This window comes from Lycium barbarum, chromosome 6, assembly GCF_019175385.1.
Source record: "Lycium barbarum isolate Lr01 chromosome 6, ASM1917538v2, whole genome shotgun sequence".
NCBI classification, from domain to species: domain Eukaryota; kingdom Viridiplantae; phylum Streptophyta; class Magnoliopsida; order Solanales; family Solanaceae; genus Lycium; species Lycium barbarum.
The window spans coordinates 108,690,436-108,816,081 of NC_083342.1; the positions used below are offsets into that span (position 1 = coordinate 108,690,436).

General features: G+C 34.9%; 6 protein-coding genes, 1 long non-coding RNA gene, 1 other non-coding gene and 1 pseudogene across 12 annotated transcripts; 3 read left to right on the forward strand and 6 right to left on the reverse strand.

The window, feature by feature from the left end:
- Positions 1-398: 398 nt before the first annotated feature.
- LOC132645360 (THO complex subunit 1) lies at positions 399-19,355 on the forward strand. Of its 4 annotated transcripts, XM_060362311.1 has the most exons (22): positions 399-613; positions 754-837; positions 1,726-1,837; positions 2,086-2,160; positions 3,912-4,005; positions 5,306-5,451; positions 5,607-5,678; positions 6,898-6,970; positions 7,048-7,113; positions 7,202-7,248; positions 8,089-8,160; positions 8,265-8,390; positions 8,477-8,542; positions 9,319-9,360; positions 10,899-11,015; positions 11,306-11,388; positions 13,584-13,650; positions 16,380-16,451; positions 16,616-16,666; positions 17,673-17,732; positions 17,820-17,969; positions 18,607-19,355. In XM_060362311.1, exons 3-22 carry the CDS (start codon positions 1,739-1,741, stop codon positions 18,868-18,870), a joined length of 1,842 nt encoding a protein of 613 aa, XP_060218294.1. In that variant the 5' UTR covers positions 399-613; positions 754-837; positions 1,726-1,738; the 3' UTR covers positions 18,871-19,355. The 4 variants fall into 4 exon arrangements, with proteins under 4 accessions (XP_060218294.1, XP_060218295.1, XP_060218293.1 ...); XM_060362312.1 differs by lacking the exon at positions 1,726-1,837; XM_060362310.1 differs by lacking the exons at positions 399-613; positions 754-837 and adding an exon at positions 937-992.
- Positions 11,696-11,813, reverse strand: LOC132601062 (5S ribosomal RNA; annotated as a pseudogene).
- A 12,751-nt stretch (positions 19,356-32,106) lies between the features above and the next one.
- LOC132645361 (small ribosomal subunit protein uS10z/uS10x-like) lies at positions 32,107-33,995 on the forward strand. 2 transcript variants are annotated; one of them, XM_060362314.1, is made up of 4 exons: positions 32,107-32,259; positions 32,338-32,464; positions 32,848-32,961; positions 33,685-33,995. In XM_060362314.1, exons 2-4 carry the CDS (start codon positions 32,347-32,349, stop codon positions 33,825-33,827), a joined length of 375 nt encoding a protein of 124 aa, XP_060218297.1. In that variant the 5' UTR covers positions 32,107-32,259; positions 32,338-32,346; the 3' UTR covers positions 33,828-33,995. The 2 variants fall into 2 exon arrangements, with proteins under 2 accessions (XP_060218297.1, XP_060218298.1); XM_060362315.1 differs by having other exon boundaries at positions 32,149-32,259; positions 32,313-32,464.
- Positions 33,996-35,687: 1,692 nt separating this feature from the next.
- Positions 35,688-43,175, reverse strand: LOC132645362 (uncharacterized). Its single transcript, XM_060362317.1, has 5 exons — positions 43,093-43,175; positions 42,889-42,965; positions 37,542-38,122; positions 36,622-36,797; positions 35,688-36,542 (listed from the first exon to the last, which is right to left on the reverse strand). Exons 2-5 carry the CDS (start codon positions 42,908-42,910, stop codon positions 36,086-36,088), a joined length of 1,236 nt encoding a protein of 411 aa, XP_060218300.1. The 5' UTR covers positions 42,911-42,965; positions 43,093-43,175; the 3' UTR covers positions 35,688-36,085.
- An 8,153-nt stretch (positions 43,176-51,328) lies between these two features.
- Positions 51,329-51,435, reverse strand: LOC132601005 (small nucleolar RNA R71). The gene has a single exon (XR_009567457.1). It is a non-coding gene; the product is annotated as a small nucleolar RNA R71 (small nucleolar RNA).
- Positions 51,436-64,319: 12,884 nt separating this feature from the next.
- Positions 64,320-66,865, reverse strand: LOC132645363 (uncharacterized). Its single transcript, XR_009584093.1, has 2 exons — positions 66,422-66,865; positions 64,320-65,201 (listed from the first exon to the last, which is right to left on the reverse strand). It is a non-coding gene; the product is annotated as an uncharacterized LOC132645363 (long non-coding RNA).
- Positions 66,866-67,578: 713 nt separating this feature from the next.
- Positions 67,579-75,091, reverse strand: LOC132599955 (CO(2)-response secreted protease-like). Its single transcript, XM_060313100.1, has 11 exons — positions 74,732-75,091; positions 74,270-74,370; positions 73,793-73,890; positions 72,794-72,949; positions 72,263-72,374; positions 70,561-71,125; positions 70,015-70,115; positions 69,285-69,527; positions 69,067-69,181; positions 68,523-68,718; positions 67,579-68,290 (listed from the first exon to the last, which is right to left on the reverse strand). The coding sequence occupies exons 1-11, from the start codon at positions 74,819-74,821 to the stop codon at positions 67,725-67,727; spliced, it is 2,343 nt and encodes a 780-aa protein (XP_060169083.1). The 5' UTR covers positions 74,822-75,091; the 3' UTR covers positions 67,579-67,724.
- A 758-nt stretch (positions 75,092-75,849) lies between these two features.
- On the reverse strand, positions 75,850-82,035 carry LOC132645364 (probable protein arginine N-methyltransferase 3). Its single transcript, XM_060362318.1, has 7 exons — positions 81,621-82,035; positions 80,765-81,277; positions 79,851-79,948; positions 78,351-78,429; positions 77,965-78,225; positions 77,707-77,874; positions 75,850-77,197 (listed from the first exon to the last, which is right to left on the reverse strand). The coding sequence occupies exons 1-7, from the start codon at positions 81,903-81,905 to the stop codon at positions 76,736-76,738; spliced, it is 1,866 nt and encodes a 621-aa protein (XP_060218301.1). The 5' UTR covers positions 81,906-82,035; the 3' UTR covers positions 75,850-76,735.
- Positions 82,036-88,195: 6,160 nt separating this feature from the next.
- On the forward strand, positions 88,196-108,858 carry LOC132645365 (protein unc-13 homolog). The gene is made up of 27 exons (XM_060362319.1): positions 88,196-88,409; positions 88,505-88,565; positions 88,773-88,948; positions 89,051-89,115; positions 89,381-89,723; positions 91,512-91,578; positions 91,664-91,817; positions 93,386-93,553; positions 93,719-93,829; positions 95,219-95,428; positions 96,175-96,276; positions 97,711-97,941; positions 98,287-98,361; positions 98,526-98,606; positions 99,780-99,965; positions 100,067-100,222; positions 100,510-100,602; positions 100,910-100,981; positions 101,922-102,039; positions 102,644-102,822; positions 104,540-104,621; positions 106,029-106,133; positions 106,290-106,396; positions 107,264-107,341; positions 107,431-107,526; positions 107,661-107,756; positions 108,506-108,858. The coding sequence occupies exons 2-27, from the start codon at positions 88,558-88,560 to the stop codon at positions 108,677-108,679; spliced, it is 3,333 nt and encodes a 1,110-aa protein (XP_060218302.1). The 5' UTR covers positions 88,196-88,409; positions 88,505-88,557; the 3' UTR covers positions 108,680-108,858.
- The last annotated feature ends 16,788 nt before the right edge of the window (positions 108,859-125,646 follow it).

The following is a 125,646-nucleotide window of genomic DNA, read 5'->3' on the forward strand; positions in this document are numbered from 1 at the left end:
ACACCAGATTGAAAAGCAACATAAGCTGCCATTTAGCACATCAGAGATCCAAAGGAAGGAAAATGATGAAATATGATCAACAAAATGGGGGAGTACTAAACAATGGTGGTGATGGTGGTGGTGGTTGTGTTGGGTCGGTTGTAGTGGCGGTGAGTATATTTGGATGAAAACAAATTAATTTGCGGGTCGGGCTGGGTCAGACATGGGTTTTTTAAAGTTAAATCGAGTAATTAATGGTGAATTTTGGATTCTATCAACTGAGGGGTATATTTGTGCACTTTCTTAACTGAAGGAGTATATTTATCTTTGATGAACTTAAAAATGTATATTTATCTATTTTGATTAACGGAGGATATAGTTTTCCCTTTCATATATGGACCATCCTATTTTCCTTTGACATTTATTTTTTTCCCCGTACTAGAATAGAAGAGGCATACAAAAAAAACAAAGAAAACAAGACGAAATTCTTCCGGTTTTGCAAGAATGTTCAAAGAAGGAGCAAGAGAAAACCCAAAGTTCTAGTTCTAGCACTAATACCCCTAAATCCTAAAACCCAAGAAATTTGAAAAGAGAAAGAAAAAAAAGAAGAAGAAGTAATTCAATCTTCAATATGGTAAGCTATGTGGTTTCTTTCTTCTGGTAGTTCTTTCTTGATATTCTTCACTCATTCTTGCAGTCTTTGAAGTAGAAAAATCAGGAACAAACACGGAATATTGGAAATCAGGTTTAAGTTTTGGTTTTTCCATTTTACAGGATTTGTTTAGGCAGGCTATTTTGAACCCTGGACCACCTGAAGATTTCGCTCTTCAAACTGTTCAAGAAGCTATAAAACCTCAGGTTTCTTTGACTACCTATACACCCTTTTAAGTTTTATCTCATCTAATTGTGTTGTGCCCTAAATTAGTTCTGCTACTTTCTGCTTTGCATAGTAATTGAAGGGAAGTGTTCTCTATGGTACTCACTTCTTTATTCACTATCGAGCTATCCGTAAGGTACTTTGGTGTACTAATACTATTATAAGATGTTCAAATTTGGCGAATGTTACCAGTTCTGTCTCCATTTTAATGCTAAAGATTAGAATTTTAACTCTTAGCTCAACTGCCCAAACTAAATAGGGCACTCAAATTGGGAAGGAGGGATTACATATGTATTTCCATTGATCTGTGTATTTACTTGGAGGTAATTAGATGCAAAACCGGTGTATATACAACTTGTAGTGCGTTATGGAGGTGTATCTGAATGTGTTCTATATTTGTTGACAGCTTGGGTAAATAAGAAGGAAAACAAAAAACAAGATAAATTTGCATATATGTATCTAGGAAAGTGAAACAGAAACAAAGATAAATTATAAAAATATAGTTGCAGATCGGACTGGGTGCAAACAATTTCTGAGGGCCATCGGACTGGGTAAAACCTGAATTAACCGTGGTGCACTTGCGGGAAACTCCTTGCCGAGGGCCTGTGCACCCCCGGGATTAGTCGGGGCTCTAAGAGACCCGGACACCCGGTGCTTAATCAAAAAAAAAAATACAGTTGCAGATCAAGGAAATTCATGCAGTGGATCCAAAATAGTAAACGGTAATACATGTCCATTACATTGTTTACCTTTATGAAGAACTAAGACCTGAAAGTGACCAGTCAAGCAGATGTTGATATCGGCTAAAGTTTATCTAACCCAGTGACTTTACCTGACAATTAAACCTGCTTTTTTCTTTGTTGTTGCAGTTGGGGTGAGGGAATGTTCAAGTTTCAACATAAGAACTTGCTCCCTGCTTTTAATTTGGCCTTTTCCAGTGTTACAAGTGGACTACCTTTTTCCTTACAGTGTTTCCCAAATGTAATTTGACTTTGCCATTTCCCATTTGATTGTGATGGTGACACGTTTGTCGGTTTTTCTGTTTTCTTTGTTTGAGGTGCAGTATTCATTATAAAGAAGTCAATTTTGTGAAACATAACGGTAGCTTATGTGATAAATGATACATATGGGTTTCACTGAGTAGTTATGATTGAGATATGCTTACTGATGCGAGGTTACTGCTATGGAGTTTTTGTCTTCAGCCTATTGACTTTTCTGATCATCTGCAGAAGCAAACAAAACTAGTCCAAGATGAGAATCAGCTGTTGGAAAATATTCTCAGGTCACTACTTCAAGAACTGGTGGTATGTGTGATTTTTTTTTAATTAGGAATTGCATCATAATTTATAAAAATGTTGGTTGATGAAAATTGTCTCTCTACCTTCTCAAGGTAGAGGTGAGGTTTGCGTACACATTACCCTCCCCAGACCCCACTCGTGGGATACACTGGGCATGTTGTTGTTGTTGTTGTTGTTGGTTGATGAAAGTTGGACTTAGTAAATCATGGTGGATTCTAGTTTAGGGCGACTGACAATCTGATTGTTGTGGTTAACTAATTTATGATGAGAAAACGTTGGTTGATGAAAATTGAACTTAGTAAATCATGGTGGATTCTAGTTTAGGGCAACAAATCATCTTAGATTGTGTTGTGGTTAACTAATTTATGGTTAATTTTCTCATCTCATTTGTGAGCCTACTCTTTTCAGTTTCTTGATATTAGCCTTTTTTTGACAAACTCTTGCTATGTAGGTTTTTTTTTTTTTTTTGGAACCTTTGATACGTAGTTAACAATTTAGAGTCTTAGATTTTTCCATGGACTAAGTCAGAGTTGTCAACCTATTCTTTTTAATTACGATGCTGTCTGGGCCAGCTTGCTGCTTTCAATCAACACAGCTACTATTTAACTCTGCCCTTCAAGGGTTAGACAGATGGGAAGAAATTACCTACACCGAGATTTGAACCGTAGACTTCACGGTTCTCCTATTTGGAAAGTACTCCTTGATGTTATGTAATATGATCTTCATGCCGGTGACTTTTCTTTTTGGATTATTTTCATGCTCCCAGATTCTATTGTCATTGTGTAGCCCTTTTTCACTAAAACTTACGCATTCCAGTGTAAGTCAATATTCCATTGAATAGATTCTTCTCATTAGAAGTTAGATTTAGGGTAAAGGTAAAATAGGCATTATTTTTCCTAGGAGTTGTCCGTGTGATAAGTAGCATGTAAAGGTAGATTTTCATCTAGCTTAGATATTTCGGATCTCTAATATTCCCTAACGAACAAACAAAGGAGAATTTTTGGAGGCTGAAAGACTAGTTGATAGGTCTAACAGTATAGCTGAGACATTATTTGGCAGATGAGTCCAAAAAATGTTTTTTATGAATGCTAAAGTGTGATAATAGACTAAAATTAAAAAATAAACGGATTTTTTCTGGAGATACTGTTGCGCCACTAATGCAATATCTAGATTCTGGTAAGGGTAAAATTGTAATATGCAAAATAGGTTCTAATAGCTCATGACTATTGCAGTGGGAGGTCGAATAATCCATAAGCAACAAGAGTAGGCAAAACAAGTGAATACTTAACCATGATGGTGGTTCCTCTTACTATATTTTTGGTTGGAAAAATATCCAATAAGTATGAAGAGTTCAAGTCCCCTCTCTTTCTTTTCGCTCTTGCTTATGCCCTTACAAGAATTTGTTAGCTGGGTTAGATCAAATGCACTGGGTCAACATCTAGGACAAGTCGTGATTGTGACTGATTCAAGTTCCAACTTGAAATGGAGAGAATACATCAAATATCACCGGAATACTTCTTAAGCAGTAGCTCATTTATTAGGAACTTCTGTAATTGTATCACCTTGCATCAAGAAAGGCCGAAGCTGTTTCTTTCTTGTTCACGAGCTCTGTAGTGTTGGGGAACTTTTTCTGCTACCTTTCCATATATCTTTTTTCTGGTTTTCTTTTGAACTTCACCATTGGTAATGCTGTAGAGTACTTTTTTGGGTAACATGACTGTCTTGTGATTAGTGAATATTTTTTAATCTTGTCACAGGTTGCTGCAGTTCAGTCGGGCCAGAAAGTCATGACGTATGGTGTGTCAATTGTTGAAGGTGAATCAAGTCAGGGTCAGATTCCCCGCCTTCTTGGTGAGTGTCTTGTAGCACTAGCGAATATACTGCAAAGAAGATATGGTCTATTAGTATGTTTCTTGGTCTTGGAATATTTGAAGTGTTTCACCTTAGCGATTCGTAAGTTATATACTTATTTAATGTTATCGATGGTTGAGAGACATGGAAACTCTTGCTTTTTGGGTGCTAGAAGAATTAGTTATATTCTACTATTCTTCAAGTTGAAACTTACTTCTGGACTGTGGTACAAACATACAATATCATTATGCTTTACTGGAAGATAGTCAATCTATCGTGGTGATGGGAATATATTATAGGGAGGATATTGCTTATGCCATCTACAAGTTAGTCCTTTGTTTGATTGATAAACTTCAAAGAAAGGAGAGAAGGAGATAATACACCAAGGAGTTGTTTGGTTGCCTGAAATAGGGAGGACAATCTCATTGACATCAGTATAAACAATACCTTGTTTGGTTGAACTTATATTGTCATTGAATTCAGCACAACTCTTGCACTTTTTTCTAGTAGTATTTTTTTCAATGTTGAATTTAATGAGGATACTAGAGTTGTGCTGCCTTAATATCCTATTTGAGTTGACTTCTATTGGTTGAAAGAAGTCTTGAAGAGGAGAAACTGGAAAACAAAGTTCTCGGCTATGTCGGAAATTTGGTGAGTGTTATTTTGAGGATAGTACTCGCCGGTGATGAGAAAGTGGACGGAAAGAACTTTTGAGGAGAGTGAAAGTTGAGAAAAGGTTCTGGGTCATGTCGGAAAGGTGGCTACGTTGATCAAAGAGATTCTTTGAGGAGAGAGAGTGTTGGAATAGGGTTTTTCCCGACTTACTTTGGGATCTGTGCCTGGGAGCATTTTTCCAGGGACCTCTTTTTTATTGTGTTATTAAGTTTTATGTTATGCTTAAGGTTGTCTATGTTGTTCTCTTTTGGTTATTATCAGGAAATTGCGATCCTTAAGTCTCTGTAGTTGTAATAGTACTACTAGAAAAAACAATTCATCTTATTGTTATACATCTGTTATTTACCCAAAGGAACAAAATCAGCTAAGATCACGATTGTAGTAGCAGTAGAGGTAGAGAGATCCTTGACATACGCCTTAATTGCTAATGAGTGGCTACATAATGCTAGGTGTAAAAATGTTCCAAGTAATGTTTTGAAGTTGGATTTAGGTATCCTATGAATGCTCTGGCTGATTTCATGTAGGAGTTGGTGAGATGCATTTATGATCTTAATCTAATTTATGAGATTATCATGGATTGCCACTTGTTCTTTCCTTGTAATATTGTCTTTTAATTTATTTGTAGATATTGTTCTATATCTTTGTGAGAAAGAGCATGTGGAAGGTGGCATGATATTCCAACTTTTGGAAGATTTGACAGAAATGTCAACAATGAGAAACTGTGAGGATGTTTTCGGGTACATAGAGAGCAAACAAGACATATTGGGGAAGGTATGCATAATATGAGCAGTTTCAGTTCTATGAACATTTCTTGGGTCATCAAAAAAGTTGTATGAACATTTCTGACTTTATTGATGGTATGTGTTTATTTGGTGCGGGAAATTCTTGACATTTGAAATGCTTATGTTCATTTTTGTGACATATAGCCAGAACTCTTCGCACGAGGAAAGCTTGTTATGTTAAGGACGTGTAATCAGTTGCTTCGTCGTCTATCAAAGGTGCATAGTGCTTCGCATTTCAGCTTTGTCTTATGTATTAGATATCAGGAACATCTTTGTCTCTAATTGCACATTAATTCATCCGATGCATGTTCGTGAAAATGAATCTATTTTCAGCAATACAAGTCATTACTTATTGTCAAAGCACTGAAAAAAAAAATATAGTCTCTAGTATTCAGAAAATGGCATTGTCCCGTGATTTGATTTTATCATGGTAAAAAGCTTCATTTTCTTGTATTATGCTAAATCTTTCCCTCTGTATTAGATCGAGGCATTATCTTGGCCGTACAAGCTCTAATTTCAAATCTCTGTTCTTTTTCCTAATGATCAATAGTTAAAGTTCAATTCACTATATAATGGAACATTATTTTGAGACTTTAACCTGGGACTTCTGCCTGCTTTGCTACCATGTCGAACTGTGGGACCATCTCATCTAAAAGCTGAAGTTGTTATAGAGAACACACTTTTAGTTAATAATTATATTATGTCTCAGCACAAATTGCTCGCAGAGAGAACACAAAAAGTGATGAGATATTTGGTTGCTGAAACAGTAATGAGTTTTATTAAAGGAAAGCAGATTACCGATGTAGTGCTTATTAAAATTGAATGCTTAGATAGTAGAAGGAAACAAGGGGAAGTTGGGGTAAGGTGCAAGCTGGACATAGAGAGTCTTATGATCATATTAACTGGTCATACTAGCTAAATTTGTTGAAATAAGTGGAATTTGGAAAAAAACTGGATCGGATGTATAAAATGTTGCATATTTATGGCGAAGTTTTCAGTTCTTATAAGTAGGACTTCGAAAGATTCCCCCCCCCCCCCCCCCCCCCCCCCCCCTACATACAGAGGTCGAGGAAGGTGGATCCACTATCATCTCATACATAGGAGTTCTTATGAGTAGTGTGGAAGTTTCTCTGCCTTTGATTGATCATTAGATTGCCGATAAAGAAAAACAAGTACAAGGTCTTGGAAGTCATTGCTTGCATCGACTTTTCTCTTCGTGATGTTAGGCGATCTTTATTTTTATGAAATAAAGTACTCTTTTGTTTTAGCCAATTTGCCTATCACGAGTCGTCACTTAAATTTAAATTTCATTGTGTTTCATTCCTTTTCCGTATGGCCGGTATAGCCTGAACAATGCTTGTTGGTTATCATTTATCTTCTCTCTAAATAAACAAACTGTTCCAATATCTTATTGGCTTAACATCTTCCATTGCAGGCAAATCATGTTGTTTTCTGTGGGCGCATTATCATGTTTCTTGCTCACTTCTTCCCCTTATCTGAGCGTTCTGGTACTTAGTTTTCTTTCTCTGTGGTTGGATTCCCCCTTGGTATATTGGTGCTAATTTGTTTGCTCAAATTCCCGCAGCTGTAAATATAAAGGGAGTTTTCAATACATCGAATGAGACAAAATATGAGACAGAAGCTCCTGAGGGTAGATATCTTTTTCTCATCACTTTCTTGCTGATTTGTTTTTGCATTTTATTTAGTGTTAAACAGTGCATCAATTTGTTTGATTTCAGGTATTTCTATTGATTTCAACTTCTATAGAACACTTTGGAGTCTACAGGTTGGTATCAGGTGTTTTTACTTTTAAGGGAATACTTTTGACTACCATATTCTATTCGATAAGCATCTTTAAAACCTAACATTACGAGATATTAATTCTGCATTTCCTGGTAACACAGTTGCTTTCATGCTTGTTATTCCTGGAGAAGTGTCATAGAGTGTTTTGTAACAATCTAAGCGAAGGTTGATTAGGTGCCTGTTTTGATGTCTCTACGACTGACTATCTATGCGTATTGACCTTCTGCGGTTGGTAGAAGTTAAAGCTGTTGCTTAGTTTGAGTAGTCTCCTTTACTGATGTGAGAACACATTTATATGTAGTGTTTCGTTTCATTTTTTGTTGTCTTTCTAATAGGAGGTAAGAACAGAAATTTATGGCTCAAAGAGAAACCCATTAAAACACAGTAATTACCAGTGTTGAGGAGATTGACTTTAGCGAGGATTTAGCTTGCTTTTGGCAAAGCATAAGCTAAAAACTCCTCCATGGGTAGAGTATCCTTAAAGTTACAGGGAGATATAAAGGAAGCTGATACCATCATGTTCTAGCCCATTGATTCTATTAAACTTGATTACCCCCCAACCCACCCAACCCCCCCCCCCCCCCCCCCCACCGCCCCGCCCAAAAAAAAAAAAAAAAAAGAGAGAAGAAAAATAAGAAGAGGATTCTGTCAAACTAGGTAATCAATTTGAGTGAAATATCAGGTTAGGATTGTTTATTGCGGAAATCAGACGACCTTTATTTTTGTATTAATCACTGTGCTTGAAGTATCTCTGACAAGCTCTGCGATATGCTTCCCCCACCTTCCTATCTTGTTTTGTAAGATTTTAGCTTTGCTAACTCAGGAATACTTCTGCAATCCGCCATCCCTGATTAATGCTCCTGGCAAGTGGCATAAATTTACATCCAGTTTGATGGTACACCTCTTTCTCTTAAATTCTTTGAGATGTTTCTGTTACTGTTTTTTCATTAACTCCATGTAATGTGTGATTTTTTTTTAATTTATTTTTGCGGCTTGCAGGTCGTGCTAAATACTTTTGAGGCTCAACCTTTAAGTGATGAAGAGGGAAATGCTCAAAACCTTGAGGATGACGCTGCAACCTTTAACATAAAATATCTTACAAGCAGTAAACTTATGGGTCTCGAGGTATGGGACCTCAATTTAGAAAGCTCTTCTTAAGCAAAAACGGAGCAAAGTCAATGGCATATTCCTGATCATTCTTGTTGTCTCAGCTGAAAGATCCTAGTTTCAGGCGCCACATTTTGGTTCAGTGCCTCATTCTGTTTGACTATTTGAAGGTAATGATAAGCATGTTGTTAGCTCGAGTTCAAAGTGCAAGTGGATATTTTAGTGATAATGTCACCTTAAATAATGATGTCTGAACAATAACTAATGTTGGAAGGTTCTTTCTCTTTCCTGTGTACACGTGAGACAAGTTTTTTCTACTTGAATTCACATATTCAAACCATCAAAACTCAGGTGTTTGATTTCGATCAGGATCATGACAAGCCACATGACTGTTTGTTAATAATTAAATTGAAGATTCTCTAATATACAAAATCAGTACGATTCTTAAATGTCTTAGGCGTGCTGTACATCGGAGAAGAGAACTAATGAAAACGTGGTCTCTGCTGGAGTTTCGCCGAGGGAAGCTGTGAGAGTTAACTTAGTTGAGGAGGGAGAAGGAAAAGCACGGTAGAAAGCTGATAGAGAGAAAGCAGTAGGTTAGGTGCTCTGTAAGTAATCTAGAAGGAGGCGTCTCGTGTTGATCTTGTCTCTTGTCATGATGGCCCGATGTGGCTATGACTTATTAGTTATTACTTGTTTGGCCATCAGTTTTTGTCCGTTATTTCAACTTCAGCTTGAAGTAGGGAATTTGAAGTTGAAAACTTGTTTAACTATGTCAAGTGAAATAATGGTTCACTCACAAAACTTCAAGGTTTTTCCTGGTGAAAGTTATGTCCAAACAAAACTTCAACTTGCAAATACTTTTTTTTCAAATTCAATGTCAAATACTCTTTTTGCAACTGCAACGGAATAATGACCAAACTGCTACTTGCTTGTAATCATGCAGGCGCCGGGGAAAACTGAGAAGGAATTGCCCTCTGAAGCAATGGTTGGTATTGCTTTTGCTGTTTATTTCATTTCAGCTGTGACAGATTTTTAGCGGTCCCTTGATTCCCACCTGTGTGTGTGTGTGTGTGTGTGGGTTATATAAAATATAACACGCACACTGATGCATAAAGAGATACTTCTGCAAGGGTTTACCTAGGTGTGAAAGTAAAACTGTTGGAAATTATTGTTCAGAAGGACTGCTATTTATAAACTGTTGGAAATTATTGTTCAGAAGGACTGCTATTTATAAACTGTTGGAAATTATTGTTCAGAAGGACCACTATTTATATGTTCCTTCCAAAAGAAAACCGGGGAATACATGAGCCTTTGCTGTATAACTTACATTCTGAATAGAAGTTCTCTGAAGAATACATTGCAGCTGTTAACAGAAGTGATTCTCTTTTATAATCTTTAAACTGCTCGTTTCTAGAATATTGCAACATAAGTCATGACGATGTAACCAATGTTGTTAGTATATAATGCAGTGGGTAATGAAGAGTATTATTTATTGTGATTTCTGATGTTGCGTATATCTGGACTACTTGTCCTTTCATAAGTTTCTTCGCTGTTCTATTTTTACTTCTTTGCTGTTAATATATAACAGGTGTTATTTTTTGCCTGAAGGAAAACGTGCCTCAATACCTTTCTTATTCCTTTTAAGTGGAAGATTGAGAAAGTAAACACACCATTAGGTGGATTACTATATGGAATAAGTTACATGTCTAACACAAACTACAAAATTACTTCCATCCTGACCCAGAAACCGCAGCTATCAAAAAAAAAAAAAAAAGAGGGGTGGGGATTTGGGGGGGTGGGCGGTGGAGAATCTAATGTAAGTAAAAACCTGCTTTCAGGAGGAGGACCCATGGCCTCAATGATTTGACTTTTCCACTTGAGCAAGTGCTCATCAATAACATGTTTCATTTCCTTAGAAACAAAACAAAAAAAATATGATAGCATGCACTTATTTGGTGCACATATTAGGATGAAAATGTGGTCATGGCATATGCTGGTTGGAAACTTGTAATCATATCTCATCATTAATAGATTTTATGGTCAGTCTTTTGTCGAAATGGAATGGCTTTTCTTTTTATCTTTTTATTTATCGTGAATGGGGGAATCATTACACATAGTATGCCCGATCGGCGTCAGGGGAAAATGCCATATGGCATACTTCTCATTTGTTTCTTTCTACCATTTTGAAATTCTTGCAGATTATGGCGTTGCAGAAGTAGGGGATCAATATTTTGTTAATGATTGCTAGTTTGCAAGTCAAGATGCTCTGTGTTTAATACTTGTACCTTACAGAGAAAATAGTTGACCATTTATTGCTGAACATAGCTTTACTTAAACTGGGGAGTCCTACAGTCACTTACATAACATAATCACCATGTGTACATTATGGAGTCCGACACCTGTCCCTCATTGGCTAGGGCGTCTCGTCAAGGTGCCACACGGCTTGACTAACATGAATATTTGCACACACAGCATCGTGCGTTGCCTCAGCAACAAGCTAATTTTGTGTCCTCAAAATTGTAGAAGGAGGAAATAAAGACTAGTGAAGAGCGGGTAAAGAAGCTTCTTCAAACGACTCCACCCAAAGGCACAGATTTCCTCCATAGTATTGAGCACATATTGGAGCGTGAAAGGAATTGGGTAAGCATCCGTTTTCTCTCTTTTTTCGCTTTCTCATGCAGGAGATCTTAAACATTTGTGAGGATACTAGAGGCCATGTGTTTATGTATATCTTATCTAAAATATTCTGCTTCACCTTCATCAAAAAAGAATATTCTACTTCACTCTTCTCCTTACACATTTCTCTATTTTCTATTTATTGGTTGGCTTATTATGCGTAATATTCTTTCTCACTCTTCTCTTATACATTTTTCTGTTTTCTATTTGTTGATTGGCTTATTATGCTCTGCGGATGATGGATTTTTCCATAGGTTTGGTGGAAACGTGATGGCTGCCCCCCATTTGAGAAGCAACTGGTAGAGAAAAAGCAGGTTCAAGGTGGAACCAAAAAACGGTATCTAACTACAAGTTGGCATGTGTTGTTGCTTTTAATCCTTGGATAATATATTGGTGAAGATATCCAGATCATATTTTTTTTTTCCCCCGTCTTTAGTCTCTTAACAACAATCGAAGAGGCTAATCGAGATCCTAACTTCTCTCACATTGGAAAAATTAATTTGTTAACAAGAATGAAAATGCATTAGAGGACTAGGCGTCCTCTACTACAACAACACACTGGGTGTAATCCCACAAATGGGGTCTTGGGAGGGTGCTGTGTACGCAGCCTTACCCCTACCTTGTGAAGGTAGAGAGACAAAGGAGGGATGCACCATGAGGACTTCCCGGGGGGTCACCCATCCTAGTACTACTCTCTCCCAAGGACACTAACTTCAGAGTTCTGATGGGATCTGGTGCGTTAGTATTGGTATGATCGCACTAGTGACAATATTAGAAAACGATAAGTAATGAAAAGTTTAAACAAGCAGGAGCCTATTGCTGTGAAGATCCAACAACTCCACTCCAGAATAAAATCCTTCTGCAATCACCAAAGCAATTCGTAGAAAACTATTCCATTCCAAACTCAGGCTGGATGAATACTTCTGCCCTGGAATCGTTAGCATTATGCTGAAGCTTAATGCACCACTCAACATAGAGCATGAAGGATTTAATGCTTCTTGCCTTTAATCTATGTTACATGGGTCCTTCATTTGCCTTCATGTATCTCAGTGTTGTCAAAGGCGCGCTTAAGCCCTGAAGCGAGGCTCAAAACATGTTGAGCGCTTCGCCTCGCTTTATGTGCGCTTCAGTGTCATCATCAAGGCTCTAAGACATACTTTTCCTTGCCAATGAGCCTCTCTTGTAGAGGTGACACTCGATAATTGATATTTCACTTTAGCGTGATGTTTTTGCATTTTCTTTGTCCATATATTTGTCATTCATGCTTGTTATTATTAGTCTTGGTCTAAACATATATATATTTGTCTTTTTGCACCATTGCGCCTTCTTTCATTAAAGCCCGCACTTCATTTGCGCTTTCCGCTTAAAGCCCCAGCTGACCTTAGAGCTTTTTTGTGCTTTTCGCTTTTGATAACACTGATGTATCTGTCTCTGAATGGGTGTGATAAGTGTGGATTATTTCGTGCCGATTCTTTAAAATATCCTAAAAAAATTCAGCAAAAAACTTGACATACCCGTACCAGATTCTACACACCTTGCTGAATGCGTACCATAAAGAAATCCACATAAGATGGCCTTTAGTAGAACCAAAGTTGCGGTTTAACTAGAAAGGTTTCACCCAACGAGCACATGCTTCTGCGATCTCTCCCATGGTTTTCTTGCATAAGGGTAATGACCAGAAAAAGGTGGATGAGTCTAATTGAGATTCTGGATGTTTAATAGGGAAGAATATCCTTATGTGGCCTGTAAAATGTAAATTAGTGTGAACTAAAGACCATGTGAAAAATCATAGCAGCTTACTGTAATGAAAGCCAGCCAACATATATTTTTGCTTCTAATATTCTCAGTTTTACTTATGTGATTGGAACAACCAATCTTCTTAAATCCGATGCCGAAGGTTGACTATTTACAACAGTTTGTAAATATTTCAATTTTGTGAATTTAGTTGGTTTGTGATATTTGGTACTTCTGCACTGTGCAACTGTAGGATATTTTTGAAAATTACTATGTATGTATGTCACATATCTGTAGTGTGTCATTCAGCAGTCTTCGAGCAATTTGGATTGTGCTTTCTCAAATCTTTTTGAAACAAAACATATAATTTGCTAAATTGTGCCCTTATGACCTGTTTCATCTGGACACATTGTGGACTATGTTACTCGGACTCTCCTAAAATGTCGCCGGGTGCGTGTCGGATCCTTGAAAAGTAGTGTATTTTTGGAGGATCCGACACGGGTACGGCAACACTTTCGAAGAGTCCGAGTAACTTAGATTGTGGACCCATCTGCGTGGATAGTTGTTTATCTCATCCTCAGCAGCCTATGTAACTAAATGACGATAAAAAGTTTGGTAGTCTAGGCTTGAGAAGCCAGGAGCATAAATAGTTATGCTTAGTTATTAGTTCCTAGTTCCTTCTAAGTCTTTTTACTTAGCGGATCATGTTTTGTGGAATTCAAACTGCTGCTGTTTTTCGTTCCCTTTAGTCATACCTTTAGAAGATAATTAACTGTCTTCTTTTTCCCTTACTCGCAGTCGGCCACGATGGAGGCTTGGAAACAAAGAACTCTCCCAATTGTGGAGATGGGCTGATCAGTATCCGGTTTGTTTTTCATTACCTTATTACTTGCATGAGTCCCATATCGCAAAATATTTTATCACATTAGTTTTCACTGGCTCTGTATGATGGACTTGCTGATACTGTCACAATGATACACAAAATCATTAGAACTCTTTCCTTGATAAAGAATTCTCATTGTAGAAGATTAATTTTGAACCTATGACAGTATTGGGTAAAAATGTGTAATAGGCTTGTTTGTAATTTATGGTCTCTATGGACTATGGACTTGAGAAAACCAAATATCCTCTCATAATCATCATGAACCGAATGAATGATATACACATTGAACATATTTCTAGTACTCGTTAGATATGATGTGTGTTTCTAGATATGAATGCTCATATCATGCTTTTTTAAGATAAAATAACTAAGTAAAATTAATATAAATCCTTAAATTTTTTTGCTAATTGATAATTATTGGATTGTTCTTTGTCAACTATACAAAAATATGAAAGTATTTTTCCAACTATCTATACCAAAAAGAATGTTCTCTTTACCCCAAAAATACAAATTAACAAGATCTCCTTTGACTTTCTATGCTGGTGTCTCGCCACTCTTTTAGAAGTTCTATTTCTTTTCTCTTCAGATTGTTTGGCATATATAAAGAGGTGTTGTCTTGCACAGCGTTTTTACTAAATATAGTATACCAAGGTCTTCCACAGCGTTTTTACTAAATATAGTATACCAAGGTCCATAGTTCTGTTGCAAATTACACTATAGTAAGTGATCCACATCCTTCCCTTGCATTTTGTACACTGATTCATTCAATTGCTTCTCCATTTTATAAGATTGTTAACTTTTAAGATAGCATCTATGTGCACCACGTGAAGGACACCACTTGCCTATGTGCTTTCGAGTTCCATTTGGGCCTTGCATGACCACCATCAAGCGAGCATCTATGATCCGATTTCACCGATAAATATTTGTTGCTTGCTTCTTCTGTAAATCATTTATCCTCATTCGTAAACTGTGTATGACTATTTTCTTCTGCAAGAAATTATCAAGTTTCATCTGATTCTCAATCTTGCATTCATCTCCTAAAAGATTATTTCTGGGGTACTTGGCCTGCATCTTCTGAGCATTATGACTGTCGTGGCGTGCTCCATAAACTGCGGAACTCCTTGAAGATTAAGCCTTAGCGTCATACCTCAAACCAACATTGCTTGAAAACCATCCATGCCTTCTACATTCATATTTCATAAGGATGTCTATCCTCTATAGGGCCCTGTCTTCGTTCTCGAACCTCCATATCAATTTTCGTTAAGGGCTTGTTGGAGTTGGTTAACCTAAAAACAGTCAATCCTCCTGATTCCATGGGGTTGCTACCTTCTCACCATACCAAGTGAATTTCTTGTCTCCATTTGCTTCATTCCACAATAAAGTAGCTCATTGGTTCTTTCAACAAAGAGGAACAGGAAACATAAATAAAGTATGTCTCGGATGCTTGATGGGGTTGCTTTTGTAAGAGGTAACATTCCCTTCTTCCAAAAGCTGTTGCTTTTCAACCCGCTGACCTCTTCTCCACTTTCTCTTCTGAGCTCACCATTTTCAGAATCTTCCAAGTGGAAGCGTTAAATACTTTGTGGGCTAGTTAGCCACTCTACGACGACGTTCTGTATCCAGCTCATGAATATTATGCACCTCATCGGCTGGAATCCACTTAAATGGCCTCATATTAACTCATAACATGGGCATTGCCTCAAACTATTCAAGTGTCCTGAATAATAAGTGAATATTCGCAGCATGCATAAGATTAAAGTATCATTTGCGAGCTGTAGGTGGGCGTCATATTAACTCATAACCTTGACAATGCCTCAGATTACAGTTTTTTTCTTTTCTTTTTGATAACCCAGAAATCCCCAAGGACCACAGAAGTATCCTGAATAAATAGTGAACCTGCCTCATTCGCAACTAACATAACACTGAAGTATCATTTGCATATAGTAGGTATGATACGATGAGTAAAGGCTTCACCTTCCTTCCTTTGTCCACCTGAGTCCTCTCAAGGATCCCCTGCTATAGATTTCTCCAAGAGTTAGACTTCTATAACAAAGAGAAAAAGAAGGAAAGAAGATCTTGATGTTTGATTCCTGTACTGCATTTAAAGAAGCCGATAGAAGTTATTTTAACTATTATGGAAAAATAATTCCTTCTTGTCAGTTTGTGTGCTCCATTTACACCCCCCCCCCCCCCACACGCCCACCCCCCCCAAAAAAAAAAAATCAAAACCTTTTCTGGAGGAGCACGAAATTATGGAAAACTATTTTTAGCGGGTTGGCGAATAAAGCAATGGGTAGATATAAAAAGATTCCTAGCTAAAGGTTGCTAGTCTCATACAAGAGGTTCATGGCTCTGTTACCTCTCTATAGACTATGTGGTGCGTGCCAACGTAGCCCCTATGCTAAGATGACACTCAATAAGAAGTTGTCTTTGCTAACATGTCAGTTATAGATTTGTACACTCTATTACTCAAACTCTGACTAAAGCACGGGTAATCATGCATTTCGGTTCTCCTGTCAGCTTTTCATTCTAGTTATTCCATGACTTGATAACCGTATTATCCGAAAGACTAAAACCATGAATATGTAGTTTCTAGCATGCTTTATTCAAGGCATCTTGAATCTGAAGAAGACGAAGCTTATTATTTTGACTTTGAATGGCTAATGATATAAACACCTCATATAAACACCTCTTTTCTCTTCTTTCTCCAGAACGCTTTAACTGATACTCAACGTGTGCGCACTCCCACTATCACAGATTACTGGAAACCTCTGGCAGAAGATGTAAGCATCCATTAAGTCTCTTTAAGAACAACTTTTGCAGGAGATGTTCCCTCTAATTTCTACTTTGTGTTATTCCCGTTGCTGCAGTAGGAACAGGTGTCTTCATAGTATTTCCTTGATTTCTGATTTTCTCACTTCGATTTTTATCTATTCTGATTTGATAGATGGATGAAGCTGCTGGAATAGAAGCAGAATACCATCACAAAAATAGCCGAGTTAGTGTCTTCATCTTTTCTGCTTTTTTTTTTACCTACACTTATTACCACCGTGACATTATGTTCTTGGTTACAGCTTAAGTGACCTCTTATTTTCAATAATGGCATGTTAAGAAGACATTGTAGCAACTGAATTCTAGCTGACTCTGGTTTATTTCATTGAAAATTAGGAGTCATTTTGTGTTATATCTATACTAATGCAGAACTGATCAACTCGGAACTAAGAGTATATACATACATATATAGCTTAAGGCAAAAGCTCATTTAACTGATAAAAAGAAAAAGCAGCTGAAGGTCATTTACATTAGAATATAGAAGAACCATGTTGCAATATATTTATCTCTATGTATATACAAGACTGCTACCTAATAATAATATGTATAAGTGAACCTCAAAGCTGGATGAAGTAAACATTTTGCATCAGATAAAAAATTTAAAAATTACTCTTGCAGTTGAAATACTCCCTCCGTTTCAAAATAAATGGTGTTTTAGGCTTTTCATTTTGTTTCAAATAAGTGGTGCTTTAGGATTTCAAGAAGAAATTTATCTTATTCTTCCAAAATTACCCTTATTTGCATAATCAAGAATCATTAAGTAGCTTTTCTAGGAAAAAGGAAACTTAGAAAGAGGTAAAATTTTGATTTGGGGCAAGTTGGTAAAAAACACTTCGAATTTGAATTTTCTAGGATTGAGCAATTTGTTAAGGGGTGTGCATAAGCTAAAAGCACGCTTATTATGAAATGGAGGGATTAGCGATTAGTATTGACTAATCTTCACTGTTCGTTTGTGGGTTAGTGTGGTGATCAAAGATACACCTTCTTAGGCAGGTGTAGATGGCACATGTAACAGTAGGTAATATATTCTCTATAAAGTAAAAATGAGAAATCGGGGAGAAAATTGTTGTGTTGATATCATGATACATCTTTATGCTCGGCTTACGATGCATATTTCTGTGACTTCTCTTTCTTGGATGCACGATTGTAATGATATCCTGGGATCTATCCAGGTCTATTGTTGGAAAGGTTTGCGGTTTTCAGCCCGGCAAGACTTGGAGGGATTTTCCAGAGTATGAGCTTAACTTATGGGTGTGATTTCAAGTCTTTATCATTGTCAATAAATTCTCAATGAAATTTGTTACTGGTTTCTTTTTCAGTTTACAGAACATGGTATTGAGGGGGTAGTGCCTCTGGAGCTATTGCCTACTGAAGTACGGGCCAGATATCAAGCTAAACCAAGCGAAAGGACTAAGCGGACTAAGAAGGAGGAAACAAAACACTCAGCACAACAAGCAGAAGAAAATCAGGTACCTGAAAATGAACTTAGCCTTATGTTCCCAGTTTCCATTTCTTTTCCCGTAAGTTAACCCTTTCCCCAGTTCATGTCCTCTGTGCCGCATGGTCTGTACACCGTATAAACGAGAATACCCTTCCACAATACTGAACATTCACATTTGTCAAAAGCTCACCAAATTAGTGTATGACTTCAATTATGAAATTCAAAATTTTTATTGCTTTTTATAGTTCATTCTGGCCTGTCTTCTTCGTGGCAGCTTATATTTTTCGTGAAATATAACATCATAATATGTTTTGGTCAAACGCGCTACGGCTGAAGATGTCCATGGTACCAAAGCCATGTAAATGCCTCATGTGGAAATCCTCACCTCATGTTATTGGTGTTAAATTAAAATAGAGATTCTGCTTAGAGAATGGTGAAACAAATGAGTAATGTCATCAATAAATGTTCAACTCCGGTGGTCATATTACTCTAGTGATAGTTATTAGCCTTACATTTTGCAAAAATGAAAATAGCTGGAGATAACTACATTTTGTTTCTGATGCTGCAGTTATTCCGAGTTTGGAGTTATTTCTAATTCATTTAATCTTGTCTAGATTAATCTTGTTTGCTGTCCTTAACGGTTCTTTTCGTGTAATCTTGTCTAGATTGCAACACCACCAAATGAGATGGACAATGAAGCGGGCCGATCGGATCCAGAAGCATCAGCTGCTCCCATGGACACAGATGCAAGAATTGCTACTGATAACATATCTCAGGAAGGAACTCCGACTCCAGAGGATAACCAGAAGCAAAGCTCTGATACAGATGTTGCTCAAGAAGCAGGGCAGATGGAAGCAGACACAGAAGCAGAGACGGGGATGATTGATGGAGAAACAGATGCAGAAGTCGATCTAGATACGGTTGGCTGATCCAACTGTGTATCGGTTTGTGCACCAAGCCGGTGTAACTTATGTCAACGATCTACTTAATATGGACTGAATTTGCACTATGTATCGTATGCCGGTTGTTGAAGAAGCTTGATAGCTAAAACATCACACACTTTAGAATTAATTGTTCTTCCGTTGGCTGCAAACAGTTGCTGCTTAGAACTTAATTTTTAGTCGAGGAAATGGTTGCCAAAAGTTAAATTAGCCGGAAAGGGAGGTGGTATCGTTGCAAGCAACAACGGCGAGATTGGAGAATGGGTGGTGTTTATTAAATTGTGTCTGATTACGTAAGTTCTATTCCTTTTCGAAACTCCTCACTTGTGGGATTACATTGTGTATGTTGTTGTATTTCTTTTCGAAACACTATCATGAGATAATTGCAAAATGCATTTGGATTGTGGGTCCTGCCTCCAACTTGAGGAACCATGTTCAGTTCAATGAAGATCCATGTAGTCGATTTTAACTTATTCAGGACTGAGATGTAATTTGTCTACGTTGTTTATAAAATAATGTTTAACAGTCACATGAAATAGTTGTCTTAGCTTGAAGAAGTTTTTCAAATTTAAATAATTAACATATCTCCATCTCAAATCTTAGAGTCAAAATGTTAAGGATTTGGATTCTAATCTCCTCCAAACCATTTTTTATATTTGTCACATTATGTGGATAATTGGTAATTGTACTAATAGAGTCGGGATTTATAAATTATAAGATTTTTTTCCAATTCTTTAATAACAAGTTTTCTTGTATACGTTCCACTCACAAATTAAAGACTCTTCATTGTCTGAATTTTGACGCTCAAAACACAAAATACAAACTGACAAATTTAATAAGTATAATTTTAAAGTTACTAGGTCACAACTTTCTCGTCTATTCTGTTCTTGAAAGCATGTGGACAGAAGGCCCTTTTTCGGACCGTCTTGTTTTCAGATTACAATTTGTCATTTGCACGATTACCCTTCAAAGGCGCTGGTCTTTAATTTTTGCTCCTCAAATTAGTGGTCTTTAATTTTTACCCTTCGCTTAATACCATGAGGTTTGGGCTTCGAATCTCGGCTCAGTCAAAAAAAAAAAAAAATCGCAAGACAGAGTTTTGTAGCAAAATTAGGCCTCAGGCAGAGTTTTGCATTCAAAATTCCGCCTGAGGTCTGTCTTGCGAATTCAAACCTCTGCTTTGCGAAATTCCTTTTTTTTTTTTTTTTACTGAACTAGAGTTCGAACCCAGAACCTTAGGGTATTAGGTGAAGGCTAAAAATTAAAGACCAGTAATTTTGAAGGACAATCCGCACAAAAAAATGTTTTCTTACAAACCCAGTATGTCCTAGCCTCCTGGTATGATCCACCCCAACCCACTTCTCGGGTTGTGGGTTGTGCTGGATTCCCCTTCTGCCCAATCTATATCTGAACCCTCTTTTTATGTCCCCAAGCAAGTTATCTGTATGTATACATCGACTGAATGAGACCTATGTGCAGTTGCACATGTTATTTTTGTTAAAATCTGGCCCATATAATTTGGAAGTCTAAAATTTTGGCCTAAATCCAATGTTAGGGCACATAACTCCAAAGAAAGGTTGAGCAGGCCGGATCATTTGCAACCTTATTCCTTTTTGGAGACACACATTAAATAACGAGCTAATTTCACCAATAAAAATAGTTGAACAATATTTTCTTTTGCAGGCATTATTTAAATACTCCCACCCTTGCAATAATATTATTTCCAACTGTACTCTTATACTCTCTTCGTCTCAAATTATATGTCGTGATTATTAAAAAAATTTATCTCAAATTATTTGTTGTTTTAGAAGTCAAGGCGTAATTAATTATTTTTTCTCCATTTTACCCTTAGTAGAAGAATTAATGGAGATGACACATAAATAGAATAAACTTTTAATGAAGAAAGATTATAACTTAGACATAAATAAGGTAAAGTAGGCCAAATACCCCTTCTAATTAATATTTCTAAATGATTGTGTAACAAAAAAATGCGACATATAATTTGAGATGGAGGGAGTATTAAAGAACTACTACTTTATGGTGTTCAATTCACAATAAACATATTAAAGAACTACTACTTTATGGTGTTCAATTCACAATAAACATCTAATAAATAGGGATAACTTAGTAAATTAAATAATACTCCCTCCGGATTCACTTAGCCATTTGCACATCCTTTAAGAAAATACTAACTTCTAGAAAAAAAATAAGTAATTTGACTAAACTGCCCCTCATTATATAGGTATTGGGATTTGATCACATAACACTTAATTGGGCAAATCTAGAAAAACAAGGTTAATTCTTTCTTGATTTGATAAGTGAACACTCTTTTTGACCCAAGAAAAAAAAGCTAAGTGAACACTCTTTTTAATCCGGAGGGAGTACATTGTATATATTATTTTTGTTAATGCACGTGAAAAGAGCCAAAACGACACTCATTTTTGGACAGAGTAAGTAGTTGCATAAAAAGGGTCATTTGTGCAAATGTCCCTAAACATATGGTGAGGCTAAAAGTCCAAGTTTGTTAACCCGAACAGAAAGGAAAAGAAAAGAAAAGAAAACCTAGGTTAGGTTTAAGGTATATAAAGCAACCGGAGTAATCAGAGAAGCCTCTTATTGCCACTGTGTTTTAAAAGGCAGGGCGTTTTACATTTGCCTCGTCGAGGCGTAAGTCCCATGGGTATTTAATTTTTAGTATTTCATAAAATAATATATTTACAATAAATATTTTTAAATATATAAAATTACATAACAAAAATGAAAGAAAATTGTTATATATATATATATTGTTTTTATTTTTCTATTATATAGAAAGATGAAGAGTTGGACGACCAATGGCAAGAATGCCATTCTAGAAATATTCTGCATTGTTTGGGCATGCTGTATAGAGCTGTCAATATGGGCTTGGCCAGCGAGGCCGGCCCAACCCAACCCTTTATTTAAGTAGGGTTGGGCTAAGATTTCTTTAGCTCATATAGAAGTGAGGCTTAAAGCCCAACCTGTCTTGGCCCGCCGGCCTCAAGGGTTGGGCTGAGGCCAGCCCTTGAGGCCAGAAAAGAATAATAAATTAATTTTTTCAAAAAGATTAAATGTAATGAGAAAAAAGAATATATTTACTACTAAGTAGCAATTAGAAACTGGAGTAATACTTTTAGTCTTAGAATTTATATTATGTTTAATTTCTTTTGAACGTGATCTGAATTAGTGATTAAAAATAATAATTTATTTTTGTTCTCTTAAATTTTTTCTTCTATGATATGGATTCATTTTTTTGCGCGGATTGCCCTTCTTTTGGGGTGGTCTTTAAATTTTGCCCTTCAAATTTATGGTCTTTAAATTTTGCCCCTCATATTTGTGATCTTTAAGTTTTGCCCTTTGCTTGAAAAGGTGGGCGAATACATGAAGTTCTGGGTTCGAACCCCCGCTCAAGCATAAAATAAAAAAATAATTTCGCCAGACAGGACTGGGGGAGTGTATGCCGGATCCAACATACAATCTTTAAGGAAAAGCTAAAATTATGCCGGATCCGGCATAACTAAAAGTCTGCCCCATAAGGCAGAATTTTTCCTAAGACATAGTTTAGTTATGTCTTATGGGGCAGAATTTTAGTTAAGGCATAACAAAATTATGCCCCATAAGGCAAGAACTTTTCTTAAGGCATAGACTTTGCCTTATAAGGCAAAGTTTAAGTTATGCCTTAAGGAAAAGTTCCGCCTTATGGGCATACTTTTAGTTATGTCTTTGGGGCACACTTTTTAGTTAAGGCAAAAATAAAAGTTTACCTTGAAAAGTAAAAATATATATATATGCTTCAAGGCAAAGTCTGCCGGAGGGGACAAACTTTTAGTTAAACACAACTAAAAGTCTGCCCCCTCCGGCAGACTTCTAGTTAAACACAACTAAAAGTCTGCCGGAGGGGGTATAGCAAAATTTAAACTTTGCCTTATAAGGCAAACTTTTAGTTATGTCTTAAGGAAAACTTACGCCTTATAGGGCATACTTTTAGTTATGTTTTATGGGGCACACTTTTAGTTAAGGCATTACTAAAAGTTTACCTTGAAAAGTTAAAAAAAAAATACGTATATATACTTCAAGGCAAAGTCTGCCCCCTTCGGTAGACTTTTAGTTAAACATGACTAAAAGTCTGCCGGAGGGGGCATAACGAAATTAAACTCTACTTTGCAAATTTTTTTAAAATTTTTGACTAGCGGGGGTTCGAACCCGGAACCTATGGGTTTTAGCCGAAGGGCAAAATTTAAACACCACAAATATGAGGGGCAAAATTTAAATACCACCCCAAAAAACGGGCAATTCTGCGAACTGCCCATATGGATTTGCGCAAGAATGGGTAGTAAAATATTCTATTTCATATTGCAAATTTTTCATGTTCAAATTATACCAAAAATTACTTAGAAAATGTTATTTCGGAAGACGAAAAAACTTAAAGGGCTGACCCGTCTTAGCCCGCGACCCGCCTAGGGCTGGGTTGGGCTGCCATTTTGCAGACCCTTCAGTTAAAGGGTCAACCCATCCTAGCTAATTTAATTCTTTAGCCCTTTAGGGCTGGGTTGAGTTGGGCTGGGCCAGCCCATTTTGACTAATGCTTATGCCTCAGAGCTTGGTCAAAAACCCGTAATGACCAAAAAACCAAACCTTTTCTAAATGCCACGTCTCCCAAATGGTATAAATATCCACGCGAGGCCTACGTTTTTCCATCACATTCTCCATAATGCGTTGTGTGAGTTCTAAGAAATGACTAGCCTATATTTATGGGGGTATATGCACAGTAAAAAAACTCATTTTCTATTCCTTTTTATGTGGTGAAATTTTCACTTTTGTTTTAATCAAATGAAAGTGTCCAAAAAAAAAAATATATAGAATTAATTTCTTTCTTTGCACATTTGATTACAATACAAACTAATATTGTAGTAGAATAATAAAAAATAAAAAAGATATAATAAATATTCAAAGGCATTCATCCATCTACATATTAGAAAATAATTTCAATTGATAATTTTCGCTATGTCTAAGGGTAATTTTAAAAATATAATTTGTTGAACCTCAAAAGTAAATTTAAGCGATGAATTTTGTTCACACTTTATTATGATATTACAATTTATATGCTTAATCGATGTGAGAATTCAATTTAAGTAACATGCAATGTAAAGGAAAGAAGTTCTTACTATCAAGTCATATAAGAATATCTATAGGTGAGATTTGTAATCCTTAAAAAAAATAAATCAAACTACTTGTTACAATAAACAAATGGACCTGATAAAGTAAAATTTCTTTACACCGACAATATATATGACATAAATTTATTTACTATATAGTATTGTTTATACTCCATTCTTCCATGAATAATTTCTCTTATTAATTGTCTTTGATTTTATGTTTTCTAATTTGTATATTGTTTCATTATGAAAATATCTCATCTCCTTAAAGTACATTATTTTATTTACTTTTACTTATATTAGGTAAAGAAGACTATGCCATTTTTTTATTGATTTGTTTTAGAATACTATCGAAATTAATCGTTTAATTTGATGTATGTGTTTGACATAGTATTGCAATGAGTATTAAAGCATAAAATCTTTTAATGTTAATTGTGGTAACTTAGACAAGTTTTAAGTTATTATTTAATTTTATAGAAATAAAAAAAAAATTGTAAAGTCTGATCTCCAATGTAATTTCCTGTCATGCTTAGCTGAGAACAATGATAATTAATTTATTTTAAAAAAATAAAAAATGGGTATACATACAATATAATACGGGCCCTTCAACATCTAGTAGTGTTGCCTTTTTTTTATTTTTCATACTTGTTGTCTTTTACTTCAAATAGTAACATTAGTATTTATATAAGTGATGATCAATTTAAGTCAATAAGATATTAGCCACGTGTTTTAAAGACATTATCTAGGATGTTATTGTAAAAACTTTATTTAATAATATGAAGATTTGCGTAGTTTAGTTCAAAGTTCTAAAATATTGCTCTTAAAACGTAGATAGTGTTTTTTCTTTCTTTTATTATATATATTTTGTATTTCTTTTTACAATCTTCAATATTATCTAAAAGAAACTTATACCATAAAATTTATTGGTAAAAATTTTTGGGCCTCAAAAGTTTGGGGGCCTAAAGCTAAAGCTTTACTAGCCTCACTCTCTAGTCACCTCTGCTTACAACTTGTAAATATATATAACATAATTTTTTAAGTATAAACAATACAATGAAATAAAAGTTATTATGGAATACAAATAAACTCTAACATCTTAACTTTCAAACATTGAAAAAATCAAAAAAATTTAAAACAATATTACTATCATATTGTTCATTTTACATCAATAAACTTTATCAGTATTATAATTAAAACGTAACTCCTTCATGAAAAAAATTCAAATTACTTTCAAATAGAGAAATAATAAAATATGATAATTTTGATACATAGGACAAAAGACCAATGACAAGTGAAAATATACAAATCGACTATGTATTTTTTTTTAAAATATTAAGTGATATTCACCCCCACGATGTTCTCAAATAGTAAATATGTAATATAACGACTTGTTATTTGAGTTACACCCAATCTTTTAATTTACATAGATGAAACACTATTAAGTATCATTCATTTGTTAAAGAATTATGAGGCTCAACCATTTTAACTAAAGAATTTAGCATATTATTTGTGTAAGAACTGTTAGGCGAGCCCCGAGCATAAGGAGTGTTTAGGGCGTACAGTCGGACGCTTAGGGCGTGATTTTCACAGGAACTAAGCCCTGCACGTGAGTCTCAGAGCATTTTGCCAGTGCCTCAGGGCGAGTCCTGAAATTGCCTTTTATAACACTGAATTTGCTAGAGCTTGAAGCAGCCAACAATAACTATTCCGAGCTTCTTCTTCTCTCCACGTTCAGGTAATCTCTCTTCTCTCAAATTAAATAAACGTGTTTTTCTTTTCTTTTGTGTAGCCTAATGTTTTTTGTTTGTGTGTGGAGAAAAGAAAGATGGCAACATATGCAGCAATGAAGCCAGCAAAGCCTAGGCTTGAGGAGCCACGGGAAGTTATTAGCAAGATTAGGATCACTCTCTCCTCCAAGAATGTTAAGAATCTCGAGAAAGGTTATCCCTTTTCCTCCTTTTATTTAATATATCTGTTTAATCGAGATTCTGCTTAGAGAATAGTGAAACAAATGGGTAATGTCATCAATAAATGTTCCAACTCCGGTTGTCGTATTACTCTAGTGATAGTTATTATGCTTAAATTTTGCAAAAATGAAAATAGCTGGAGATAACTACATTTTGTTTCTGATGCTGCAGTTAATTTCGAGTTTGGAGTATTTTCTAATTCACTAGTCCTGTTTTCTGCCCTTGATGATTCTTCTCGTTTAATCTTGTCTAGATTGCAACACCACCAAGTGAGGTAGAAAATGAAGTGGGCCGAGCGGATCCTGAAGCATCAGCTGCTCCTATGGACACAGATGCAAGAATAGCTATTGTTAACATATCTCAGGAAGAAACTCCGACTCCAGAGGATAACCAGAAGCAAAGCTCTGATTACAGATGTTGTCCAAGAAGCAAGGCAGACGGAAGCAGGCACAGAAGCAAAAAACGGGGATGATTGATGGAGAAACAGATGCAGAAGTTGATTTACATATAGTAGGCTAATCAATCCAACTATGTATCTGTTTGTGCACCAAGCTAGTGTAACTTATGTCAAAGATATACTTAATCTGGACTGAATTTGCACCATGCAATATAACTTAAGTCAGTTGCTAAAGAAGCTTGATAGCTAAAAATTACACACTTAAGAATTAATTGTTCTTCTTTTAGCCGTAAACAGTTGCTACTTAGAACTTAATTTTTAGTCGAGGAAATGGTTGCCAAAAGTTAAATTAGTCGGAAAGGAGGGTGGTATCGTTGCAAGCAACAATGGTGATTGGAGAATGGGTGTTGTTTATTACTTCCTCTGTCCCAATTTACGTGTCACTTTTCGTTTCTCGAGATTCAAACTGTACGAACTTTGATCAACATTTTAAGATTGCATTTTTTCGCCAAATTGATAGGAGAAAAGTTGTAAATTATAATACTTTTCATGTAGTTGTACTTTTCATGTAGTTTTCACATATATAAATTTTAATCTTAAAATATTAAGTTAATCTAATCCAATTTAGCTTCAAAGTTTAGTCAAATTGACTTTCGAAAAGCAAAAATTGCTACATATAAAAGACTCACAAATAAAAGTCTATTGTTTGAATAATGGATTTTCTTGTATGTGTTCCACTCACAAATAAAAGACTATATTGTTTGAATTTTGACGCGCAAAATACAACATACAAATTTAATACGGAAAAGGGTCAAAATTGCCCCTGAACTATCGAAAATGGGCCAATTTTACCCTCCGTTTGTAAGTGAGGTCATATATACCCTGCCGTTAATAAATTGGGCCACATATACCCTTTAAAAGTTAACAGACCTCTATGTCATTATTTGAACCATTTTAAACTTATTTATCTGGTGACATGGACTGCCACGTTGGAATAAACCCATCCCACCTTTTTTTATATCTTATGTCTTCTTCTCCATGTTAAAAAAAAAATACCTCACTGGTTTTGTCTCTTCCTAAATAATCTCTTTCTTCTGTGATTAAAAATTACAACCTTACTCTATTTTGAACTCAAATCTCAAAAAAACGATAACTGTAATCTTCTCACATTTGCACACTGAAGCTGGCCCGAAATCCCTCAATGAGTATTTTGCTAGCAAAACATATATTCTGGGTAAATAATAAGATTTACATCAAACTCTCTTGAAATTTTGATGGAAACGTTTTGCTAAAATTTTAGATTTAATGGTGATTTCGCAGAGATCAATTAACGAAATATGATATTAAGGCATATGGAGCAGTTTTTTTAAAATCCTATTCGGATCTTTACCCAATGCTTGCAGTGATACCAATCTTATCTTGATTTACAGCCTCATGTATTATAATTTTAACCAACTCACTTACCATATGCCATAGTTAGATGCTGGTCTCCAGCTGCTTTGCTCCTCCAAAATGTGATATTCTCAAATTGATATATGTTCGAATACTAATGCAATAGGTTACACACAATGTCACCATGGTACTGTGTTCTCCAAGATTGTCCAAATTACTTACTGCAATCGGACCATTTCTTTGAGGCCAAACCAGTGAGAGGTTTTTTTAAGACGGAGAAGAAGACAAAAGATATAAAAAAAAGTGGGGTTGGGTTTATTCCAACGTGGCAGTCCATGTCACCAAATAAATAAGTTTAAAATGGGTCAAATAATGACATGGAGGTGTGTTAGCTGTTAAGGGTATATATGGCCCAATTTATTAACGACAGGGGTATAGTTGACCCCATTTACAAACGGAGGGTAAAATTGGCCCATTTTCGATAGTTCAGGGGCAATTTTGACCTTTTTCCGAATTTAATAGTATGATCTTAAGCTATTAATTTCTTATTATTATTATTTTTAAAGAAAGACAATGGGTCCCAACCCAACCTGGACTCTTGCACCCAACCCACTTCAGAAGTTGTGGGTCGTACTGGATTGTCTCGTCTGCGCAACTTGTATCTAAACCTTCTTTTCGTATTTCGGAGAAGGTATGGAAGCAAGTCATCTATGCTACCGGTTCAAAAACGTGTGAGCTAGCCTTTCGGCTTGACATGCATGCATGGACTGAAGTGGAAAGACCTATGTGTAGTTGCATGGGTAATTCGCGCAATTGTCCCTATCTTGAGGTGGTCTTTAATTTATGTCCCTCAAATCGTTGGTCTTTAATTTTTATCCTTCGGCACTTTAAATAATAAAAAAGTGGCCGAAAATATCCCTGACATTCTGGTTCGTACCCAGCGGAGTAAAAAAATAAAAATCGCAAGGAAGGTTTCATACCAAACTATGCCTATTTGGGCAAAGATACATAAAAAGTATGCCTTGTGCAGCATAGTTATGTAGAAATTAAGTTATCCTAAAGAACTATGCCTTGTGGCATAGTTTTTATGTAAAGTATGCCTTCTCCGGCATAATTCGATAGAAATTAAGTTACCCTACAGAACTATCAGTATAGTTTTATTCCGAATAGGCATAGTTTCTATGAAAACCTTACTTTGCGGAATTGTGTTTTTCTTTATTCTGTTGGGGTTCGAAGCTAGAGTCTCTGGTTTCATAGACCAACGAATAAGGGTACTTTGGTCTAGCAATTTCATTAAATGAGAAGTGGAACAAAAATTAAAGACCAGCTATTTGAGGGGTAAAAATTAAAGACCAGTCCACATGAAGAGCAATTCGCGCAAAAAAAATGGGGCAATTCGCAGAATTGCCCTTCTTTTGGGGTGGTCTTTAAATTTTGCCCCTCATATTTGAAATCTTTAAGTTTTGCCCTTCGGCTAAACCCCATGGGTTCTAGGTTCGAACCCCCACACAGTCAAAACTTAAAAAAAAAAATCGCAAGACAGAGTTTAAATTCGCTATGCCCCCACCGGCATACACTTGTGAAGGAATTACCAAAGTTATGCTGGACCCGACATACTTATGCCTTATGGGCAGACTTGGCATAAGTATGTCGGGTCCGGCATAACTTTGATAATTCCTTCACAAGTTTATGCCTGATCCGACATAAAAGTTTGCCCATTAAAAGTATGCCCCCACCGGATGAGGGTACCTAGGAAGAATTTCATTGTCCTCCTTCCAATATTATTACAGAACTAAAAGGCTTCATGGTAAAAACTTTATGCGTGGCCTCTTCCACTCATCGTCATGCAAATGCTGTCATAGTGTTAATACTCATGAAAAATTATCATAGTGTTAATACTCATGAAAAACTAGGCTTAGATATAATGGAACAAAATCACGATAACTACTCTTTTCTAACACTACCCCATAATATATTAACAAGAGCAGTTATAATATATCCAATACAGGAAATGTAGCAAAGAAAGTCTTTAGGCCACATTGACACAAAAACCACTTGAATTTTAATAGAGCATTTTGATGTCACTAAAAATCTGTAAAAAGTTGACATGAGATCTCAAAGTTATGCCGGACCCGGCATAACTTATGAGGGAATTACCAAAGTTATGCCGGACCTGACATACTTATGCCAAGTCTGCCCATAAGGCATAAGTATGCCGGGTCCGGCATAACTTTGATAATTCCTTCATAAGTTTATGCCGGGTCCGGCATACACGCGACCCAAACCTTGCCTTGCAGTTTTCTTTTTTAATTTATGCTTGAGCGGGGGTTCGAACTCAGAACCTCATGATTTCTGCGTGAACGCTTAGTGTTGCAATGCGAAGGGCAAAAATTAAAGACCAGCAATATGAGGGGCATAATTTAAAGACCACAAATATGAGGGGCAAAATTTAAAGACCACCCCAAAAGAAGGGCAATCCGCGCAAAAAAATGAAAAAAATGTAACTGCATATGGTATTTTTGTTTAAACATGGCCCAGATAATTTGGAACTCTAGAATTTTGGCCCACATCCAATGCTAGGGCTTGCGTCCAAGTCATAACTCCAAAGAAAGACTTTAGCAGGTCGGATTACTTGCACCTTGTCACATTTTTTTAGACTACATTTTATTATTAAAGGGGGATTGACCTATATATACATTATAAGAAAAGTATTTACGAAATATAACGAAATTTTTCATTTTACAAAACATAGCAATAGATTTCTTCCAAAACATATATGAAATTTTAGCTCAAGTTTTTTTTTTTTTATAATGTTTTTCATTTTTTAAAAAATGTTTTTTTTAAATAATTAATTTTTTTTCTTGCTCAATTCCTAAAAAAAGCGCTCAAAAATTTGTGTGTGAACATGTCTGAAATGTGTATATCTCGCTCAAAACTTAAAAGTTCACTCAAAATTTTGTGTATGAAAAATGTATGAAATGTGTATATCTGGCTCAAAGCTTAAAGCTTTCGCTCATTTTGTGTATAAAAACAGTATAAATTACGTGTATCTCGCTCAAGGCTTAGAATTTCGCTCACAATTTTTGTATATAACATTCATGCTAGGTTTCTGGAAAATTAATACAACTACAACACATTATGTACAACATTCATACAATATTCAAGGCTTAAAAAATAACTCAAAATTTTATGTATGAAATGTGTATATCTCGCTCAAGGCTTAAAAAGTTCGCTAAAAATTTGTGTATGAAAATTGTATTAAAAATTTCGCACACATACACACATTTCATACAGTTTTTATACACAAAAAATTGACTGAATTTTTTTTTTGAAATATATTTATTTAAATAGATTTTTTTTTTTAAAAAAAAAGTATGAAAAATGAAGGTCTGTTATATTTTGTAAATAAAAAAAAATATTGTTATGTTTTGTAATAAAGAGTCTTCAGTAGGTCGCTAATGTCATTTTCTCTTTATTAAATAAGGTCACGGTTAGCTTAATGAGCTAATATCACCTTTAGACATAGTTGAATTCAAGTAATTTTTTTCATGAAGACAACTAAGCTGATGGGGATATATAATTTAAATAGTAGCATAATAAAAGGTCATTTGTGCAAATGTCCTAAACCATATGGTAGGGTCAAGGTTTAGTCGTAAAACGGGTCATTTGCACTTTTATCCCTATTTTGTGGCGGTCTTTAATTTTTCCCCTTCAAATGGACTGGTCTTTAAATTTTTGGACCTTCAAAATCAAACTCTTGGCATAGTTTATGCATCATAATATCCCAAGTCATGCCAAAACTAATGTCCTGCTAGGCATAAGTTTGATTTTGAAGGACAAAAAATAAAGAATAGCCCATTTGAAGGACAAATATTATAGACCAATCCATTTGAAGGACAAACCGTGCAATTACTTGTTGTGATACTAGTAATTATTTAACATTTTTTTTGTGCGGCTTGTCCTTCAAATGCACTGATCTTTAATGTTTTCCCTTCACCTAATAGGCTAATATCATGAGGTTTGAGGTTTAAACTCCAGCTCAGTAAAAATAAAATAAAATTATAAGGCAGAGTTTTACCTACCTTAAGGCAGAGTTTGAAACTCTTCCTGATACCTGAGATCTCTGCCTTGAGAATTCAAACTCTAGGTTGAGATTTTTTTTTAAACTGAGCGGGAATTCGAACCCGAAAGCAGAAGATTTTTAGCTAAGGACTAAAATTAAAGAGCACTAATTTGAGGGATAAAAATTAAAAATCAGTACCTTTAAAGGACAATCGTGCAAATGACCCATTATTTAAAGGCCCAAGAAATGGTGTGTACGATTTCGGAAGCGAAAGAGAATAAAACCCTAGCTAGGTTTTGAGGTATATAAGGTAGACGGAGTAATCACAGAAGCTCCCATTGCCAGAGCTTGAAGCAGCAGTATTTGTATAATCTCCATCGTCAGGTATGAATGGGACTTTTTATCTGTGAAACAACATAAACATGTCTGTGTTAAAGTTGTTTTCTTCTTCTTGTTGTATAGAAAAGAAAGATGGCAGCAACATATGCAGCGATGAAGCCAACAAAGCCTGGGCTTGAGGAGCCACAAGAAGGTATTAGCAAGATTAGGATCACTCTCTCCTCCAAGAATGTTAAGAATCTCGAGAAAGGTATCTCCTTGTTTCTTCTATCTGCTTCATTTATTCTTATATCTTAGATTTGGGACTAGGGGTTTGCTCGTTAGTATAATAGGGTAATGAAATCAGTTTTGATATATTACATGTATTGTTGTCTAACAAATCAATGGTATTTGCTAGTTAAAATAGCAGATTCTGAACCCTTCCTTTTTCAACTTTGGACCTATGATTTTCATTCCCTTGTTATGAATTATACTTGGTCTTTCAAATGCTGAAAATAAAACTAGTTAATGTGTTAAAAGATGAGAATTTTGGGAATGGAGCATTGCTTGAAATTACGTTAATGGTTTATTTGTGGTTGTGCTTTTGGTTTATTGTCAATCAATAACTGAAAAGTATATCCTGATTTTATCTAGTGTGTGCTGATTTGGTTCGTGGTGCCAAGGATAAGAGGCTCAGGGTGAAGGGACCAGTGAGAATGCCCACAAAGGTCCTCAACATTACCACAAGAAAGTCTCCTTGTGGAGAAGGTACTACCATTCAATACGTTTTTTCATTGTGTTATGGAGCTTATGCTGTTTGCTTAAATTTTCCCTTTTTGACACTATGCATCTCTATTCCTCTCTGCATATATTTAACTGGAGATATTATATTACTGAATCCAATCCAGAGGTTCTTGTATTGCATAGAGGTATCTTTTTTCAGCCCACTAATCATGAAAAGAATTAACTAGACATTTGTTTAGGTTGAACTTTTTACATTGATATTGAAAGATGGTTAGTCTATGTAGTCCTACATCTTCCTAGTTTGTGGTTTCATAGGAACATAAACTTCTTGTGTTCAAAGTGTATTTGCTGGATAATATTGAGATGTTTACCGCCATGGACAGGGAAAAAGAGAGTTTGAAAGCTTGAGCAGTGTTTTGATCAAACAATTGATTCATTTGATATTTTTTATCTCAACTACATCTGAGCCCTGACACAACAGTAGATCATATATGTACGTCAGGACCCCGAACCACATTTCCATTACACTCATAAAACAATCCAAGTGCTTGTTGTTGTCTGTCTTAGAAGCTAACATGCAGAATCTATGGAGGTGTAGCCTCTTGTATGCTTCTTTTTATTTTGTTTCATGGTGTTGATTTGTGGTTTCATCAACAGAAAATTGGTTATTCGAAGAGATTTGTCTTCTGGAATGTTGTTCTCATTAAATAGAGTTTATACTTATCCTTTGTTTTTCTCTACTCACAGGTACAAATACATGGGACAGATTTGAGCTTCGTGTTCACAAGCGAGTGATTGACCTTTTCAGCTCACCAGATGTTGTCAAACAAATCACCTCAATCACCATTGAACCTGGTGTTGAGGTTGAGGTCACTATTGCTGATTCCTAGATCTCCATTGTCTTTCTTAGATAGATGAGTTAATCTTATATGCTCTGGTATTTTGGCCTGCAGACTTTTATGTATTACAAGTTTTTTGGAGTTACAATTTTGCTGTTAAAAAACTAGACTTTGATAAAAGCAAAGTGGTTTGTTTAATTACTTAGCAATTTTCTTGAATTCCTACCGTATATTACTTCAAAATAGCCAACTTGGGGCATTCAATTGTTTACTTATTTCATAAACTGGTTAGACCTTAAATTTCCCAAATTGGAGAAAGTGATGTACACGACTGTTTTTCATTTGAGATTCTGTTTCAGAATCCTTAAGACGCCCAAAATTATTGTTCGTTGCTAATGTGATCTAATTTGATTGGACAACCATTTTCGGTGATCAAGTGAAAATTGCTTACGATAGATGGTTCTAACAAAATATTTGGATAGTGGAGCGTCTTATCTTTTTATAACAACCATAACCTAATGTATGTTACCTAGTTTGTCAAATATTAAACGGCAAACTTAGAGTTTGGTTAAATTGAGGATTTAAACGAAGTTTCACAGAAGCGATTACTCAATTTGAGTAAACGCTCGATAAATTGACTATATTTTTCTCAATCTCTGCTCCAAATCTTGAAACGGGGGTAGATATATTTTTTGTTAAGTAAAAACGGGAGTAAATGTATTAAATTGAAAGATGTACGTATAGGTTTAGACGCAACATATCAAGGAGCTGAGACAAAAGTCGCGGTAGAACATCTAGACAAAAAATCGTTATGCAAACTTACTATTGTTTGGCTTGATATCATGAAAAATGAAATCTGAACGCCAATTCAAAACCTTAAAGTCAATAAGTGGAGTATTCTAAACAAAACTAATATCTAATGGGAGTAATTTTTTTTTAAAATTATACTAAACTGAAATAAATTTAAAAATACGTTGATTTAACTTGACCAAATAAAATGTGTACCTAATATTACTAAATCACTAAAATTCTTAATTTAAGTACAACATTAAGATTGTAAGCCTCAAACAACTAAATACAATTTAAACATAAGATGTTCAAGGTGGACATGGGATATTCTTGGAACTTAAGGGCAAATGATTCAAGCTGCGATGGACGAACTCTAGACGTTTTGAGGCAATACCGTAGGAGGGGCGTTATCCTACTTTAGCCCTCCATAATTGCATTGGAGCATATTAAGGTTCTCGCTCTCGAGTAAGTCCAATTTCCATTTAAAACATTTACTCCCTTGTTTCAATTTATTTGTCTTTTTCTTTTTAATGCGTTTTCAAAAAAAATGTCTCTTTCCTTTTTTGATAACTTTTTAATTCCAACTTTACACGTGACACATTTAAGACACAAAATTAAAGGGTATTTTGGTATACTCTACATATCCTTAATTTAAGACCACAAATCGAAAGTCTTCTTTATTTTTTTAAACGGGAGAGTATAACTTATCACTTATCGAAGCGCATAGAGAGTACAATCTTTATGAGTATAAAAATGTGTTTCTTCTCGGTGCTTTTTTCCAACGAATATGGAAACGCCCTTTATCTTCAAGATATGCTAGTTTCACCTTCATTTATAGTTGAAAATTTGATATCACCAGTACTTTATATGTCGAAATAAGAAAACGGGAACAATTTGAAAATTAACCAATCGAGTAGTAATAAGCTCCGATCTGAAAAGATGTCTATAGATCACTAAAAAGTTCAATTTGGAATAATTTGAGGTCCAATAGGGCAAAGCACTTCCAGGTTCAATATTAAACTCAAAATTCAGAAGAAAGAATAACAAAAATGAAAAGAAGTAAAGAGTTAATGTTTGGGGGGTTGGGGTTTGGGCTGTTAGGAATAAGGAGAAGAAATCATGGGCAAGCAACTCTTGTCATTACTCATTCCCATTGAATAGCAAATGCCCACACGTTATTTTTAACACAATAAAACAAGTCTGTGCATGTCCCTGCATGCTTCTAGCTACACCATTACCCAACTCCATGGAGTTCAATCACTGTCAACAAGTCAGTTTTTTAAACTGGTTGGATCATTCCATCATTCATTCCCTAAGTTGACCGCAGCCCATAAGCATTTACAGAAAACAAAGGGTTTTGATTGAACTGTCCATATTTACTTGGTAGGAGGTGAAAACTTCCACAAGAAAAGTGTAGATTCACTTCCTCAAATAGTCTTTTCGTTTCACTTTTTACATAGAGAGAGAGAGAGATGTGACGATGATCAAGGCTGAATAAGTTACGTCATTTCTCTGGTCCTTCAGGACTTCGCCCATTCGAAATACTGACAACAGGCACCTCTAGCAGCAGTCCAATTCCCACACCCGAAGAAGAGACTTCCTTGCTTTGGACCTGGTTTTCGGAACATCCCTTTGCTGCTCCTTACTCCACAGAAACAGTAAGGATGATTTTGCAATACTGGAGAAGGCATGTCCCTCATCTTTTGAGGTTGAAAAGAAGAGGGAAATGATGGGTGATCTGGGGGCAGCTTCCATGTAAGGGGTTCATCATTTGATTGATACATCAGAGAATCGGTGATAGAGAATCTAAAACCCTTGTGCATGAGAAAAGCAAGCAAGCGGGCTGTATTTTTGGCATCATCCAGACCACAGTGAGCACGGCCCTGCCATGCTAGGCCAGCCATTTGGACTGCATCTTTCAAATTGCACCTTGCACCTCCAAAAACCTCTCGGAAAGGAACCTTCAAGTTGATCCAACTGAAAGATGTTTTTAAGGTTAACCCAAAGATAAAGAGCTCCAATTCAGAACACAGATAAAATAAGAATACAAACCTACCGGTTGAAATAAGGAGGCTTCCTGATCTTTTTGTATCGGCATTCTGATTCCAACATCACACGGCAATCCCAACTGGACCATGTGACAACTGCAAAGTTCGTGTTCTTTATCCCTTTCTTCTCAAGCCACTTGTCATGCCTAAGGAGAGCTTCACTTAGAGTAACACCTCTGTCAACCTGACAAACGAAGAAAAAAAAAACATTTTTTCATGACTCAGCTGTTACAACAATAAACCCACACAAAGCAGCAATAGATTACCAATACTCACAAGGAATGTCAAATCTACTCGAGAAAAAAAATACTCCAAACTACAAGCCTGTCCTTAAAAAATGCATTATTCTTTCTCAGTGTTGTCAAAAGCAAAACGTATAGACAAGTTTTGTGGTTTCAAGCAGAAAAACGATGACTGGGATTAACGCAATTCAACTGAGTGCTTTAAGCGAAGATGCAAATTAAGAAAAATATGAGAACTACATAATGGCAAAAAAATAAACTATAAACACGAATAGATGATGGGTAGTAAGATACATGTCTTTTTTTTTTATCAGTAAAGGATATACAGTAAGACACATATATCAATACATAGAGTTTAAGTACTCCCTCCGGTTCAAAATAAATGTCCACTTAGCCTTTTTCACAAACCTTAAGAAAATACTAACTCCTAGAAGGAAGAAAATGTATTTTCACTAAACTACCCTTAATTAATAAGACTCTTGCTTATTTATTGCCTTGAGTAAATAGGGGCCAAATCTGGAAAAATAAAGGCAATTCCTTCTTGATTTTGTCAGTGGACACTCATTTTGAACCAAAAAAAAAGGGCTAAGTGGACACTTATTTTGAACCGGAGGGAGTAATAATTTACAACTCTAATCTTAGACGAAATCCAATAATCGGTAGCAAATCAAACACTTACAACCAACCTGAAGTTGCTGGATACCAGTCAGATCTTTGCAGAAATCACTCAGTTGTTGATTGCACGTTGGCCTCACGTAAGTTTGAAAACAAGCCTCCAGCTGGCCAGTTGTGCTATTCACTATTACTGATGGAAACTCTATTATCTCCTGAGGGTGAGGATTCTTTTCTTTATCACATGTTGCCTCAAAGTCAATAACAACAAAGTATTGGAAATCTTGGAACCGATAATCATACTGATAATTTTGAGGGAACATGTTTAATAGGCTGTAATGGTAGTGATTATCCACTGAATATGGATAGGGCTGGCTTTCAATCACGGAGCGCAGATGCATATTTGAGTTAGGATAAAAGGCTGACCATAAACCAAAGCCATGCTGATAGACAGTGTGGTTCGGAGATTCTTTTGAAGCCTTGATAGGTTCACCACTCAATGTGCAGTCCAAGCTATCCCCACCAGGATGAATATAGGTTCCATCACTAGCCTCCGGTAAGACTTTGACCGCAGTCCTACTGTAGTGCAGATTATGGGGATAGCCTGCATTCTGAAGGCATCTTACAGATGCCTCACAGTTCGTATGCATAGTATCTGCAGTCCAAGGGTAAACAACAAACGCATCAGAGAGGTACTAATGAAAGTGTTCCACAAACATGAATAAATACAGATCCCAAAGTGCATAATTTCCACAAACTCAATAAACCAAAAAGAAAATTCTTAAACAAATATGACAAGACTGGCTTATAATATAGGACTTGAATATCAAATCTCATTGCCGCTTGTGAGTTATTTGATGACTGGCTTATAATATAGGACTTGAATATCAAATCTCATTGCCGCTTGTGAGTTATTTGCTGTATGGTACTTAGCTAAACAAAAATATGCTTGAAAAATCAGATGACTGAAGAGGCTTTTCCAAAGTTCCAATTAAATGTCAATGCAGATCTGCAGCTTTTCTCCCTTAAGATAGCAGCCCAAACTCTACCTATTCAATGGCCAAGGCAACTACTTTCCAAGTGAACTAGTCTATAACCTGAATACACAAGGACCAACCAAAATCTTGATGCTTATATTATTTGAACAGACTTCAGACACTAGAAAGACAGCTCAATCCAAGCTTTACACAAGCTCTGGCGTCTGGTTTGAATATTTTTATTAAGTTAAGAGCTCTAGCTTTTAAGAGGATACACCAGTAAGCAGGGACTTTTGCATACAGCAGAGAGTAAGCTGACAAAATATGGTTCAATACATGATACGCATCTTCATATTGCTGTCAGGAGACATAAGTTGCACGTTTCCTTGTCAGACGTCAAATAGTAGGTTTAAGTTCCAGCAGAGATACGAAAGCCATAAGGTGCTATTTTACAAATAAAAGAAATTCTAGAGTTCTAGCAGAATCTCAGAATACACTCAATAGATTGAGTTGCTTTGCACCCACTCAAGCTACTAAACCTTAATAGATCTTTTGACAGGAAGATCGTATTATTAATCGCTACACTAAATGCAGTAGCAATCAAGAGATACTTTCCTTCTGTGGTAGTTTTTCTACCCAGATTGATCTCTCCAATAAGCATTTCCACTAAATAGCAAAGATTTGCTTCACACAGAACAAAGAGGAGAAGAAAAGACAACCAGTTCTGTTAAAAACTAAAAGGGCATACATCTTTATCAGTAACTAAAAGGAGGATACTATATTATTTGTCATTATACAAGTCTCAAGCTTAGTTTAGCTCCTTTGCTAATCAAAAATTAGAAAAGAAGTTTTATTAAGTACCCATGTCTTTGTATGGGCATGGAATACAGGTAGCTTATGGGTGTGTCTATAATTTTATCTTCATCATGGTTTGAGCTCCTTGGATTTGCTACTGGAAATGAGAGCTATTGAGAATGTTATAATGCCCATGTATGTCTAATTGACGCAGCAACTCAATCAGCCCTAATATGACTATGACCTTAGAGAGTCTTCTAGTTAGAAAATAGTGGAGCAAATCAGATGGTAACTTAAAAAGTACTTGGAGGATAACTTTTAGAAGTTCCTACGAGGGGTATCTCGCACATTCCAGAAAAAAGAGAGTTGCTTGTGCATTTTCTTGAAGTGACTTTAATAAACCATTTGGCAGATTTTATACAAGTGACTTCCGCGCAGTCATTTAGCATTCAACAGATTTTGCCCCAGAAATAACTTAGGCATTTGGAAAGTGACTTCTGTGCTTTGTGAAGTTGGTAACTCTGAAAAAGTTGCCAATCTAATTTTTTTTCTTGTGAACTTCTTGTCTTTCAGTTATTTCCTATTTACTTGGCAAGCTAGCAACTTGACTGCTACTAAAGTAAACATTAAACAGTTTCAATAAGTTTCCCTAACTACCAGCTATTGGAACATAAAAGTAGCAGACCCAAGTAACAACTATGACCACAAACTCGTCAGGATTCTCAGACCATCTATATTACTCCCTCTGTCCCAATTTCTTTGACACTTTTCACTTTTCGAGAGTCAAACTTCTTGATTTTGACCATGTGTTTGAACATAAAATCTTTAAAATTTTCAATTTGTTTTTTACATATTTGGAAACTAAGTAAAAAGTACGATAAGTCACCATAATTAAAAATTTAAAATATTTAAAAGACATGTAAAAAAATTACGGTCAAAGAACAACTCATTTGACTCTCAAAAAGTGAAAAGTGTCAAACAATTAGGGACGGAGGGAGTATGTAAGTTAATCCAATTTCTGGGCAAACTGAATCCACAGAGAAGCAATGAGAAAGAAAAGAAAATACTAGAGAGCCGACAATGGTGCCAACTAAAAAGCTTGAATTGTGGAGAAGCGTTCCGGAGAGTAAGGGTTTTAGGATAAGTAGAAGTAAAACTGAATATATGCACTGCAAGTTTAGTAAGCACAAGGAGAGTGAACTTGAGGAGAGATTTAGATAAGACTATGGTGACAAGTGTTACCGGAGAGATATGAGGTAGAATGACACCTAACAAAGTGAAAAGCAAGATCTATACAACAGTTATAAGACCAACCACGTTAGAGGAGAATGAATGTTGGGCCGGTAAAGTCCAACATATCCACAAGATGAGTGTGAGAGATGTGGATGCTTATGATGGATGTGTGCGGTCATACAAGACTAGACAAGATTAAAAATGACTACACGCAACAACAGGTACAAGTAGCACACATTAAGAATAAAATGAGAGAAGGTTGGTTGAGATAGTTTGGTCATGTCCTACATCGACTTCCGGATGTACCGATCTGTAGGTGTGAAATCATGATGAGTAAAAGTGTTAAAAAGGGACGATGCAGATTTAAACTCACGGGAAGGGAATTGTCTCGAAAGACATACAATCTCTTAGAATCCATGCAAACCTAGAGGAAAATAGGACACAATGGAAAAAAACGAAATGTATAGGCAGTACCAATTAGTTGGGAATATATATTAGTCATGTCAGTATGTTAACTTTAGGTACTATGTTTACTATGAGTCTTTTAGGCATTTAAGATTTATATGCCAATAGAATATATAGAGCCTGTTTGGATGGGCTTAAAAAAGCAGCTTATAAGCTGGAAACAGCTTATAAGCTAAAAAAAAATAAGTTGGGGTAGGCCAACTTATTTTTTTTGGCTTATAAGCTGTTTTCAGCTTATAAGCTGCTTTAGATAAGCTAAGCCAAACGGGCTCAATTAATTTTTTGGGCTTATTTTAAGCACAAAATGGCTTTAAGCTGGCCAGCCAAACACTCAAAAAGCTGAAAACAGCTTATAGGCAACTTATAAGCCAATCCAAACGGGCTTTTTTACCTCATATATAATTGGTCTGAAATAATTGTGGGATTTCACTGGGTATGTTGTTGTTGTTGTATATAATTGGTCTGAAATAAACTTTTTTTATTTTAAATTCAAGTAAAAAGTTTCATTGGTATTAACAAGGCCAACTTGGCCATATACAAGAAGTATACCAAACAGGAGAAACCTACAAAATATGGTTCTCTCCAAAAGACACCCAATCCTCTAAACAAATAGGAACTACATGGGTGCACCAAAAGAAAATAAGGGAACGGAGACTTACTCCTTAATTGAGCTTAGCTCATCTCCACCCCTTCAAAAACTCTCCTATTTCTCTCATTCCAAACGACCCACATTAAAGCAAGAGGAGTAACATTACAAGCCTTGTGCCTTCTTCTCCTAGCTCCACTCTTCCAGCTGAACATCAACTAATCAACTCCTTCACGGATCTTGGCATAGCCCAGGAAACGCCAAACCATCTAAAGATATCCCACCATAACAGTCTGAAATAAGCTTAAATGGACCAATATGGTCAGCGAGCATTCATATAGCTGACCCCAAATTGTTTGGGATCAAAACGTAGGTGTTGTTGCTTTCTTTTTCCTTTTCTTCTCTCGTGGAAGCGGGTGTAGAATTAGTGCAGCCTTACTATTACTCCAACCATTGAGTGCATTGAATAACAGCAGAATAACGTAGCCGAATAACAACTTTTTTGAACAAAATAGCATCTCTAAAACAAAAGTATCATTGCTCTTTCTTTTTTTTGGACCGGTAAGTACCATTGCTCTCTAACAGGTTAGGAAGAGATAATACATTCATTTAAACATCAAAGTCAAGTACCACCAGAACTTCAATTCTAAGTTACAACATAAACTCCACTGTGATGAGGGGGAAAGCAAAATATCGATAACCTAAAACAAACTTTATCCCCCATCCCACCAAATAATCTTCCCCTAGAAATTATGTCTACCCAAGGGTGTAGCTTAGTGGTCAACGAAGTAGGTGTGACCCTCGGAGACTAAAGTCAAACCTCAGGAGAGACAAAAACACTACTAGGTGATTTATTTTCATCTGCCTTAATCTTAGTTGGAAACATTACTCGATATCTGTATTGGCGGGAGTAGGAGGTACACGATGGAATAGTGGTGAGAGGTAAGTAGGTACCTCGTGGAACAGTCGAGATGCGTGCAAGCTTACTCAGACTCTACCTATATGAACAAAAACTGCTTACCAATTATTCAACCTCAAAGTCTTCCTAGTATTTCCCTAACAATAGCTTTTCATGGACTATTATCTTAATAAAAAGGAAAACAAAAAAAAGAGCAAACACCAATAGCACTACCTCATCAAGAACTTACTCTTTCACATCTATTCACAACCAAAAACCACTGTGAATCAAACCCTTTGTCATTACATTAAAAAACAATTACACAAATCAACCCACAATTCCTATACTTCAGTCCTACCCCACAATTCCTGAAAATTCAAGAATCAATATCCCACCATCCCAAATTCCACACTCATAAAACATACAATAAATAGCACAAATACCCATATCAAAAAAAAAAAAATTACCTTTATGCTCTACAGAGATCATGATCTCAATAATTAAGATCCCCAAGCAAGTACATCAGATCTCTTCCTCAATTTTCCTACACAAACACACACTCACTAAAATTCACTAATAAAAAACATTAAAACATAGGCATCTAAGCATAGATATTAATTATATAAATAGAAATAAAGAGTAAAAAAGTATGAGAGAAATAAAAAAAAAACCTTGAGCCCCTTTGTGATCTGAGTTACCGCACAAAGAAGAACAAAGGGAACAAGTAAAGTAGGTTATACTTGTACTTTGCATTTATTATTAGTAAATTCTTTATTTTTACTACTAACTTTTTAGTAACTTATTTTAATGGCTTAATATCCAGATGGACCCTTAAAGTTAGCATGTTTTGTAAGATAGGCATATAAACTTATAAGGTGACCAGATAGACACTTAAACTTACTCAAAGTGTATTTTTCAAGTTTTTCAGTTGTTTTGAAAACAAAAACTATATTTTTCAAACATTCACAATTTTCATGGCCAAACAAGCCCTAAATATATCACAAAATATTTTTTTTTTTAAAATGCAAAAATAAGGCAAACGCATATACATGAGACTATAAATGTGCACTTAAACCAATAAATACTCGCTAATCGCAATTTTGCAGCTTTCAATTAACTCGGTTTTTTTTTTACACTTGAATAATTAAAAAACAATAACTTTAACCAATAAAAATCCTTAAAAAAAGAAATTTCTTAATTGAAATTTCTTTTTTTTAAGGATTTTCTTCTCGGCTTTACAATTTTCTTAATTTGAAATTTCTTTTACACTTGAAATACTGAACTTAGAAATTTCTTAATTTGAAATTTCTTTTTTTAAGGATTTTTATTGGTTAAAGTTATTGTTTTTTAATTATTCAAGTGTAAAAAAAAATCCGAGTTAATTGAAAGCTGCAAAATTGCGATTAGCGAGTATTTATTGATTTAAGTGCACATTTATAGTCTCATGTATATGCGTTTGCCTTATTTTTGCATTTTAAAAAAAAAATATTTTGTGATATATTTAGGGCTTGTTTGGCCATGAAAATTGTGAGTGTTTGAAAAATATAGTTTTTGTTTTCAAAACAACTGAAAAACTTAAAAAATACACTTTGAGTAAGTTTAAGTGTCTATCTGGTCACCTTATAAGTTTATATGTCTATCTTACAAAACATGTCAAGTTTAAGGGTTCATCTAGGTATTAAGCCTATTTTAATCTCCTTATTACTCCATATAATATAATTTATTAAAATAAGTAAATGTTTTACACGTGTGGTTTATTGTCGCACGTGACAGTTTGGGTTAATGAAGAAAGGGTGTCCACAAAATATGATATATTGGGTCGGGATATTTTCACAAAGAATATAGAATAATATCAAACTAACTTTTTGACTCATTGTGGGTCGTGGCATTGGCAAACGGCAACATAATAATAATAATATATTAGTACTAAATTATAAGGCATGAAAAAATAAGGTTAGTAAAAGTTTTTAGCATGAAAATTGCGATATGAAAGCTAGGAAAAGTAATGGCATTACTACAAAAATTTATTACTTGGGGAGGAAAAAAGGATTTGATGTTTATCCTTTTTATATTTGGATTTTCCATTTTTTTAAAGAGAAAGTGCAAAATATTTACCATATAAGTTTCTACTTTTTAAGGAGATATAATTCTTTTTTATATTTGACTAATCTTTTTCTTGAAAGAAAAGTTTTTGGTATTTTTTTTTTGGGCAATTGGCGCGAATGCCCTTCAAATGCGCTGGTCTTTAATTTTTGCCCCTGTAATGCGTGGTCTTTAATATTTGCCCTTCTGAGCTAAAAGATAATAAGAAAAAGACGTTACTACCCCTACCCATAACATATAAAAACCTGAAAGTCTGTAACGAATCCCAAACATCCAATTAAACCTATCCATCATTCCAACAACAAACCTTTCAATCGTTCCAACATTTCACCGGAGAAATCTCCATTGATTTTGCTGCTACAACGTCGCAAAAGGTAAATACATAATATATAGCGTTTCAATTGAACGTAATTCAACTCAATTTGATGCTTTATTAAGTTTAGATTTGTTAATATTTGAAAATAACAACAAATCATCTTCTATGAACTAAACAACTGATATTCAGTTGAGATTCAACATTGCGAATCATAATTTTACTCAACAACATAGAATTGATCAAATTTATTGCTTTGTTCTGATTTTGATTGGTTTATACGTTCCATTTGATTAGTATACAATGCTCTATGACTTAGACTTGAAATTACAGTAACTTCAGTTGATAAAAAATAATCAGGCAAAGTTCTGAACAAGTATGCCGGAGGAGGCAGAAATTCGCCTTGCAAAAGAACAAAGTATGCCGTTAGAGTTAAACTTTCATTTTCATAAGCAAAACATCAAGTATACAAGTGTTAAGAACTAGAAAAGTATGCCGGGGGAGGCAGAAGTTTACTTTACAAAAGAACAAAGTATGCTGTTAGAGGCAACTTTCATTTTCATAAGCAAAATAAAAAAGTACACAAGTGTTAAGAATTAGACAAGTCTGCCGGAGGAGGCAGAAGTTCACTTTACAAAAGAACAAAGTATGCTGTTAGAGACAAACTTTCATTTTCATAAGCAAAACATCAAGTATACAAGTGTTAAGAACTAGAAAAGTATGCCGGAGGAGGCAGAAGTTTACTTTACAAAAGAACAAAGTATGTTGTTAGAGGCAACTTTCATTTTCATAAGCAAAATAAAAAAGTACACAAGTGTTAAGAATTAGACAAGTCTGCCGAAGAAGGCAGAAGTTCGCTTTACAAAAGAACAAAGTATGCTGTTAGAGGCAAACTTTCATTTTCATAAGCAAAACATTAAGTATACAAGTGTTAAGAACTAGAAAAGTATGCCGGAGGAGGCAGAAGTTCACTTTACAAAAGAACAAAGTATGCTGTTAGAGGCAACTTTCATTTTCATAAGCAAAATAAAAAAGTACACAAGTGTTAAGAATTAGACAAGTCTGCCGAAGAAGGCAGAAGTTCGCTTTACAAAAGAACAAAGTATGCTGTTAGAGGCAAACTTTCATTTTCATAAGCAAAACATTAAGTATACAAGTGTTAAGAACTAGAAAAGTATGCCGGAGGAGGCAGAAGTTCACTTTACAAAAGAATAAAGTATGCTGTTAGAGGCAACTTTCATTTTCATAAGCAAAATAAAAAAGTACACAAGTGTTAAGAATTAGACAAGTCTGCCGAAGAAGGCAGAAGTTCACTTTACAAATGAACAAAGTATGTTGTTAGAGGCAAACTTTCATTTTCATAAGCAAAACATCAAGTATACAAGTGTTAAGAACTAGAAAAGTATGCCGGAGGAAGCAGAAGTTTACTTTACAAAAGAACAAAGTATGTTGTTAGAGGCAACTTTCATTTTCATAAGCAAAATAAAAAAGTACACAAGTGTTAAGAATTAGACAAGTCTGCCGGAGGAGGCAGAAGTTCACTTTACAAAAGAACAAAGTATGTTGTTAGAGGCAAACTTTCATTTTCATAAGCAAAACATCAAGTATACAAGTGTTAAGAACTAGAAAAGTATGCCAGAGGAGGCAGAAGTTCACTTTATAAAAGAACAAAGTATGCTGTTAGAGGCAACTTTCATTTTCATAAGCAAAATAAAAAAGTACACAGGTGTTAAGAATTAGACAAGTCTGCCGAAGGAGGCAGAAGTTCACTTTACAAAAGAACAAAGTATGCTGTTAGAGGCAAACTTTCATTTTCATGAGCAAAACAAAAATTTACGCAAGTGTTAAGAACTAGAAAAGTCTGTCGGAAGGGGAAAAACTTCAGTTTACAAAATTACAAAGTATGCCGTGAGAGACAAACTTTCATTTTTCATAACCAAAACAAAACATTATTAACAAAACAACACCAAAAACACAAAAGATTGCATAAAAACCAAAATTATTAACAAGACAACACCAAAAAATCAAGACACACATAAATTAACTTAATTCATGAAGTTATGCCGGAACAGGCATAACTTTATGCCGGAACCGGCATAACTTCAGTTTCAAAAACCAAGAACTCTGCCGGACCCGGCATATGTTGCCTCAGACAAACACAGTCTTCATGAAAACCAGATTATTAAACAAAAACAACAGCAACAACATAACACAGCTGTTCACAGGCAAAACTTCAAGATTCAACAAAGAGAAAACCAAAACGCATATCAAAATCAACTAAAACATATTACGACATTCAAAAAACCAAAATATATACATGGGGAATGAAACTAAAGTTCAAAAAATCATACAGACACTGTAACAAAACACTATAATTTTAAATAAAAAGGATCAATTAAATATAAAAAAACAACGAAGACAAAGATATCAATTCAACAAACAACAATTTAACATAAAAACAAATATTGAAACGAGCAAAAGATCCAAATTCATATCTAAATTCTAGAACAGATAAGATAGACACAAAACAGAGGAGGAACGAAGAAGCAAAAAAAGAAAAGAAAAGGGCAAATGACGAAATAGAAAGGGTTTTAATGGGGTAAGGGTAATTTCGTCAAAAAACTTTCATTAAACAAGCGGCAAGGGCAAAAATTAAAGAAGGCATAAATGAGGGGCAAAATATAAAGACCAGCCCAAAAGAAGGGCACTCCGTGCAAAAAAATGTTTTTTTTTTGTCTTGTTCAACATCGTTGAGAATTTGCTTTGTTAGTTTATACTCTCTCCGTTCCAAAATAAGTGTCACATTAACAAAAATCACGCACACTAAACACTTAATAAATACATTGTGGAGTTTACCAAACTAGCCCTACTTATTAGATGTTTTTTTTAGAGGATTACTTCTTTAATACTAAGGGCATAATTGGAAACACTTGCCAATTTTTAATTTTTTTTTTGAATTCCTAAGGTGACACTTATTTTAGGACCAGTTTTTTTTTTTTTTGCTAACATGACACTAATTGTGGGATGGAGGAAGCATATGATATCTGATTAATTTGATCCCAACAGAACAGGCATGTGTTTCATGTCTTGTGTAGTGTCGTTTTTTCTTATTGTGCTAATACCTTAGCTTTATCACTTGTTTAGTAAAATTTGACATTCTAAGTTATTTTATGGGATAGCAATAACAATTCTGGAACAAAATACGGAACAATCTACTCCACGTTTAATTGAACTTTTGATTATGGAATTAAAATTTCGAGTTTATTTTACTTTTATAACACACTCAATGTGGATAATAATTTTGAGAATTAATCCTGAAATAAAGAACCAAAATGACAAGATGTTTGATAAGAGAAAAAAATATCATGTAAGCTAAGTTATTATTTAAATTTCAATACTAATAATTTTATTTTCATCACAGAAAATATCATAAATTATTAATATATTAAAAACTCATAAGTTAAAGGAGCATGTGAGCAAAAAGAAGAGGAAAATAAGATTGTGTCAATTGAACATATATTTTTTTTTTTTTTTGAATGTTGTTAAGGTTTTAGACGAAAGTATAATAGTGTTGTTTAAAATAATACTTGTAGAAAACATAATAGCGTGCGTAAAAGACGATTCTGAAAAATTAAATGAGACTTGAAAATATTGATGAAGCCTTGAATAAAATATAATATTTAATAAGATTTATAGGAAATGTGATAATTTGCATGAAATAAAACTTACAAGCATTGTTAAGATAAAAAAATGTCATTTAAAGAAGACTTATAAATGTGACTAAACTTTAAAGTAAAATACTGTTTAACATAAGATTTGTATAAAATATGATAATTTGCTCATAAATAATAGCTGTTGAGAAGAGATTTGGCAATTTTAAACTTTGAATAAATCATATCATTTGATTATAGCAATGTAGAAAAATCTGAGCTTATAAATAGGATCTCAAAAAGGAAATGAATTTTCTTTCTCCTTTTATCATTTCTTATTAATTATGCTTAGCTAAAAAAATATGCATGATTAATTCAAACTTGAAGAATTATTTATAAAATTGACTAAGAGTTTATATTTGCATATCAGTGACATTTCTTAAAAAATAATAATGATTTCTTTTACTCCAAGTATGTTATTGAAAATCAATTGTCTTAACAAAAAAAAAAAATATTATAGATACTGTAAATTGACTACCCATTATATTAAACTAACCCAGTAATTCTGCCAAGGTTCATCTAAGTTAAGAAAATAAAATAAGATAAGGTCAGTCATACAAAGCAAATCAAAATATACGACAATAAAATAAGGGAAAGGGGAAGAAAATTGAATGGATCTGGCCCATTTTAAGTCCCAACTGTTGGAACTATTCACGTTATTGGGCTTAGGCCCAGTGATTTTCTTTATATTGCTGCTGCGGGCAGAGCTGGACACGAGAAGAATGATGTTTCGTTGGGCCTTGACCCAACATCGAACGCGGAAGAAGAACGAATCCCTTGGACTCGTGTGCAATGATCATGCATAAATTTAATGTTGGTGAAGTACTATTAGCATACCACTACAATGGCCACTTGCTAAAATTTAAAGACATGTCCATATGAGCTCAAGATAAAAATAGCTATGTATGTACCATTTGTTTCTGGAAAAAAAAAAAACCAGAAGAAAGACAAAACAAGAGAAAAGTCAAATGGTACTTGACAACTTGACAACTTGTTGTTTAAAGGATATGAGCTCAATTTCAAGGCAACTTGACAACTTGCTTTACATGGCATTGGAAGAATCTATAAATTGAACATGCTCAGTTTGAAGTGCAATTACGAAGAGGAGAGGCGAAAGTGCTAAAGAAATAAATACATTCTTCGATTCCTTAGCCTTTTCCTTAGTTATTCAGTATAGGAAATTATTCTAGTTCTTTGCTTTTAATTAAATAGCGGAATTATTCTTCTTGAATATTTCTTCTATTTTCTTATTTAATAGACATCGATATTTTCGTTGGTTGTATTAACTCCAATATAGAGTAACTTTCTTTTGTGTTGAGCGAATGACGAATGACAGATCTTGATATTTCTATATAATAGTAGATATTATTCCTCAATTTCACATGTTTGAGCAGAAGTTTTCTGTTTAACTTTTATGCTTTACAGTTAGATGTTATTTTATTTGTTAACGTTTATCTAATTTATACTACCAATTAACTTGTTACTAATTCTGTAATCGAGAGATGTGGAAGAAGTAACATAGTTAATTGTCGTATTGATAGATGTTAACATTTATTTAGTGACATCTATCTCTTTTATGTTGTAATTAATTTTACACTTATTTGTAATCGAGAGAGGCGGATAGTGTATTGATTAGTTATAGCAAGTAAGATAACTGAAAGGGACTTCCTATAAAGAGCATGTTTCTGTTCAAGCATATATTTCTGGTGCTTTAATATTACTATTTTGATAATTAATTTATATAACCGAGAGGAGTGCGATTCATTCTTCAACTTAAGTAATAATATATAAATGTAATCGTGGGAGGCATTTATACATTTATGAGAAATATAAATTGAAGATTAAAGAATTTACTTTATAATATAAATATCAAGTGAAGTCAGGATCCCAACACCTTTTATTATATTTGTGAAAAACCAAAATATATCTCCATTGCTCTATTTGCGTATTTTTAGTTAATTAACTTACAACTCAACTCTTTCTGATTTCCTCAAATAGTAATTAAAACAAGAAACGTCTGTAGAATAGATAAACTAATCTCTGTGGGTTCGACACCTTTCTATATTATTATTTGACAGAGTACGAGTTAAAATATATATACGCTAGACACTCGTCAAATTTTTGGCGCCGTTGCCAGAGATCAGCAAAGTCTACTACAGATTAATTATTTTACTACTAATTTGAGAACCGTTTTACTTTTATTATTATTTTAACTTTTAAGAAGAAAAAAAAACTTCATGAAGTGTATGACCCGTTCCTCTTCAAGAGAACTAGTTAAATACGATCTTGAAATTGAAAAATCCTTAAGATTATTACGAAAAGGACAATCTCAAATTCCTTTACTGAAAGACATGGAGAACAATGAGAACAACCCACCTCCACCACATCAAGTGGAAGAACAATTAGATGAGGTGATACCACGACTTGCTAGGATACTTAAAGATTATGCAAGGCCAGATCACTTTGAAGGAGACCACCAATAGCGGCACATAACTTTGAAATCCGCACAGGCTTAATTCAGACCATCCAAAATTCATGCCAATTTACGGGTGATGTAAGTGAAGATCCTCATTCACACCCAATTGATTTTCTTGAATTAGTTGAAACTTGCAGGTACAATGGAGTCATAACATACACCATCAGGTTGCGACTTTTTCCCTTTTCACTAAAAGGAGAAGCCAAGACATGGTTGCGAGGCTTACTAAAAGGTTCTATTACTACATGGGACCAAATGACCCAAAAGTTCCTAAACAAGTATTTTTTTCACTTGCCAAAACAATTAAAATGAAACAAGAAATCAATAATTTTATGCAGACAAATACTGAATATGTATATCAGGCATGGGAAAGATTAAACTCAATGTTAAGAAAATGCCCACACCACGGTATCCAAGATTTTGATATTTTATATATTTTTTATCATGGCCTTAAACCCTCTGCTAGAAATGTAATTGATGCAGCATCAGGAGGATCCATAATAGGAAAGACCACTGCAGAAGCCACACAATTGTTGAATGAAATTTCAGAAAATGCTATTCAATGGCCTTCAAACAGAATGATTATCAAGAAAGCAACAGGACTGAATCAAGTTGAAGCTTTAAATTCATTGACACAAAAAATTGCGACTCTCACACAAAAAGTCCAGGCTATTTAGGTAAACGCTCACTCGCCATCTCAACTTGGGAATCGTGATATCTGTGGAGGTAATCACCCCAATCACGAATGCCAAGCTTCAACTCAAAATGAGAAACAGGTAAGTGCTATTGGTTACAGAAACAATTATTCATTTGGTAGTCCTATGGCACAAAAACATCCGGGATTTCAATAGGAGTAATCCTAATGGTGTTGAAAATCCTCAATGATTTTTTAATCAAAAGCAAAAGTTACAGGCATCACCTGGTTTCCAAAATCAAAATAGAGGGCAACAAAACATTCAACAATTTCAATAACATCCCCAAATAAATCATCAATCAGGCCTCGAAGACTTGTTATATAAGCACTTCAAGAATACTGATGACCTGATACAAAAACACATTAGGGCTACCGACGAGAGGGTCGAAATTCAATAATCAACCATCAAGAACTTGGAGATCCAGGTAAGCCAAATAACAACCCTCATGTCAGGACAAATTCAAGGTGCTCTACCAAGAAATACCGAGAAGAATCCAAGGGAGCACCTCAAAGCCATTGCCCTATGGTCAGGTAAAGCTCTTGATGATCCATATGCGGATGGACAAGGAACTCTACGAGAGGTAGAACAGGTAAATGCGAGAATAAAGAAGAACCTAAGCTTCCAAGTGAACAAAAAGAAAAAAGGAAAAAGGTGCAAGAAAATGAATTGATTAGAAATCCTCAATCTGTACCTCTCCCATTTCCTCAAAAGATGAAACGAGAAAAACTTGACAAATAGTTCTCAAAGTTTCTGGAAATTTTAAAACAGCTTTACATTAATATTCCTTTCACAGATGCTTTGACACAAATGCCTTCTTATGCTAAATTTCTTGAAGATATATTGTCAAGTAAAAGAAAATTGGAAGAAGTTTATGTCGTTAAGCTTACAGAAAAATGTAGTGCAATACTTCAAAATAAGCTTCCACAAAAACTTGGTGATCCAGAAAGTTTTACAATTCCTTGCACTCGAGAGGGTGCTCATTTTGAAAAAGCCAATTGAAGTGACACACCAGTGTCTTTCATTTAACCAAGTACTAAAAAATCGAAAGGAATAATTGAGAATGTTCTCGTAAGAGTTGACAAATTTATCTTCCCAGCAGATTTTATATTACTTGAAATGGAAGAAAATACTGAGGTGCCATTAATTTTAGGTAGACCATTTCTGGCTACAGTTAGAGCAATTATTGATGTCCATCAAGGACAATTGATACTGCGAGTTAATGAGGAAAGAGTGATTTTTGACATGCAGAAAATAATGAAATTTCCCGAGGATGAGTCGTCATCATCTCGTTTTCAAATTGACCTGCTAAATGATCTTGCAGATGAATACAAAGATGATCAGTTGATTACTGATTCATTGGAAAGATGTTTGTCCAAATTAGGTTCGACAAGTGATGATGACCCCATAATAAAAGAAGAAGCTAAAACACTTGAAAAAGATTCTGAAAATGAGGAAGTCTCACCCGAAGAAGTTCAACCAAAAATTGAACTCAAAACTCTTCCTTCTCATTTGAAATATGTTTTTCTTGAATCTGAATTTTTTCCAGTAAGAATTTCATCTTTTTTAACTACAGAACAAGAAAGCATATTAATTGGAGTGTTGAAAGAACACAAAAAGGGCTTTAGGGTGGACTATAACTGACATCAAGGGAATCAATACAGCTATTTGCACGCATAAAATTTTCATGGAGGATAATTACAAGCCAATAGTCCAACCCTAAAGGAGACTGAACCCAGCAATGCAAGAAGTTGTCAAGAAAGAAGTGGTGAAACTTCTAGCAGCAGGTATCATTTACCCGATATCTGACAACCCTTGGATAAGTCCCGTGCAGCGGTGCAGGTAGTTCCAAAGAAAGGAGGTATGACAGTAGTAAAAAATGAAAATAATGAACTTACACCTACCAAAACAGTCACAGGATACAGAGTCTGTATTGATTACAGATGACTTAATGAAGCCACAAGAAAAAACCATTTTCCTATGCCTTTTATTAACCAAATGCTTGAGAGAGTTGCAGGTCATTGTTTTTACTTTTTTCTTGATGAATATTCTGGATACAATCAAATATCGATTACTTCAGAAGATCAGGATAAGACCACATTCACATGCCCCCAAGGTACGTATGATTACCGAAAAAGGCCGTTTGGACTTTGTAACGCTCCTGCTACATTCCAGTGTTGCATGTCAGAAATTTTTTCAGACATGACTGAAAAATTCCTTAAAATTTTTATGGATTATTTCACACTTTTTGGTAAGACATTCGAAGATTGTTTCTATCATTTAACTTTGGTGTTTAAAAGACGTGAAGAGACAAATCTAGTTCTTAACTGGGAAAAATATCATTTTATGGTAACAGAAGGAATTGTTTTAGGACATAAAATTACTGTTAAAGGGTAGAAGTGGATAAGGCAAAAATTGATCTTATAGCAGGATTACCCCCTCCTCCTACTATTAAAGGCACTAGAAGTTTCTTAGGACATGTAGATTTTTACAGAAGGCTATAAAAGATTTTTGAAAAAATTTCAAAACCACTGACTAACCTACTGATGAAAGATGTGAAGTTTGAGTTTTCAGATGATTACAAGAAAGCATTTGAGATCCTCAAAGAAAAATTAATCAACGCCCCAATTGTTGTTTCTCCTGATTGGAGCCAACATTTGAAATAATGTGTGATGCGAGTAACACAGCAGTTGGAGCCGTATTGGGACAAAAGAAGGACAAGATTTTCAGGCCTATCTACTACGCCAGTAGAACATTCAATGAAGCTCAAATAAATTATGCCACAATTGAGAAAGAACTACTGACGGTAGTATTTGCGTTTGACAAATGCCATTCCTATTTGATAGGAAGAAGTTACAGTATTCACTGATCATGCAGCTTTAAAGTATCTCTTAACAAAGAAAGATGCCAGACCTAGATTGTTAAGACGGATACTCCTTTTACAAGAATTTGACCTTGAAATAAAAGGCATAAAAGGATCAGAAAATCAGGTAACTAATCATTTTTCACGTCTAGAAAACCCTCCTACTGAAATATCTGATATCAAAGAGGAATTTCCCGAGGAACATATCTATGCAATCAACAGCAGTTGTAAACCAGCCACCTTGGTTTGCTGACATCACCAATTATCTGGCTTGGGGATAAATCCCAAAAGATTTTTCTTATGAACAAAGAAAAAAACTGAAAAAAGATGCAAGACATTACTACTGGGAAGATCCTTACCTGTTTAAATTTTGTACAGATGAAACAATTATAAGATGTGTACCAGAGACCGAAATGAAAAACATCTTAAGTCATTGCCACGATGGAGCAGTAGGAGGACATTATGGAGGGAGAAAAGCAGTCGCAATGTAACATCCCGTAAATCCGAATTAGGTGTGAATGTATGAATCAAGTATAAAGGTGATATTTTAGCCATCCTAATCCATTTAGGATGAATTTAGCCATACGAATCCATTTGGGATGAACTCGGGTGATAAACAGTCGTTTTGAAGTCAAACCAAAAAGTGAAGTTCTTAAGGCCTTCTAAATTCATCTAAGTCTAAGACAGTCTGTACTTATAGCCAGTTTTTGAGTACTTGCATTAGGAATTTGGGAAAAATTCCTTCTTGAAACTTGTATATCTTTGAAATACCTTTCCAACGGTATATTATGTAGGCCAACCAGACATCCGTACAAAGAGTTATGGCCATTTACAAAAGGTGGCAGAGCTGAATCTTCATTCATGGCCAGTTTTTGAGAACTTTCATTAGGAATTTGGGAAAACTTACTTCTTGAAAGTTGTATATATTTGAAATACCTTTCCAATGGTATATTATGGAGGTCAAACGGACATTCATACAAAGAGGTATAGCCATTTTACTGAAGGGTGGCAGAGCTGAATTTTCACTGGAAATTTCACCCAATGTACGCCCAAGGAGTGTTGGACGTACTTTCAAGTACGGGCCGTACATCCTAGGGCGTACATTGCCCGTTTTTGGCAGAAAACTCGTTTAAAATGGGTATGGTCTTATTTTGTTCCCCTTTTTCATTCTCCTAAACCCTAAGGACCAAATTCTTCTCTCCCAAACTCAAGATACTCTAAGGTAAGCCATTCTAAGTCATTCCAAGTTAATTCTAACATATACCCATGACTATTAATCAAGAATTAATCATTCCTGACCTAGGGTTTTCAAGAAAACTCACATAAAGATCAAGATTCTAGCTTTTGGAGTTCTTCTTCAAAGTTCAAGTTTTTAATTCAAGTTTTGGAGCGATTAAGGTATGTAGAGTTACTATCTACGTGTGGGACATCATTTTTCTTCCCCACGCCTCATAATCCATAAATTATGATTCTTTACAAAAACCAGGGTTTCTATACCATGCTCACGATAACCCTAGGTCCATATCCATAATTATATTATGTATGCATTGTTATAATTTCATCATTGAGTTCTTAATATTTCTTTATGATTATTAAAAATCTGTCTGTAATCTATAAAAAAACTCCATATATCTCATTCCATAGGTTTATGCATGCTAGTTTATGTGATATTATGCTATTTTCAAGAAAATACTATACATGTTTTACAAGTTCATGCAAGCAAGCTATAATTCATGATATCCATGTACAAGCAAGTTATATTCATGAAAACCATGGGCAGCAAGTGCCACTATTTTACATGTTCATGTTTTTGGGATTTGCTTAATTAACCGAGAAGGCTCAGTAAAACCTGAAACTACGTAGCCACCGTAGGATAAGGGTTGTCAGCAAGGAGGCAACACCTTCATTATGCAGTTTGGATCCTTATATGCTTATTATTATTTAAATCTCATATCCCTGGCAAGATGTGAGTGTTCTGCTGGTAGGACGCAAGTACCAGATCATGTTGTCGGTTATACTATAGCACTCCCCATATTACAAGCAGTTATATGTACATGTATTTCCATTGATAAACTGTTTTCAGACTTTACTCACGCTTCATGCTCATGTTCAGGTTATATTCAATTTCAGTTCATGCCTTATACCTATATATATATATATATATATATATATATATATATATATATATATGTAATTATGTCCATGTCAGATACTCATGTTCATGACCAGGATTCAGTTTCAGTTTTAGCCCTTATCATGTTATTTCACACCATGCTTATTTCATTCAGTTGCTTTATATACCAGTACATTCAAAGTGTTGACGTCCCCTTTCCATTTCCTCGGGGCCTGCATTTCACCATGCAGGTACTGATTTACAGGACGACACATCTGCTCAGTAGGACAGCATTCGTATCAGCTTATTGGTAAGCCTCATCTCATTCGGGGTTTAGTTAACTTTTTGTTTTATGATTAGTTATGCATCTAAGGTATGCTTGGGGCCTTGTCCCAGTAAGTATGTTTTCCAGTCAGACTCATGATAAAGGTTTCATAGACTAGACAAGTCAGTTATGTTATGTCAGACATTCGGAGTCGTATAGCCATTTTGGCTTATTCGTGTTATTTCCACACTCATGTTTAAATAAGTATTTTAAGCATTATGACTTATTACGTTTTATAAAGGCTCATCATGCATTCACATTATATTCCGCTCATGATGATTCAGCAAGCCATGTGGTTCGCTCGGTCACATCCAGTAAGGTACCGAGTGCCGTATTTTGCCCAAGCCATGGTTCGGGGCGTGACATGCAAAAGTACTTGAAGTTGGCTTTTTCTGGCCTACTCTGTTCAAGGGCGCAAGAAATTATGTCGCTACTTGCTACAAATGCTAAAGAAGCGGTAACATTTCAAAACGAGACGAGATGCCTCTTAACTCTATTCTGGTATGTGTAATATTTGATGTGTGGGGAATTGACTTTATGCGTCCTTTCCCTCCTTTAAATTACTACGAATATATTGTAGTTGTGGTTGATTATGTTTCAAGGTGGGTAGAAGCAATTGCTACTAGGACAAATGATGCTCGTGTTGTTTGTGTTTTTCTAAAGAAAAATATTTTTTCTAGATTTGGAACTCCACGAATTATCATAAGTGATTAGGGAACTCATTTTATAAACAGACAATTCGCTAGTTTGTTGTCAAGATATGGTGTAACTCATAAAACAGGGACTCCATATCATGCTCAAACAAGCAGGCAAGTAGAAGTATCCAACGAAGACTTGAAAAGAATTTTAGAAAAAACTGTTGGTTCCTCTCGTAAAGATTGATCTTTAAAATTAGATGATGCTTTGTGGGCATACAGAATTGCTTTCAAAACTCCCATAGGCACATCTCCTTATAGGCTAGTTTTTGGAGAAGCTTGTCATTTATCTGTGGAGTTGGAACATAAAGCCTATTGGGCTATAAAATTGTTGAATCTAAATTTTCCAGATGCAGGTAAAAATCGTTTGTTGCTGCTTGATGAATTGGAGGAATTCAGACTTGAAGCATATGAAAATGCTAAATTGTACAAAGAAAAAACAAAGAGATGGAATGATAATTTCATTCGCCATAAAGATTTTAACGTTGGAGATCAAGTCCTATTGTACAATAGTCGGTTGAGATTATTCCCGGGAAAATTCAAGTCGCGTTGGACAAGACCGTATATCGTAACAGAAGTAACCCCCTATGGTGCAATCGAAATACAAAATAAGGATGGGGGAGAAAAGTTCAAAGTGAACGGTCATCGTTTGAAGCCTTACATCACCAGAATCTTCGACAAACATGCTTCAACAATTTTTTTTACTTATATATATATACATATTTTTTTTCTATGTGTATGTATATGCTTTAATGAATTACATACCTCACATTTAATTTATTCTTAATTCTATAAGAAAATGAAAAAAAAGAAGGCAAAACTCTTTAAAAGTTTTTGTCCTGTGGGCACTGTATTAAATCAAATACATATGTTAACTTCTAATATTTTAGTAGTTGAGAGAGTGCATGTGTGTGTAGGTACTTCGACGTGGAAGTCTAGTACATTTTCTTTTTTTATTTATTTTTATTTATTTTATTTTTATTTTTATATAATATAATTTCCAATGGTAAAATATTTAGCCATACTTTAATGAATATATATATATATATATATATATATATATATATATCAAAATTATATACATTACATATGAATATGTCAATACATATGATAAGTACCTATTTACATTATTAATAATATATATAAAAGTTATCCTGCTCATTAAAAATGAAAAAAACAGTGTTCACCATTTTATAGAACTGTTGGGAAATATGACAAGGCCAATTTATCTTGTATAAACTAATAAAGTACTCTCTTTACTTACATGCAGGGAATAGAAGAGGACGGTGATGTGACCTTACTTGGGCAAAAATTGGGAAACAAGGCAGGGAGTTGACAATATGCAAAAAAGGAAAAATGTTACTCAGGGGCAATACAATTGTATTCAATATAATAGTAGCAAAAGCAAATCTGTAAAAGAAAAACCACCGCTTCAATGTAATGCCAAGGAAAGAATTTACCCAAGCCTACTGACAAAGCTTTGATGTGACCCAAGGTAAGGTCATCTCTGCCTAAATACAGAATAACATGTAGAAGTTTCACCACTGTTTAACACTCTAAATAGCCCAGCTATATATCAGTTCCCTAGTTATTTTCCTACATAGTTATTTTCATCAGCAACTTTTCAATACTTCCCACTGTTTTTGGAGTACTATCTAAACTTCTAACTGGTTCGTTTTCTTTTTCTTTTTAAGCACTTTCACCACAATATCTTCTAAGTACTAAATGGCTTCAGTTGAAGAAAATGTTACGGTCCCACAACATGACTGTGAGCCTCACAAAATGACACCCCACAGAATGAGTTACCCCACTTAGACGCAAGTAATTTTATCTCAATTGAAGCGGCAAATTAGGCCTTACAAAGTTACGTCGTAAGTTTATTGACGAAAGAGGCATTGATTTTGCTCCCCATGATGGTCCACAATTCAAGCACGTACATGACATGATTGAAATTTTGCATTGGAAAGAGTTTGCTAAAACTCCTGGAGAAGCAGTATTAATTTTAATTCAGAAATTTTACGCGAACATAAACTTAAAGAATCTCTGCTCAACAGTTCAAGGTAAGACCATAATTTTTACTCCTGAAGCAATTAACGAAGTATATGACACTCCGGATTTAGACGATCATGTTTTTCGGGAGTTGCCACAAGAAATAAATTGGGATGTATTTACCCCACCAATTTACCCGAATGGGATGGACTAGCACTATGATGATCATGGAAGGAGAGATTGGTTTCCTGCTAAGAATCTCTGCATACCAACCAAAACTTGGATGTTATTTCTGAATGATCGGCTGAAACCAGAACGAAACACTACTGAAATAAAGGTAGACAGAGCAGCATGGTTATATGCGATTGAAAACCGTTTCTCCATTAATGTCGGGCAAGTTATTTGTGAAAATATCAAACGTTGTCGAACAAACCGAGCGGTAAGATCTTTTTACCATGGGTTAACTATCACCAGGTTGATTTGTCATTTTGGATTACAACCATCTCCTATGTTGGGATTTCTCCATCCCTCCAAAATTGGGATGGCGAGCCTTAATTAATTAGGACCATGCATTGGACCTGCATCTGAGGACTTACAAGGACCGGCGAGACTACGAAAACAAAAATATGGATATCCAATGACTTTTGAAGATTTACGTAGGATTGAAAGAAAGATCGACACTCTTCTTATGCATCAAAATTTAATGCGTGAAGAAATCACTGCCCTTAAAACCCGTTTTGTGTATCCCATGGGGAATGTAATGAATGAGACAGGTTCAGGTTCGGAAACACCAAATGTTCCCATTGATTGTACCCCGCTAGCATTTCAAGGTATGGATTTTCAGTTTTCTAATACAGGTCAGCAGCAGCAAAGTCAGAACCAGAATATTGAAAATGAGCAACTTTATTTTCAAAGAACTTTGCCACCTATGGCACCATCGCAACTTGGTCTCCATGGTTTTGACACGGAATTGGGCACCATTCAGTTCATGGGATTTGGAGATCCGTCGATTGTTGTTGGTGGAGATGTTAATATGCAACCCGATTAATTATGTGACAAGTGAAAGTGTGAGCAGTAGTGGGTATGACGGTGAAACTTCTAATTGTCAGGAGTTGTACAAGATTTGTTGTGGTTTTCAAGATAGCCGTAATGCGGACAACAATGAACAGTGAAATAGTGGCCCCCAACTTGAGTTTTACAATAGAGGACTATGTAAGATTTAAGTGTGGGGGAGGTAACACCTCTTTTGCTTAAATCCCAGTTTATATACAATAGAAATTGTCGAACAGTTGTTTTTTTTAGTCATTGTGAAATATAGTTGGTGTACTAATTTAAAAAAAAAAAGGTGAAAGAACAATTGATTGATATTGCTGATCTTTTGAGACGTTGTCCTGGAAACTGAATTAAAATTGTTGTTGAAATTTTGAAGAAAAAAAAAGAGCAATAGAGAGATATTGGAAACTTCTTGTTAAAAGAGGAAGCAAGAAAGAATATGTCGAGGTTGAAAAAAAAAACAGAGACGCAGAAGAGATTGATTGTTCAAAAGAAAATGGGAGGCAAATTTTCTTAAGCGAGAAAATAATGTGTAGTGCCTAAAGGAATTCGAGTCACTATTATCCATATGTATCCTACCTGTCCCTAAGCCTAAAATACAACCTTATAAAAGCCCTACATGATCTCAATTCAAAAACTCCTACATTAATGGATAACTACATGATAGTCAAGCTTATAGTTATTTTCAGTAACATGAGATACTTCTTTGTTGAGAGTGAGTTGATTTTTTTTCTACATATGCCCTTTTTTGTTCTATAATAAATACATTCTGTGACATATGAGCATCTCTCTTCATTTGGTGAGACACACTTGGGATTAGAAAATATTGTTATTTCAGTTCTCAATGAGTGAATATGAGTGCGGTTGAAGGTTGTTTGAATTCAAGATTTGATCTTAGTTGATTCTTCTTCACCGAAAAGTCTCATTATTTTGCTTAAATTTATTAGCCACTTCTTTATTAATCTCCTTTGCTCGAGGACAAGCAAGCGTTTAAGTATGGGGGAATTTGATAAGATAAAAAAATACCATGTATAAGCTAAGTTACTATTTAAATTTCAATACTAATAATTTTATTTTCTTTGCAGGAAATACCATAAATTATTAATATATTAAAAATTCATAAGTTAATGGAGCATGTGAGCAAAAAGAAGAGGAAAAGAAGAATGTATCAACTGAACATATTTGTTGGTGAAATATTATTAGCATACAACTGCAATGGCCACTTGCTGAAATTTAAAGAAATGTCCACATGAGCTCACGATAAAAATAGTTATGTATGTACCATTTGTTTTTGGAAAAAAAAAAAAACAGAAGAAAAACAAAACAAGAGAAAAGTCAAATGGTACTTGACAACTTCTTGTTTAAAGGATATGAGGCAACCTGACAACTTGCTTTACATGGCATTGGAAGAATCTAGAAATTCAACATGCTCAGCTGCTTGAAGGGCAATTACGAAGAGGAGAGGGGAGTGCTAAAAAAAATACATTGTTCGATTCCTTAGCCTTTTCCTTAGTTATTCAGTATCGAAAATTATTCTAATTCCTGCTTTTAATTAAATAGTTGAATTATTCTTCTTGAATATTTCTTCTATTTTCTTATTTAATGGACATCGATATTTCCGTTAGTTGTATTAACTCCAATATGGAGTAACTTTCTTTTGTGTTGGGAGAACGATGGACCTTAATATTTTTATATAATAGTAGATATTATTCCTCAATTTCACATGTTTGAGCGGAAGTTTTCTATTTAACCTTTATATGCTTTACAGTTAGATGTTATTTTATTTATTAACGTTTATCTAATTTATACTACCAATTAACTTGCTACTAATTCTGTAATCGAGAGAGGTGGAAGAAGTAACATAGTTAAATGTCATATTGATAGATGTTAACATTTATTTAGTGACATCTATCTCTTTTATGTCGTGATTAATTTTACAATTATTTGTAATCGAGAGAGGCAGATAGTGTATTGATTAGTTATAGCAAGTAAGGCAACAGAAAGGGACTTACTATAAAGAGCATGTTTCTGTTCAAGTATATATTTCTGGTGCTTTAATATTACTATTTTGATAATTAATTTGTATAACCGAGAGCAGTGCGATTAATTCTTCAACTTAAGTAACAATATATAAATGTAATCATGAGAGACATTTATACATTTATGAGATAGAAATTGAAGATTAAAGAATTTACTTTATAATAGAAATATTAAGTAAAGTCAGGATCCCAACATCTTTTATTATATTTGTAAAAATCCAAAATATATCTCCATTGCTCTATTTGCGTATTTTTAGTTAATTAACTCACAACTCAACTCTTTCTGTTTTTCTCAAATAGTAATTAAAACAAGAAACATTCATAGAATAGATAAACCAATCTCTGTGGGTTCGACATCTTTCTATACTATTATTTGACAGAGTACGAGTTAAAATATATATACGCCAGACACTAGTCAATGTTTTTCTCTAAAGTCCTTTAAAATTGTCAAGATTAAATATAAATATAAAAGTTTATCTAGTGCAAAATCAAGCATATTATTGGGTGTGTGTTAACAAGTCCCACGTGAAAAGTAAAAAAGAAAAAGAAGTTACTTATAAGATGTTGGATATTCTTAATGGCGTGAGGCCTTTTTTAGAAAATCGTGATGGCTTGGTTTTGGATATTCTTAATGGCGTGAGGCCTTTTGTAGAAAATTGTGATGGCTTGGTTTAAAGGGAACAATATCACATCATGTTAAGAGTATATTTGACTATTTTTTCTCCAATACTTGTACTTCATTATCATAGCCAATGGTTCGGCGAAACGAGTATGGAGATGGAAAATTGATAGTTTTGGGTCTGCCTTAGTGCCTTTACCTGTCTATGAGCCGGTTTGATACCTCTAATTGCTTTAAAGACGGATACACAATAAAAGAAACTAGTGAACTTTGGTTTCCATAAATACACGGTTGATGTCAATAGCACACAATTAAGCTCATAAATAGTACGGGTCATGTAAAACTTAGTTCAAGGGAGGGAGAGATTGTTGGGTGTATGTGAACAAGGTCCACATAGGAAGTAGAAAAAAAAGGTACTTATAAGGTGTTGCATAATCTTAATTATGAGATCTTTTGGGAAAATCATATAGGTTTGTTCCAAAGTGAACAATATTATATCATATTAAGAGAATCTTTGATCCCCCTTGCCCCCCCCCCCCCCCCCCACAACACACGTTTTCTGGTGTATATCCCATTTTAGTCAACTTCTATCAGTAATATCCACTAAATAATTTCGTCATTATTTAATTGTCGCATTATAATTCTAATATTATAATCCCTATATAAACGAAGTAACTAACACCAACCAAACGGCTCCTAAAAGTGGTACCGTATGTATTTTTAAGGGTTCAAAGCCCATTTTCACTTATTTATCTTTTTGTGAATAAAACCCATATAAATTAACATCAAACCTCTAATATTCATACAAATCAGGTAGATTCTTTCATACCAAATTGTTGGTATCTAAGTAATTAGACATAAATAGAAAGGGGGAAGGAAGAATTTAGAGAAAAGAGGAGAATTCGAGAAGAAGAAATGGAAATTTGATTTATCTCAATTCATAAAACTACAATGAGGTTATGTATATGTGTGTGTATATATATACACAACAAGTCACGCAAATGAAATGTCACAATGAGAAATTACAAAAATAAAGAAAAGGCCAAAAGACAAGCTGGTAACTACAACAGAATTTTCCGCCAAAACTGGCTGATGACAAGTTTTGAAAAGTAGATGGAGCATTGGTAAGACCAAATGGCATCACTAAGTATTCATAGTGATCTAAATGTATTCTAAAAGCAGTTTTTGGTATATCCTCAGTATGCATTCTTATCTGGTGATAGCCAGATCTGAGATCAATTTTGGATAAGATCATGGCTTCTCCAAGCTCATCCAATAGATCATCAATGATGGTAATAGGGAACTTCTCCTTAATGGTTTGTTGGTTTAGCTCTCTATAGTCAACACATAACCTCCAAGTACTATTTTTTTCCCACAAGGACAACAGGTGAAGCAAATGGACTATTGCTATATGGATAATTCCCTGAGTGAGCATGTCTTTTATCAACTTTTCTATGATATCCTTCTTGAGAAAGGAATATATGTATGGTCTGAGGTTATAGGTTTGGTGTGAGGAAGTAGATGAATTTTGTGATCAAAGATACCTCTGGAAAGGGGAAGGGCAGTAGGTTAAAAAAATGGTGTTGGTATTGAGTGAGTAAAGGGTTTAAAAGTTCAGGAATGTCACTGTTAGAAGGTAGTTGTAATGCATACATTTGGTAAGGTAGTGATTCTATGGGTGTAATATGGAGCATGAATAACTGAGCATCATCCATTTTCAGCTTATTGGTGGCTTTAGTACCAGATATTTGACATTTAGGATGATTGCCTTTTAGGACATGCAGTTTCCCCTGATAATTGTGGAAAATAGTTAGTTTAGCAAAATCCATAGTGATTAGACCAAGAGTGAGCATCCAAAGAACCACTAGCACAATGTCATACTTGCCAATGGAAAACACTATCAAATCAGAACCATAAGTGGTGCCTTGTAACAACCATTTAAATCCTCTTACTACACCGGTAGTAGGAGCTTCAGTACCATTACCAATACTGACATTTTGAGGTTGTCAGGAGAAATGATACATCCAAGCTTTTTTGCAGTGTCACAAGTAATAAAGTTGTGAGTACTACCACTGTCAATCAAGATGTGCATGGGTCGTTTATCAGAGTAACCGGTAATTCTAATAGTTTGAGCTCCTCTCACTCCAGTTAGTGCATACATAGAAATTGTTGGGTGTTGTCATCAGGAGGAACTATCTCTTCTTGAATTCCGACCTCCTCCAGGTGCTCAGGATCCTCTCCCTCTAAGATGAACATCTGTTTAGGGAGATTACATCTATGACTAGGAGTGTATTTTTATTTATAGAAATAACATAGCCCTTGAGCTTTCATTTCCTACATTACACTAGGGGATATTATTCTCTTGTTTCTGCCCACTATTGGAGGAAGTGTAATAACTTAGGATTGGTAAGTATTTGAGTGAAAGTGAGGTTTAGATCTGGTTGTTTTTTTTTTAGTAGTGGGTTGATTTGTGGTAGGTTGATATTTCTGAGCTCTCTAATTAGCTGTTAAGGCTGTCTCTCTCGCAAACCTATAGACTTATGACAGTGTGGTAGGACTTTGGAGCATACTAGTGTAGGCTATTTCAGGTTTCAGTCCGCCTAAGAAGCAACTAATAGCTTAAGAAGGAGTAAGATAGACTTGAGTTAAGAGTCTATCAAAAATAGTTTGAACTCCTTCACAGATCCCTCCTATCTCAATTGTTTCAACGTAATCATAGGATCTGCAAACACCTCTCCAAATCGGTCAGTTAAGGCTTCTAAATATTCATCCCATCTAGGTAGTGGTATAAAGCCCCTACCTCTCATATAGGATTGATGCCAAGCTATGGCATCATCATCAAAATAGAGTGATACAGTTTTCACTCGTTGTCCCAATGGCACATCATCAAAGCAGAAATATTGTTTAACCTTATGCAACTAAGTAAGGAGATTATTCCCATTAAATCTAGGAAAATCAACCCTAGAAATTCGATTAAAAGAGGACTAATAAGGACTAGCACCCATGATACCTTGAGAATTGACACCTTCAGTTCTAGATCCAGACAGTTGAACTTCTTCAGCTCGATTATCAACTAAAGGCGACCCTTTCTGTTGATTCTGTTGTTGAAGCCCTTCAATTCGCTCATCATCTGCAGGTAAATAACATCCCTTTGCTCCAGCATCTCCTGTCGCTTAAGAAATTCACCTTGCTGCACAGCCAGATCTCCAAGCAACTCGTTCATATCTGGAGCTTGGCTCGTACCCGTAGTAGTAGTTTCGCCTTTTATCATGGAAGCAACCCAATCTCGATGATCTGATACCAAATTGTTGGTATCTAAGTAATTAGACAGAAATAGAAAGGAGGAAGGAAGAATTTAGAGAGAAGGGAAGCAGAAAAGTGGAGAACTCGAGAAGAAGAAAGGAAAATTTGATTTGTCTCAATTCATAGTCTACAATGAGGTTGTGTGTGTGTATATATAGACACACACAACAAGTCACGCAAATGAAATGCCACAATAAGAAATTATAAAAATAATAGAAAAGGCCAAAAGACAAGCTGGCAACTAACTCCAACAGAATTTCCCACCAAAACTGGCTAATGACAATTCTAGCCTAATTTGTGACTCTAGCCACTATTTTGTGCATCATTCTTCTGATTATTAGGAGCAGCTCCTTTTTCTGCTAAAATTAAAGCTTTACAAGACTAAAGACTTACTCGGCCAAGCTCTTGAAAAGCCAAATCAATTTTTATTTTTAATCTATTGTCGAGAATTTTCTTGATTCGCTTAAACTGTTAATACAATTTGTTGTTTCACTTTTATTGCCGCTGCAATTTCAAATTTCGGTTACTTGAATTTCGTATGTTGTGACGCCCTTGAGGCTTTCTATTTAATAATATCAAAAAGTTCAATGAATTGGAATTTCTCTATTGGTATAGGTCATTTTGGGGCAAACTACAAATTAACTCAAAGCAAATTGTTCCCAAGCGTTTTGAAAATAAAGTTATCCATTAATCCACATGTTAATTTCCTCTCTGAAACTCATTCCTGATCAATGAATAATAAAATATAAAACTCACTATCACCATCAATGCGCACACACGTCAAAGTTGTGCGGTTTGGAGGTTGGACCCAGACAATGTCAAAAAAAATGCTGCACCTCAAAATTGTGCCGTTGACAAGATGAATAGCATTAAGCTTCATTGTTTCATGAATATACAAAAGCTAGAAAATATCAAGAACACTATCAAAATTATTTTATTCAAACTTTTAAATTGGGGAATGGTCTTACAATAATATCTCTTCCCTCTATAAAATAATAAAAGAATGAAAACTATTCAACATTCACTGCATATACCATCTGAACTTTATGAGAGCCATCCGACCATGTTATAATCCCAAAATTGTAACCCATTGATGCCTTCTTACCATCAAATGAGACTTCAAAAGAAGCTTTCTTTATTCCTTTCACAAAGGCAATCTTTCTTGGATAAACATTAACAACCAAACCAGGTGGAGCGATAACTGAAGAAGTATAAGTGGCATATGGAGAACCAACATTCGTGACAACTCTTTTGACTCTCATAACCCCTTGATTTTGCTTAAGTTTTTCTACAGAGATTGAAGGGTAATTTATGTGTGATATGAGTTCCTTTTTAGTAGTATTAGCATTTCTTGGACAATCAAAGTTATTTTTCTTTGATACTACTAATCTAAGTTCTTTTTCTTTGTAGCCATAATAACAAAGGAAGTTATAGTAATCGTTCATGGTTGTTTCAAATACTAAGCCCGGATTCAGAGCTTTAATAGGGTTTAATTCGCCGGCACCAATTTCATGTGGACTTGCATGAAGACTTGACGTATTTGTCAAGGGATTTCCCAGATTGTTGGATATTGTTGCTGCAATGGAAAAAATGAAAATTCAATTACTATCAGCAAAGTTTGAAGGAGAATAAGAAGTGGTTAGATTAAAGGCGAAATACATAAATGATCCCTTTAAGTTGTCTACAACGATCATATAGATTTCTTTCGATCTCCACTTAATCATTTCTTTGGAAAAGATTTTTTCCTATATTATTTATAAATCATAGGAGTACTAAATATTTTAACGTAAACTTGATATGTCATATACCTGTTGTCATGATAGCAGATTTAATCATTGAGAAGCTCCATGTTGGGTGAATTGATTTAATGAAGGCCATAGCTCCACTAACATGTGGACATGCCATTGATGTTCCTGATGTTATGCCAAATAAAGATGATTTTTTTTCATCTTGATTGGGTATCATAGCCGATAAAATGCCAACGCCAGGAGCAGTTATATCAGGCTGCACACCAAAATTTAAAGGTCATAGTCAAGTAGTTGCACATAGTTTATCACTCGAGTTTAACTTATATATATGTACGGACAGTGTAGATACATTTTTATTTAAAAGTTAATTCCACAGTACTAATTTGAATTTGAAATTCATTCTCTTTGAACCAAACTACATACGTGAGTACATATATTTGCATGATAACAAGTATAGTACTCATATTATTTCAACTTCTTGAACAGAAGTAATTTATCTATTATAGATGTAACTTTGGAAATTGATGAAGTTGACGCCTATGAGTAAGGCAAAAAAGCAAAGTAACTAATTTTTAAGACAGAGAAAAAAGAGTTTAATTAGAACCTTAAGAATATTCTCTGTAAGTGTTGCAGGTCCGCGTGAAGAAAAATCAGCAACTACTGGAGCTGGCTTAAACCTAAGAATCTCGTTAGCCGGATATATAGTTGCCAATGGGTTCCTATAATTTGATGTAAACATTAAGTGTGAATAAATATTTATCATAATATATCGTAATGACAAAAGGTGAAGATAAAATTTTGTAATAAATGTCTTAGTCTTACTGGGAGGAATTAATATATTGAAGAATTTGTGCACCAGCCAGCTTTCCAAATTCAGCAAATGGAAAGTTGCCTGAATCAAATGGAGAAGTTTTCTCTTGCTCGTCTATTAAAATCAAACCCTTTGCATCGGCATCTTTCACAACCAATTTCTTGATTTCTCTTGATATTGACCAGTCATCATTCATACAAACAATTATTTTACCAGCAACTCTTTTGGCATCCAATGACCCTGGCATACAATACCTGCTTGCGTGCATTTTCTCAGAAAAAAATATAGTACAAATGTTTTTTTTAACAAGAAGCAGTTCCATGTTTCAAATGTTTTTTTTTTTTTTTGAACATTCAAGCAGGGGAGCCAAGGGGACGCAAGCGGTTCGTCCAGTACATACATACATATATATATGTATATATATATATATATATATATATATATATATATATAGACACATATATTCTTTATATATATAATATATGTTGTATCTCTTTTGGCTTCTTCATAGGTTTATTCTTCATATTTTGAATCTTATTAATGAAAATCGATCGGACTCTGACACTGCTTCAAGTATATACGAATGACCCATCTAGATTGAAACAATGGGGCTATTAGAGATTCTAATTTCAAAAAGAATTATGCAACTGATTAATTAATGTGTGTGATCAATTATTTGCTAATTTCATGATGAAATTAAAGAAGAATGAAAATAACAATAGAAACAAGAAAAGGGAGTACCTGGCTTGAGAAGTTAACGAGGGGTGGAAAGGAATATTGTCACCGAAAGCAAGCGGATAAGTTTTGGATCGACCAGTAGGATTAAAACTTATTCCTGTTCCCTATTGGAATATTAACCAATAAATAAAAATATTGAAAACACATAAAAACATACTAGTAAGAGTGACGGAATCTTAAATTAAATTTAAGAAGATATCCTTTTTTCAATCGCATAAAACAAAAATCTCATATAAAATGAATAAATGAAATAATGACCCTGGTTTGGACGCAAAACATATAGTAATACAGATTCGACATAATCTAGCAACTTTATCCCAAATCATGCCGTATGTATATATTTTAGAAATCAACTAAGTATGTACATATAATAAACTATGAACCCATTATCATGAATAAGTTGTGATTTCAGTGGCAGGCAAGGGATCACCAACTTTAAATTGTGGATTCAAATTAATCGAGCCAGTAAATTTCCTACACTAGTTGAGTTTAATAAAAATAAAAATAAAAACAAGATGAGTACGTAATAATTAAGAATATTATTTTTACCTTCAAGGAGACATTGTTTCCCAAGACCACATTGGACTGAAATTTTCTATCAATAGTAGAAGCAGCAACAGTGAAAATCCAAGGAGCAGAGTTGGTTACAGTGTAAGGATCAGGCCCCTCATTCCCACCAGAACAAACAACAACAACACCTCTCTCAGCAGCATGAAAGGCCCCAATGGCAATAGGGTCATCTTTGAAGTCAGTTTGAAAAACAAAACTCCTCCCAATAGATATTGAAATTATGTCAACTCCATCTTTAATTGCATCATCAATTGCTTTGAGTATAGCAGAACCTTGAGAATTTCCCTCTGAACATGCTTTATAAGTTGCTACCCTAGCAGAGGGTGAGCCTCCCCTAGCAATGCCACTTGCTAGGCCAAAGTAAGTTGCATTAGGGACAAATGCACCTGCTGCTATGGAGGCTGTGTGTGTCCCATGACCTTCTTTGTCTCTTGGTGTTCCATTAGGTTTTGATGGTATTGTTGTAGTGCTGCTAGTGTTTTTAGCTAATTTGGCGATGCTGGAATCTTCTCCAATATTGTAAAATCTTGCTCCTATCAACTTCCTACAATAAATTTAATTTGAAGCATGTTAATTAGTTGAATTTTTTTAGGTAATCTGGAGAATGGGTGACGCTACGAGGGGGATTCCCACCTAAAAGCAGTTGGAAACACGATCGACAAGCCAAATTTCATTGGAAATTAACAATTTTCTGATAGTTATTCGATTTGATCCAGATGAAAATGGACTGACCAATGAGATTTTCATGCCTTTTATTGAGCAAGTCATATGTATACCTTTTTTTCAAATCAAGATTGGTTGTTTAACCTCTTAGTAATGTGTTATAGAAAGAGATAAGGGTCAAAAACACACCTCAACTATCACTTTCTTTTGTGTTTCATACCTGAACTATCCGAAATGAGACTTTTCTACCTAAACTATCACCAAATAGTTGGAAAAACACACCTCGACTTATATATGATGGTGCTTGTACTACACTCTCTATTTTTGTTTTAAAATCTTGCCACGTGGCACTCCGCGTGGATAAATAATTCCACCGTGGCAGAACTAATTGTTAGGTTAAAAGTTAATTCCACGTGGATAATCTGCCCACATTTGCAAAAGACATTCTTCCCCATTTTGACAAGAAAATATGACCAATGAAGAAGATGAAGGTGAAGAAGACGAAGGTAAACAAAATGAAGGAGAAAATCTGATTAGCTCTTACGGAAGAAGAAAATGAAGAACAAGGCTGATAATGAAGAAGAAATAAATGAGAAAATCTGCACAAGAGAAGAAGAAATGAAGAAAAATGGTTGAGACATGAAGAAGAAGGGGGAGAGCTTAGTTTTAGAATTAATTAGAAAATTAAAAAAAAAAATGAGTTAGCTCATATATAACTGTTACATATGCCAAATGGACGAAATTTTTTGAGAAAATTATGCTTCATGCGCATTTTGGTGTTTGAGGTCAAACATTTAGTCTAGTCAGCATTCAGGTGTGTTTTACTAACTATCTGATGATAGTTTAGGTAAGTCTCACTACGGATAGTTCAGATATGAAACACAAATAAAAGTGATAGTTGAGATGTGTTTTTGACTCTTTTATCTCTTAAAAAGAAATGATGAAGTTTGTTTTGGTGAATATTGTAAGTGGAAACAAAAACCAAAAAAAGGAGGAGAAAAAGGAAAAAAGTAATGACCTATTGCAGTTTGACTTGGCAAAGTCAAATCCTTCCATGCAGACTCCTTTCCATCTTGATGGTACTTCTCCAATATGTTGGTCATCGAAACTAGGCGACTCGGGCCATATGCCTGAAAATAAAGTGTGATTTTCACACATAGGAATTTTATCGTTAATAATTTGGTCTCGGAAAAAAAAAATCGTGCAAAAATAATTGTTTCTTCTTTAGAATCTAGAGGAAAATCTTGATGAGTTGCGAGGATTTTTTCACCACTTGTGGCTAAAATCTTAACTTTTGTGACTAAAAAGTTAAAAAATGACTAACTACCTAGATAGTCCTTTAACCTTGGCTAAGTTTGTACGGCTAATTTAAAGATATTTGTTCACTAGCTAAGTTTGTATGTCTAACTTAAAGTAGACAGTTTTATCAAGTAAAGATGCTTATCTAGTCACTAGCTAAGTTTGTATGTCTAACTTACAGATAGTGCGTCAAGTTTATGAGGCTATCTAAGTATTTAGCCTTAAAAAATTATTTACTGCCAGAAAGAACCTGTGTCAATAACTCCAATTATAACATCATAAGATGAAGCATGGTTGTAGTGGTAGCTGGAATAAGAAGATCCAACGACACCCAAAAAATCCCAGGAGCGTGTTGTGTGAAGTTGAAGTATCGGATCTGGAAATACTGATACAACCTCCTCATGACCTGCTTAATTAATTTTCCAATTAAATAAAATTAATGCATAATTTTTGAAATAAATAAATAAATATTAAACGCGCATGTGTGGCAAAAATGAATAAACGACTATATATCATAATTAATGATAACCGTACGAACATTAAATCGACATTACTTTAAAATTATTTTGGGATCGGAGTGAAGGAGATCCGAGACACTTCGAGTTAGGAGAGATATTTTGTGAGAGTCGAACAATGTACCTCTTATTCGAGGTAATAGCTTTATTAGTGATCATGAGTTATCACTCAATTCCAAAATTAATATAATATCTTATAGTAACTTAATTAGAATTTTAAACTTAAAAATAATAGTGAAAATTGTACGATGTTGTATGAAAAATAAGTTTAAAACCATTTTGTTTAATTTCAAAATAGTAGTGTTGAATCTTTTTTTTTTTCTTTTGGGAGACAAATGGAGTAATTTCCATGTGTTGATCATGAATCACAACTATTGGTTAACAAATTTATGAAGTGGTAAAATATTAGTTTAGAAACTCCAAATTAAGAGTGATAATTCCTCGCTAGAATGAATTCAAACTAATTTTTGAGGAATAAGAAAATTATTAATGGAAAGCTCAAGAGTCAAGATAGGTGATTCGTTGTTTTTCATCTCAAAGGTGTGTGGCTCCACAAAGGCACAAACTATAATTTCTTAAATCGTCAATTTAAATTACAAAGAGGAATTTAAATCTTTTGGAGACACACAACTTATAATAATTAAGAAAGAGAAACACCTAGAATATTTTATTCTTCTCCTTAATTACGCTTTACAAGTATAAGCAACTAAAAAGCAAAAAGAAAAGAATCTTACGTGACAAAAGGGTGGCTTCTTCTTCTGTAAGCAAGGCACAAAAGCCCCTATAAGCATGATGGTAGGAATGTCTCAATGAGATTCTCTCACTTTCTTCACTGTTCCAAAAGTAAAACAAATATTATTTTAGTTTGTAGGTCCATGATATCTTCCACAATGTATATACAAGTTCAACGTCATGCACAGTAGATGTTAAAATCCCTTCTTTATATTTTGAAAGTAAAACAAATATTATTTTAGTTTGTAGGTCCATGATATCTTTCACAATGCATATACAAGTTCAACGTCATTTTATGCATAGTAGATGTTAAAATTCCGATATATCCTGGCTTCACCACTGATCATAGATTATACAAGCTACTATGCAGGATGTCCAAAATCATAACCTAGTATACTTAATATTTTTCTTAATTTTTATTGCTTATTTTCCAGCCAAATGAAGGGAAAAAGAGTGTGCAAGTAAGCATAGTATATAACCTTGGGATAACGGATGACAACATCTGAAGATGAGTTAACTCTGCAATTTCAGCTGTGTCTCCACTGTTGTTCAAAGGACTACCCATATACACAATGTAAGGCTGCATATAATGATCCAGGCAAAGTTTGTAAAATAAACAAATAAGAAAATAAAATAAAAAGAAAGAAGAAGGATAACACTGTGTGACAAGCCTGCATGCAGGCCAAAAACAGGAATAAAATCAAAAAAGCAAAGAGAGTTACTCGTTCAAAATAATTTGAATATAGAAAAGTATTCATGATACATATCACTTAGTTCAATACAGGGATCAAAGTATATACAATCTAGAACTAAATTTAAAATGCAATAAGTTACTATATAAATACAATTTACAATACAATGAGCAATTCAAATACTCGAAATTTCACTCTCTAATCAATTTTCCCAAATTCTAAAACAAAACTAAAGAGAAAATTAACTACCTTGGGAGTCTGATCATTTGATGCAATGCAATAAGTTATCATAAGAAAGAGCGTCGAGATAATACGAGAAAATTGAAAAAGAAAAGCCATAGCATAGAGTATTACTCATGCAACTAAATCCTTTGTCGATCGACAAGAAGAGAAGTATATATAGGCTTTTATAGCTTCTTGTTTCTCTCATATTTTTGTATTATTATCTTTTCATATTATATTTATACTAGTGATTAATCTTACAAGATTACCTAGCTATTAATCAAGTAAATGGAAGAGGAAAGGATTAGTCACATGATTTCTCGAAAAAGGGGGAAAAGTTGAAGTACATGACAAGCAAGCACTTTCGCACTATGCATGCACTAGTGTTGTGTCGTTGGATACACCTCAAACGTTTGCAATATTAATATTCTTTGTTCAGCCACCTAAGTGACGCCCTATATCACTTTTTTTAACATCGATTCTTCTTAATTAATACTCAAAATATTATTGATAAACTGGTTAGTGATTAATTGTTTTTTAATGCGGAACAAAAGATGAAAAAGAACAATCAAATTAAAGGCGATCAAGTGATAAGAGAAAATAAACAAAATTGGCGCAACGTAGATTTTAGGAGGTGTTTTTGCATATTTTGCCTTTCAAGAGTAATGTCAAATACCATTACATACAGCGTACATGTGATCACCGCTAATTTTCAGAGGAAAAAGGGAAGAATATAAACAAACACTTGAAATCTAATTAATTAATTAATTCGTTGGAGAAAAAGACTCTAAGAATCAATGAAGTGACTCACTTTACACCAAGAGTTTGGAAGAAGCTGAACATGCAAAATGCTTATACCATTGTTCATCGACCTTTACTCTTCCTGATTAAATTATATAATTTGTTCGCTGAAGTATCCGTGAATTAACACCCCTTTTCAGCACCAACACTATCTTTCACAGTAATACATTGTGATATTGTGTTTAGTTAAAGCCGTAGAATATAAGGATAGTAAGGTGAAAGAAAATAAGAGAATTAAAGAAACAATTATTATAAACTAGAACAGGGTTAAGTTTATGACTTAAACAAAAAGGACAACAAAAAAAAAAAAGAACACGACCAATAGAATGTCAACTAACAACTGATTCAATCTGTAAGGCAAATATCAAAATCCAAAATACTAATACGAAGTTTAAGGAGCATAATCTGATACTATCACACCACACCTGTACCTGGTGTTTTGTGATAACACTCTATGATGGAATCAAATGTCAAATCAAGATTACAGATCGAATTGTAAACAAAATTATACAGCAGTTACCACATAAAAACGTGAGTACTATTATTTTGCATAGAGCTAGAAATGCAAGTTACAATAACCAGCAATTCGTGAGTCGACCAGCAAGCTGCATAACTACATATTAAGATTCTGCAAATAGAGTGAGGCGTGATCAATCTAGACTTAATATTCAGGTATTCTGAAACAAACCAAAAATCATATATGTAAATATGTAATGTCAAACAAAAATTTCAGAAAATGATTACCTTACTTTTAATTTTCAGTACAAAAACTGGTCAAAATGATCCTCTGGAAAAGCAAACCCGAACAATTAAAATTGGATGAAAGGAGCAGATCTGTGAACTCTATAAACTACTACTATATCTCAGCAACTGGACAGTTTTGTCAGTCAAATTACCAGGAGGAAGAAAGGATAGGATAGGACTATATCAAAAATATTAGCACTAGAAATCAATCATTTTTCATGCTTTGAGTGCTGATTCTCTCTTCTACAACTGCCAGCCCACCGCACTGCTCAAGCCAACAGTGTCAAAATAAAAGGTGGGAGGGCAGATATATCTGTGGTCTATGCTTACTCCAAGAAACATCGAATGATCCACCATCTTCATCATGCACCAACGATGGGAAAACTATTGCAAGTAGTAACCTATAAGACGGAAATAATCCACTCACTCTCCCTGAGACCCGTGCAAGCGGAAATGTACGGTAGCAGTCAAATGCTTTGGATTAACTTACAATAAGTTAAACATTTGTGCTGGCCAGTTTCGTTTTCTATCTAAAGGCCCAATTCCTGTTAGCTCCATGGAAATGTCAATGCTTCGATGCTGAGAAGCACGAACTACGCTGATCCGACATTGTATTTTCACCGCAGGGCAGGCATCAGTACCAACTGCTGCCATTTTATCAATGTTTAATGTTCCCGGGGATACCATTGCTATTGGTTCTGAGAAAGTGAGGATAGTCTGCGACCAGTGAGTGCTGGTAGTATGGGGAGATGTGGACAAGGTAGTTGGCTTTTCTTTACAGAATCGTCCTGTAAATCCAGTGTCAAACCAAATGACAACTCCATAACACCAACTTGTTATAGGTTTTGAACCCGTACATCCATTTGTAGAAGTTTCTCCCTTCAGCTCCAGTTCAACCACTGCAGTAAAATCCATCTCCTCCAGCTTCATTGTCACCAGATCAAAGTTCTGTTCATAAAGTATACTGAGATGTCAGAAAATTACCGTAAAACTGACAACTTTTAAGCTGTTCAATGAGTTATCCTCCAGAAAAGCACTGTTTCACGAGGCAAGATATTCTGTGGGAAAGAGCTAGGAATAAAATCATTACTAGCAACAGTTGTCTTCACAGTTCACTCATTTCTCTCTCATGCCTCTTATTCCTCAAATAAGATATCCACATAACTATTTAAAATTCATATAGCATTCAAAAGCTCTCAATCAAACAATTTCACCGGGCTTGTAATAAACATGAGTGAATCCTAGAATCAAGTGGAAAGATGAGCATTGGGTAATGTTAAATTAAACAAACTTTGGGATTTACATATTAGACTGTCATGATAATGTGTCTAAAACCTAAAAAAGCTTGACAGTGCCAATAACTGTAATGCAGACAACTGATATTAAAATAAGGACCATAAGAGATCAAAGTATTGCACACAGTTTTCATGCTTCTCCACGCAGATAAAAAGTCAAACCTGGAGAACTGTTGAATTGGTTATTATATCACGGCTTTCAATAACATCAACTATTGGAATTCTGGAAGCATCTTTAACGATTTCCTCGCCGATACAAGACATATTAAATCCATAAACATTTTCCCAAAATGGAATGCTTGTACCGCCTCTTCCAAACCCAGCAGCAAACTAGAAAAGAAATGTGGGGAGAGAGGTTAGCTCCAAGCTAGAAACACATGATGAATTAAGCACATGCAAGAAAAGCTTATTGAGGCTTACCATGGTTGCCATGTCAGGAAGAACGGCACCTCCAGGCTTCAAAAATTGATCACGTGCATACAGGACAGAGCTGAGCATTGACTCATAATGCAGGCAATAACCCATCCATTCACTTACTAACACATCAACACTGTGCGGCTGAACTTTCTGGGTACTCTTTAGCTCTTCAACCATACCTTGAACCACTTCCATTACACCATTATCCTGACCTGATTCTTCATTCTTGCTTCCAGTCCGCAAAAGGTTATTGTCTTTAGCAATCTGAAGTTAAAGCAAGTTCAGAAAGTAATGGAAGTTAGTAAATAAAACTGGAGCTGCAAAATGTGAAGATAGAACTGTTAAATTTGGAAAAGCAACATGACAGCGTGATAATGAGGATCGTTGACCTGAGCTGCCACAGCTGCCATCTTTTCACTTGCTTCAACTGCAATCACCCTTGACGCGCCTGCCTGGGCTGCAAAGAGACTAGAAACGGCATGAATTAGTTCTAATTGCATGACTCCTGTAGAAGTTGAGCTCTCCTTCATAATTAGGTAATTCCAAAAGAAACAACCAAGATGAACAGTATCAGTGACCTGTTAGGCATGCTTTCGAAAAATCTGATCACTTGGGGTCTTTGCCCATGACCTCACGAGCAAATAGTAGAATTAGTATTTGCAAATTGAAGTTTGGCCATCAGTATTTGCAAATACACATTTCAATCCAAATAATGGTTTCCACTCACAAAACTTCCAACTTCTTTTCCAAGTGAAATTCATGTCCAGATACAATCAACTACCAAATTCTGTTTTTCAACTTCAATCTCAAATACCCTCTTTTTCAAGTTCAATCAGATACTGTCCAAACGCCTACTTAACGATTTCATATTTATCAGATTAACAAAAAACAAAGTTACAAACAACATAATAGCAAAACGGGCTCAGAAGCTAAATCACATTGTCAACGTACCATACAACCACTGAAACGGACTGATTTATAATTCATTTCCAAAATCCAACATTCTACAGGTACTCTTTTTTGAAAAGGATATTCAATTAATTACTCTTAGAAGATTTTTCACACTGAACTTTCTGCAGGGACCTTTGCACAGGAACCTAATGATGTTCGGATAGGGTTATCAGTGCCAAGGGAATGTTCCAGAAGACAACTAACTAAAGCTACACTACTTTTTCTTTTCTTTTTTTATCAGGTAAAAGTAGATTTCATTCAAAAAGCATTAAGAAGATGCAAAGGTTACCAAACAAAAAAAAAAGTTAGCTCCCGTACAAGCACATATCTCCTAGAAAAAACTTAAGGAGCTAAAGATACGCTACTCTTTTTTATATAATGTTGAAACACATACACTAGTTTAAGCTGTAAGGATGGTTTGCTCACTACAAAAACATATGGGATCCCACAACAGAATGGAACGACTAAGATATCATTTGGTGGGTCAGTCTACATACTTCCTCATACTAGCGCAATTTTGCTCAATTCCCTGTCCATCAAACAACAAAATAACAGGGATTTTCAAATGTTCTCTTCCTTGGTTTGCGCATTGCTCTTCCTACTAGTGACTCATCGAAAAAAATTGACAGAAACAGATGCACGTACTACTCTTTCACCTTCTGATTAATGCAATAAAAAAAGGAAATAGATTCAGCGCTTAGTGTTTGTTCACTTTATGTTCTTTCACTTCCAAGTACCTCCCCTTTCATAGTTTCAAGTATTCACCATGATTTATCCCCTAAAAGTAGAACAAGAAAGTTCAGCCAAGGATTCATGCGCACACAAAAGAAAGGGACCTAGAAACAATTTAGAGATCTTCAGAATCTTGCATCAAATGACCAGCTGCTCTGGTAAAAAATGTAATGAGATAAAGCAAAAATGAGAAAAATCTCTCTAACCTCAATATGCCAGTACCACAACCTACATCCATGACTACAGCACCTTTTAAGAGAGAAGGATTCTCCAAAATGGCTTGCCGATAAGCATCAGTTCTTACCTGCATAAGCCCCAATATTGACAATTAGTTACCAAATATTTCAGTGGTGCCTTTTTTCCTGAAAAGAAGGCAAACATTATGTCCCAGGAACAGAAGCAGAACAAAATAGTTTTTGCCAATAACGTAACTATCCGAGAGTCCAAGCAAGAACCTACTACATCAGCTTCAGGAGAAAGTTTTGGAGGCAACAGAAGGAAATGGATGTTAATCTGATTTGAAAAGCTGGTAGAAGAAAATAGGTTTTACTGTCAATTAAAGAGAATGGACAGCAGTGCGATTGATAATAGGGGTATAGATACTTGATGAAGACATGGTGCTAGGCTGTATACAATGTTTGAGTCTCGAGCCAAGAACACTTTGATGTATGACAGTTGCATTTATTGGTGCTTTTTCTGTTCTAGTAAAATTAAGTCCTGATCCAAAATAAGAAAATTCCACGGATAAGTTAGCAAACGAAAATAACTAGATTAAGAAAAGGTCTGATCTTTTCTTGTATCCTTAGTTTGGTGAAGTATGTTCACTTTGTTTTGAAGTAGGTAGCAGTTGATTCTTGTTTGACAAGAAATACATTCATTCAAGTTAATAATGGCTAGCGTACCTAGAATACCAAAAATAGAAAGATTGAAAAAGTCATTAGCTTAACATGGGGGAAACAATTTGATTGACTATACCTTCCTCTACAAAAGAGATAGTTGATAATACATCAAAAATTGGGCCAATGTAGAACCTAATAAACGTTGTAAAGACTTAATCAAGGGAAAGTAGCTGTCTACCTTACTACAAAAGTAGGCAGAACAGTAACAGGATAAAATTTACCTTATCACTTATCATGTCCCTGTGGATACCATATGAACTATAGCCACCAAAATAGCTTTTATTTACGTCCTTGATCTTATTTGCTGCAACTTTTGCGATATACAAGCTAGAATCTTGGTCATTGGGGTTCCTATACGAAGAAACACCGGCAACAATGCCATTGCTGAGAGTAGAATCAGTCATTGAAGCAGATTTCTCTCCACTAAGACAGGAGACTGTAGGTTTGTTTTCTTCTGTTTCGAAAGTAAAATCATCCCCGTCGATGCTAATTTGTTCGAAATCCTTAATTAACTCCTCTTTGTCAACAGGCATATCGTCCATATCATCTTCACCTTCATCATCTTCATCAAAGCTATACAGAAGTGCATCCTCATTCAAGAAAGGCTTCAAAAACTCATCATCATTCCAAGGACACTTGCCATTATCAAAGCTAACAACCTCGTGCAAATGATTCAGTAGATCTTCCTTTGACCGACAGACAATGCCACAACTCCAACATTTGTTCTCAACAACCTAATAGCAAAAATAAAAATGAAAAAAGGATTCAAGTTATATATACTAAGAGTTGGAAAAAAATCACTAAAATTTGACTGAGCAATAACATGTTAGCTGCCATTTTTACCAGATTGCTAAATAATGTTTATCATGAGATTTACTAATTACCTCAGGGATCGTTGATTAGTTATGCAGATTTCTAAATTGCAAACCAAACACGGCATTAGCTGCGTTGAATGGTAACAAACATGGTATTACTTAGCTCCTAACCAGGTACCAAAAGGACCCCTGATTGTATAAATATTCTTACTGATGAAAGAAAGGCCATTAGTATATATTGTGGATGCGGTTGAATGAATACCTTAGACCTGACATAATTAATGAGCTTAAAGCAGCCATAGAAATCCAAGGCAAAAGTAGTCTTGAGATTGTTGAAATGGAAGCGATGTGCAGATGAGCAGTGGTCGAAGAGGGCATTACTGGAATTATACAACGAGTCACAGAACAAACAGAGTAATTTTGAGTTGATAGCTTCCTCTTCATCTTCATCTTCTTCGTAATCGTCCCAGTTCTGGTCCCTGTCATCGTCTGAGTTGTCATCTTCTTCAACTTCCATGTACGTTGTGTTCGATTCCTCCATAGCCATAGCAAAATTAGCAAGTTTGGGATGCTAAAAATGGAGTAATGGTTTTGTTGGGAGCTTCGGAAAAGGGTGACAAATGAGAATGTCCCTCTAAAACCCTACTCTTTGTTGTTTGACTATTTTCTCCTCCATTTCTTACTACTACTACTACGTCACTTATGTACTTTTAATATGGAAATTATATAAGGGGTCCTTTGGTACACGGGATATCCAGCACTAATTATGGGATTAATTTTGTATCATATTTAGTAAAAAGTATAAATTTATCCTGAGATAAATTTATAGTGCCCGTCTTATCCTATTAAGTCTGGGATTATTTTATCTCATCTCCTAGATGGGATAAATTAGTCCTAGGATTATAATCCTGAGATAATTTTGTCTACGTACCAAATGACCACTGAGTGTTGGGAAGCCCGTGGTGAGCCCGAGCCCATATTCAAGGTAATAAAGTAAACTAAGTTTCAATTTATGTGTCATAGTTTAAATTTTGAGAGTCAAACAGTTTAATTTTGATACTAAATTGGGGCAAAACATAATTAAAAACTATGTAAAAAGTACTATAAATTCCAATGCTTGACTATTCAAAATATTAAAAAGATATATGAAAAAATAATGATTTTTCTTAATTAAAATTTTCTTTTCCTTTCAAGAAATGCATGTGAGGAAATGATATTTCTTTTCTTTTTTCTTTATCTAATACATTTTCTAAATTTGCGTTATAATAATATTATAACTATGATATAGCCCCAAATACATTAGCATTGGCTAAATTTAAATAATTAAATCATGTCTCGATGCAACGACATATATGCCTAAGAATTTTGTTTCTTCTCATTTTTATTTTCTTTAAGGATCATTTTGTTTCTTCTCATTTTTATTTTCTTTAAGGATCATTTTGTTTCTTCAAGGATCATTTTGTTTCTTCTCATTTTTATTTTCTTTAAGGATCGATTTTGAAATTTATTTTCTATCGATTTATTTTCTATTGGATAACTGTGTTACATCATTAAACCTTTATATATTCAAAATATTTTTTTAAATAAAATTTAGATCAAGAGAAATTTAATGGCAATTTTAGAATTACTAAGAAAATATGATCAGCGCTCTCCCAATACCAAATCAGTTCTCCAAAATTACTATTATTACCATTTTAGATTATCTTTGTGCATAGTTATTTCTATTAGATGATATCATCACCATGCACAACTTTTCAAGTATTTTAAAGGGATAAGACGCTATCCCCACCCCCACCCCCCACCCCCCACCCCCCATCCCCGAACTATACCCAAAATTGCTACGACATACCTTACCTTTTCCTGAATTTTATTACCCCCTAAATGATGATGCCCACTCTCATATGAGAGAGTGACATACACTCTCCTTGCCACATGTGTATTTATTTGTTTTTTTTATTTTTCCAGCTTACGTGTAAAAAAAAAACTGAATTTTATTTTTTAAAAAATGATTTTTAAAACCCGTTTTTTAAAAAAAAAAAAAATGAAAATTTGATTTTATTAAAACCCACTTTAAAAAAAAAAACTGAAAACATGGATTAAAAAAAATAAAAAAATGAATTTTCTTTAAATAAATGATTTTTAAAACCCGTTTTAAAAAAAAACCTGAAAAAATGATTTTTTTTTAAATATGGAAAACTTGATTATTTTTTAAAATGTTTTAAAAAAATCTTGATTTAGGACACTTTTATTTTTCAAATAAAATCAGGAAAAAGTGTTTTTCTTGTCAAAATGTGAATAAATTGATTTTTTATAAAATTTTGAAAAAATTAGTTATTTTTTAAAGTGTGGAAAACCCATTTTTAAAACTAAATTTGGAAAATAAATTTGGAAATGTCAGCGCTTGGGGGGTAAATTATTTTGTTTTAAATAAGTTTGGGAGGGTAATAGGACCCAGGAAAAGGTAAGGTGTGTCGTAGCAACTTCGGGTATAGTTCAGGGGGGTAATAGTGCCTTATCCCTATTTTTAAAGGGCTCAAAATTCAAATTATATATACCATATTGGATGTGGCAACCCAAGTAAAAAAAAAAATGTAGGGGCAAAAATAAGACAGAGAAAAAATCATGGTGCATACCTCACCTCCAAAAAGCTAATCTAACGGGCCATGTATTACCAAAAAGGGTTTGAAAATATCTTGAGTTATTGGAAACATACTTTGGTATATGAACTAATAGATAACAAATATTTGAAGTAGTAAATCCTTTTTAGTTGGCACGCTAATTAAATGATTACAATGTAATTAAGTACTACAAAACTCTTTTAATTGTCTCTTATATATAGTAGAAGTAATAGTAATAGTAATATAGTAGTAAAGTAATGAAAAGTAGACAATAAAAACAAAATGTAAATTTGTCTTTAAAAAATAAATTTGGAACCTAGAAGTAATTAATTGAAAATTTTGATATTAGATTGGAAACTTTTGTGAGGACTACAAATACCCTTGGTTGTCCATTATATAGTAGTAATAATATGTATACATATACAGAAATTATTTTAGTACCCAAATTTTTCACAATCTCACTCCAAAGAAATTAATTTGAGAAAGAATCACTTGTGATAAATATTTCATAAATTAAATAAAGTTTCAAAAGTGCAAGTAACATTGGTTGTCAACTAGTGTTTACGAATATATAGACATTAATCACTTTAGTTTAAGGAATTTTAGTACTAATATTTACAATATACATATTAGTACATAATTTGAATGATTGATTGCACTGATCGCTTTTACTACATAAAAAAGGTACAAAATTTTCTCGATTTCCACTGTGCTGTCTTATTTTTTTTTTTTAAATCTCAAATATAAAATGATTAGTATGTGAAAGTGAAGACATTTAAAACAACGAATCTCATGTGTTGATGTTGAAGGAGTAGTAGTTAAATCTCTAAATTTAGAAGTTTACATTGATAACATGAAAATAACAAGATTTACGAAGTTTTGGTGCAATTGAATAAGAAGTGATCCTACTAAATTTTTAGATGCCTACATTTTAAACAAAATTATTTAAAGAAATGTATATTCAAATGTAACACTAAAATTGAATTAGTTTGCGAGAAATTAAAAACTCAAGTAAGAGAAGAGAATATCTTTAGAGTAATATTTCTTATATGTGTACATATTTATCAAAGATTATCGTTTAGTTTTTTATAATAATTTTTTATTTTAAAGATTTAGTTGTGTAGTTACACTTGGGCAATCAAACATTACGTTTGTAATTAAACTGTAATTACTTTTCAAACAAAAAAACACGTCTTTGTAATTACTATACGGTGTAATTACTAGATTGTGTAGTTATTATCCTAGTAGTTACACCAAATTCAATTACGACATGACTTTTCAAACAGACCACGAGTATTTAAAGTCCTATGACGTGAGATTTTAGGACCCATTTGGCCATGAGAATTTTTCACTTTTTTCCTAAAAATTATTTCACTTTATTTGAAAATCAATGTTTGCTCGCTATCAAGGTAGAGGTAAGGTTTGCATACACTATACCCTCCCCATACCCCACTCGAGGGATTACACTGGATATGTTGTTGTTGTTGTTGGAAATCAACACGTTTGGTCATGAAAATTCCAAATAATACTTGAAGTTGTATGTGGAATTTGAAAAACACCTAAAACTTTGTTTTCACCTAAAACATCTAGAAGGATGATTAAAGCGCGTGGAACATAAATTTTGTGTTTGAGTAAATTAAGATAAGGAAATTGTGACAAATTATAATATTTATTTTTCAACAAATAATGAGGATTACAATCTCTATCGTATCTCAAGATTTACAAAATATTGTAATTTGATTATTTTCTCATGAGTGTCAAAGTGAAGAATTTGTCCGGATCTTCTTAAATTGGTAGATCCTATCATGAATAATCTGATGACATCCATAAATGATGAGTTAAGATTGTCACAAACATATGATTTTAACCCACACACTTAGAATCTTGAAGTGAAGTTTCATTCTTGCACTTGATTGTGCATACTTAGAGCGCTTTGAATGATAAGTACTTGTTTGGAGCCTTTTCTTGCTCCCATCGTCTTTGATATCTCTTCCACTGTATGGAGGACTTCTACATGTAATTGTGGAGAGGAGTTATTTGCATCACGAGTGAATTCTCTTGCTTGATTTGATTTGTTCAGTTGATTTAATCATATCAATCTCATTAAACTCGTGATAAAATTACATTTAATTGGTCAAAACATGAAAATTGCACAATATCGGAGTTCTTGACCGAAATGGAATTGAGTTTTATTTACCGTCTATTTTAAATACAAGACGTAAAGGTAACTAGTTAGAGATGATTTTAACAGCCAAATAAGTGAAATCGCCCTAAGTACAATTTCACATAATATAGCATCGTCCTGGCTTATGACGACTTCAAATTTTCAATGGTCAAATTTTAGCAAATATCACTATTTTAGATTTTAGATATTTTAAATCATTCCCGTATGAGTTTCGGGCCATTTTTTTAATTTTTATGATCCTTCGAGAAAAAGATTCATTATCTTCATAAAAAAAAAAAATATGAGGTAAACTCAATAATGAAAATTTTGATTCATCCTTGGCCTTATTCCGGAATAGTTTTGAACCAAACATAATGCAGATTTATATGCTTTAGGTGAACATAAATCTATCTTTGATGAACCAACAATAGTTGTGGTGTAGTGGTTGATACTACTCCATCCTTAACCAAGCTCTCGCGTTCGAGCCCCCTTGGGTATAGAGCCACTATCGTTGGGAGCGCTTTGCCTCCCAATGTGGGACTACCCGGCACGAATCCGGATTAGTCAACCCCCAATGCGGATACCGGACACCGGATGAAAAATAAAATAAAAAATAAAAAATCTATGTTTGATGAAAAAGCATAAACAATATTGATCAAATTTATGAATGTTTGTACATTGATACGATCCTAACTAGGAAAGTATGAAAACAATGATAAATACGCGAAAATTAAGATAGGAGAAATAGATAGATGAGATAGAAGAAATAGGAGAGATGATAATAGAAGAGAGAAGGGACCTAATTAAACTAAAATTGTGACTAATCAACAATCAAAGATGAATTCAATCTAAGGGAGAACGGAACTTGAACTCATACATGGAAATCTAATCATAGATTATTCAAGAGATGATCAGATAAAGAGTTAAGGAGTCCTCCACTACCTAACAATGGCTAATCCCAACTTAACCTAGACTCCATAGAAGGAGAACTACTCTCAAGTGAGTTTCTTCAATCAATAACTAAGGAATGAAAATAGGCCAAGGCAAGCTTATAAAGTTTTGGCTTTTATATGCCTAAGCCACAATTATTTAACTAATAGCCACACTCGGCATTTAGCTAACCAAACTTACAATTATAGCCACACATCAAACACTTGGCCTTTTTTAAGAGGCAAACTTTGGGCCTTGGACTCTTGTACTCTTCATCCATGTTATCTTCCATTCCATAGCTTCGTTCTCCACGAACTTGGCTTGTAAGGCTTGAAACTCCTTAGTGGCTTCTAGTACAAGGCCTTGGAGAAGGTTCGACACTTGAGACTTGGAAAGACTTATGATACCGTAATTCATGCCCTATCGAACATGTTATTCCATTTTGAAACTAGTTTATTATGCAGCAACAAATGCTAGTTACAATATTGGTTCTAGGTCCAGCTATGCAATCTAATTATTAATGATAATTATATTGGAAACTCGTCCTAACTTAGTTTAACTGCAAACGATAAAATAATTCCTAACGATTATTTATAAGTGTCTATAAATCAAACATTTTGTAACTAAGTAAAGAAAAAGCACCAGCAACTCCAAAATTATTGAGCGAAGAGAACGATTTTCAATAATTATGTCAAATATGTTTCACATCTTTTTTGATGAAAAATGTCAAGTACTTATTTTTATGTAGTAAGTGTGTGTGTACATATATATAAATAAAAATAAAAATACCTTTGATTTTTACCAAGTATGCTTGATTGTGTTGTAATTAATCCAACACAAATTTTCTCAAAAACTTTCGTAATGTTCATTTTGACAAAAAGCAGAACCGTGACCAAATTCAAACGCCATAGATAACAAATATCTCACTCCTCCAAAGTTTTATTTTCTCAGAGAGAAAGAAAACGAGATTGAATAAAAAAGCTGCGGCTAGCCGACTAAGGCATTAAACAGTGTTCAAAAATATAAAGAAGGCATAAATGAAAAAGTTAAGGGTTCAACGTCTATTATATATACATAAAAAATAATTTTTACGTGATCCCCTCGGCTCTATCTACGTCCGCCACTGCATACAAATCTTGAATCTCACTACAGTCAATTCATCCTCATCACCATCACCAACATTATTTAGTCTCTCTTAGATATATTGATAAACACTTCATATTCACACCTTAATTGAAAGATTCACTTCAATTTCTTGAAAAGTCTTGGTTTCTTTTGAATTCCCAAAGATCTTTTCAGTTTTGAACACCCTTTAATCTTCTCAATTAACCCATTCTTGGTATTTACTTCAAATGCCTTTTGACTCGTTCAAATTTCATTCAATCTTGTGGTATTAATTCTAAACTTGTTTTTTTTTTTTTTGGTTTGTTTCAGTTGGTGAATGCAAGTGTGAGCTGCTAAGCAAGTGGGGTTACGTTAAAGTTGCCATGGAAGAGTAAGTAACCTTCAAAATCTCTGCTTTGATACTTATAGTTTACAAGACTGATAGATCCTCTGGTTTGTTTGAAGTAAATCTGAAATTCTTAAGTAGTTAAGATTAAAGATTCTTGATATGTTTTAGAAATTTGGTAGTAAGAGAGTTTACTGGAATACGAATACCATTAATGTGGGTGGGTCGAATTGAATGTGTGTGTATTTGCAGGGAAAACTCTACAGAGCTACTACAAAGATTCCGGCGAGACAGGCGGATACTTTTGAATTTCATACTTTCAGGAAGTTTAATCAAGAAAGTGGTAATGCCTCCTGGAGCTGTTTCATTGGAGGATGTGGATCTTGATCAGGTCAGCGTTGATTTTGTCCTCAATTGTGTAAGAAAAGGTATGGAATCTACATATTTGCTTACAATGGATTGCAATTATTCCATTAACAAGTTCACTATTCAATTAGTTTAGCTGCCTTATTTTGTTGTTTTTTTTGTAGGTGGACTCCTTGAACTATCTGACGCTATTAGAGATTATCATGACAGCACTCTGTTCCCTCAGATGGTAAATTCGGACTTCCACATACTTTAATTTCTGTTCAGTGGTTACTATTTATGAATATGTTAGTTCAGGCTTGCACATGCATTTAATTTCTGTTCAATAGATATTTGTGAATGTTCCGGTTCCCAAGGTTTATCTATTGCTGCTTAGAATTATTTCCATAGGGGGTTGTTGTGCAGCACTTTTTACCTATCCAAAACACCATTTCACGCGTTCTATACACATCGGTGTTTATGTTCGTTCTTCAATGGTTTCCTTTTGGTATAAGAGTAATGCAGGTTCAACTGATGAATTCTTTCTAGCAACAAATCCTGAGCTATCGGGTTCGCCTCCAAGAAGATTACCCCCAGCTGCCCCTATTTCCACACGATCACCAATTTTGGCATCACTCTCAACGTCAGAGCCCGTTGATACTGAACCATTTGAAGAGCTGTCTAGTTTATCCAAATCGCAATCTTTCAATTCGTCACAACAACAAGAGTTAACAGTTGACGACATTGAGGATTTTGATGACGATGACGATCTGGATGAAGTTGACAGTCGAAGGTATTCAAGAAGAGTTCTCAATGATGCTGCTGATCTTGTGCTTGGATTGCCTTCATTTGCCACTGGTAAGCATGCTTATTATAGGTGTATACGCATATGGTGGACCTGTAACTTCCACTGTCATTATTTTGTGGCAGTGTTAGGTTGTATTTTGCTTGTTCTTTAGCTCTAAGGTGCTATATTTATAGGACTGGTTATACCAGGAAAATAATTGACCGGGAGAGTAAGAGTACTTTGAGATCTATCTTTGGTGCTATATTTGTACTATACTTGTTACTTTGTGCTTATGGTGCTGCCACATGACTAGGAAACTATTAACAACACTGGTGTAGATTATCATATAACTTCTCTAGGTTAGTGTTCAATTTTCACCCACTAATGATAAATGGATTTTTTTTTATAAGGGCATTTAACCAGTGGCGGATGCAAGATTTTCACTCGGGGGTTTGGAAAAAGCAACAAAAGCTAAACATAAAATACAATATTGTCACTGGGAATCGAACCTTGGACACTGGAGAGAATTTTGAACACCCTCAACTGCTTGAGTTAACCTTTTTACATTTGTTTAGGGTATTCAAAACGTATATATGTACATAAACACAGAAAATCTACCCTATATATACAGCATAATTTTTTGCCGAGGGTGAATACCCTCGCATCCCTTTAATTCCGCCCCCGCATTTAACACTGTACTAATAAGCATTGTATACTAATGATAAATGGATTTCAATTCTCATCCATGTTAATTGCAGTTCAAGCTATGCACCAAGGCCGTGAACATAGCATAGTAGCTTGATATTGGGACAATGTCCGTCCCCTTTTTATCTGGAGCATAAGAAATCCACCGTAATCTCCAGCACACTTGTGTGATTTTTGGATTTTCTTTTTCCAGCTGATAGGCGTTAATTTGTTTTTCTTCTTTTGTACTGTAGATCCCATATGTGTTTTTTCTTTTTCTAGATTAGAAAGAGTTAGTTCTATCTTGATGCCAGATTAATGCTTTTCTGACCTTTGGCTATCATAAACAGAACTAGTTGTCAGGTTATTAATTCTCATATTCTGATGCAACTCTTTTTAGTGCTTAAATTTTATTTTTAATTTTCTTTTGTTATAGCTATTTGTTATATTGCTCCTCTAATCGCTTGATTGTGTTTATAAATGAATCAGTTAGATAGTTATATACATTTGATTCCTGATCTTTAACAGACCTACTTTTTGAGTTTGGTGCCTTTTAAGCATAAAGAGTTCCCACCAATGTTTTCTCTTACTCTTCCCTGATAACTTCTCTCATACTTAGTAGCAATAATATTCAATTTGTTCTGAAGCTTATTCTCTCTTTCATAAACCCTAAGCAAATGATACGTTAAGCTCTGTGCTTGTGCACGAAAGCTAGAGTTAAGATGATGTCATATGATTCCTTACGTATTTCTGGCAACTCCTTGGTATGAAGGCTGTTTGGGGAATATCATGGTAAATGTTAAATGTGAACTTAACGAAGCGCGGTCGTCATATCCATGTAACTAGTTTATTTTGCCTTTACTTTTTTAACAGCCTACGGTGGCAAGAATTTGTTTTGGAGCTTTATATTAAATCCATATTTTTTTTGACTTTGCCTTTTGGTGTTTGAATTCTTTGGTTTTATACAATGTTTGAAGCTTTGAATGCATACTTCTGGATTGATTACTGGAGCAAGTATTTGATGAACGAACAATTTAATATTCTATTCCAGTATTTCCTGGTCGTTACACTACTTCACTTGTAGATTCCATTATCTTCTTTCAAAGTGTACTCTTCTCTTGCTTTTATGTGGATGGATGGGAAATACTTATACTTCAGGCTGTATTTCTTCCTAGCTATTGGCGATGATGACCTTCGGGAAACAGCATATGAGATCCTTCTGGCTGCTGCTGGAGCTTCAGGGTATTTTCGCCTTTTCTGTTTCTTGGCTTGCAATATCTCCCATCTGATTAATTAGAGGTATTTAATAAGCATTCTCCATGCACAGGGGCCTAATTGTACCATCAAAGGACAAAAAGAAGGAGAAGAAATCTAGATTGATGAGGAAGCTGGGCCGGAGTAAGAGTGAAAATGTAGTGACCCAGTCACAGCATTTATCTGGACTGGTCAGTTTGTTGGAGACAATGCGTGTCCAGATGGAGGTAGGAAATTGAATGACCTTATTTTTTTTTTTTTTTGAGAAGGTAACATTTGGAAATTGAATGACCTTATTACTTTTTCTTTTTGGTTTTTACTTGTATTCACACTCTTAAAATGGTCACCATTCCGTTCATCCTAAATGTGCCACTTTATAAGGATGAACCACTTTACTTCAACTAAAACTAAACAGAAATTTATGTGGAAATTTTACATCTCCACAAACCTTTTCCCTTCTCTCCCATTTCAATGGCTGTCCAATCTCTTATTCCTTTTAAGCTAACCCATAACTTGCGGCCTTGCTCAACCATCCTTGGAAATGCCTGCTCTCTCAAGTGATTAATGACGGGTTGTTGTAACGGTTTGGTTCTGCGATAGGTGGTAACAGTGCATATTCAAAAGTATAAATGAGGGTGGGAGAGACTGGTAAAGAAAGAAGGTAGCGGACAAGAGAAGTAGGTAAAGCTGTTGATTTTCTAGGCAAGTGGATGATTTTGGTTGAAAAGAAGGTTATACGGTATTTTGATAGTTTTGGAGGTCTTGTGAGGGCTAATTCTCTATATTTGTATTTGAGATAAGCAAGTTATTAAGGCATATAATTATCTAATGGCAATGGTGATGTTGCTTGGAAGTTGAGGTAAACTTGTTTCTAGAAGCGCTGTCTCTTGGCCTCAATTTTGAAGTTTCAGTCAATGTTATATCCTTAGGTTCTTGTGAAGCAAGGTGGGAATAGCTGTATAGAGGTAATGTTGTCTGTCTTTCGAGGAATTATGTAATAGATTGGTGGTTAGCCTCTCTTTGATGTCAGATTGCTGGTAGCTTCTGTTGTTTGATTTACACCAGTAGTAGGACAGATATCTAATTAGCTTCCTTGCCTTTAACTTAACAAATTGGGGATAGCTTGCAGCTTGCCTGCTGTTTCATTGCAAATCTTTTTGGAAATGAAATAACTTAAAAAGCAGTAATTTTTTCTCCTTAGTGGAAGGGCATCAGGCTGATGAGGCTACAGTTTGTTAGTTAAGGTTGAGATGTTACGCCAAGAGGCGTTCAAATACTATCAAAGTATAGAGTTGCCTCGAGTTGTTATGTTGGTGATTTGCTTGGTATATGGTGCTTGTCTCCACCAGCTGCCAGTTGGTAGTGTGTATATAATGTAAATAGTATTCTTATTGCTGGACAGGAAGAAAAGGGAGTTATCGATTCAGTGTTTTTGATAATTAAATGAGTTAAACATTCATTATTAAATCATAGAAGTGATAGCTTGTTAAAAGGGAAAGATTTCCCAAAGGTAAATGTTAGAAGATGAAAGAGGGAAGAGAGATATTGAAGATCTGGTGATATGACAAATACGAAAGGCACACCTACTTATAGGGCGTCAAACTTAATACACGTTTAGTTGTAGACAAAAATAAAATTAAGAAGTTTACTCTTCTAATGGCCCCAAGACTGTGGTCTAGTGGTAAGAGCGCAACAAGTGATGTGTGAGTTAGGCACACATTGTGGGTTCGAACTCTGTTATTTAGGAATTTGCAGTTACATACTTGCTGGGTTCTTACCTGATTATTATGTTCAGATTTCTGAGGCCATGGACGTCAGGACAAGACTTGGGCTCCTTAATGCGATGGTTGGAAAAGTGGGTAAAAGGATGGATACAATCTTGATCCCACTGGAATTGCTATGTTGTATTTCACGCACAGAGTTTTCCGACAAGAAATCGTACTTTAAGTGGCAAAAGAGACAAGTAAGCGCTGTCTTTCTCACTCAATATGAAGATGCAAAAATTTTCTCCCCTCCTTCTCTTCCTAATTGCTGTAATGAGCTTTGCGAGGTTGCTTATTTATGCAACTAAGTTCATATGATAATGTATTTAACATTTCTGTTACATATTCTTTTTCTGTCAGTTCAGTTAAACATGTTGGAGGAGGGGCTCATAAATTTTCCTGCCGTAGGGTTTGGGGAATCTGGGCGAAAAGCAAATGAGCTAAGAGTTCTTTTAGCTAAGATAGAGGAATCCGAGGTGTGTACATTTCTCCCTGTCCCACTTTTGCTGAAGAGAAAGTTCTGCTATTTTTTTTTTTTTTAAATGAACTTAAGTATTTGCAATTCTAGTTTGGTCATGCGCACTTTCAAATAGCCAAATACTGAACTTTAATATTTGAACTTCTTTGAAAATAGTGAAATTCAATATACGAACTTAAAGTAAAACATTGAAGTAGTGGTCTGAATGTGTATTTCAAGGAAATACTGATTTCTACTCGTTAATCTTCAACTTTCACTTTTTTTCAAGTTGAACTTCAAATACTCTTTTATTCAGCTTCAACTCAGATGTGAAAACTTTCTAGTCTCAGTGGCAGACTTATGATTTGAAGGCAGTGGGTGCACATGCTTTAACATACACCGCGCCTCCTGGTTTGAGTAACATTATGCATTCAGTTGGTTTAGTTACTTTCTAATCTACTTTTAGTTCACAAATAAAGAAACCACTGGAATGACTTTGGTTCGGTGCAGTTTTAAGACTTCAGTTTTTGATTAAGTTTAGGGATCTCTTTCATTTGCCTGATAATATAAAAGAAAGAGCCAGGAAATGTGTCCATCCATCATCTATGCAAACAATTTCAGGAAACACGTGGCCGTCTATCATCTTACAAACAAAAAACTAACATCATGATATTTTAACCTATCATTCTTTTCAATAAAGGAACTGCAAATTAAATCATGATTGACCAATTCACCTTAAGGCCGATGCAATGAATTTGTGGCAACCCTAGTTGGATTTCATTTCCTAATTTATTGCCGAAAATAAGTATCTTAAATAATAAATAGATGGATTGAGCACTCCAGTTCTTTCAAGCAAATTAAATACAGTTTTGATTTACTTGAGAGTTCTGTTTTTGAAGTTTGATCATCATATGTCAAATTATAGGATTGCTTAGCATAAAAGTTGGCGTTGCTAAGAGGGTTTTAATCTTTGAGATTGGAGGTTAATTATCCATTGATTTTCGAGTTGTGCGTCGCTGGCCCTCTGGGATTTCATGGTGACAAAAAGAAAGTGTCTATAATTGGAAATTGACATGTTTTATCTTCTTGTACTTCTATTTGTTCTCGTCTCTTCTTTTGTACTCTCCTAAAAGGACTTTTTTTTAAAAAAAAAAAAAAAAAAAACTTATTGGCCGATGGAATAAGTTCAATTGACATGGTATTATTGATGTTTGTTCTTGTTTGCTTGTTTGATGCTCTTCATCATTATTTGTGCTCTCTCATTTTTTTTTTTTTAAACCTCTCAATCTAGGACATTCTGATACCATATACTATGAACACCTATGTCCTGAGAAACGAGGTTACTAGAGAAGGGTGCTTTGTGATTCTATATCAGATGATGTGTTAATATATTATTTCTTTGTTTCAGTCTTTTCCTCCCCCTGCAGCTGAGATGCAAAGGACAGAATGTTTAAAATCTTTGAGAGAGATCGCTATTCCACTGGCAGAAAGGCCAGCTCGAGGTGACTTAACTGGTGAAGTATGCCACTGGGCGGATGGTTATCACCTGAATGTCAAATTATACGAGAAACTACTTCTCAGTGTTTTCGATGTTTTAGATGAGGGAAAGCTCACAGAGGTCAGTTAAAATCCACTTGAATGTCATTCGGTCTAACAAGATGGGATTCCGTTCAAGCATTTCTTGCATTCTTCCTGTGTCTTACGGTGCCAGGATGAAGATGACCATCTTGTTTCTTGTACACTAGAAAGTAGAAAGTAATACTCTTAGGATGTTACCTTGCTCATTAAAAAAGAAGGTAATATTCGTAGGGGTCATTTCGTTTTACAGTCTTGTTATGCAGGGTTTATAATAGAGGGACATGGTGAGTGAAGGTGTTAAAAGGGGATGAGCCCTCAAATCACAGGGAAGGAAATTTTCTCAAAAAACCTACAAACTCTTGTAATCCATGCAGACATAGCGAAAAATAGGATTTATATAAGGATTTATATAGCAATACCTTTTTAGATAAGGATTTATATAGCAATACCTTTTAGTTGGGACTATGCCTTATTTATGTTAGTACGTCTTACGTGTACTTTAGGTCTTATGTTTTGTAGGAGTCCCTTTAGTCTTGTTGTTGTTATTATTATTATAAATAATATGGGTCTAAGGAGCTTAAATGAAACAACATGATCAGTTAATATTCATATAACAGACCACGCTTGCTTGAGATTCAGACACAGTTGTTTTATGTGAACACAATAACTTGTTTTATCAGTAAAATACTGAACAGTAGTGCAGTGAAATGTAATGTGAGTACATTCCTTCGGAAATCGATTTTTAGGTTTGAAAGCACAATTTTGAACTTCATCTTTTCCAACCAGGAAGTTGAAGAAATTTTGGAGCTTCTAAAGTCCACATGGCGTATTTTGGGAATCACAGAAACCATTCACTACACTTGCTATGCTTGGGTATTATTTCGACAGGTATAAAACGACAAAAAATACTTGTTACTATTCAAAGTTGCTTAAAACATTACTGTCATATGCTTGACTACTAACATGCTGATGGTATATGAATTGTTTGGACTAGAGTTTACTTCTTTATTAATTATTTGAGTGGATATAGACCATAACCTTTTTGGAATATTGTTGCCATAGCCTGCAATTTCCTATTTAGAAAAGAACCTGATATTTCTTTAATCTAGTCGGCTTGAAGTACCAGGAAAAGCATGTATCTCTGACTGAGTTGCTAAAAGATTGGAAGGCTTTGTTCTTCTATGTTTCTTAGTTTTGCTGATGTCCTCTTGGAGTACTTCTTCGCCTATGTTAACATTCAATGTCAATTTACTTTTTTGCATACAATGAATCTTGGGGTGACCAAGAGTTGCTCATCACTTCTCTTTCTCATTTGTCTGAATGTCCTTGAGTATGAGCGGCCATTTTAGATGTGTCATCCTTATGTAAACTAATGATGCATCAAATGTGATGTTGTACTTGCTGCTACCTACTTAGTGGCCGATTGGTACTCCGTTTGTGGTATCTATAGTGACTTGAATTTTAATAATTTTGATAGCAATTTTACTACTCAAAGTTAAAAATACGTTAGATGAAAAATACCACACGCTATGTTTTCTGATACCTTCGGTATTATAGGTTTATTAATACAAATATCAACAATCCTTGGTGAAGCTACCAAAGAAGACCAAACTACCCATCATTTTGAAATGATCTTGGCTTATGTTATTGAAGATTTTGTAGCCTGCCTACTATCTATAAAGATTACATTTGTGACTTAATCTAGCTGAATTAAGGTGATTATTTGAAATGCGTGCTTTGTTTAAGGGTAAATAATCTTTTTGGTCCAGTGTTATTCTTCAGTTGCCTATTTTTCTCTTCGTGTTATTTAACTTAGAAATTTGACCTTCGTCGAATCAAATGTGCTATTACGGTCCAATTATAACTAACGTAAGTTCACTATGGACAACTGTGGTTTTTTCGGACTACAAAATCCTCATCCTCTCGTCTATCCACATTATTTAATTTCTGCAGTTTTAAGTAAAAAAAATTATCCCAATAAGCGATGGGATTTTAAGGCAATTGCTTCCATCTTGTTCAGCCAACTGTTTTGAAAATAAAATCCTGACATGTTGCAACAATTTCTTCTTGCTTGGTTACCCTTATTTCAAATTTGGTTACTTGGTCGAACCTGGGGTCTATCGGAAACAGCCTCTCTATCTGCCAAGATAGGGGTAAGGTCTGCGTACACTCTACCCTCCCCAATCCCCGCTTGTGGGATTACATTGGGTATGTTGTTGTTGTTGTTTGTTGGTTGGACCTGATCCTCCCATCAATTCCTCTTTGCTTATTGTCTGATGTATGATTGTCCTATTTCAATCTATGCCCCTTGTGTTGTTGCAGTTTGTCATCACGGGAGAGCAAAGGATCTTGCAATATGTCATTGAACAGTTAAAGAAAATACCCTTAAAGGAACAAAGGGGACCACAAGAGAGAATGCACTTGAAGAGTTTGCATTCTAGAGTTGATACTGAAAAGGGGTTTCAAGAGTTGACTTTCTTGCAGTCGTTCTTGTTGCCAATTTCAAAATGGGCTGATAAGCAGTTGGGAGACTACCATCTTAATTATGCTGAGGTTTGTGAATAATTCTGTTTTACTTTGATCAGCTGATTGCAAATATTGTGCACATGATAAGTCTTTTGTTTTAACTTAAGCATTTACATGAATGTCTTTTCCTGTTTTGAGATTTTGTTTTGTGGTAATACAGATACTGATCAAATTAGACCTTGTACTGTAAATTCTATTTATCAATTTAAAACTAAGAAACACACTCAAATTTACACTTTCCCATGAATGATGGTTGCCAATATGTCAAATATTCTGCCTTTTCTATTGAAATTAACTCCATATAGGCTATTATTTAGTTAAGTTACAGTACAGGAAAACTGTCTAAAAACTAGTTAATTTTTTTTTGTTTAGGGGTCAGCAGTGATGGAAAACACTCTGGCAGTTGCTATGCATGTTCGAAGGCTTCTTCTAGAAGAACCTGAAACGGTATGTCTGTGTACCTTACCTGTTTCTGGTGAACTATTTTAAGTTTCTTCTGGCTGAAATTGAATCCTATGTTATATGTGCTCTGTTCATTCACTATAAACCATAAGATTGACCATGGACACTTATAAATAATAATGTCCTATACGAATTTGATGTTTGTGCAGGCTATGGAGTCTGCAACAATATCAGATAAAGAGCAGATAGAGTTCTATGTGACATCTTCAATCAAACATGCATTTACGAGGGTAAAGATTTTGTACTTCTTCGGAAAGGAAACTGAAATTAGTTGCTGAAATAATTACTGCTGTTGAAATCTTTCTATATGTTGGCCGGAAGTGCTACTGCTTAGTTAGTTTCTTCCGATGGTAGAGTTTTACGATCGGTTAGATTAATTTCTTCAGATGTTAGAGGACCCTAATTATGAACTTCCATATGCAAATTGTGGATCATTAAAATCTTTTATTTGTTCTTTTATCTTCATTTTCTATTTCTTAGCTACATGTCAATGTCATTGTTAAATCCTCATTCTATACTGGCTAAGGAGCTTGTCTGTTTAAAGAAACATTATTTGTACCGATGATGAAGTATGCTAATGGATGGGCATGACTAGTTCAAGAGGAGGTTTTGATTTACAGTGTCTTGCCTCAGATCTATCACTTAGTCTCTGTACTTTTGGACAAACTTCCCCAATCTAATACCAAATGTAATAATCCAAGTCTAGCAACTAGTCCAAGAAGTTTCTGGTGTTGTAACTTTTATCAAAAGAACTTGAAGCTCAAAGTCTATCAGCCCAGCATGGCCAATTAGAGGGGGAAGGGCATTTTCCCTTTTAATAAAAACTTACTAGTAGTGGCTTAAATATGTCTTTTGAACAGTTAAACAGTCCATCCAAATTTCTCATACATTGACTTGCAAATTGCAATGTGGTTTTACTATGTACACTAAAATAATCGAGAACATAATGGGATCAGAAAAGACCAAGAACACTGCCCCCTGTCTTCTCACTTTCTAAATCACAGTTAACATTTTTTTTTTTGATAAGGTAAATAATTTTATTAACAACTGTGGGAACTTCAAATACTGTGAATCTCGTGAGATTATGGTGCATTTATGTTAAATAGGCTTCTCACAGGAAGCGACAGGGTGTTTTCATATTTCCTCACAAATGACTGTTCGCAAGTTCATCCAGAAGTTACATTGATTGATTTGCTTCCTATGATTCTAACAACACAAGTAGACCAAGTGTTCCCTGGCTTGGTAGACTTCTCATATTACTAGAGTGCAATGTTGATTGTTGGGAGCATCTGTTCCATGTGCATCATAGCTAGTTGCTGAGTGTTGTTATTCAGTTCTGTGCTTCCTCTAGATTGGGCATGAAGGAAATTTCTGTGTTTGTCATGAATAATTGCTTTGTGCAGATAATACAAGATGTTGAGGCAATATCTCATGCAACAAATGAACATCCTTTAGCACTGCTTGCAGAACACACAAAGAAACTCTTGCAAAGAGATAATACTATTTACATGCCTATCTTATCTCAAAGGCATCAAAATGCTGCTGCTGTTTCTGCATCCATACTTCACAAGCTTTATGGTATCAAATTGGTAAGTAATGATTAATCTATCTCCTGGAGTTCTAGTTGTAGGTTGAGTAATTTATGGTAATATGTTTAGTATGGCGGTTTGAGTGAATGTCAATTATTCAGAGACCATTCCTTGATAATGCGGAACATCTGACCGAGGATACTATAGCTGTCTTTCCTGCTGCTGATAATCTTGAGCATTATATAATGCAAGTTATCGTATCTACTTGTGCTGATGGAACATCAGATGCTTATTGCAAAAAGTTAAATTTGTTCAAGGTTAGGGAACTCTTCCTGGGCTTCTTTATTTATTTTTATATTGGAGCAACTTACGGTGACATAATTTTGCAAAATTTATATGTGGTAGTTCGAAGTGAAAGATTCTGTAGCCAGTAAATTAATCTTGTTGGATTTATCGTCTTCTGACCTCGGCATTCTAAATGCTTAGAACCTTTTTGTTGGTCGGTGGCGGGACAGTTTTGCTGATAAAGTTTCCCTGTGTCATGCTCCATATTTTTCGTAATGAATTTGGTGACTTGCTTAGCCTTTTCTTGTTTTAATTATAGATTGAAACTGTGTCTGGGACATTGGTACTACGATGGGTGAATTCACAACTTGCAAGGATTTTGAATTGGGTTGACCGGGCTATTCAGCAGGAGGTAATAACTTATGGAGTTGCTAAATCTATTGATTGTAGTTCAGTGAAAAATTATTTCATTTACTAGCCTTGCCTTAGTCATTATACATCCTGATTCCTTCTATTCTCTGTGCCATATATCATTTCTCATTTTAGATTTTTCCATATCCTGTCTTATCTCCTTTTGCATCATAAGTAAAAGTTAAACGGGGCATCTCCCCATTTCAATATTCACTGTTATGGTAAAACAAGTAAAATTGAGCTCCTCCTTTTATACAAAACTTGGCCTTTTAGCATATGAAGTTAATTACCTTTTTATGGTTTTCCAGCGGTGGATACCGGTTTCCCCTCAACTAAGGCATGGAAGTTCAATTGTTGAAGTCTACAGGATTGTGGAAGAGGTTCACAAATCATACTCTATTCTTCGTGTATTTATTTTTCGCAATTTTTGTGTCTTTTCCGGAATCAGTTTTCTATCACAATTCAGTTTCCACACCATAAGGTTCTCGTGTTTCTTTATGGCATCATTTGATAGAACAGACATGGTGAATTTACCTGAACCTTTTGTTCCAGCAACATATGGGTGTATAGTTTCATGTTAATATTCATGTTTAATGCATAAGTGGGAATCGGGGATGATGTAGTATTCAGTCTTTTTATCTACGGTCTACCCTTGACTGCATATGCTGGTAGATGTATCATGGATCTTCCATAGATGTAGAAAAACAAATGACGCTTTTTTTTTTTTGTTAAAGGAAAAAGATAACAAATGAAGCTTGTTTAATATAGCTTTTAAACAACAGAGAATGCCACAGGAAGAAGAGTTCCGATAATTATGTCAGCAACAAGGGAAGATATTTCTTTATTGATTTGTCTTACGTACAGGGAAAGAACTGGACTTTGAATTAGTAACCCATGAAAGCATAATGCTAACGAAAGAAGCCAAATCTAACTTCTAGACTTTTGTGCTTGAGAGCTAAGTTTGATCACAAACTACTTTCAGCGACAAGATGAAGATTGTGTGTCGTTCCTGTCCATGTTATCTCTAGCAGCCTGGCTTTTTTACTTGTGCTGCATTTGTGAAACTTAAGTGTAAAATACTTAGCTTTTGGAACATATACACTCGAAGATTCACAAGCCTCTGAAGCTCCAGCTCCCTACCCGCGGGGGTGGGGGGGGGGTGGGGGGGGTGGGGGGGACAATAAAATAAAAATAGGAAGTGAACTTTAAAAAGTGGCTCAGACTGTGAACGATGTCGAATCTGATATGCTCACAGCGATTTAAAAACGCTTTTATACGATACCACATTTTGTAATGAGTTGAACTATTTTCTCACTGCAGACGGTTGATCAGTTCTTTGCTTTGAAAGTTCCAATGAGGCCAGGAGAACTGGGTAGCCTCTTTCGCGGCGTTGATAATGCATTTCAAGTATATGCAAAGACCATTTTAGATCAAATTGGTATGCAGTTTCTTTCTGCTCAGTGTCAAAGAATTCCTCTTTTTTTTTTTTGGGTCTCACAATAAAGAATTCTTCATACTGAATTTGCATACCTGCGGTTTCAGTTTATTAGCTTAATTGTCTCTTAGTTCATTTGGTACTCTGCACTATGGTTTGATGAATGATATATCAAAGTAATGGATGGAGGGACTATTAGATCTTCTGTTATTTGCAGTTAGGAAGGGCAAGATACCTCTTTACAGCATATTTTCGAAGCTATCCTTCCCACTGAGACTGTAAATATTCTGTCCGAGTAACTAATAATTAGAAATCCTAGTTTTATTATTTCGCTAGTTTCTTGCTCATGATATGGATGAATTGCCAGTGTACCCATTTGACGACCCTTTATCTCCATCCCGGTTTCCCATCGACAGAATTTAGCATGTTCAATTTTCAAATAGCTTTGAAACTTATGTTTAGTGGCTCTCTCTTTATTGGCATTCAAAAGTTGTACCATTTAAATAATTTATTTTCTTTTATATCATGCATTTTGTTTCTGCAGAACTGTTTACTACTAAATTGAACCTATATATTTCATGGTGAACTTGCTACCGTTTGCGTGCAGCTAATAAGGAAGATGTTGTTCCACCTGTGCCTATTCTGACAAGATACTCAAGGGAACATGGACTTAAGGCATTTGTAAAGAAGGAGTTGAAGGATACAAAGACACCAGATGTATTTAATTCTGCTGAAATTGATGTAGCGGCAACATCAACGCTTTGTGTGCAGTTGAATAGCCTCCATGTTAGTTAACTTCTACCTTCCTGCTTTATGTATGATTAAGATCTGAAGATGTTAATCATTTGCTTTCGTATGTTTTACTTTCCCCTTTATTAATGTAAAGGTGTATTTCTCTGCACTTGTTAGATTGGAAATCATGGCTCTGGCTAGTTTCATTAGCTTGAATCTGGACTTTATATGCTCCATTTCATAGACCTGCGAGGAATGGATCCTGTAGAGGGTTTATAACGTCAACTGACATCATATGTTAACTTTGAGAGGGCCGTTTGAACAACGGAAAACTAATCACGATACTGAAAAAGGATAGTATACAAGTTTTATAATTTTGAATGGTATTTGCCGCTAAAGTCTTTGGAAAATCAACATTTGGGAAGTACTGTAGAGGCAAGCAGTTGGAGGTTGGGCAGTTAGTATAGTATACCGCTCTGACTAATTTCTTTTGTATAAGGACTGCTGTCTTTTCAATTTAGATATCTTCTCTAACTGATTATATTTCTAGCTTAGTTCGGTACGTCTTTATGAAATACTTCAATTATTAGTGGATTAATTTAAACTTGTCATTTGAAGAATTCTAAAAATGTGATGTAAAACAAGTCCTGACCCTTGTAATGGTAGGAGTATCGTCTCGGTGCCGTTTTTATCAATGAAACTTTACTTTATCAGAAAGAATGCTTGCCTTTTGAACAAAGGAAGCCAAACGAGGAATTCAAAAAGAAAGAGCTAGTGATTTGTGTGTCCCTCTTATGCAATTGAAAGTCCTTTTTTGGGGCAATTTTCTAATTTAACTTGTCATCATAGTCTATTCTGCTTGAACTTTTTAAGCTGCTGCTGGCATAAGTTACTTGAAACTAGACGATTTGTTATCTATCACTCTCTGCCCCTGCTCTGATGCGCAATATGCTTGAGAATAAATTCCTCTTCTCTGTCTTATTGATCCATAGGAATGGAGGCTTATATTGAAAAGCTTTCTGAAGTTTCATGTTGGAATCTACTGGCTGCTAGCAGCAAATTGAGACATATATCTTAGTCAATCACCACCCATCTCTAGAAACTCATACTGTTTCAGCATCAAATATTCTTTGTCCTCTCTATAAATACTACATCCCCAAAACAAGTCCTTTCTCCTCTCACAAACTTTTGATGACAATACTGAAAATACTGTTACCATCCCAAAAAAAATACAAAACTGGAAGTATTGTCGCTTTCTTTTGCTACATTCGGCAGCTTTGATTGCCGCCATAACATGAAACAGCATTGAAGAATACATATCTTCATTTCATTAGCATTCTTTAGTTTTTAACTTAAGAACAAAATATTTCAGTGAGATATAGTGGCTTCTCCGTGTCTAATTGAGAGTTAAAGTGATAGTTCAAAAGATACCAGTTGTGTGTGGAAGTGGGACCTGAGTCGTGAGAGGGTGAGTCTTAACTCTTAATATTATTGGTAAGAGCCCATGTTAGAGCGTTCGTGGAATATCTAGTAAACTTCATTGTATATTCCTACTGTACATGTGTGCATTAACATCTTCACTTCAGAAAGAAATATAAATGGTCAACTTTATGAATATTCATATTTACAAAGTAGAATTAATTACTAGATACTTCGACTGCATAAAATATTGGGATATAATCAGAACTTACTTGATCTTATTAACATGCAGACGCAAATTAGATTCTGTCTTAAACAATTTTAAGGCTTACCTCATTGTTTATCCTTACAGTATGCTATTAGCCAACTGAATAAATTGGAAGACAGCATTTGGGAGCGGTGGACGAGGAAAAAGCATCATGACAAATTGATAAGTAAGGAATAATTTGTTTTGAGTTTGGAATGTGTTGATATGTCTTATTATCTCCTCTTAGTATCTAATTCTAGCTTTGCAGCTAATAATATTTCTAACAAGTTTTGAGTAATGGTAATAAGTATTTGTCGTTTTACCTTATGAAAAAAGGGTAAAAAGTATTTGTTATCTGGAAAGGTGCTCTCCATCTGTGATGTTTTATGAAGTAGACAATTGGAAGTAATTCCTTACAGAGTGCAAAGATGGAAAAGAGATCATATTTCCTCGCCATCCATAAAAAGTAAAGATCACGTCTCCTCACTTTTCTAAACCATTATAGTGATAGACAGAGGGAAAAAAGACCAGCAAAGGAGGATGTGGCGGGTGGAGAAGTAGTCTTAGTAATCTAGTCATTGTTAAGAATGTTAAGAATTAGAAGAACTTTCCTTAATTCATATAGTTCAAGATTTTATATAATGAACCATCTGATTTCAATCAGTTTTTTCTCTCGTCTTCTTTCCTCTTTCACATGGTATCAAAGTGTACAATTTTGACAAAGATTTAAGTAGGCTTCCCTACTCAGAACCCCTACCCAACTAAAAGTTTTCCGTCTTTCCATAGGTTCACTATCTTATTTCTTTCCCTTGACCGTTTTAGCAACACCACTCTTACCTCCGGCAACTTTTCCCACTGCAATGCTGATCTTATAGATGGTCATTCTGGCAGTATTGAACTGTCTCTTTTGACCACAATTATGGCCATTCATCCGGCAACCTTTCAAGCAACATTCCCTAAACTTGTTCTTCTCTTCTTTCTTTGGTGGTATTAGAGTTTGGATCTGGAGTCCTTGCTCTAAAGTCTAAACACCGAATTTCTGTTACTGGTAAAAAAAGTGATCTTTTTTATGTATCAAACAATGTTTTTAGATCTCTCTTCTATACATTGAATTTCAAGTCACCGGTCCAAAAAAATTATGTTCTCTTCTTTGCTTTGTGTTATTAGAGTTTTGAGTATTTAGTCAAGATAATTAAAAAGAATATTTTCTAATTTCAAGTCACTATTCCTAATGATTATGTTAGTCAAGATAATTAAAAAGAATAGTCTTCAAAGTTATATCATAATTAGGAATGCCGAGAATTACAAAACTTTTCATATTTCAAGAACTGAGCATTTAAGCTTTGACTATGTATGGTAAAGCCTATGACTTTCTATGCTTGGAATGTTTTGCAAAAGAAATTGGGGAAAACAGAATATGTATAAAGAGCTGCAAACCTATTTTACTTCTTTAATTATTTGCAATATCAGCTGGGATTTTTAGCCCATAGAATCTAGGTATAATTCTTATCATGATGAGTGCCATTTGAGTAGTGGTACTCCTTCCTCTTTTGGAAAGGAATTACTTAACTATATATTTCTTTTCCAAACAAAGAGAACCCAGCTGAAGAGGCTGCAAAAGGTTCCCAGAAGAAGGACTCATTTGATGGAAGCAGAAAGGATATCAATGCCGCAATTGACAGATTATGTGAATTTACTGGTGAGACTTTTGTTTCGTGTTCTACCTTTTTTTGGGTGCTTTGCAAACACATATAATTTTGAAGAATGTGTGAATTTACTAGTGCGAGATTTCTTCCTTTAATTTTTTGTGGGTTCATTGCAAATAACTCCTTATTTATTTTCGGTAATGTTGCAGGAACAAAAATCATTTTCTGTGATTTGAGAGAAGCATTCATTGAGAATCTCTATAAACCCAGTGTTTCACAGTCTAGGTTGGAATCAGTAATGGAGCCTCTCGATATGGTATTGCATCTTATAGTTGAGACTATTTTATTCATTGATAACATTGTTATAAATGTGGAAAAGGGAAAAAGAATTAACTTGTAGATTTTTAAGATGCAAGTGAGTCAGAAGATAACACTAAAGAGTAACTATCCCATGCAACTCCAATACTAATGAACTAATCTCGTTTGCTTCTTGCTCTGCTGCTCTGTTTGCACCTTCTTATCTCCCTCTTGTGATGAAAAAGAATTAACTTGTAGATTTTTAAGATGCAAGTGAGTCTGAAGATAACAGTAAAGAGTAACTATCCCATGCAACTCCAATACTAATGAACTAATCTCGTTTGCTTCTTGCTCTGCTGCTCTGTTTGCACCTTCTTATCTCCCTCTTGTGATGGAAAGAAGTGCAGCTAAGTACTTTTTGGTCTGCATATTTGTTCAAACCGCTCATCTAATGAGATGCTGGGATCTGGAAGGTTGAACTATAATCCCTGCAACAGAAATCTGATTCATAAATCTTATCTGAACTTCGTTTATGAAGAACTGGTTTTGAATTGTTAGAAACTCGAGTTGAGAATTTTTTTTCTACGTCTGCATAAATGACCTATAGGAACGTGTATCCCTGTAACTAATGCCATGCTTTCTTTTGTACTACAGCATATCAAAGTTAAAATATTGAAATGTGAGACAGTACGTACATTGAACCTTCTGAGCAAATCGATTTTTCCATCTGGATCCCTGATTTAGATAATTGTTAGAGGGTATAAACATAATATGGATTTTTCTTGCATCAATCCATTTTGCTGAGCTGGAATGTACCTCCCACTTTTCGTTTATACTCGGGAAAAAGAGAAGCAGAGATGGTATAACTGTCTTCCAATATTTGCAGGTTCTTAATCAACTTTGTGATGTGATAATGGAGCCACTCCGGGATCGTGTTGTGACAGGACTGCTTCAGGCATCATTGGTCTGTTTACTTTTTAGTTATTGCTGCTTGGTTTTTCTGTTTTTTAACTGTAGTAATTTTTGAAATCTTTGAAAATCATATTTCACCAGGATGGCCTACTCAGAGTTATATTAGATGGAGGACCATCACGTGTATTCTCCCTGGGTGATGCTAAGCTATTGGAGGAGGATCTAGAGATCTTGAAGGTATTCAAAATGGTTTTGGTTGGATATGCTCGGTCTACCTGAAGATATCCAAACTAATTTTTGTCTACCTGATATCTTGAATTGGTGGACTTACAATATGGTTAATTCTCACCTATGCTGCTTGTTTGTGTAAGGAATTCTTTATTTCTGGTGGGGACGGGCTTCCTCGTGGAGTAGTTGAAAATCAAGTTGCACGTGTTCGGCAGGTGGTAAAGTTGCATGCTTATGAGGTTAGTTCAGCAATATCATCCCCAGTGAAGTACTCCCGTCCATTTTGACTTGTCTTATATATTAAAATTAGATGTCCACTTTTACTTGTCCAGTTTGAAAAACCAATAGATAATCACCACTTTATACCTATTTTACCCTTATTATTAGTTGAGTTGGAAACTTCAAGGAATTGTTAGTGGTTGTACAACTTTTAAAGTATGTTTTATTGATTTCAATTATTAGATGACTTAGTAATAATTAGGGGTGATACAGTAAAATTGTCATTCAATTTATGGCTCCTTAAAGGATGTGCCAAGTCAATACATGACAAGTAAAAATGGACGGAGGAAGTACTAGATTAGCAGAATTGACTGTGTAAAAACTTTGGTCCCTCTGGTTACTGATGCTTGTTTCGTCGGTTCTCCATGGCTCTATCATGAAACTCTTGTATGAGCAATATGCTTTTTTGGCAATATTGCCCCAATGACAATGTGTAAATATAGCACTATTTTAACGAATGTACATACATTATATATGTAAAAGTGGTCTAAGGTGATGTTAACACTAACATTCATTGAAAAGAAATTATATGTATACATTTAAAAGTCTGCTTGCTGCTCAAAAGCTTGTTTGTAAGACCATATCTGGCACTAATCCTGGTAATGCCTAGGCTGATCTAATCTGGATTTAATATCACATATTTTATTTTGAATCTTCACTGTGAGAGTGCGGTATAACTAATGTACCGCTTGTTTTTTGTGGTCCACAGACGAGGGAAATAATAGAAGACTTGAGATCTGCAAGTGAGTTAGAAATGCAGGGCGGAAGGGGCAAATTAGGTGCTGATACCAAGACCCTACTTAGGATCCTGTGTCATCGAGGGGAGTCAGAGGCTTCTCAGTTTGTGAAGAAGCAATTCAAAATCCCCAAATCTGGAGCTTAGTGTACTTCTTGTGTATACTTTTAGAGGACCTAGCAAAACTATCAATGAGATTGTAACATAGACACTGTCAACTCTTTCTTTCCTTATTTTTTCGTGATCTCATTCGTCAATGAGACACATTTGCTGTGTCAGAATTTTTTCTTCAAGGTGTATGTACTTATAGCAGTCTTTTCCTTTCATTTCATGTATATGTTTAGTGTTGTCTTAAAACTGTTTGAGGCATGTATGTATAATTCTGCTGTCATGGGAGAACAGATTGAGCCTGTTTGGATTGACTTATAAGTTGCTTATAAGCTGTTTTCAGCTTTTTTGAGTGTTTGGCTGGCCAGCCTAAAGTCATTTTGTGCTTAAAATAAGCTCAAAAAAATAATTGGGCCCATTTGACTTAGCTTATCTAAAGCTTATAAGCTGAAAGCAGCTTATAAGCTGAAAACAGCTTATAAGTAAAAAAAAAATAAGTTAGACTACCCAACTTATTTTTTTTAGCTTATAAGCTGCAGCATAAGCCCATCCAAACAGGCTCATTGTAATATTATTTCAAAGATTTTGAAAATTGAGTTGTATTGTTCTGGTAAGTGAGGGATTAAAGTCTTTTCCTCTTGCAGAGTGCTAGATCATAGAACAGAAAAAGATAAGAAAAAGATACAGAGCAACACGAATCCTTTTCACTGACATGGGAATTAAAGTCCGTGTAACAGTCTGAACTCCTCAAAAGCTACTGAATTATGTCATCCACTACCATACTAAACTTCTCTGGAAAACAAAAAAGTTGCACATTCTGCAAATCGTTATATCTAACAAAAAAATAGTGTTCCAGATGGAGAAAAAGGAGATATGCCATTGATCCTCCTTTTTTCTGGTGTAGCATGAAGTAACAAAAGGAGATATGTACATGAGGGAGGAAACAGAAGGACGAAAATTGAAAAACTCATTTGATACTATAACATGGCATAAAATAGGCTGGTAAAACTTGACGGAGCTTTCGATGCACAGACATCAAATATTGTATTGATTTCTTTTTGGCTCTTCAAAACAAATTATTTTCCGTGATAGCGTTATCTTAACCTGGATAGTTTCATCTCTGGTGGAAAGTTTTGTTTCATGTCAACTGCTGGAAGCAATTCAGTTTTTTTTTCTTTTTCAAGGACCACCATGGTGGCATTGACCCCATAACCTGTTTATTGTCAAAAAGGATGAGTACGTGGAGGAGGAAATAGACCTTGGCATCCAAAACAAGAGGAAGACTGATGGAGACTCTCCATATAGTTAGATCAAACAAAAATATCAGCTTGTTATATGAGATGTTCTCCATACCAAGTGGCATAAGCTTGCTGTAAATGAAGTAAACAATACAAAAGTTATGGACATCGGTCCAGATGACACTGTCAATAAAGCTATACATCATTAGTGACAAATGGTTTGATCTTGGTCTGATTCTGAAATTGGGAAGTCCCTGTTGGTCCAATATCTTTAGGCAGCAATGTTGTGAGGGGGAGAGGTTAAATTCTCCATGAGAGTAAATTCATTTCTCCTTTCTCCCAAATTAGCCAATTGGTCTGCAACCTTATCACCTTCTCTGAAAGTATGAACAAAAGTGTAATTGTATTTGCTAGCGAGGTGGATAATCTGTTGGATGATGTGGTGGATCTACCAAGGAGGATCCATTTTGTCATTAATCATGTTAATGATGAGTTGAATCACATTGTTGAGATTTCTGTTTATATACAAGTTCACACCCTGAAGGATAGCTTTGGCTTCTGCATAGTTGTTGCTGCCTTGTCCATAGTTATCTGTAAAGGCTATCACTAAGTTGCCATTATTGTCTCTTATAATTCCACCTCCTCCAGCTCTGCGAGGGTTGTCTTTGCTGCAACCATCTGTATTAAGTTTGATCCAGCTTCCACTTCGCCTATTCCATGCCACTTGTTTGCTTATCATCACCTAATTTAGAGGTATATCTTGACATTTAGAAGCAGGACAGGGAAAACAATAATGACATTTAAACCCCAAATTAATTTGATGTATGTCGGGTGTTTGTCATGTGAATCACTGTACATAAAGTGATTTACACATAAGATGGGAAGTTCAGTCTGTTAAATTTCAGACTGAAAATCGAAGAGAAAGAGAACACAAAATACATAAAAAGACATTATATGCAATCTATATGCAAAATGTATGAAAGTTGTATTTAAGTGGTGTGTGGTTTGCAGTTGTATTAAGTTTGTACGAGCGTTTTATGAAAGTTGAAAATAAGTTGTATAGTTGTATGATACTTTTTTTTCTTGCTCGATTTGATTTTCTATATGAAAGTTGTATTATAATTATATGATGAGCTGTATGAAAATTCTATTCAAGTTGTACGTTGATTAAAACTTAATTTTGTATGTTCATTTTGAATAATTGTTGTTTTTTACAGAAGCAAATTGTATAAAATGTAGAATTTTGAAGCTAACTTGACCGTCAATGGCAATTAGAGTTTGGGAGTGAAACCGGGTATATTTTAAGAAGGAAGATCAGTATAAATCTAGGTGAATTACGTATAATTTTTTTAAACTGAAATCCCTAAAGATGTGCATTAATCACAGTGGTAATTAAAAAAGTATTCGAAAAATGTCGCTAGTTTTGATAAACTGAAAAATACCCTTACTGTAGATAAATATAGTTCTATAATCTATATTTCCCCTGAATTATATGCCGTATAGGTAGATTAGTTACAAATTTTACTACAGTCCATTTGAAGTTTTTTCCCGTCATTTAGGTTCGGGACTCGAAATTATACAAGTGTTAAAATTGAATCAGAGGACTGCAATAGCCTCCCTTTTTACTTTTAGGCGGTTGAAAATTGAAACCTTCATCTTTAACTAAAAAGATTAATTCATGTGTAATTTTCTTTACAGTAATAATAATACTTTGGCGCACGGCTTCTTCAATAGCACTTCACAATTAATACTCTCTCGTTTCAATTTATTTGTCTTACTTTTTTTTTTAAAATTATTTAAAAAAGAATGTCACTTTTTAATTTTTATGAGTATTTAGTAACTCTTTACAAGAATGTCACTTTTTAATTTTTATGAGTATTTAGTAACTCTTTACACCTAAAATTCTACGTGACATATTTAAGACCACAAAATTCAAAGAACATTTTACACACCTTTTAATTTAAAATTACAAGATTCAAGAATCTCTATCTTTGGATACAGAGAATGTCAAAAAAATTCTTGATGCAAACGTTAACGACAGGACGCAGCTGTCAATCCTTCCCCCAATTCTTGACCAATACAAAACCTAGAAAGCCTACAATACAATCTGACATCCTAAATACAGCAATATGATATTGGCAAGGTGCCTTTGAGGATAAGCTGATGTCACTGAGAGAGCTCTAGGAAGCTAAGGATCGATTAACAAAGCAATCTATATATATATTATAAAGTTAGGCTAGACAAGGTGATGTGTCATCTCTCTATGACCGAGAATTGTGTCACCTCTCTATGACCGAAAATCCCATTTATCTTTTTTCTCCTTTTTTTTGGACTTTTTCTCTCATTTTTCTTAATTATTATATTTAAAAAATAATCTCTATAACTCACATCCCTTAAGCTTCATAACATCTCATTTTTCTTAATTATTATATTTAAAAAATAATCTCCATAACTCACATCCCTTAAGCTTCATAACATCTCATTTTTCTTAATTATTATATTTAAAAAATAATCTCCATAACTCACATCCCTTATGCTTCATAACATCTACTTTTTACTAAAGAAGAAGGCAACGGTCGATTCATTCTCCTTCCTCTATAATTAATGTGTGTTAATGTACATTAAACTACTAAAGGGCAATAATATACCCTTTTGTTTTACTTCTATACCAGTATATTATACCATATCTGATGTCTTTTTGTATTTCCACGGGGAAGTTTTGATAGCAAATTTTATATACATTGTTCTAATCATGCATAACTTACAGGTTTGATACAAAAGGATGTAAAGAGTTGCAACAAGAAAGAAGAAAGGAAATAACATCAAACTTGGAGTCAGCATATGATATGCCTATACAACTGTATATGTCAAAGACATTGCCAAACCTGTTGCTTTTTACGCTAGAGCCTTTGGTTATAAGCCTACACTGTTATACGCTTAGATGATAATCGCAAGTAAGTTCTCTGCTTGAGTTTGTTTTGTTAGTTTAGAGCTCGATGAAAATTGAATTTATAATTTAATTTGTATTGTTTTCTTTTAGTTTCAAAAGCAAGACGCACAAATAATATCCCTACCATTTCACTCTATGTGATATGATTCAAAATATGAGAATCAAATCACCTAATTTTCATACTTGATTCGGAAAAAAAACTTTTAAATAGTTTAAAATAAAACTTACATATGTATAAAAAAAACTTTTAAATAGTTTAAAATAAAACTTACATATGTATAAAGCTATATAAATATGTCATAGTAGAAGTAAAAATAAAATTCACTTTGCATTTGTTTTATTTTGTTAAATATAAAAGGGTAGAAAGTAAGAAAGCAAAGAAGGGAAAAAACAAAAGAGCACGTTGACGAGGGGAAAGTGAAAGACAAAAATTGAGGCTAAAGGTAGAGAAGTGATGGGTAGGGTGAAGATGAAAGGGAAGGAGGAGAAACAAACAAGAAAAAGTAAATAAATAATAATAAAGCAAAAGAAAAGTATGAAAAGATATTTAATGAACGAATACTGCATTTTTCTGTGTGTTTTCCCCTTCTCATGCGCTTAAGGAGAATAAATACAATCTATGTCACATGGGGTAAAATGGTTGTGGGAGATATGCTTTTTACAAGTACATGACAATGTATTCCTCAAAATATAGTGTGCAATTCAAATTTTGGTTCCATTTGAGGGTGTATGCTTTTTGTTTTTTTGTTTTTTAGTGTTGTCCCATTCCTTTTAGATTTTAAACTCAGGATAAATTATGAAAGTATTAAAATTTAACTCACTAATGAAAAGAAAAAAGGATAAATACTTGTGTAAATATATTAAATACTAAATACACACAAAAAATAAAATCAAATTTGTTACTCATAAGAACATAAAGAGCAGAGGCAAATCCAGGATTTAAATTCTAGAGGTTCAATTTTAAGCATTGAACCCATTATATTTTTAAAGTTTTTGGGTTAATATCTACTACGTATTTATTACAATTTTAATAATTTTTTACACATAAATTTACGCTCAGTGTTGAAAATTAGGGATTCAATTTAACCAACTTACCATGCTAGATACGCCCCTAAAAAAGAGATTAATCTTTTTATATTATAAAAGACTAATAACAACCGCTAAGGGGTGAAAAATTAGAGAAAAGTACAAAGGTAAATGTTAATAATAAAATATAGATTAAAACTTGAAACTAAACTTTGGAAGACTAATTTTTTCATATTCGTATATTTAAAAAAAAATCATTTGATTTTTTGTTACCGTGCGAAGCGCGGACAAATTCACTAGTGAGAAATAAAATGAAAATTTAAAAGACAAACGACGTAAGCCAATATTATTACATTACTTTACTTATATTATTATACTATTTTATTATTATTATTATTATTTATTATATACTATTTCTACTATATTAGAAGCACCGGATGGTGCACTTTTTCATCGTCTGTTTGTGGGCCTAAAAAAATTGTGGGCCCACATATTAAGCACAAACCATCCAATATTAAAAAAAAAATGTGGTTCCCATATTAAACACAAACCAACCAATATTAAAAAAAAAAAAAAAAAAAAAAAAAAGTGGAACCCACCATCTCCAAATTCAGGGAGAAAAAAAAAGTGGACCCCATATTAATAAAATCAAGCAATATAAAAAAAAGTGAATCCCATATTAAAAAAACAAACAATGTCAAAAGTGGAACCCACCATCTCCAATTTCACGGAGAAAAAAAAGTGGACCCCATATTAACAAAATCAAGCAATATAAAAAAAAGTGAATCCCATATTAAAAAAACAAACAATGTAAAAAAAAAACGTGCGAACTTTATATTCGTAGCAAACACTAATATAATAAAGTTTTAGATACGGAGCACAAACTACAATGTTATATTAATCGTGTTTTGAACATAATATATAGTGTATATATATAATTACTATTTAAAGACAACTACATACACATAGATGCATTATAATCTAAAGTGTTGGGCCCGTACTGCCATCTAGTACTATTAATAAGTGACAATGTAAATATTTTGTCGTCCATAGTTCCCTTAGAACTGTTTGGTTGTGAGTTTGCCAACCAAAAAGGTTGTACTTACTATTTATCTCTTTACATACCAAAGCATGATCAAGAAACTTCCTAAGTCATTTTGGGTAATACATGACATGCCTTTACTATAAGAGCAAATATGGGAACTTTTGTAGTCCTTACAATAATTTCTAATTTTTTTTAATTAATTACTTTTAGGTCCTAATCTTATTTATTTAAGTCAATTTTTATTTTTTTATTTTTAAGGTCTACTTTTCAAATGTGGGGACTTTTGTAGTCCTCACAATAATTTCCAAATTTTTAATGTTTTTTAATTAATTACTTTTAGATCCTAATCTTATTTATTTAGGTCAATTTTTTTATTTTTTATTTTTAAGGTCTACTTTTCAAAAGCTATCGAACCTCCTACCTCATTTTTCATGTTCTTTGGTTTTTTGGTTGGTGCTCGATATCCGTATTTGAGCTCAATTAATCCAGATAATTCGCACTGTATCGCGCCTATTCGGGGGGAGCGCTTCCTCCAAAGATTTTTCCGTAAAGACAATCCACCTGGGCCATTGTATAATTAGTGTGATTTGTTGTGAATGTTTTCTTATCTATTTAGATAACACCCAATTTTTTAGTGTGTCCCAAAAAGAATGTTATATTTTTATAATTTAAAATAATTTAACTTTAAAATTTTCATTTTGCCCTTAATGAAGTGACTTATAGCTACACAAATGTTTAAGGTTTATTTTAAACCAAAAAATTCAAAAATATTTCTTTATTTCTTAAACTTTATGCCAAATCAAACAGTGCCATACAAATTAGGACGGAGAGAATAATAGAGAAACATTTATTACAATTATTGTTTTGAAGAAGTTAAAACTTTCTTGAATTTTGGTGATCGAATGATGACCTATTTTAATTGTGTTGAATAAGTGTGATTCTCATGTAATGATTTTTTTTCCTAACTAATTTTCTTAATCTGCATAAAAAGATTTTGTGAACAATTTTATCCATCGCCTTTGAAGAATCTAAGATGTTTTACAAATACTAAAAGTAAAAGTTACTAATTGATATCATATAATGTGGAAAATTAATTATTTTTAGGTCCTTTTTTATTTTAAACGATAATTTTTCAAGAACGTAATTTTAGCATAATAAAAAAGTGATGGACAATTTTATACGTCGGCTTTGAAATATCTATGATTTATCATAAATACATAATTTTGTTTTAAATGATGTCATATAGTGTTGAAAATGAAGACAATGTCATCCATTGAGATCAGGTTATCTTTAAAAATCTCTTATTTGGTTAACTATTTTTTTTTTGAGTATAGAGAATACATGAAGAACTAAATTTTATTGAATCTTGAGGTTCAATTTAATAAATATAAGTTATTTCTTGAATTTCGTCTGAGACTAAGGTGAAAAATCACATTTAATTATCATAAACCCTTGAGGCAAGATAATAAATGAAAATTTAATAAATGTCAAAACAAATCGATTTTTATCTATGAATAAAATTACATGCTCACAAATTCACAAAAAGACGAAAATATTTTTTGATTTATGAGCTTTGCAAGTTGTAATTATCAAACGAAGAAACTTTAATAATTATAAAACTTATCAATAAGATATCATTAACCTGCAAATACATTAAATTAATTGTGAGGTAGAAAATGTGTCTAGTTATATGTATTTAATAAGAATTTCTACTTTTATATTTTAAATTTAGGCCCGGGCTTAGCACGGGCCTTCCGTAACTAGTATGAAAATAATCGCAAATTCAAACATTATGAATGGAATCAAAATAGAGTTGAAACAACCAAAACAAATTACCAGTACTTGAAAGTTGAAACATGCAAAATCTCTTTTTTCAGTTACAAAGTATATCTTTGTAAAAAAGAAAATTGATTTTCAATGTACATAACAAGTTCAGTAATAAATGAAAACGATTTTTGGTGCATTTATAAAGGAAGAAGGACAAGTTAAAGAAAAAGAACTACTAGGACGTTTTCTAATTAAAAATGTTTCTGCCGATCGAAAATCAACATTGAAATTAAATTTGTTAATCATATCTACATTGGTGAAAAGATCAAATAAAAAATCATCAATTTCTTGACTAATGTTAACCTCTTCATTTGAGCATGCACCTCAGGATCAACATTCTTGCCGACCGCGAGGGCAATTAGGGAATTAAATAAAATTGCTGTCAAAAGTCTTGTATCATTTTCGAGTTCACGGAAAAATTAATTAGAGTTTTGTTACTTCCAAACGTGCGCCAACTTTAGCAGTATATACTTTTTATAATGTTTTATTTATGTCTATTATAGTGGGTGTCACGTGCAGTTCGTTTATTCTTTTGTCCTTGCTTTTCATGTATTACCTACCTCCATCGCCTGGTACATTTATGTACACCAGGCCATCTTTACACGCTTTTTTTACTGTGAACACTTGAGGTTTGTTTGGTACGAGAATTAAATTATTCAGTAATTATAGTCTTCAAATTATAATTTTGGGATTAATTTATTCCATTTGAAAGGGATAGAAAAAAAATCTCAAATTTGATAAGGTAAGAGGAGATATCCAGGATTAAGCTTGAGATACAATTTAAACCTTGTTTGGTTGACGGTATATATCGTCAACCAGATAAACTTATATCGTCAACCAAATAAGGTATAAATTTTATCTGAAGCTTAGTTCTGGGAGATCTCACCTTATCCCCTGTACCGGACCTCTTAGGACTTCCTGCGCATGTTTTCTTTAAACAGAAAATTGCACGATTTTTCAGCTTTTGCCCTTCAAATGGTCTGGCCTTTAATTTTTGCCTTGAATTTATACCCACCGGAATATAAGTTCTTTAAGGGCCGGGACATACCTTATGAAATATTATGATGTGAAATAAAAATTTACAAATTAGCAAATTATAATTTACAAATGAGCAAATTATAATTTACAAACAAGATATCGAAATATCCTAAGCCATCGCATAAAAAAATCACATATCTTCATGTCCCTTTTATAAATAAGTGTTTGCGATCACATGTTATTACAAACTTTCAATTACATATAATTTTATTAGGATTCACGGGTCCAAGTAATCAACATTAGTAATAACTAGTTATTCTTTAATATAAACCTCCTATGATACGGACAATTTCTTCATCTCAAGCATGGATTTTTTTTGTTTGTTTTTGGGCAAAATGAATGATAGGTCTATTTGCAAAATATAAACTTACGAGTCAAATTTTAGATTGTATGAAAAATTAAAATCACAACTTGAAATATGAAATCTCACTTCTTGGGGAATTTGGGATAATCATTAGGTCGTAACCACCGGTAAAAATTGGTCTACTCACCGATCGCCACTTGTCCCAAGCATTTAATGCAAGGGGGAGCATGTCACTTCATTTATGTCAGAAGTATTTCATCTTTCTTTTCCGTCAAAAAATGGTGAAGTTTTGCACTTCTCAGACACAATTCTGAAAAGCGGGGGACCATTTGAATGGGTCAAAATATGAGTTTGACTGTTAGAAAGGAAAATCTATCACGAGGGGTTTGAAATGCGGAAAAGGGCCAAAATTATATTTAAACTTTGGGAAATAGTTTATTCATACACTTCATTATACTTTAGGATCAATTATATCCTTACCGTTATACTATGGGATCAATTATACTCTCATGTCTGACAGCTGCCACGTGACATCATCCTAGCCCTTCAAAATTATTTTCCCCTCAAATAATTTTTTACCCACTAAAATAACCCAACCCGACCCGATTTTATTTTCCAACCAAGGGGTAATGGGTTGGGTCCGTATCACTTTGGCTGGAAAAAAAATTCGGGTCGGGTCGGGTTAGGTTATTTTAGTGGGTAAAAAATTATTTGAGGGGAAAAATAATTTTGAAGGGCTGGAATGATGCCATGTGGCAGCTGTTAGACATAAGGGTATAGTTGACCCCATAGTTTAACAGTAAGGGTATAATTGACCCTAAAGTATAACGAAGGATATGAATGAATTATTTCCCAAAGTTCAGGGGTAATTTTAGCCCTTTTCTGTTTGAAATGTCGCCTTCCCGCTTCCCGAGACTGCTCTCTCATTAGCATTAGGAAGGCTCGAGTCCTTTTCTGAGTCATGAATCTCAGAAAATGGCATGTGGTAGTAGTCGAAGTCCAATTAAATCCAGCTCAGTAATAATGGCACCAGGCGTAGCACCAAACCATATTCAGATAACTGTTTACCCCGAATTTAGGTAATCAATTGAATTTGTAAGTGAGGTATAGGATATGTGGATAAACTTTAATCTATTTTTTGTTTATGTGGAATATATAAATGGACTCGTGTGCAATGGTATGTATATATGAGTATATGCGTTAATAACTTGAATAAATATGTTGCTATGGATGATTAAGTTAATGGTATTAGAAGAGTAAGCTAAGACAACAATATTCCACTGATTCGGGCCAAAGGGAGAAATGATATTTTGATTTATTATTACAATGCTCTAGATCTCAAAAAGCTAACCCTTGAAAGTAGGGAAATGCCCCCTATTTATAGTTTTGCCTTATGGGCCTTGCATACAACATAAAGCCCTTTTAGAATAAGAAAACCCTAAAAGGATAAGGTTGGGCCATACGGTCTGACACCCGTACGGTTGTCGGTACAATGCGACAGAATGATGTTGACGCGTGACAATTTTGTAACTGATTTACCGGAGTAACGGGAAGTGGATGAGTCACCAAACCGGCGGTTTCATAAGCTCATTCTTATCTTTTAATTTTAGCAGGAACAGTTATGTCGCGTCCCTCTACCATCAGCTACGTGTCTCATCCCGAGTGGCCGGCTTCGGTAATCGCCGTAACGCACGTCTCTTCAAATCACGTCTCATTAATTGTGGGACACGTGGCATCCCCCGGTTGGCTGGGCTCTGTAACCGTTTCAGTCCCCATGCCTATATAAGGCTTTTGACCTCCTCATTTGACCAGTTTCACTTCTCCTTCACTTCTTCACTCACTGATCGTTTTTCTCTCCATTTTTCTTATTTTCTTTGATCGTGATCATCTCCCTTCCTGTTTGTTTTGATAAAAAAAAGACCAACTTTGTCGTCTTCTCTACTGCTGTTCTTTGATCGAAAGTGCTGTTGTGTTTCTTTTTTCATTTTGTTACTTTGAATTTTTCCAACCGCTTCCTCACTCTTTCTTGTTCTTTAACTTCTTTTCTCCCTTCTCGAATTCACCAATTTCCCTTTGCACATTCTCCAAATGTATGCCAACACCAAAACCACCTCCCAGGATGTTCCCTCGGTTTCCTCTCAAAGGGCCGAGCCAACTTCATAACCCAAGGGCAAGACCGTCGTTGAGCCCACTGCTTTGGACATAGTACCGTCCAAACCCAACTATAACAAAGAGTTTGAAGTTGAGAAGCCTTCTCCGGTTGCTGATAGAGGGTTCGATGTAAGGCGATACCCATCGTCCATTACCGAGGATAAACTTGACCAAGTCCGGGCTGATTGCGGATGGGATAACCGTCCAGTGCAAGTGTTTTCCCCGGGCCCGACGAATCGATCACACCGATTATAGGGAGGGTTTCTTGTACGTTTATACCTATCCCTTTACACTCAAGCTCGACCCCCCCAATCGACCCGGTTATATTGGATATGTGCCGAACATATAATATGATCCTGGCCCAAATTGGCCCGATAGTCTGGAGGACTGTGACCTGCCTCCGGTTGTTGGCCAACGACATAAAAAAGGAGTTTACGATGACTCACTTCATCCGTTTATATTCCCCAAGGTTGTTCCGAGGGGGTGTGATCAAGCTCGCCAAGCGAAGCCGAAATCCAATTTTTTTGAATATGGATGAAGACAGAGATCGAGGTTGGCTAGAGCGCTACGTCTGGATAAGGACCACGAACATTATTTCAGCCGACTATATGCCCTTTCTGGAGAGATGGAATGATAATCGTAAGTTTCTCAGTTCCTTCTTCAATAATTACCCTTGAATGCTTTGTCAAACGCTTGCCCCCTCGTATTAAAACGATTTCTCCTCTTCTTTATATCAGCCGTGGCATGGATACCTACAACTATCCGTAATATGAATGAATGGTTTGGAGCTCTCCTCAGCCAACACACCCATGAAGCACGCACATGGGGGAACTTGTTGCATGGCCGATGGGTCGCCCAAAACCACGGTAATACTCTGCTTGGGTTGGAATTTATCGTATTTTCTACCTTTTCCTTTCCCCTTTTTCTTAACCTCTTCGGTATTCAGGTTTACCCAAGGGTTCGATGGAGCCGAGACCGGAGCCAGCAGTCGAGCCAGTTGCGTCGGCACCTGAATTTGATTCAGCGGGGTACTAGGGATGCTCACGGTTTTGGCTAAAACCAAAACCAAATCGAAAATTTAACCAAACCGAATAAAAAAACTGACATTTGGTTTGGTTTGATTTGGTTTTAAATTTTAAAAACCGATAATATTTGGTTTGGTTATGGTTCCATTACAAAATAACCGAATAAATAACCGAACCAAACGGATAAATTATATACATAAATTTTATAATTATTTATATGTATAATATTAGTTTTTCATAATAATTATAAATATTTTATACCTTTTAATCATTAATTTGATTTTTGGTCTACTTATTTCACATGATTGTTTAAGGCCCATGTTTTTAAGAATATTTTCAAGCCCATGTCTTTAAGTCTTTTAACTCTTTAAGTGTTAAGTGTAAACCTACTAACAGAAGCTCACGTTAGAGTCTAATGTCTTTAACTTAAATTTTTATCCTTTCTTTGTCAGTCATTTGATTTTAGGTTGTTTAATCTTCTTTTTTCGAATTTATACCTTATTTTTTTCTTGTCTGAATGGGTCCTAAACTTCTAATATTTTTTATATGAAAAGGACAGAGGTTGTAGATTTGGAGGGTCCTATAGAAGATACTTCAGTAACATCAGCAGTTGCTGCAACTCAAGCACATGATCCTAATACTTCTTCCGTGAGTAATCCTCCTAAAAAGCAGAAAAGAACAACTCCTTGTAGTCGAGACCCTAGCTTCGGGGATAATGATAGAAAATAATCTAAAGTTTGGGATCATTACACAAAGTTTTTTTTAATAAAATGGGCGAATTTAGGGCAAAATGCAAGTACTGCCCCAAAGTTTGGGATCATTATACAAAGTTTTTTTATTTCATATATTATCATTTTAATTTTAGGTAGTCTTTATGTTTAATTAATATGTATGTTTCTAACAACAACTAAAAGCTCCAATGCTCTACTTTATTTCCAGCTATGTGTATTAAGATGACAAAAATGATGCAGCCACTACTAAGTTAGTTTTTAGCTCTATATGTAATAGTTTAGCAACTTTGGATAACTTGAGTACTACACTATCACTATAGTGAAAATGTTTCTATGATGTATGTTCCACCTTAAACTATAAATAAAAGTTATCGTTTGAACAAAAAAAAACATGTCTTTTTCAACTTTTTAATGTTTTACTGATAAGTCTCATGGCTGCTAGTCATAAATCGAAAAATCGAACCAAACTGAACCAAGCCGACAATAACCAAACCGGTGGTTATTATTTTATTTGGTTTGGTTATGGTTTTAGACATTTAAAAACCGATTAAATTGGTTTGGTTATGGTTTTAAACAATAACCGACCTAAACCGAACCATGAATATCCCTAGCGGGTACATCCCGTATTATTGCTGCTGCCAACAAAAGGCGGAGAAAGCCCTCGGACAAAGGGCAGAAACCGAAAAAGAGGGCAAGAAGCGTCGTTTGGACTCTAAGAGATGAAACAGAGCTCGATTTCCTTGTTCGGAGGGTTGGTGTGACTCCCTCCGCTGACTCTATTCCGGAGGAGGACACCACCATTCCGCCATTTCCTTCAGCCGGGGAAGGACTGTCAGCTCCGGCATTGCACACAGGTGGGTAAGAAGTTCTTTACCCGACTCCTCTAAGGTCAATTGAATATATTGACATTTCAGGTGAGGCTTCATCCGAGGAGACCCCCCTGCAAAGCACCAGAAGGTCCGGGCATGCACCAACTGCCGAGGCCGAACAGAGGGCTGAGCTGGTCCCCGAGACCGAGGCTCCACTGGATACCGGCTCAAGACCTGCCGAGGACCCAGCTACAACATCCGAGGTATCTGCTCTTACCGAGGCTGCTGGTGCTGTTCCGGCTTCCCCAACTCCAGCTCCGAGGTTGGATAACTTTGATGATATGTTCTCGGATACTCCTCCTGCTACCGGGAAAGCTGTCGGTTTCGGACATCTCCCTATCCCTTGAGTCACGAGGGAAGCTGGTCAGTCTACCGAAACTAGTTCAAGAGATAGCCTGGTGCGTATCTTCCCGGCCCCGAATGTGGAACCTAGAAGAACAAGATCGGCCATGGTTACCGTTCCCGAGGACTGTAGTTTTTTGTCGCGTCCTGTGGGAGTTGCAAGCTATCTGAGGCCTCTCATCTAGGACTCGAATAAGCGGAAGATGACCGGGGCCTCTTGGCAAAGTCTTATTAACGAGGGCATGCACGCGGGAAATCGAGTAAGCTTATCAGCCTATCTTTCCAAAATTCAATGTGAATTTTTCCTTCTCGTTTTATCCAAGTTTAATGTCTCATTTGTTTCACAGAGTGTGGTGCTCGTCAATAAAGCCTTCATCCGTGCTCAGCAAGAGGTTGACGACCTTAGGGGCCAGCTAGATGCCTAGGGTCGGGAAACGGAGAAGTTCCAGCACCTTTTGCAAGTGAAGGAGGATCAATTGAACCGAGCAGCTGGATTTCTAACCTTCAACCCGAGCTCGATGCAACGAAGGTCGAAAATCTTCGGTTAAAGGATGAGTTGGCCGGGATGGTCGAAAAGAACCGGCTCCTGGAAGCGAAAAAGGTCGGCCTTAGCCAAGATAATGCTCGTTTTTCTTCGAGGCTTGGTGAACTCGAGGCCACTATCTCTCAATTTCGGAGGGAGCTTGACTCTGTCAAGACTGATGCTGTGAACATGGCCGAGAGGCATCGGCGGCTTGAATCCGAGAATGCCGAGTACAAGGACAAGTTGAGGGTATTCGAGCAGAAAGCCGAGGATAGGGCCCCGGATATGCGATGAGCTCAAAACCAAATTCGAGGAGACAGCCGAGGCCAATGACTTCCTGAAGGTCGAGCTCGAGTCGGCTACTCAAGTTCAAAAAATCCTCGATGTTTAGAGATTCGAATTGGTGGACAAACTGGCCCAGGCTGAGGCCAACTTGGCAGCCGCCCTTAGGAAAGTGGAGGCTGCCGAGGCCCATACTACTATTGCGGTGGAGTATGAGCGGTGGAAGTCCCCGAGGGCCACCTTCGAGCAAGCTCAACAAGGTTTTGGGGACCTCCCGACCCTGATACTCGAAGCCCAAAAGACCGAGGAGGAAGCCAAGAGAGCCTTTGATACCGATTCCGAGGATTCCGAGCAGACAGTATTCGAGCGTTCTGGTTCCAGCTACACCGGATAGATCAGGGCCTGTACTTAGCCTTTATTTTTCCTTTGCCTTTTTGGCTTGTTTTTTGTTTTCTATCTTCGTAGAAATTTCAGGTGTAAAAAATCTTACATATATGGAATGTGCATTTTTCTTGTTGATTTTCTTTATTCTTCGATCTGTGTTTATTATGACTTTTGCTCGGAGATTTTTTCCTGATTATGCCTTGTTATCGGCTTTTCACTTTGTCCGGTATAATTTGTCCGGGGATTTGATCAAGTTGTTTGCCCACGGGACTTAATGCTCTGTGAATTCAGACGTCTCCAAATCACATTAGGCATTTTAGGGCCGATATTTTTTCGCCAGTTCATTTATCATGGATTAGGGTCGGACACGTGAATCTCAGCCTTAGAAAATTCTGATATAGCAGTCCCCACTCGAGGGTGTTAAAGATTTTGGCTTGGTTCAATGTGACCTTGTTCTAATCTCTCGGTTCAAGTACTACCCTTTTTCTTCCTTTGGTTATCCTCTTTGCCACCTTTTGATTCTTCTTTTCAAGTTGGAGCCTTACTTTTTCATAGAGCTTCTTCACAGCTTCGGCTCTCTTATTACCATATATACTCAATACCACATCTTGAGACAAAGGCGTTAGATCCAAGAGGGGTAGGGGGTTAAAACCATACAACACCTCAAAGGGTGACATGCCAATAGTGCTATGAATAACCCTATTATATGCAAATTATACTAAAGGCAATTGGTCTTCCCCAGAGGCTAATCCTTTTACCATGGCCCGAAGAATAGAACCTAAAGTCCTATTGACAACTTTGGTTTGGCCATCGGTTTGTGGGTGGCAAGAAGTGGAAAACAACTTCGTTCCAAGCCTACCCTACAATTCTTTCCAAAAGTGACTAAGGAATTTGGGATCCCTATCGCTCACAATTGTTTTGGGAATGCCGTGCAATTTAACCACATTTTCAACAAACAATGAAGCAATATGGGGAGCATCATCAACCTTATGGCAAGCAATGAAATGGGCCATTTTCAAAAAATGATCAACAACAACAAATATGCTATCTTTCCCCCTTTTTGTCCTAGGTAATCCCATCACAAAGTCCATGGAAATGTCAAACCAAGATTGTTGAGGGATGGGGAGGGGAGTGTATAAGCCATGGCGTTGGAGTCTAGACTTAGCTTTTTGGTATTCAAGGCATTGGCCATAAATTCGAGCCACATCCTGCCCCAAGTGAGGCCAATAGAACTGCTCCTCAAGAATCCCCATAGTCTTGTCAATCCCAAA

Excerpts from the sequence above, each read along its gene's own strand:
- LOC132645361 (XM_060362314.1), top strand. The coding sequence starts at position 32,347 with ATGGCAGCAACATATGCAGCGATGAAGCCAACAAAGCCTGGGCTTGAG. Across the intron at positions 32,465-32,847 it reads TGTTAAGAATCTCGAGAAAG|TGTGTGCTGATTTGGTTCGT; the intron begins GTATCTCCTTGT and ends GATTTTATCTAG. Across the intron at positions 32,962-33,684 it reads AAAGTCTCCTTGTGGAGAAG|GTACAAATACATGGGACAGA; the intron begins GTACTACCATTC and ends CTCTACTCACAG.
- LOC132645360 (XM_060362310.1), top strand. The coding sequence starts at position 952 with ATGGTACTCACTTCTTTATTCACTATCGAGCTATCCGTAAG. Across the intron at positions 7,114-7,201 it reads TGAGACAGAAGCTCCTGAGG|GTATTTCTATTGATTTCAAC; the intron begins GTAGATATCTTT and ends GTTTGATTTCAG. Across the intron at positions 13,651-16,379 it reads GATGGGCTGATCAGTATCCG|AACGCTTTAACTGATACTCA; the intron begins GTTTGTTTTTCA and ends TTCTTTCTCCAG.
- LOC132645365 (XM_060362319.1), top strand. Across the intron at positions 89,724-91,511 it reads ATTGCCTTCATTTGCCACTG|CTATTGGCGATGATGACCTT; the intron begins GTAAGCATGCTT and ends ATTTCTTCCTAG. Across the intron at positions 100,223-100,509 it reads AAAAGTTAAATTTGTTCAAG|ATTGAAACTGTGTCTGGGAC; the intron begins GTTAGGGAACTC and ends TTTTAATTATAG.
- LOC132645362 (XM_060362317.1), bottom strand. The coding sequence starts at position 42,910 with ATGATCTCTGTAGAGCATAAAG. Across the intron at positions 36,798-37,541 it reads CTGGTATCCAGCAACTTCAG|GTTGACAGAGGTGTTACTCT; the intron begins GTTGGTTGTAAG and ends TTCGTTTGTCAG. Across the intron at positions 36,543-36,621 it reads AAGCCTCCTTATTTCAACCG|TTGGATCAACTTGAAGGTTC; the intron begins GTAGGTTTGTAT and ends AACATCTTTCAG.
- LOC132645364 (XM_060362318.1), bottom strand. The coding sequence starts at position 81,905 with ATGGCTATGGAGGAATCGAACACAACGTACATGGAAGTTGAAGAAGAT. Across the intron at positions 79,949-80,764 it reads GGGACATGATAAGTGATAAG|GTAAGAACTGATGCTTATCG; the intron begins GTAAATTTTATC and ends GGGCTTATGCAG. Across the intron at positions 77,875-77,964 it reads TTCCTGACATGGCAACCATG|TTTGCTGCTGGGTTTGGAAG; the intron begins GTAAGCCTCAAT and ends TTTCTTTTCTAG.
- LOC132599955 (XM_060313100.1), bottom strand. The coding sequence starts at position 74,821 with ATGGCTTTTCTTTTTCAATTTTCTCGTATTATCTCGACGCTCTTTCTT. Across the intron at positions 73,891-74,269 it reads TTGTCATCCGTTATCCCAAG|TGAAGAAAGTGAGAGAATCT; the intron begins GTTATATACTAT and ends CTTTTGGAACAG. Across the intron at positions 69,182-69,284 it reads CAATATATTAATTCCTCCCA|GAACCCATTGGCAACTATAT; the intron begins GTAAGACTAAGA and ends ATCAAATTATAG.